This window comes from Calypte anna, chromosome 4A, assembly GCF_003957555.1.
Source record: "Calypte anna isolate BGI_N300 chromosome 4A, bCalAnn1_v1.p, whole genome shotgun sequence".
Taxonomy (NCBI): domain Eukaryota; kingdom Metazoa; phylum Chordata; class Aves; order Apodiformes; family Trochilidae; genus Calypte; species Calypte anna.
The window spans coordinates 26,154,568-26,298,746 of record NC_044248.1 but is presented as its reverse complement, the minus strand read 5'-3'; the positions used below and the strand labels follow the sequence as shown (position 1 = coordinate 26,298,746).

Genomic DNA, 144,179 nt, shown 5'->3' with positions numbered 1-144,179 from the left:
ATGCTGCTTTGTAATTTCTAGGATCACAAGAAAATATAGTATTAAAACATGATTTTGAACAGGTCTCAAGAACATTTTAAGTGTCTCTTGTGGTGATCTTGCTGGCAACATCACAGTTCTTATCTTAGAAATATATGACAGTTCTTGTCTTAGAAATATTTATAGCTAAACAAAGCAAATTATTTTGAAGCACAACCACTTGCTGTTTAAGAGAAATTTTATCAAATTTACACTATTATGGAGATCTGAAATAACTCAATTTTTAACTAACAACACAGATTTTTAATGTCTTCATTCTCCACACTAGATACAAGAAATTGTGCTTGTTAAGAAAAAGAAAGTCTGCATCTTCAAACGTTGCAGCAGGTACACAGAGAGTAGGCAGGTCATTTATAGCTTTGGTTATAGCACTCTGGGATAGGGGTTATGAATAGTTTACTGTCAACTACTTCTCAGAATTATTTAGTTAGTATTTAGCCAGGCATAGGGCTCCTACAGAGGGCTTCACAGAGACTGCTCCAGGTTATAGAAAAAAATGAAATATTAGGCTACAGCTATAACACCAATAATGTTCATTTCTGTATAGTTTGGAACTTTACTCTGACGCACACTCAGCACTGTTTTTATACTACTGTAGCCTCCCTGGTTTCAATATGGTCGGTCGTGACTGACCTGGAACAAGTCAGATAAGACCCAACCATTTCACTGTATTCCCTTGGCAACAAATCAAAATATCAGTATTCACTTTCTTCAGTCTCAATATAGAATTAAAACCTGAGAGCCAGCTGACCTTCAAACCGAAGCAAAATCCACAATGAAAATTCCTCATTTTGCCTAACTTTACATTTCCTATGGAATAGTAGAAGTCTGCCTAATATTAACTGCTAATGAAAGCAACAAAGTCTTTTTAAAAAAAGCAAACAATATTGTCAAATGTCAGAGACTGCAAAGTACCCTCAGGTGAATAAATCAGGAGATGCAAAAATCTTATGTGATGCTAAGCAAACTATTTGGTAATTAGGAATGAGTATTACTACATAGCAAATGTTTTTTATTATATTCAGGGCAGCACCGGGTTCATCAGTCTTCCACTGACTCAGATGTTGAACAGATATTCTACCACGTAAATAATCCATCTGGATAAAATTTTAAAGAAGCCCTGGGAATAAAAAAGATGATAATAAGAGGAAAAGTGAAAAATAAAATGTTATCACACTTCAAAGTTTTGCATTCCTCATGGTTGTACTGGAAAACAATCTGGACCACACACAGAAATAACCTCTCAAGATCAGCAAATCAGGCACTACTCCTTTAAAAATCTACCTAATAAATTAAGCATGAAGATCTTCAAGCTCATTAAAAGAACTCTATCCCCTAAGGATCAACAAAGCTGGTTCACCCCAAACTACTAAACATCTTCCTGGGATGATAAACCTCTATGCTAAATATTGACTTGCATCAGACACATGCTACATGAACTGTGGAGCACAGATTTTATTTGAAATCCACTTATTTGAACTCATCCACTAAGTCAAGGCAGAATTACAACAACATGGCATTTAATCAGAAGTTGTTGATCTTTCTTCTTGAGGCTTTACTAGTTTCCTTCCGCTTCTGTGGACTTCATGTTAATGTTCTAACTTGCATAAGGATTATTCAGCCTTTCATCAGGCCATTATGGGTGGGGAATTAAGAGTTTTACAACTCACAGCACATTTTCATTTTCAGCAAGGATTTGGATAAGGAAATCACAAAAAGACTTTGAATTAAACAAGACCAGAAGCAGCAGAACATTTAGAACATTTCTACGCATTTTTGTATTCTCTTTTGGAACCAGCCATTTGTTTCATCCTAATCCAGCCACATAAAGCAAATATACTCTGAAGACTTTTCCTGAAATGGATAAGGTATTCAAGCTAATGATACATATGCTGGAACTCTAGTCAAACATTGAAGACAAAATGTAATCTGCCATGTTTCTTAGCAAAAGGGGTTTAGAGAGGGTCAGGATTATGATTATGATTTTTAAACAATATTCATATGCAGAAGATATCTCAAATATAAAATTGCTCTCTTGTTCTGGTAGCTATTTTTATCCCTTATTTATGAGAAAGTTAAAGAGATAGATATGCAATCACCTGAGGGGCATTAGGGTACTGTAGCATACTGTCAGAATTTAAGAAATTTAATAGAAACTAATAGCAAACTATTAATGCAGGGTGCGAAGAAGGGGGAAAAAACCAAATTCAGTGATCTGGCTGACACTCTTTGCTAGAATCATCATTAGACACCTAGTTGGAAGCAAGAACAGGTTTGAACATTACTGTTAAAACTCATGAGAGTGTCATTATTGAGAAGCCCCAGCAGACCATGATGCTTTACCTGCTCCCCTTTGGTTAAAGCCACCACCCCTAGTGAGTGCCTGTCAGCACCCAGCAGCTTCTCCATACCACTACTGCACAAAGATTTATGTGATTCAATTCATCTAGTACCTGTTGTACACTGCCCTTATCACCTCCAGTCAGTAACAACAGTGAACGGGGAATAGCCTGAAAGTGGTGCCGTCTAACAAGAGGCTGCCAGGTTTGCATATTCCATCAAATTATGAAATACAGGCATTTGACACTCAGGCCACATGTTCAGTTCAACTCCTGTCCTGATAAAGATTTCCAGTTCTCAGACCATCCAGGTGAAAATGCAAACATATATATGGTAGGGAGATCAAGTAAACAAGAACAGAATTTATAGTTCTACATAACTGCTAAACCCATAAAAAGATCTCCATCAAGGGCAAAACTATGTAACTAGAACACACAAATACTTGAAACTTAGACTACATTTTTATAAAGATATAGAACATACCATCATGTGCTATTGCTCAGTGGGAAAGTTAAAGGAAATTCCAGATGTCCACATATCTGATATTCTGCCCTCATTAAGATACAGAGGAAATCACAATTTAAATGGAATCAGCATATCTAGTTCTTAGTATTTAAAATAATTAAAAAAACAAACAAACAACTTTGAGAAGCACTGCAACATGTCAATTAAAATGTTTATATGAAAGATATGTACTGTTCAAGGGGGAACGAAGAAATATGCTTTTGTTAGTCTCCAGAGTAGTAAAGCCTTAAGAGTAATCACTTACATTTTTATGTTAACTGGAGTCACCACATAAGTGTCTGTGATAAGACCGATGTTGGAATGCTTTTTTCATTCAGATATCCATTGAAGAGGGGATTGAAAATACCAGAATATATAACATTCTGATGCTAACAGTTGTATAGGCAATATAAAGATGTAAGGTAATGCTTTCACAAGTTTAACATTTAAACAAAATTGCCTTGCCAGTGTGGACCAGACATAAATATCAAACACAGCAATCTTGCTATTCACATACGCATACAAAAGGCGAATATGTATTTGCTACTATTAATGTCAACCTGCTTCTCCAAAGAATTTGTCTAACTATATGTTTAAAAAGTAAATCATAACTTTTGGATATTTTCAATCAAATATATCTATTAATCTTTTCATTTAATTCAAATGAAGCTATAACATGCATACATACAGATACCATAGGATGAACCACTGCATGATAAAACAATTTCATCTTCTTTCCGTAAAATAGCATAAATATGTATCAGTATTTTCAAATAGTGACTGAAGTAGTCTTAGTGTAAATCTCTTTGTAGACATTCCTAGAATTCAGTATGCAACGATAGTGGTAATTCCAAAATAGATGTACTCGGAAGGAACACAATTGTTTAATTTTGCCTGGAAGGCAGTAGATAGCACATTAATAAAGCACATAAATAAAGTTTCTATTTAATTTTGGAATAAACTTAGCTGACTGTGACTAGTTAAAATTAGCATGCTTATTCTTTCCAGGCAAGTAGTTTCTGAAATAGATTTTCTACTATAAACACAATTCCAATTCAACACTTACAGAATTTCACTGGAGGAAAAAAAGTCTGCACTCTGGGGCATACAAAGTAAAATCTACAAGTAAACATACTACTTATTTTAAAGCTGCATAGTTTTACATATTCTTATTGCCATTTATATAGTGTGGAAAAGTATGTAACATCTAAAAACATGGTACTAAGTACACCAAAAGAACTCCATTCAGTTTCAAAAGCAACTCCTGCCTTCCCTGTCACTTGGCAGTATGATTATTTCCTGTTTACAGTACTGTTCTAGTGACAGGAATATTAATTTTCAGAAACCTATATTTAAAGAACAAACACTTAGGATTCTAAAAACCTTTTAAATCCTTAAAGAAAAACCAGGAAGCTTCTGTACAAAAAGATTTTTAAATACACCTGAAAGCTGCTTTTACAGACTTTGTTCTAGTTGTTATATATTTATAGTAATGACTACAGCCTATTCTCCCTTCTAAAGTACCTAAGCTCCTTTCCTAAAGCATGGTAAAGCTAGACACTCTATACTGTATCCCTGTTTACCCAGGGGAAAGTCTCTGTAACTCAAGGGAGGCTTTGTACAGTCAGATTGTAAAGATTTTGCCTCTTTTATAACTCAAACTCACAGGTTACCTAATACATAAGCAGTATCTGGATTATGCAGTCAAAAGCACAGACATATCTAGCAAAGGAAATGTGTGTGAAAGAATCACAGAGCCTAAGTTGTCCAATAGGAAAGAGAATAGAGTCTAAATTTCCTGGTACAAGCTAGGATAAGCTTTAACTTTTCCCCTCTCTTAAATACCTTACTGCACTATCTGTCTTAACAGTATTTAGAAAACCAACAAGGTTCACTATGCTCTTAGTTGTTGGTTGTTCAGAAAAATAGCAAGGTATGATTATATCAGATACGTATAATCATATATCAGACTTTTTAGTCACATGGCTGGTGTGTACTCAGCCTGTTAGTCTCTGTGCGCTCTGTCCAGACATTACTCAGAAGCAAGTTCCACATTTGTCAGTACAGGCAAGGGATACAACAGCAATTAACATCTCCAACAATTGGTTAAGGATCAAATAGATCACATGCATCTATGTTCAATAGATGTAACAGATGAGGACTGATTTCAACATTATTATATAATGTCTAACTATACATAAAAAAAAAAAAAAAAAAAAGTCAGCCTAATTAATCAAAGAATCATCATAGTTGGAAAGAACCTTCAAGATCACTGAGCCCAGCTGTCAGTCCTACACCACCTCAACCACTAAATCATCTCCAGAAGCACCACATCTACCTGGTTTTTTATACCTCCAGGGATGATGAATCCACCACCTTCCCCAGGCATCTGTCACAACACTTCACTGCTCTCTTGGTGAATAAAATTTTCCTAATATCCAATCTGAACCTTCCCTGGTGCAACTTAAACCCATTTTCTCTGGGTAGAAGAGGCCAACATCCACCTCACTAAGTTAGTTCATGGAAGTGTGAGTGCTCATTGGCAGTTGCAGCTAAAGAATTCTTATTCAATAATTCTTTGCGACTTGAATAGATTTCCAGAGAACAACTCTAGAATAATAAAACCTATTTACACAGCTGCCATTTCTCCTACTTGGTCATCTACAAGCTACCTTTCATTTTTTTCTGTAGCTGCCTAAAAGTTAAGATCCTATGAAAATATGATCCAGGGACAAAGCTAGATTTTTTAAAGTTTTGAAAAACATCTTGCACATCAATCAGGAATTTGCCTAGGCATAACCAACAGAAAGACTAAGAAAAGCAATATATATAAAAATCTATCCCTTTCCTGGCATACCTTCAATGAATCAGGTATTAAAATGAAGGAAGTGCCAACTTCCGTTCAGTAATTAGGAGATAAAGATTCTATTGTAAAATACAGATGGAGAAGAAAGAAAAAGTGGTTTATATTAAAGTACAATCTAAGAACACTCACCTGTGAAATGGAAGATGCAAAATTACTTGCCTTTCCCTCCTGAGGTAATTCAAATCCAGCTTTAATGACACATCCTCATCATCAAACTGTAGCATTCTCTGGGTAGGACAGTTTTCATTCCTCCCACCTAATGTTAAGAAAATAACAAAGCGCCCCACCCACACTCCAAAACAGTCAAAGCTAATTCTGGTCTCTCTCCTCTGATTTTTTCCCAAGCAGTTCAGTGATTCAGTTGTGATGCTTTTGACACCCTGTACGTGGTGATCCCCTCTTGTGCCCTCCTTGGCCAAGTCAATTACTTGATTATTCTGTTACATATTACCTGCTCATTTTCTATTTCCTTTCTCTTACATCTTTACATTCTCTAGCATTCTCTACTGGATTGTAAAATTACAGTTTCAAACACCAATGCCTTCTTTATACATCAAATATTCAAGAACCAAAAGCAGCAATTAGTTTTCCTCTCACTGATTCTAATATCCTTTCACAACTGCTCCTAAACATATTGTACAGACCATAATGGACCTCCTGAGGTACTATAAACATTCACATGCTGGAAACAATACAACATGAATTCATCATTAGTTAGTGGACACATTTTCTGAAAAATTAGGCATATCCCTTTCTAGCCTAATTTTTTTATAGATTCCTTCAATTTTTAAAATATCTTTTCACCCATGAAGGGGAAAGCTTAGTCAAAATTCTACCAGTGTAATAAAACACAAAGCCACTTGAAGCAGCCTTCATAGATAAGAAAAAAATCTCACTAGCCCAACAATCTTTCAAAAAAATGTTAATAGACACTTCTAGAAGTACAATGATGATTATATCTTTTTATATAATGTAGCCTTATTATTCAAACTAACTCAGCCTATACCACCCTAGGATATTCCTGTGAGCCCCCTTGCCTCCTTTTAAAGAGGGGGGGGGGAAGTGCCATCTGCTTCTTACCAAGCAACAAGTTTGTAGATTAAACACTGTCGTTACTAATTATGCAATTTCACATTGCTTTCAGTAGTCTCAGATGAGGTCTATTTGATTCTGAAAATTGATTACTACATTCCTGAGTAAATACCTCTTCTATTGCAGATCATTTGAGGCTATCATTAGATGGAATCTAGCTGCTATACATTAACAATGCATTGAGTAACAACCACAATGATTTAGTTTTGTGTGTTATGGTTGTACCTTTCCTGAGTTCTAATTTTATACATAAGTGGTCTATCAGTTTTCCTCTGGTGGTATCTCTATGACTTGAAGTTTTGGGAGGTGGGAGGATCATGACCATAGTAAACTGCTGCTCAAACCTCTTTTCATTTGACTTAAATACAGTACCACAATCTTAGCCTGACCTTTTCCTGTTTTCTGTGTTTAGACAAAATTTTCACTTTCAAATATATGGTATTTTTCTCACAACAGAAACTTGCTTAATGATGCTGGAATGTTTTTTCCTCACGCTCTAAAAAGTTTGCTGTTATCTGTGAGCATGTTAATTATTTGCCCCTTCTAATTCTGTCCTAAAAAATAGTTATCTGTACATATCCACTACTGAACCAAACAGCTGTATTATTCTTACGAAGTTTTTAAATTTAACTCTATTACCATAGCCATTTATGAAACTTCTCACAGAACTACTCTTTTCATAACTGCATCTAAAACTAGGTCTTGTGTACTGCTCAAGGCTAAAATCAAGACACACCGCTATTTTCTGTTCCATTACCAGCAACTACGAAAAGCAACATTTATGAAATCTGAATGTCTGCATCATTACCCATTAGAACACTCATCCAGTGAAAATAAGCACTTCACATAATACTAACCATCTGCATTTCATGCTTTTTAAATAGCACAACTTTCTTTGCTTATAGGAACTGTATTTCAAAGCAAATAGATACAACAAAAATCACAGTACTCTAGGTTACACTGAGAACAAAACTTCAAACCCTGAATGTCACATGTATATTTAAGACATCTAGAATGAAGTAAGATTTTTAACCAGTGTTTCACATTAACTGAGCTAAAATATTATGAAAAATCCTGATGTTATCAAAAACTGATCCCACAATTGAGGCAACTGCCTGTTTCCTTCAAGAAGCAAAAGAAATCCCACACACATTTTAAATAAAATAATATGAATAATTGTCTAGGTTTGAGGAACCAAATGGCATTGCTTTACCAAAAAGAGAGAGCAAAGTGTTATTATAATACAGCTCATAGAGTAGATGGAAGCACTGCCACTTTTACAGCCATTTTCAGATAAAAGGTATTTCCAAATCAAATCTACTTTTACATATTTTCAACACTGACTGCAATCTCTACACATACAACTAGCCTAGTCTGTCCTAACACTGAAGTCACCTAAATCCTGCAGAAATACAAACCTCGTTATAATGGACTGGAAAGTATCCTACGTTTTAAAAACTATCTTTGACTTCACTGAAAGTAAGACAGCAGGTATCCTGTGACAGAAGAAATTACCTAAATTATAATAAATATGTTATGTCTTTTCCAGAAACATAAACGTGCCTGCAAGGCTCAAAAATGCCTCCTAGAAAAGAACTATAGAAAAGTATAGATGGACAGGGAGCCTTCATAAGAGTTTTGATATGCTTTTAGTAACCATTTTGTATAACTTCAACAAGAAGCATCTCCTAAATTTTAAGAGCACAACACTTCATAGTTTGCTTTCCATTGCTGTTGTTGATGATAACAGTAACCTAAACCACAGGAATTTGAGCATTAGCACTCAAAATTAAAATAAATAAATAAATAAACACCTCACAAAAATACTTTAAAACTCAAAGAATTTAGAGTTTATTTGAAAATCATACCAACCTAATGGCAGGTCACATACCAAGGAGAGTCACAATCAAATTGATTCCATCTTCTGTTCAAGTAGCATCATGTTTTCAGAGACAGAGTGGAGCAAAGCTGTAACATCTATGTCACTTTACCAGGCCACTCTTTCCTTAAGAATTTTTTCTTTCAGAAGGTGTCTTGAACGGACAGCATAACTGCTAGGTAATAACCCTTACCTGCTCAGCACCTACAATTTCCTGCACATCTAATGAGCACATGGCCACCTAAGTACAGCTTTGGTATTTGGAATCTTTCTTTATGCAGACACAATTCTCATACACCTGTTTCTTCATACATGCAAGGTTTTCTATTTTTAAGAATCTGGATCCCATCATATGTGTACAGAAGTGTTGAGAAGTTTTTAAAAAAACAAGCAAACAAAAAAAAAAAACCCACTCCACAAAGCCAGGCAAGCCAACCCACTGCCTCAGGAGAAAAAAAGCCTAAGCCAGAAAGTTGGCCTTACTAAACAGGACACTATATTGAACTGGCTGTGGAAAAAAATACGTTGCAATATTTCAGAAAAAGGTGATGTTTGTTTGAGTGTTTGCTTGAGTGCTTGTTCTGTGTTTGAGTTGTTAAGGCATGCAGGCTTGGGCTTAGGTGCCTGAACACAAATAATATGAGAAATTGCTGGACATATTAAATAACAGAGTAAGAATATGAAAAAAGTTGCAAATTGCACTGACAGCAATGTATGGATCTCACAAGTGGTTAAGGGAGAGTCAAAGGGAGAGTTAAAGGGAGAGTGGTTAAGGGAGAGTTAAAGGACAGAACTGAACAAACCTCCTAGATAATTACAGGGGAACAACGGAGACCTTCCAGGCAAGGTACTTTTGCAAAGTCAGTGGTAGCTAGGTACAACTGGGACCCATGGGACAAGATGCTACTTTTGGGAAGACAAGGGTGGAGAGAAGATGTTCAACAAGGAACAAGACCAGCAAAATTGTCAGAAGCTGGGGAACAAAACAGACCTGACACATGTAAGCAAACTACTGGTCAGTGTGCTTGTCTGGCTCATGGTCAACTGGAGATGAAACTGGCCAGAACTCTGTGAGAAAATAGTGTTTTTTCAAATACATTAATGGCAAAAGGCAGTGTAGAAACAACATTGCTCCTTCACAGGATAAGGATTGTCAGCTCACTAACAGAGATATAAACAAAGCAGAGGTATTTAATGTACGCCTTGCCTCTGTCTTCAACACTGATGATGGATTCAGGGGACTTCAACACCCGGAACTGGAGGACCAGGATCAGACCTTAGCTGATTCTGAGCTTCTACATGACTTGCTGCTAAAGTTAGATCCCTAAAAGTCCACGAGGCCTGATGGGATTTATCCAAGAGTCAAACAAATTCCACTGATGTAAATTTTTCCACATCAGAAGCAGAACTTCACCCCTAATTAAGACCTATTCTTTTCTGTTAATTCAAAGGAACTTCTAAGATCTACATTAGTCTCAAGTCAGAAACAAGAGTAAAAATTATGCACCTATTAGCCACCTGAACACCACTTTTAAACAATAATTACATTCATAATTTTAGAATTATTTAAATTAGCTATTTGTATGCACCATATTTCCTAATGCATACTAATTCAGTGTTCAGGTGAGTCAATGAAAAAGCAGTTAAGTGTCAAAACATTCATGACATAGCAAACAGAAAACCTGTACTTCACACTTCACTCCAGGCTTGATAATAAATTACTTCTACAGCAACTGTTGTAAAATAGTTTTGTTTACATATATTTTTTTTTATTTAAAAAACTTAAATTTTAACTAACCATGGTTCAAATCTCTACAAATCTCTACCTTTGTCCTAAACATTTGAGGAAAGGCTATTCTGGATTCCTGATGTCATAAATTATTAACAGTCAAAAAGATGGAGAACTTCCATTAAGCATGCTAATTTTCTCAGACAACAATCACAATGCAAAAAGTTATGGTTCCATTTTTTTCTACATTAAATTGCAGAAAAATATTTGGGAAGATAATGTGTTCGTACAGACAGAGCTTCATAGGTGGAAAACAGCTCAGTAAGGGAATAAATATAAATAGTATTTGACATAACAGAAGACTGTACACTAATAAGATGAAATAATAAGATAAATGTCTTGCATTTACAAAGCAAATATCAACAAGTCTTGACATAGTTTTTGACAGCACTGATCCTCAACTGCCTTTATTTTGTAAGGAAAAACATGTATTTGGCTAAGGAGAATTAAAAGAAATCACAGCCTTCACATTGATAAAAACTGAAGAACAAACCTGGATTGTACTGGCTGTTCAGTATGAAAAGCCTCTTCTATAATGCCCACTGAGCATTTAGAAAAGCTATATCATCATCTGAAATCAACACATTAACCTTGGGTACCTTGGTTCATTCTTTAATGTGTCCCTTGATATGGATCTAAGCAGGTATATATTTAAACACAAATTTTCTTTTTAATAAAACTGAACAGATTAAGCATGATATGCTAATGTGCTACTTCAGGATTTATGGTAATAAAATGCAAATAAAAAAAAAAGCTGCAAGATGTTTGTTACTTGAGATACTCAAAGAATTAATTTTATACTGGCATATACTGTAATTAGAAATAGCTCTGTGCATCATGATTAAACTAGTAGCTATGGAAACCAAAGCAGACTAGAACAAGTGTAGAAGGAGAATACTGAATACACCAACCATAAAACTCCTCTAATCTGTTTATTTTCAATCTTTTTCATAATGCAAATTGGAATACTAGAAGTAGATACTATTTTATTTTTCTTAACCTTCATATGTTTGGAAAGAACAGTATTCTTTCCAAACTACTTCTTAGCAAAGGCATCAAATTTTGTTTTCACATCAGAACTTCTCAGCCCACACAATCTCAGGTACTAAAAGCACACAATTTCTAACAACCCATTTTTTAATTAAATATATATATTTCTCCCTTTATAAAATGAGAACTCTATGGTTTCAAGAGTGTAGCATCTCCACTGTGCTCCATTCCCTTAGCCATCCTGATAGCATTGGCTGAACATGTTCCTGTTTAGCGATCTCCTTATGAATGCGGGGAGAAGGAGGCATCTCCACACAGTGCTCACCTGATGCAATCTCAAGTGCTGAATGAGAGGGTAGAATCACTTCCCTCACTATCCATACTGCACTCACCAAGCATGCAGATAGCTTTCATCAAACAGTGCTGACTCATATTTAAATTCTCATTCACCCTTAGGTCCCTTAATAAAGAGCTGCTCAATGGCTTGTCACCAACCAGCTTATTTTCTTGCATGGGTTTATGCCAGCCCAGCAGCAGGACTTGATGTACATTCTTATCAAATTTCACCTATCATCTTTTGGTCCAGTCCTGTTGAGGTCCCCTGGAATTCTTGCGTTTAGCCCCATGTATTGCCTTCCTCCCTCCCCCACCCATTTCACTGTCATTCAAAAACATAAGGGCACCTTCCATCCCATTGTCCAGATAAACCATGAAAATGTTAAGCAACATTTGCACTAGTATCAGCTTCTAAACAGCATCGCTTGTAAGCAGCCACTAATTAGTCTTCAAGCTGTTGACTTCTGCTCTTTGCGACATACGGTGCAGCTGCTTTCCCACCCACATCATGGCCACCAGTCTACACTGCTGTAAAAACCAATTTAAAAGACTTGATTAAGTCAAGGTAAACATCATTGTTTACCTGTTCTCCCCTTGTGCACAGAGCCAGCTCCTCATGACAGGATGTAATCAGGTTAGTCAGATATGAGTTGTCCTTGGTAAGCCATGCTGGCTGTTCCCAACTATCTTATTTATTTTCCTGTGCCTGGCAATGGCTTCCAAGAAATTTAATTCTATAATACTCCCAGGAATTGAGAGAAGACTATCCTGTGCACAGTTCCCTGGATAACCTTCTTTTCCCTGTTGAAAGTGGGCACGCTATTTATCTTTGCCTTGCCAATGAAGACTTCTTGTAATCACAAGCTTTAAAAAAGATGGAGAATAAACACAATAACAGTAACACTGGATGCACACCCAGCAGTTTCAGTTTGCTTGCATGAACTCTTAACTCCACCTTCCTCTAATACAGGTGGCATTTCTTTCCCCTAGACACTCCCAGTAGACACTGGTCTGGGAGGCTAGTGAAATCTTGAAATGGGAAAAACATGAGGTATATTAGCTATATAGCAGGTTCAAAAACAGTACCTGCCTTCACAAAGGAACAATTTATGCCACTCAGTGCTAATATTTGGTCCATTATTGGGCCATTAATTGTAAGACAATGTTCAGAAAGCCCTCTTTTCTTAGAAGGCTGTGACGGGGGACCTGATCCAAATATATGCCATTCTCTGGGCAAATGATGAATGGCCATTTCAGACATGATGTTTAATATCAGTAATGTACCTTCAGATGGACATAAGCAGTTTTCTGGTATGAATTATTTGACATTGGCATTGTTAGAAAAGATTTCATTGCTGATTGGGATTGTGTTTTGAGATTAAAAAAACACACAGAATAAACTAAAATCTTTTTTCCTGACTGCCAAAATAATGAATAAAAAGGCAGGTAATTTTACAGTTCCAAGTCTTTTTTCAAGAAAGCTCTCAGTCCATAAAGCTCAATTCCATCATTCTCGGTGAAGTGCTTACCTGGGCTACTCCCTTCTGCTGCTTCCTATCACCAGTACAAATATTCATAAAAGAATATTACACAGAGTAACACTTAGAGGTACAGAGGTTCATTATTTTTCCTGCTACTTCTGCCTGAGGCTTTTGCTTCAAAAAGTATCCACTACTATTGTATCTCCTCTACTTAATAGGAGCTAGCAGCTCTGTATCTGTGCTAAAGGAAAGAAATTTAGTAGGATGAGCCTTTTTGACAGAACCTCATCAATAGTCATCAGCATCACATGAATAAGAAAAACTGTCATATACATCTTTAAATTCAAAACCAGTGACCTGCACAGTGACTACATTCAACATTCTATTCCATATTTGAAGTCATACCTTCATCAGTAGAAGTAGGTAATAATTTCTCCCAACTTTGGGAAAAAAGGTTACAAGCATAAAAATGGGCTTGCAACTGTATTTTTATTGCTGAAAGAGAATATAATGTAAAAGTTTATATCTACAAAACATTCTGATTAACCATGTTAATTTATCACAACCTATACAACCTTTGCAATAAAAGATGAGGAAAAATATCCAATAATATCTTTGTTATGCTAATGGAATGATTACTGTTTCAGAAGTCAGTTGAAAAATTTTAGCTCTCTGAATAAAGTGATGTTACCAATGAACTGAAGTGGGTTAGGGAAAAAAGGAAACGGCACTTCAGCAAAATTAATTAGTATCCAGGATAAAGAAATCAAGTCTAGATAGGGTACCTGTGAAATTTTACCTATTCTCTTAACAAAAGTCCTAACCATACAGGTCAACAGCAAAATATTACCTATTTTATTCCTACACCAGTATCAGTCCCTTCATTCATTTATCTGTTATCATCTTCTCTTTCCCCATGTTAATAACCTCACAAACTCCAGCTTGCCACACAGCATTTCCAAAATAAACTGAAATCAGCAATACCTTGATTAGAAATGAGGTTGCAGCATTATAACCAATCCTCATTTATTTATCAAAATCTTGTCTCTTTACCCAGGTCGATTACCAGACCACAATCTGCATCACAGCCTCGTGTTGTGTCAGTTAATGTCCTTAGAATAAAAATTCTCTACACTTCCCTACCTTTTTTCATGACAGGCATGATACCATAAAGGTCTCTTAAGCAAGTGTCCTGACCTGAAGACCGAGGGAAAACAAATTCCCTCTTTGAGGATTTCAGAGGGACTGAGACTGAGAATCAGAGATGCTTCAAAAGATTTACTGGGAAACAAGGGAAGCTGAACAGAAGGACATAAGGACTTCTGTAAGGTCTAACAAGGGATAATACTCCATTGATTTTGTTATCCACATGTCTGAATAACAAATCTATACTTCATGTCAGCAGACACCTTAACACAATGTTTCCATTTGCAGACCTGGTAAAATCTTTTGGAAAGGGCAGAAAACTACACTGGGAGTTTCCTGACGTGGCACAGATTTTACCATAAACTCTCCAGACCTTTTTCTCGTCTTGAAAAACAAAAGTTAGTACAGAGCAACTTGTAAAAACAACCAGTGGACAGAACACATCCTTCATGACCATGCACAAATCCTTTGAAGATCCCTATCCACCAGTCTAAACTGTGCTAAGTGGTAGAGCCTTGGAAACTTGTATTGAAGCTGAACTGGAAAAAGGGTGAAAGTGATAAGCAGTTCCAACCCCCCATTCTTGGGGGCTGAAACTAGATGATTTTTAAGGTCCCTTCTCACCCAAATAATTCTAAAATAAAGTGATGATATGCTCTTTATACTCTCCTCTCGCCAACTTTCTACCTTCTCCACCCCCTCCCTGAAAAATCTAATTTGGTTCTCTACCGTTAAGCTGAGACAGAATTGCACATAGTGCCCAGAGGATTGGATTTAGTTTCTCTGATTTTTAAGAAATGCTATCAGCCAATTCTGTTAGTGTTTTAATAAAAAGCCTCTTGATTTTTAACTCAGTCTGTTGCAATTAATAAAGACCTGTCAGGCTGTTTAAAAAACTTTCCAGAGATCCTAAGATTGCTTTTTTTCCAGGATGCAATTCCATGAAAACAAGGTCAGTCAGCACAGTGCTCCTACTTCTCATGTGCCTTCCCGGTCCTTGCTTTACATTGCCTTTACTTACCTAGCCCTGCCTTCATATGCATTGCCTTCAGTGCAAACTGTACTTCTCCGCAAACTAAATAAATTCTAATCAAGCAGATTAGACTTCAAATGACTTCAAAAAATTCCTATCCAAGACTAGGAACTGTGTTGCCCTCTAGCTCCTCCCCCATGTTGTCCCTTTTATTCAGCCCTTAATTTATCCTCCGGTTCTCTACCTGCAGGCAGGCCGATTCACCTACATTCAGCACGTCCGTGATCAACCAACCTGGCTTCACAACCCTCTTCAGAGACAAGGGATTTCTACTCACTTTAAAAACAGATGACGTAGTAATTTATATATTTTTTATAGAACAGAGGTAACTACCACAGGCTACTGCAAAGGGAGAGATGTAGTAAAGAGAAAGAAGGATGCTGAGATAAAATTATAGCAGATCATTGTGGTGGCTGGAGTCCTGGAAGAGACCAGCAGCTCGTTGAGCCTCAGGAGCAAGAATGGCTCCTCCCGCTACATTTGGTGGAGAATGCGGGCAGCATACAGACATCTAAAGAAGCAGCAGTGTGAGAAGCTGGCAACAGGAACATTCTCCCTGATTTGAAAAAGTGCCTGGGCTAACACTCTCCCTGAAAGGTATGACCAGCAAGCTCTTTGGATTGAAAACCCCTGAACAGAGGGAAGCCAAAGATAAGGATTCTCTCTTTGGAAACCCCTGAGCAGAGGGAAGGAAGCCAGGAGGATGGAATCCCATGAGGAAGGGTTAAAACCCATGTATGGAACCCCATGAGGAAGGGTTAAATCCCGTAATCCCATGAGGAACCAGAAACCCATGAGGAACCAGAAATCTCTTTGGAAACCCCTGAGCAAAGGGAAGCCAAGATAAGGATTCTCTCTTTGGAAGCCCCTGAGCAGAGGGAAGCCAAGAGAAGAGCAGATACAGGAGGGAGAAGAACAACTTAAGTCGGAAAGGTAGAGACTTTTTGCCTGGGCTGCAGAAGTGTGTGTTAGTCGAAGAGAAAAAAAAAAAAAAATATATGTAATGTTTGTATGTTGAGAAGCTAGGGTTAAATCTCGTAAGTTATAAGCATATTTTTGTGTAAATCCCGTAAGTTATAAGTGTATTTTTGTGTATAAGTGTAAATGTTTGTAAAAATCATGTTTAAATGTTTGTAAAATGTTTGTATCCTGTAATCAGTGTTAAGAAAAAAAAAAAAAAAAAGGGGGGGAAATGTAGAGAGACATTGTCAACCAGGTGCCTTGAGTTGCCAAAGAGTGGGTGTGAGTCCACCTGTGCCTGATTAGGACAGGCCCCTATTGGGCATGAGCAAGACCAGGGGGCCAATAAAGGTGGGACACACACCCACAGAGGAAGCTCAGCTCACTCTGGTGCGAGGCATGGAGAGGTCAGCAGCTCGTCAAGCCTCTGGAGCAAGAAAGGCTCTTCCTGCTACACTTCTACCCTGGAAGCGCTGTGTGGTGACTGGAGTCCTGGAAGAGACCAGCAGCTCGTCGAGCCTCAGGAGCAAGAATGGCTCCTCCCGCTACAGATCATGTTCTCGCTTTCATTCTGTTCCGCTGTTTTTAAATGCTCTTTAGCTGAAAATTGTGCCCTGGTCTTAATGAATTCTCAGTGAAATGGCAACTAAAAGGAGACAGAAAGTGACGGGACACAGCTTAACCAAGCGTTTACTAAACCTAATCTGCCAGCATCTTTCATCCCCCGAAGGGATGAGATTTACTTCTCCCATCCCCTTCCCTTCCTTCCTTACTTCCTTCCTGCCTGCCTTCCCGCCTGCCTGCCTTCCTTCCTGCCTTCATTCCCTCCCTCCCTCCGCCGGCAGGCACTGCCCCTGCTGTTCCGCTCTCGGCGCTGTGCCGGGGATCAGGGGGTCCGGGGGGGCTCAGTCCTCCCCCGGCGGACTGAACATGGGGAGAAACAGCGCCGGCGCCTTTATTGATGAGCGCTTGCAATAGGACGTCAGGTGCTGCATAGAAAATGCAGGGGGTTTGTATGAGGAACGAGCAGCCCCGAAAAGCCCCTCATGTTTGGGCGGCTCTCCCGGTGAGAGGGGACTGCCCAGTGCTGTCCCTGCCGCTCCGCAGGATGACGTCAGAGCAGGGCTGCCCAGGCAGCGCTCTGAGGTCACTTCGTAAGGAGATGGAGGAGCTTCAAAGCCTGGGCAGGACAGGCAGCAGATAACAGCATTTGCCACATTCCCCTGTAGACAGGGATAGCCTTTGACCTCAGCTTGGCAGAGCAGTGACAACAGAGCAGCAGCTCCTGTATACTTTCATAGAGAACAAATATTTCAACAGGTTTTCACTCTGCTCCCTTTTTTTGTTTGTTTTGAAGGGCTTTGGAGTAGCTGTTCTGATAAATATACTCAATTTTATGCTACAGAACATTACAAGATTACAAAGAAAAAGCCTTAAAGAAACACTCCTCATTGGAGAACCATCAATTCCCATTATTCAGCCATGCCAGATGGGAGATGGCACTAGCGCACACTGCAATTCAAATACAAATTACCTCTATCTTGTATAATAAATAACAAGGAATAGGAAAATATCTTTAATTACTTCAAGAGAAATAGGAAAATAAGAACATTGCCCTGACTTACCTCTTTGGCTTCAGTTAAGCATGAAAAGGGACATTGTAATGATCTCAGAGTTGATAAACCATCTGGTACAGAATAAGTAAATAAGTACTAGATTTGGCTCCTGTTGAAATTAATGGGCTGTGACTAGATTATTAAATGTTCAACATTATGAAAGGTAAATATTTTTTGTTGAAGAGTAGTTTACTCATTTACTCATTGAACACGTCACTAAACAAGTGTAGCAGAACAAAAATGGTTTAACCCTTTTTCAGTGTTTCATTACATTTTAGTAACTATCAGAAACTGATTTTTTTAAAAAAAATATTGTTTCCTTTCAGATTCTTTTCTTGTATTTACACAAATACATTTTCTTGCCTATAAATTCCAGAATTTATGCAGATCACCATGATTTGTTAAAACACTTGAATAATCTGAGCAAGACCCTGCTACAGAATATAAAGCACATCTTTAGAGCTACTAAACTGCCAACTCGAATGGCTAGCAACCTGTTTACAGCATACCAATTCAAATCTATATAGTACAGACTATAGAAAACTGTTGCATTCCTTCATATGAAACACATAGCTTTTTCAATTACACATAAAAGCAGATTTGCATTGTTGCACCAACATGTTTATGTTGGAAGATAATAAGTAGCATTCACCAGCAAATTAAATTATTAACTAAAATCACTAGCCCAAAAACTGATCAGCTGTCCAAAAACCACATGAGAGCAAAACCAACGAGAGCAAACCACCACTGAGAGCAAAATTAAGATTCTTTTACCAAATGGCAGCAATTGGTAGGTGTTATTCTTTAAACATTCCAAGTAAATTATCATGATTTTACAATACTAAGTCCACTAGTGATTGCTTCTATAGAAAAGTGGTTCTAGGGCCTGTCAGAGATGTGCAATTTCATGCATTTAAGCAAAAAACAGATGCTTGTTTTTATTAGTGCAGAACTGATATTTTTTACAAGGGACATCTAGTTGGAAGGCACCTGATGAGAAGTTACTGCTCAAGGTCATTTTTTCTGTTAATCCCTTTGACAGAAGTCAGCATTAAAGCCCAGAACAAATTGAACACTTCTTATCCCCCCCAAAAATTCTTAATGCTACCGAAGTTTTAAACTACAAAAAATATACATTATCAAGTGCTGGCTCTGAAACACCGATATATAGCAGCATCAGATGCTAGTAGAATGTCAAGTGAAGCTATAATTAGAAAACAGAATATCAATAAATTTAATAAATTATGAAATTATGTGCTTTTCAAAGATAATAAATGTGTGTTAACTCTAATGCTCATTGTTAACTGACTAAATGTTATTAAATAATCACATACATTCCGGTGAAGTACGTGAAGATCAGGATGAACATCAACAGGCCTCTAGTTAGGACAGTATCAACTGCAGGAAGTCCCAGGAGTAAGAGGGACAAAAGATTATTTCTCCTTGTCCCACTTAAGAGAAGAAGTTAACTGTAAACCAGTGCAATTCTTTCATTTCCCTTCCACTCCCCGTTTTATATTGAAACTAGCCACATAGTTTGAAACTTTCACATCTTTCTGAGGTTTGGTTTTACAAGTCATGAAGATAAATTCAGTTTATCTTTTCTTTTCTAGTTTGTTAAATTTTCCTGGCAACATAATTTTACTTGAAGCTATGAATATTAGAAATTATTACTAGAAACATAGATATAAGTGAGGTTAGGAGAGGATTCACCTGCCTCTCCAGGAAGGGATCTGTTTCCATTCCCTCCATCTCCTAGGTCCTCTTCCCCTAGTATGCAAGAGTAGGGGATCCCCTGCTGAGCTGAGAGTTCACCTGTTCACAACTAACCCAAATATTGCCTCCATTACAAATGCCAGGCTCATGCACTCTGCAAACAGGGGCCTAGACACTCTTTGCCGGGTTGCGCCCGTAGCTGGCCCCACGGGTGAGTAACCCCACAGTGCCAGGGCAGCCCCAGGAACCTCGCCAGACGCCCTGTGGAGCTCAGCGCTGCTGCACCTCCCACCCGCTCAGCCGCCCCGCTGCTGCTCTGACAAAGCCGCGTTTGAATTCCCCGCGGTTCCCCGGCAGGGCCCCAGACACCTCGGCCTCTCGGATCCCTCCTGAGAGCTGCCGATTCCAGACTCGCTTCGGGTCTCGCTGCTCTCCTTCGGGCTTCCCTGGCTCCGGGAGCCCCCGCTCCCGTCTCAATCTATCACATTTTTTAAAAGGCACAGCACTCACCGCTGCCTCTCCCCTCGTGGTCTGAGTGAGAGCTGCTGTGAGGCAGCCTCTCTTCGTCAATGAAAACTGAAGGATTTGAGTGACACCAAGGGGGGCTGGTGGGTACGGAAGAAGATGGAAAGGAATTTGATTTACATGGAATTGGGTTTTGATCTTCCATCATTGCATGTAGAGGATTAACATCCATAACATCTTACAACAGACAACGTGTGAACTCCAGCTTTTTTTAATTCTTCAACAAAACTGTCAAAGCCCGACATAATTTTACTTAGGAATTACTTAAGTTACTGTTCCTTACTTAAAAGCTGTCAGATCTCAATTTGTAATCAAGAAATAATGATAGAAGAAGGTGAAAGAAAAGCAGATAACTGCCAAGGAGAAACCACAAAAAGGTAGATTTAAACACTTGCAAAAATCTAGAAGCAAATAATTAGCAATGCACCTGGTCTCTGAAAGGCTACTCAGAGATAAAAGGAGCAGATGAGGGACTGAAAGAAGTAAGAAGCAGATAGAACAGGAGGGGAGGACAGGAGTTCATGGAGAACACAGTAGAAGCAATAAAGGTTATTTCATAGATCTACTAGAGAAGAGATCAGACAATCCAATGCACCACTGGTAAACAGAGCTACCTCAAAAAAGTTCCAGCACAAAAGGAAAACCTTGACTTCAGGCAATTTCCAGTTGCATATATAGCTTCTGGCTCAAAACAATTTTTTAATGATATCTTTATCTATTAGTTCAAATTAGTGGCAAAGTATTCAGGAAAAAAAAAAAGCAAAGCCTATTTCACAATATTTAATTTCATGCTAAATGTAAGATGAGAATAATTGATTCAAGTTTAATTAGAAATGCATGAAATAAACCATTGGACAGAAAATATGATATCCACCTGCGAAATAAAAAATATTACTGGGGTTGAATGATGGAAGTGAAAATACAATGTATTTTTAAATTAATAGACTCCATTGAGTATGTCTTCTGCAACATCCATGAGAGTTAGAAATGTTAGTTCTCAGGTTTATAATCTTAGGGTTTTGCATTTTATATTTAATTACACACGGTGCTGTAATGAGCCACTGCAGAAGACATTGTAACGAGGAGATAATTATTTCAAGCAGAATCTCAATAGTTTATTGTAGGCCTTGCTTGTAGAGGCCCATACATGGATGTGATATACTACTGTAAGACCTGAGCACCTATCATGACATTGGTATGCAGTGAATCTAACAAAACCACTTGTATGTACTGTTTGTAAGAGCTCATTTCTGTACAGATGTGTAAAGAATAATGCTCTCAGTGATCCTCTATTCCAGTCTATAATTTTTATCTATTCTGGTCTATAATAAAAGGAATAAAACAACTACATTTGCCAACTCCCTGATTTTTTCACTTTGAAGGAATTATGCCAAGCCAGTGTGAAGGTCCATTTAGTGGAATTTTGAATTTTCCTTGTCTCAAATGGCAATGTGGCAAATGGAATATTAGGGTGTAGACTCACATTGACTGAAAATGTCAGGTGGAGGTGTCAGGTAGAGCTGGCAAATTGATCCCAGTCATGATCCCAGTTAGACAGGTACTCAGATCCTGTAAAGTATCATTTAAAATGATATTTATTAGAGCTAACACTATGAAGAAAGGGAGAATAATACATATAATCTTACCTCCCTTTAGATGCTAGGAGCCAAAAAGTACAGCATTGAAGGGACCTCTGATCAGCATGCAGCATGCTGGGCAGACCCTTCCTGTAGGAAGAGTTAGCCCCCATTGATCACTTCAACTGCTAAAGTTTTTCTTACAAGGCAACTCTATTTATTAGATCTACTGTTGTACAGGAGGGGTGTTCTCCTGAGAACTCTGTGCTGCACTTTTAGGTAAAGGCAAGGACACACAGGTGGCACATTGGTTGGTATCAAGTGGGAGCAGCCTTGCAGCCTCCTGGATTAAAATAAACTGGTTGAGGCCGTCCCGTTGCCAGGAGACATTGTGTCTACCACAGGCCTGAGAGCCAGGCAGGACATGCAGGGCAGGCCTGTGCCTGCTCAGGTTCAGTGTTAGCTGGGCATGTAGCTCTATGGTATACAGCAGGCTAGTGGTCAGGATCACTGCAGGAAGGTGGCACTGCCTAGACAAAAAGTCTGTTGCTGGTAAATATCTCAGATGGGACTGAGATGCTTTAAGTGCCTAAAATTCCTGCCATAGTCAACAATGATCGAATAAATACAGACAACAGATCCCAGAAAAAAACTCATTTTAATCTAAACACCTAGTACCTGCTAAGCCAAGCTGGTCTGTGAAAGATCTTGTGGGATTCCTATGAGAAATTAACCATAACAGCAGTTTATATGCCTGCTGGTCCAGTGCCTCAGTATTGCCCCAGTTTCAAAGTGAATCTCTCCTCAGTGCTATGTTTTGTAATCAGAGCCTGTCTGCCAGCCTGTTGAGAGTATTGAGCATTCTGTGTCACTAAAAAAGCTGCTTTTAGACAACTATGGGTAATCATTGCCAGACATATCACCTTGCACTTCCTGAGGTCCTGCAGAATGTCTGTGTTCAAAATCTTCCCCATAAGAGTGACTTATGGAAAGTGGGACTTTCTAATTGGTCTAATCTCATTTTCAGATTTTGGACTCTGATAGATTTTTCATCTTTTGAAGTGAAATCTGGGCAGTCCTAGTGCTGTATCTACCAACAGCCAATACCAACAGCACTGTGACGGTGGCAGTTCCTCCACTTAAAATAGCTTACTAAAAGCTATTGATTTTAGCTACAGCTGAGACCGTATGCATTTAATAAAATAGCTGCATAAGAATAACAAACTTAACTTCTTTCCAGTTATTTATTCTTTTGACACTTTTCAGTAAAGCAAAAATGGAGAAAAATAATCAGCTTGAGTCCTAGAAGGACTACACTAGAAATAATTCAACAGTTAACATGAGGCAGGAAAGCACATGATCCCTGCCAGGCAGCAGGTTAATAGTATTATAGGATCACTCATGGAAAAAAACCCAACACTCTGAGTGAGAAATTAAAATAAAATATTTGCTGACTCCCACCAGAGGTCAGTCACATCATATGAATAAAATGAAACTTACTGAAATTCTAAGTAGTAATTATTCTTCAAATGATGGAAACTGAAACTCCATTTTTTTACCCAATTTAAAGTCCTATTTCTATTTGTTGTATTATAACATTCACAAATAGGATAAATGTATCCTGCTTTAATAACATGACTGCAAGAGAAAATTTAGAGATCTGATAAGAAAATGAAACAACTAGCTGAATAATCTTCTTTTACCTTTCAGGAATTGAGAAAGAAGAAGAAACAATTCTGCAAAAACCTACAGTGCTGGCAACTATAATTAATGCCCTATGTACGACTGTGTATGATAGACGTGGATGGCAATATGCAAGTACATTTCACCAAGATACATTTCTGGATCTGAAAGTCACAGAGAAGTCAGAAGTAGGATTTGTTCTTACTAGTGTGGTAGTGCTGGACACTTTGCATAAAGGAGTTATTATGCATGCCGAGACTGATCAAGACCCCTTGTAGTTATTAAAAATTTATTGCTGTTCTGGCTAATTAAAATAAAACAGACTATTGTGAAATATAATCTCAGAATCCAGAGAAAACGGCTAATTTATGCATTCAAATGTGAGTAGTTTTATTTAAATAAAAGGTTTCTATCCTTAACATGGGAAAGATTGTGAAAACATTTCTTTATTATACTTATTTAACTTTTTTTTTCTTTATTCAGCACTTCTGAGACCACATCTGTAATACTGCATGAAGTTCGGGGTGCCCAACACAAGAACTTACTAAAGCTGTATGTCTTCCGCCCAATAAATTATATACCAAGTTATATTCTTATCCACCTCTTTTCAGCTCCTTCTGCTAAAGAAGACTCTATTGCCAAGGTCAGGAATTACATTGTAGGACAGATCTCCTCAAATTACAGATTTATTTTTTTGTGTGTCTAGAGAACAGAGTAAGGAAACATGAGTGTGTGTAGATACCTGCTACAGAGGGTGGAGTCAGCTTTCATGAAAGAAACCAAAAATTATCTTTGCAATTCCACAGTTCATGGGATACCTGCCCACTGTTTGCATTGCATTAAGAAAAAACAGTAAAGGCAATGTGGTGAGGCAAACCAGGCAACTGTTCTGTCTGAAAAATAATTGAAGGAAAAATAGTTCTTCAGTAAACAAGTAATTTCCTTGTTGCAAGTCAGCACGCACCTGCACAGGCAAATAGAGGAAGGAAAAAGTTGAAGATAAAATGTAGAAGAGAAAACCAAACAAGTGCTGTCCAATAAATGTCTGTGGACTAAAAGCCCACATGTATACCTGGAGACTCCAGGCTGGTGGAGCTGGATCCTGTGGGATGTGTTTTGTCATTCCTGTTTGATGGGATTCGGCGTGCACTACAGTAGGCTGAAGGCCTTTTCAGTCCTTCAGCATGGAGCAATGGCCTCTACAATCGAGGCGCAGCTATGGGTTAATGTTTCAAAATTTACGCCGTGTTATAATGCTGAGCCTAACAACAGCGTCGTCTGGGGGTGCGAGGCCGGCACTCCGCGGAGTGCGTAAAATCTGCCCTTCCCTCCTGACACTAGTTTCTGCCCCCCTCAGGGTGAGGGGGAAGACAGCTTGCCGGCCATGGAAACCCACCCTGCTCACCACTACCGACCGCCTCGACACCCGCACGACAGAGCGGAGCTGGGCCCGAGGGCCGCACCCTCAGCCCCGGAGCAGTCGCTGGGCTCCCCAGGGCCGAAGCCCCCGCCGGCCCCTGGGCTCTCAGGTGCGGCCAGCGTCGCCCGCCCCGTTGCTAAGCAACGCGGTCCCCGCTTCCGCCCGCCGGCGCCTCCCTCCAATGAGCGCGCGGCGGGGGCGGGCCCTCCAGGTTGCCCCGGCGACGGGGTTGGTTCCCCTGCGCGGCAGTGGCGGCGGCGGTGGGCGCTGCGGGAGGACAGGTGAGGGGCGGCGGTCGCCGCTGAGGAGCGGGCTGTCAGCTCGGCAGCCGGGCTGGAGCTGTGCGGTACGACGGTTCGCACTCCGCCGTGTGGCGGGAGGGCGGCGGCCCGGTTCGGGAGGTTAAACCCGGTATGGGTTCTCTTGTTCCTCGGGCGGTGGTTGTGTGGTGTTTCGTCGGGCCGCGCCGCCCTGCGCCCACCTGCGGCCTGGGGACGGGGCGGCCCTGGGGAGCTTCCGGGGCTCTGGGCGGTTGTCTGGAGTATCCTGGAGTGGGATGGTGGTGGTGTTGGGGTTTGGCGTTGGGTTTGGAATTAGTGTACTGCACTGAGATGCTTCTGTGTAAGCGTGCTCATGTGGAAACATAAACTGAGAGCCGAGTAAATGCGGAGGCGGCATAGAGGAAACGAAGTGCCTGGAAAGTGCTTGCCCTCCGTAGGGAGGGAGAGCTTTGTGCTTGTTTGTATTTCAGATGCTTTTCCCAGATGGGACACGTGGGTAAGGAGGGGGCAAAAACAACCTTAGAAAACTAAAAAAAAAAAAAAAAGAGAAAAAAAAAAGAGAATCCAGGTACAACAGCAAGCTACAGGATAAGCAAATGAAACTCTTGAAAACAAATTTAAGACAGCAGACGCTGTAAATGAAGGAATTAGTTAAGTTTTATGTTAAATAAACTCTTACTAGTTTAAGAGGTGTTACTTTACCTAGAAATGGTCACACATCAATTTGAGAAACTATTTTTCAAGATGAAAATGGCAGGCATGAAATCAAAGTATGAGACCTTTTATTACTCAGAAAGTAGTTAGTATTATAACCTTGAATTTTAAAATCAGTGAAGGCCACAGTGTTGTCTGATAATTGGTGTAATCACTGCATAATCTACAATGTAAATACTTCGAAATTTCCCCAGAAGTACTGGTTTTAAGAATACATTTCTGGTGAGTATGCATTCGGCCTTTCAAAAATATCATAGGCTAGGAAGTCCACTGTGTCTCTTCCTAACTGATTCTGGAGCTAAAGCTTCTTCTGGATTGAGTTTAAAACTTTCAGGTTTCATGCATGACATTTTACAGTTTCCCACTAGTCTTAAGAGCACTTGGAGGGAAGAATAATTCAGATAATATACATAGTAAACAATCAGAAGTTCTTCAAACTTTAGCAAAGTATTATTTTGTTGAAGGTATTCATAGTAGGGCATATTTCTCATTGTTTTAAATTAAGTTTCTAACCTTTGCAGTTCTGCAATGGGGAAATTCACTTGTGCCATTTGCAAATAATTGTTTCCTCATTAAAGGCACCATTTTACAGGCTATTGGTATATATTTAAGTTTCTGTTAGCATTCATGTGCCTTGCATAAATCAGTCAAGCTCACTTTGTTATCGTTATTTATATTTTGCATATCAGAACTGTTCAAAAGCTTCAGTTAAGACTGTAGTAAATGTTGGCTAATTGTTAGCTCATGTGGATACGTAGTGGTCTGAGGAGCTTGTAAAGCAGAAATATATGTGCAGGCGTATTTATGGAGTAATACAGATAATGCAAGCATTTAAAAGTATCTTGGGATTACTGTTTTTCTTACTGATTTTTTTGAAACTTATTAATTATTCTCTAACATCTAATGTCATCTTATGTCTCCCCGTTTCAACAGAAGTGTCATTCTATGTATTCTGTTACACCAAATCTTGGGCTTGCTGAGTTGAGTTGTGTTTATATGAGTTGTATTTAAAGGCTTATTGAGCTTTGAAATACAGGCTATTTAAAGGATGCATAACACAGTGCACTGGAGAAGGATGGAAGCTTTGCTTGGTGTTCTTTCCCCATTTAAGTCCTGTAATAAGTACACCTTAGCTGAATTCTTTGGGACATTCCTTACCCAGTTCTAGTACAGGCTGGAGAATTTAGTTTTGCTCCTATATGTAGTATTCACTAGATTAAAAAGACTTGTTTGGGTTTACTGACTTTTACATGTTGTTAACTATCATATAGTAGCTCTAGAGTTAGTCTTGTCATGAGGGTGGAAACTCATCTCTTCCAGTTCTTTCTGTCATTTGTGGGTGTTTTCATTTGTTGTGACGACCTTGAGTGCACTGTCACCTCTGCTAAGGTTTCCCCATAGATTTTTCACTTGGGCTACTTTGTTAAATTTTATGTGGAAAGCTGGGTGTAAGCAGACAAGTTGATAATTATTAATTTATAAAATATCCAACAGTGATTAATCTTTCTATTCGGTATCCAGTGTCTAATTTCCCATTTAATGATGGGGGATCCCCAACAATCTGAAGCAGTTGCTGGAGTGGAAGAATCTTAATATAATCTTTTTTTTCCTTGGGCTGTATATTATATGGCTTTTATAGTTTAAATTAATACTGCCTTTTCTCTACCTAATGAGTTTCGTTTTCTTAATGCTTTTACTAACTAGAAATTCAGTTCTGATGTGGGAACCTTCATGTGTTTTCCAGCCTTTGTGGACAATTTGAACCCAGCTGCCTAGTTTGTGTGGTATCTTAATTTAAATAATACTTCTATATCTCTGGTAATTACCACCTCCTGTATCCAAATTGTTTAAACCCATCTCTCTTGAATAAGCTAATGAAACATACTGCGTGACTTCCTGGTACAGTGGTCTTAAGCTTCTACCTGTGTTGAGTCTTGGTTTCCTAAAACATTGCTTATCTCTTTCTCATGGCCACGTTCTGTTCATGGCTCATACTTCTCACATGGTTTATTGCATCCAACGTTTGACCAACTTTTGTAAGGGTTTTTTCCTCTCTCTGCTTTTATTGTACTATAGTTGTGTAGTTTTTATTCAATTTCATGGTCCCTTGAAACCAGTCACCTCTATTTGCAGGGTTTTTTCTTGAGATAGATTTTATGCCATCCCTTCAATTTATATTTTTGAGATCTAATCTTTTGTTTCTGTCTTAGTTGTAATTATTTGCATTTCCCTGTACCATAAACCAACCTGCTTTTTCCTATTGCTCAGCAGACTCTTTCTTAATGAGACTTAAATTGCCTACTTTATTGGTTGCCTGAGCCCTAATCTCTTGTCTTGACCTTCTGTATTCTTGTTTTCAACTTGGTTAGAGAATCATTTGGAGTTTGTATGTTACAGCTGATTTTTTTTTTCCCCACATAGACAGGCAAGGTCTAAGAGCACTAATTAATGCCACTGGTTTCATTATCTTAACTTCCTTTTCAGATAGTTACTGATTGTTTGAAAGTACCTGTAGTGAGAGAATGACAGTGATGGAATGAAAGAGAATGTCAGATCCTGTAGCTCAATTTCATGTGTACGTTTAAATGCCATGAAAGAAGAGATGAATAATTTATGAATTATTAGTTAGTAGTGGAACTAATAATTCCACTTTCAGATGTAAGGTTAGTGTTGAGAAGAGCTCTCTAATAATTTGTTACTAACCTGCAGCAGGTTTTTTTGTACTTAACCTGTTGGCTGTGAACATGCACATCATAGTATATTGCTCAGATTTCCAGACAGTGATTCAGATTTTTTTTTTTTTTTTGAGGTAGCTGTGGAGGTTTTTCAGGGTTCTTTTTGCCTTTGCGGTTATTGGAGCTTGAATGGCCCCAGAAATGTCCAAACAGAACTGTTAAATTGACTGCTCTGTAAAAAATCTTAGGGTAGAAAATGTGTTTTAGAACATTATCTTGGAGACAAACTTTGCAAGAGTTGATCTGTTTTGCCAATAAGATTGACTTAATCGTTCCTTTGTCCAGCTTTAGCTAGTTTTCCAAATTTGGAAAATTAGTATTAGCAGATGTATGAGAGGGTACACTTTGTAAAAGATGACATACAGCTGGATGTCATCCACACTTTGGCATTGCAACCTCTCTTAGCTCACCAAATCCATTAACAGTTATATACAGAGGGTGAATAGCCCAAGGAGATCACCACAGTCAAGGAATTTGAAATATAACCTTGAGCCTCACAGCTAAAGGTATTTCTTCTTTGATTTTTTAGTTTTCCCCCAAGTTACATTCTCTGTGGCCTTGTTTGTACCTCAGATGCTGAAGCCTTTTTGCAATATTAACTGTTTGTTTTGGGTTTTTTTTACAGAAACTGGGGCACTTTAATTATATCCAAATTTGATGTGTGATGATTATGTAACTGCATTATGTAACCAGAATTTCAGTGTAGACACAGCTTTATGGAGAAGGTTACAATTTTTCTCTGTATGTAGTGTGCCCTTTCTGTCTTTTTTTGACCAAGAAATTCAAAAAGTAAAGAGATAATTAAGTTTCTCTGTTCTTAAATGATATATGTGGTTTTTGCAGAATTTTAATGCAAGCATCTGCTAAGTCATAATATTGTACTGTATATATAAACATTTTATATTTTTTATATTTATATTTATATTTTTTTCTTAAGAGTGGTTAAAGTTTTTTTCTTGAAAAAAAGAGACTATAAAAGTTTCATTGACTTTATTTTTCAAGATCCAATTATGGAACATTCTTAGGAAGATACATGATCAGGTCTAATCCACTGCTATTTTTGGTAGCTAGATCCTAATCTCCTCTGTAAACTGATAAAGCTCAACCTTAAAAGTAGCTGTGTTTCTGTCCTTGTACTCTTGTAGGAAGGTTGTTCTACAGTCTCATCCCACTGCAATTCTGATGATGATGGTGGTGGTGCATGTCTGTTACTAACAGCTTATTCTGAACCCTGTGAGGTGGCCTGGCTAGACTTTATGTAATCTCATCCTGATAAATCCATACAGCTTTTTGGGAAGGAGCAAATGAGGGAAAAAAAAAAAAAGGAAACCATTTAGAGGCCTGCTATGTTTGTGCCATTAGTAACTTGGCAGAAATAAAATCTAATTCTTAACTGACCTCATATGACCTAGGATTACTGAGACATAGGTTTTCTGTCCCATTATTGCATGTGGCAAATGTATTTTATGATTTTTTTTAGATAATTCAGGATCATTACATGCTTCATATTCTTAGTACAAAGGTTCTTCAAGTACTACTTAAGAAATAAAACCTGAGGCTTTTTAACTAATATCTTTACTATAGATGTTGGTGTACTGAATTTATATAGTGCCATACAAATTATGAAAATAATGAATTTTTATACTACTGTAAATTAAGGAGTTGCCAACTATTTTCATTTTCCACCACAGAATCACAGAACGTTAGGGTTTGGAAGGGACCAGGAAAGATCAGAGTCCAACCCCCCTGACAGGGCAGGGTCATCTGTATTTTTTATTATGAAGACATTAATTCCTATAATGAATTTTTTGGCAAAGTTGTAGCATGCTACTTTTTAGCATTTATTAATTCAATAAATACTTTTTAGTATTATAATGGGACATATGAAATATGAATTGACAAAGAATTTTGTCATAGAATTAGGTGCAGTGAAACTGGAGACAAGTTTACTAAAATACTAATTTCTATGAGATATAGTAAATTAATTGAAGATAATTCTTAATTTTGAATTAAGTGCAAACATGAAACCTGACTTTTTATAGAAATTATGCAGACAAATGTCTAAATATTTCTTTATATAAGATGATGCTCATATACTTCAGAAGATATTTTCTCTGCAATGTAAGTATTTCTGAGACTATACATCTTAAAACTGGTAAAGCTGGAAAAAAAAATAATTAAATGCGTTGCGTAGAGTATAAATTTTTTTCCCCTGGTATCAACACTTTACGTGGAGGATTCCCAAACTTGTTCAGCCACTAAATTCTGCAGTGGCATCTAGTGGCTTGTGACAGCAGATCTTAGAGTCATGCAGGCTATGTGCATTACAACCCTCAAAGGATTGCTTGTGTTTATAAGTGGTCCTGTATGACCCATCAAGCTAAGAAACTGTGTCCTTTATTCATCTTTTTCGTCTGCCTACTTTTTACTCTCCCTCCTGAGTCATCAGGCTTCTTTGAATCCCTGTAACTCCTGGTTTTGGAGCTCACAGCTGTGGGATCCATTGTCTCTGCAATTTTTACAGCCTGCTTCTGGCAGGTCTGGCTCTCTGAGCATGCAGGCAGCTACTGGTGTGCTCCCTCGTCCCAGTCATACTCCACCTCTAGTAGCTTTGACATTATGAACCATCTTTTGTTCCTCGTATGTCTGCCTGCCCTACTTGAACACACCTGGGGCTGTGAAGCTTTACAGGAAAAATCTGAGCAACTGACTTCCAGAAAAACTTGAAACCTATGAAACATACTATGAGAACAGAGAAGCTGGGCCGAAGAGCTATGAGAAACCTTGTCTGGGGCTTCTCTTCATGCACCTTGCTCCTCCTGGCTCTAGAGTGCGTTAGAGCTCAGGTGTTTGCCTGAAGCATGCCATAGCTGGCACTGTGCTCAGCCTTAACTTTGCTGCTTTTGACTCCGCCTTGCAGACTTTCTGTCTGGATCTGATTTGCTTTGGTGCTGTGAGCTTGTCTAGTGATGACAGGACTATCAGCTATACTAGGTTACCATCACTGGATCTGTTCTGCACCCCTCATCAGAGAGGTCACACCCTCCCTCCTCTGGCCTGCTTTGCAGTCATCTTTGGCTCCTGCCTTCCCTATTTTGTAAAGTAGCCTTCTGATGCTGCTCCCTGTGGGTCTTACTTCAAGCAGGTAAGAGCCAGAGCCATACACCAAATGTAAAGTCTCTCTCAGAGTACAGGTTGAGAGGTAAGGAATAAAGACTGCACATTTATGTGGAGGGGAGAGAACAGAGTCCATGGTCTTGGACTGTCCAGCTGCTTCTATGGAGCTGTAGAAGCTGTTCTGGACACACTGGCTTCCTTCATAGCCTAGATGCACAACCTCAGCATGACAGTGGGACTTGTAGAGGGCTGTGGACAGTCTGGACAATCTACTTGAATATGTACTGATATGGCTGTGGATGCAGGAGGTGCTAAGCATTGTGAAATGGTGTGGAACAGCATTAAATCTAGAATGCTATTTTTGTATCCTTTTAGGTATCTCACTTGTCATTTGAAATGTACTTGGCAATGGCAAAAAGCTGAGGTGCTGAGCATGGCAATATAGCTTGAGTTTCTTTAAAGTATGTTCCTATACTTATATTATTATATGTATTTTCATTACAGCATTGATAGCTATTTCAATTTCCACCTTAAATGATGAGAAGTTAACGTGAGTGCAGAATAGGAACAGACCTTTTTGACTTACCTATTGATATTATTATTATATATTTACATATTATTTGTTACCTGTGGATAAAACTGTAGTTTGTAAAATGCTGTTACCTTACCGTAATTGTACTGTCTAGGAGTTAAGTCCTGATCCTGAAAAGTGTAAAATTATTCTCTCATTCCCAAAATAGGAGCACTTGGTTCCCAAGGGAAAATTGTGAAATATGTCTTGCATAGTTTTTATCATAGAATATCCCATTTGGAATGGATGATAGAATCACAGAATGGTTTGGGTTGACTTTAAAGATCATCTAGTTCCAACTAGGAACATGGGCAGGGACACCTTCCCCTAGACCAAAGCCCCATCCTTGAACATTTCCAATGAGGAGCATTGGAACAACAACTTCTCTGAGCAAAAATAACATGCATATGATTTGCTCACAGGAGTGGTACATCAGTAGTTTTCATCATTTAGTCACAGCCTTTCTTTAACCATATGAATAGGGGTGTCTGAATTAATCCTGTATTTCCCATAGCATTTATAAGACCGTGCAATTCTGTGCACATTGCATTGTTTATATTTGAGCCAAGGTCTAAAAGGCAAATTAATCTGAAAAAATAAAGTAGGATGGTGGGAAATTCCTCTGTATATTTTTGTGTATGTATACATTTATCTGGAAGACTGTATAACCACAAAAAAAATCTGATCTGGGGATGTTACTTCCCATAAATGTAGTGGGGATTTTGATTGAAATTTTTACTATTTCCTCTGTGTGGTTTGTTGTGTTTTTGGGCTTTTTTGTTTGTTTTTTTTTTTTTCCTTGAGTGTCACAAATTCTGAGTAAGAGCTTGGAAAGCAAAAGTATTGCTCCTTTTGTTTCTGTGCTGTGTATTTGAGAACATAGCTTGCTTATATTATAGCTGTAATGGAAACTTCATGTGCTAGAGTAGGACTGGCAAGGAAGCTGAATTACTCTCTGGAAATGATCAGTAGTGTTGACCACTAACTCCAGGTTAATTCTGCTACTTCCAGCTGCTCTTGCTTTGTTTGTTTCTTGATTGAACAATTGACATCACAGTCTAGCTTTTGCATTTATTATATTAAAAATTTTTGGGGAACAGTTTGCTAATTCAGTATAAAAAGACACAGATGGTCAGGCTTTTAGAGTTCTTAAACTGGGGTTTTTGAGGTCCTCAGAATCTCTGAGGATTTGGTAGCTGCTGCCACCATGCAGTCAAGATTTGTATGATAATGTATCCTAAACAGCACAGCTGATGAAGTGTGCTGCTGCAGTACTGAGTTGTGCTGTGAGCAATACAGTTCTTATTCCTGTTTTTTACCTCTTGTTTTAGTCAGTAAAATGCACAGTGAAATAATTTGTGAAACTTGGGAGCATACATAAAAAGCATAATTGTCTGCAGAAGGAATAAATGCAGTTGGATAAGTGAGACTTGCCCGAGGGAGAGAAAAGAAGCAGATGCATTCTGATGAATTAGTGAAAATTAGGCTTTTTAAATTTTCCAGCCAGTGCTGATGGTTGTAGCTGTACCCTTCAGGTTCAGCTGGCTGTGCATTATTAAGATGCAGACTTTTTCTTTCTTTCTTTTTTTCCCTTTTTAAAAAAATGTTAAATGTAACATGTTTGTCACTTGCAATAATTGTAGCCCCTCCTATTATGCCAGTTGAAACCACTCCCTGCATAACCAAAACACGTCACTCCTCATGATTCTGAAGGTATTTTACATTTCTGTATAAGCTGTTGTGCACTGAACTGCATATCTTTCAGGCAGTACATTTGAAAAAATAGGAAAATAATTTTTTAGGAGGCAAATAAGAATGAATCAAACAACATCTTTATTTTCAGAGCTCAGAAGTACTGTAAAATCAAGCTTCAAGCACTAACTTGCTTTAATTTAAAATATTGGAAAATATAACCTAATAATTGTTTTACTGTTGATTTCTGGTTTCCAATTAAGAATCCAATACATACAGCATTTAAATTGCTGCTAAAACCATTTAAATTATGTAATTATTAATGTAAAACTTACTGATGTAGAGTTATATCAGAGTTCATATCTAATCTTTGGGTAGCTTGTAGTTTTGAGTGAATTCTAGCACAGAACTCATTGTACTTATGAGTTTAGTTTCTGTATTTTTTTAATTTCAACTGTGCCTTCTGTTATGGCTTGGATAACTTACATTTCCCACTGGTTTGATGAAGATGATTGGTATGAAGGACAACAACAAGTAAGAATTATTTAATATTTTCTCTTTTACTTCCTTTATATTTTTCTTCTATAATATGCTGTGCATTATATTACTAGTACCAAAAGTAATATTCCATTGTGGTTCTAAGAAGGAGTTTTTAGTAGATTTAATGAGACCTGGAATTGTAGGTAAGCACATCAAAAGGATGGATAAAAGATATTGGAGGTTTGGTGGCCAACTACTTGCATTTCTTAGGTTGCATCATAAGTAGTAATACTTTAATATGCAATGAAATAACAGTCAAGTATTTAATTTGATGTATTAAGAAGAATTAAAATACTGTGCATGGAGTAAGCTACTTAAGCAGTAATGAAGTAAAATGTATTTGGGAGATACTAATTCATCTAGGGTAATTTCCAAGTTGTACGTTGGATACTTGTATATTTTTATTAACATTTTTCTAAGGAGAGGAGTTGTTACTATAGCAACATTTGCAGGATATCTTGGATTTTTTTTAACTGCATGCCTTGGGCAAGCTGCTTTCCTAGATTTATGGTGGGAGGTGAATATAAGTCATTTTTTCACTACATGAAGCTCCTTTATGTAACAATATATTTTTGTGGTTTCTATTTTTTGTTTTGGTATTATATTTTCAGCTATTGAATTAGAATGCAGGAGATGCCACTGAAACATGAGGGCCTGCAGCTCCTTTAGTTGTATTACTGTGTATTAGTTGTTAATGCCAGGTATAGGTTTGTAAGCAAAGACAGCAGATTTTAACTTTTCCACTGTTGTCATTTTATATGTCACTCATGATGTGAATGTTTCAGAATGTTCCAAATGTGTAGTTATCTTTTAACAGCTGCTCATCAGGGTGTGAAATGTGCGTCTGGAGTTTCATCTTTGCAATTTGCCAGCAGAAAAGCAATCTTCTCATGATTGTGGTAGCTCTGGGCTGTTATTTCAAATCCAAACTTCTTCCAGTCTTCAGACACAAGTCCACAATGTTTTTAGGACTTCTTCCCTTGTAAAGCCAGGGGTCCTGTGGTTATATTGGTTCTAGTAGTAATTTGGCTATAGGTTTTTTTGTGGAGGTTTAAAACATCTGAATGCTAGTTGAACACTTGTTTTATTTAAAATGTTTTTTTTTTTTAAATAGAGTTATTTTCCTAATCAGCATCTGGGCAAATAAATGCACTAATTTTAAACACTTGCTGGTTATCACTAGTTAGGAAATGTCATCTGCAAGTGTTGTTTCTAAGAATCAAGCTGAGGCTTCTGTTGTTTTTGAAAAATATTGCTTAAATATGAATCTTTGCCCCTGGTTCTAGTTCTCCAGGACCCACAGATAGTCTTTGTATCATTATTGTACAGAAAAGCAGGAAAAACCTTTTTCATTTTTGCAGAGAAGCATGCAAACTCCCTGTGTATGCTGCTTAGTGGTAAACTAGCAACTAACTTGACACTTTAAGAACTACTGTATTACCTAGGTTAATTCCTGCTGGGAAGTAGGAGGGCTTTAGATCTTGTTTAGAGGAGTACATGCATAAACTTTAATTTTTCTACATTATTCTATATTGTAATGTTATAATTAACATTGTCAGTCAACAAAGTTAACAATTCTTTAAACAAAGAATTTTTGTTTAGAGGGGGTAGCTTGTCTTATATTGAGGTATCTAGTTCTTAAGAAATTGTAACTAATATATGACACTGCCATTATATCATATATTCATAAAGTGGTTTGGGTTGGAAGGGACCTTAAAGATCATCAATCTCTAATCTCTCTGTTGTGGGCAGTGACACCTCCCACGAGACCATATTTCTCCAAGCCCTGTGAACACTTTCTCTGAGGGAGCATCCACAACTTCCTTGGGCAAGCTATTCCAGTCTCTGACCACCCTTGCAGTAAAAAATTTCTTCCTAATGTCTAACTGATCTACCTTCTTCCAGTTTAAAGCCACTACCCCTCATCATATCACTACTTGCCCTTGTAAAAAATCATAGGAGAGGTGCTTCAGGCCTCTGGTCATCTTCGTGACGTTCCTCTGGACTCGGTTTCTAACATTTTTTTGCTATGGGTCCATTAAAATCCATAACAGCTGATCTTTGACATTATGCATATTGTGTAAGATTTCTTCTCATCTTCTGATATGATTGCCTTTTACTTTTGAGATTCTGCAGATTCAGAAATCAATTGATACCAATACATGAAATGGATAGGTAGCATAAAATAGAGTTTAGAAAATATATTACATAAATCCTTCCAGAAACAGTTTTTGGAAATGTCATTGCTCTGTTTAGTAGATTTAATTTGTCTATTGGGTTTTAAGTTGCATGTGTACCAGAATATTTCCAATTAGCCTTTATTTCATGGGCCTGGAAATAACTGTCATGTTAAGAAATTATTATTATTATCATATGCTGGCTATTTTCCATCCCCACTGGAAGATGGCACATACTACTTGTGCTATACTCTTACATGATAGTCCATACTGTTGAGGCAGACAGGAAGAGTTTGGTTTCTGCTGTGTCTTAAAGTCACACAGGCTGGTTTTGATAATGTCTATAAAAAATAAATTCATTGTACATTAGCCAGGGCTCAAACTTGTCCCATTGAATAGGGTAATGAATTTGAAACTATGGTTCACAGGTCACATTTTCATCTCCAGTTGGTTTTCATATAATCATAGACTGGTTTAGAATGGTTTTGGTTGGAAGGGTACTTAAAGATTATCCAGTTCCACACCCACTTCGTGGGCAGGGACACTTTCCCTGCCCACAGGATTATTTTCCCACAAAGATGGGTATATATACCCAGTGTCTTTAAAGAGGCATCACTTTTATATCACAAAACACAATCTTTATTATGTTATCATTGAAATATTGACAAAAATACTGGTAGCTGAGGAGAGTAGACTTGATGAGATATAACAGTTTTATATGTCAAATATATAGGACTGACAGCAAGCTTTCCATGTTAGAAAACAGGATGGACATTAGAAAAACCAGATGGACCACTATTGATAATGATATAAGCATATATGATTGATTGTGCTTGATGGTTATAAATATATGAATACCTGCAAGAACACCTCTTGATAATTAAAGGGTGCCAAGTGATACATTTAAAGAGCTATTATTATTCTATAAATATCATTTTAGTGCAAATGGGAGATACAGTGAGCAATGAATACAGTGTGTAGTGGAAGCATAGAAAAAGGAGTTAGGTTAAAATTAAAATGGTGCCTGTTAAAGAGCTGCAGTTGCCAAGCTACTGACACTGCTGTTCTGTGTGTGCAGGGTGGCACAATGCTCAGTCTTTTCTCCTGCATCCTTTAATGACTGCATTATTCTGTGAACATCAAGGTTTTAGTTCCTTCATCGCTCAAGTGAAGTGATTTCATTCTACAATCACAGCAAGATTTTGCATTTATGGGAGCAACAAGGTATAGGAATAAGCATGGAATCTTAAGTGGTTTACAAAAAATTATACCTGTGCTAAGGTAGGGATTATTAGGAATTTATATTTTAAGTTACTGACATATAGCCATGTCTGTGTATTTTGTCCATTCAGTTGTTATTTTTAAATAATATGAACTCTGTGGTATACAGAATTTCAATTCAATGCGGCTTTTTTTTCTATATTTAGCAACAAGGAAGTATTTAGCATCTTGCTGCTCATGCCAGTTGAAAAGAAGGGGGAGGTTGTCTTCCCTCTTCCCTCCATCTCCTTGGAAACTGTGGGCATCGTTTGATAGCTTTCCCAGTGTGGTACAGTTTTTACATGCAGTTTTTTCAGTGTGTACTTCAGACTCCAATATAATTACTTGTACAATCCTTTTGAAATAAAAGGCTTTTTAATAAAGTATGAAAAATACCTATTGTATAAAAATCCAGTATGTGTGAAATATATTTATATATTTACTCAATTATAGTATATTTCTAGGTCTGTCATTTTACTCAGGCTGTTCTAAGTAATGCTGCTTTCTCCCTTTTACTGTATGTTTGAAAGAAGTCTACAATGCCTGACAATAAACTGCTTTAATGCACGATACTTGAGAGGTTAACAGTCAGTAAGCCACAAAATTAGTTTCTTCTAGGTATTACTGTACTGAATTTCAAAGCAAATGCTTCTTTTTAATTGAAATGTTTTTTGTAACAGAGCATATAACTTATTACATGGAACAAGAAATATTGAGGGTATTAAAATGGCAAGTACTAGTAAATAAAGTGCAAATTCCTTTCTATAATGTATCTCAATATTTAGCAAACTTAATTTTCTTACACATGCTTAAATAGGGAAAAGCTATATGAAGAATCAAGGTTCACTAATGCTTCTTAAGCATGAATTAAATCAATGAGATAATCATATATCACAAATCAGACATTTTTATTTGAATATCAGACTTGAATAAAACTAGTGTATTATCAAAAAAGTTGTTTTAAATTAAACTTGCGAGTGATGCATCTATTGGTGATTTCTTCAAAAGACATTAGTTACCTTTTATCTTTAATGTAAATGTGGAAGAAAGAGAAGACATGGTGTTCTGCTTCAAATATAGTATTTAATATGACATCCAGTAATGCTTAGAGACATACATACAGAACTAGACTGAAATAATTTTATAGCCATTTTATTATAATTACTTTTATCACTATGAATCTAGCCTGAACTCCAGTTGGTGACATTTACATTTGGAAATCATTAAAATACCCTGAACTGTTCAGGTGTCCTGATTACACTAAAGTATCTTATTTTTTTTTAAAAAAAGCCTCCTCATTGTTAATCAGCTTCACAGAATACATAGAGATATTAGTGCTAGAAGTGGAACAGCCTCCAAACCCAAAGCATCAGGCTGTTTTGTATGATCATGGTAATTCTAAAACCAATGTAGAGAACCTTTTTCTTTTTGTTCTAGATTTCACCACTTAGGTTTGGAGTCCTCCTTATTCTCAGCTGCTTATAGTAGCATTCATCTATAGGCTAAATTTCATGTAATCAGGAATAACTTCTCTCGTGTCAAGGCAAAAGTAAAGATATACTGGATATATAGAACAGGAATTCCTTTTATGCAGATTACTGCAGAATCCTACAAGACAAATCTCTTGTTACTCTGAATGAAATGTTTGTGGAATTCTGTTTTAGCATCTGTAGGAGATCTTATCTTTATAATTAATTTAGCCTGTAATCAGACTGCAAATTAAACAAGATTTAACATATTTTCTTACGGATTAAACTTTATCAGATCCTGTTAGTTCCCATATGAGAATTTTAAGAAAAAGGATCTGTACAAACCCAGAAAAATCAATCATTACTAGGAAATAAATATTTGCACACTAATGTTTCTGAAGAAACTTTAACTTTTACTCAGTCTTACGTGCAGCAAACCTACAAACTCAAGCTATGACAATTGTACATCTAATTTTCTTCTACATCACCATGACTTTTTAAGTAGTCATTATCTGTTTACTGCCATACCTAGTGTTTTAACCATCATTTTACCTGGAATGAAGAGGGGAAACTAAGAGTTCTGGTTCCATGTGTTGTTCTGCATGTCAGTAGATTGTTAAGTAATCAACTGCATTAGTTTAATTTCTGAAAATGGGGCCATTTGTTTCTTCATTGTGATTGGAAAAAGCCTCTGTTGAATTTCTGAGTGTCCTAAGCCCAAATATTACCGAATATGTGATTGATACTTTAACTTCACAAAAGGGGCCTCTGGAATCTGTCATTTTACTAAACAGTAAATAAAACTAAGTGGCAAGAGCAGAAGTTTTATTTCTGTAGGACTCACGTAACTTATAGCATGAGATGGGTTGTCAGTGAACTGCAAGGTGATGTAATTTATAGAACTGTTCTCTCTAGAATTTCTAATTTATTTGCTGCAGAACTCCAAAAAGTTAATATTGTTGACAGAAACAGAAAGGAAGTCTTATAGCCAAAGCACTTATCTGCAGCAGAGCTGTATCTTGTGATTTGTTTTTCTTTATATTTCTCTTCTGTTTTTTTTACAGTTTTCTTTACCAAAATTTTCAGAGGTAAACATGGGTGTTTCATTTTCTTTTGACATTTAAAACTCAGCCACAACCTTTAAGCATTGTAATTACATTCATTGACTTCTTTTACTCAATCAGTCCTAAACCTTCAGCCTGATCCTAATCTGCTGAAGAAGCATCCAAAATTATTCTCTCCTAGGTTTTTTTGGTTGGTTGTGGTATTTTTTGTTTGTTTTTTTGGTTTTTCTACACTTTCCAAAGTGAAACAAAGAGACATAAAGTCTTAACCCTCATTCTATCACTACTTGCCTTTGTAAAAAGTCCCTCCCAGCTTTTCTTTAAAGCTTGGTATTGCCCCAACCCAGTTGCAGGACTTTGCACTTGGCCTTGTTGAACTTCGTGAACACCTCTCAAGCCTGTCAAGACCCCTCTGGATGGTGTCCCTTCCTTCCATATTGACCCCACACACAGCTTGGTGTCATCAGTGAACTTGCTGAGGGTGCACTCAGTTCCACTGCCCGTGTCTCCGACAAAGATGTTAAACAGTACTGACCCCTGAAACACTCCACTCATCACTGGTCTCCATTTGGACATCAAGTTGTTGACCACTACACTTTGAGTGTGACCGTCCAGCCCGTTCTTTATCCACTGAGTGGTCCAGCCATCAAATCCAGTTTTGATGACCAGGATGTTGTGTGGGACAGTGTTCGATGCTATGCACAGGTCCAAGTAGATGGCATCAGTTTTTCTCCCCTTGTCCACTGATGCTGTGACCCCATCATAAGGATTCTACTGATAGCCCAGCTGAACTCATACGTGTGAAGGGGTTTCCAATCTGAGTTATCTACATTTCCTGTGTATGGGTAGTACTTTCCATGATGCTCACAGAGCCTTGTTTGGATTGATTTTACTTAATGCTGAAGTGGTGAATCCTTTTTGAAGTTATTTGAACCTTGTTCTGCTGTTTGGATTACTTCACAGTTGCAGGCTGTGATCTACTTGGGCTTCTTTCTCAACCTCTGCTGCAGTTCTTTGACTTCTGGAGCCTTCTATAGTGGTGATAAAGCCACAGTTATTTCTGAAGGCTGATGGAACAGGCATTGCATCAGCTGGCCATTGGCTTGAACCATTGGCTATCACATGATGGCTAGATTCTAATTGAAACTGATGGCCTTTCCTACTGTTCTGCTGTAAATAAATGCATCAAGACTCATTTTGAGGATTTTCTTAAATTACAGAATCACAGAATAGTTGAGGTTGTAGGGCACCCCTACAGGTAATTTTTTACAACCCACCCAGGAATTCAGTTTTAACAATGCCTTTGCAAATGTGTGAATTCTTGGTCTTAATAGAGTATGTAAATGGACCACAGAAAAATGGGCTAGCTTATGGGCTCTAACTAACATTTTAACACTGTCATGATTTAGATGTGATCTGGGTGGATAACATGTATATGTTATATTTGGGAAAAAAAATTATTATTCTGTTCTTTAACATTCTGTCATCTTGTCTAATGAATTTCTGTTCTAAAGGCAAAAATGTCACAAGTTAAACAAGTGGGACTTCTAGCTGCTGGATGTCAGCCATGGAACAAGGATGTATGTGCTGCTAGTGGAGACAGATTTGCTTACTGTGCTACCCTGGCTATTTATATTTATCAGGTAAGATTATTTTTAGTTAGCACAGAAATCACATTTTACATTGTCATCTATATCACTTTGAACCCTTTCAATAGGTTTTTCAACAATGCTTTTGGAAATATGATTGCTGCTGAGATGTCTGTGTAAAGCTCAATCTTCCTTTCAAGATAGTCTCTCCAAATTATTTTTTCTTCTTGCTGTAACTAGTGCAAAATATTGATATAAACTTTATATTTGAAGTAGTATGTGTCAAGAATTATTCTTAAGATTTGGGATTTCAATCCAGCAAACACCTTAGATGAATGATTTGCAGTGGTAGAAGAATGGGTTCTGAGTGAGAAAGAAAGCAATTCCCTGGTTTCATGTGAAGGTGTAGTGTAACAGCTATCTTTTGAAGTACTAAAATCCACTGTGCACAGTTGTGCATTAGGTTGTCCACCTTTCTTTGGTTTGGAACAAGTTATAATTTCCTTAACTTCTGAACTGCTCATCACTGCAGTCTTCTGAAGTTAACAGGTACTAGACACCAATATGTAGCAAAAAAATAGAAATGCTGTGGCATGTGAAATTTTCAGACTGAGAAATATGTCAGGAAACAAAGGATAGACTTACTTGAACTTCATCAGTTAAACTACTAATAGGATTAAATAAACAAAATTTACCATATCATGTTTGGGTATTTGATTTTGTTTTTTTATTTTATTTTAGATTGTACTGTGATTTAAGAAATAAGAAGGATTTTAAACTAATTTTCATATTCTGTCTTGCTTAACCCCTTACAGATTACTAAATCATTGTTACAGTAAAGCAAAGCATTTTGTGATTGTGTTTGAGTTATTAATTGGAATATAATACTTGACAAGTAAAAAGAGGATAGGCTATGTTAATACTGGTTGCTGGTTGAATATTTAACAACAGCTTTCCTGTCCAAGTCAAATGTATGAGAATTTGATTCATTGAGATATCAGGTCCTGACAATTGTCCGTCCTCCATTAAATTAATCTTCAACACTTTTATATGATCTGTTCTCCAACCCAACAGTACTTAAAATGAATTTTACAAAATATGTATTTCTGAAATTAATTTCACTTTTTCTTCAGCTGGATCACCGATACAATGAATTCAAGCTCCAGGCAATTATGTCTGAGCATAAGAAGACAATCACAGCCATATCTTGGTGTCCCCACAATCCTGACGTGTTTGCAAGTGCCGGTGCAGATAGTTTAGTGATTATTTGGAATGTGACTGAACAGAAAGTTGTAGCCAAGCTGGACAATACAAAAGGTATTTCAGACATTGAGATGTATTTTATCCATACAGCTTTGTCATCCAGTAGTATCAGAAATAATTGATACAGAGTAAATAGGCAAGCCAGAAGTTTAACAATAGATAACACAATATTTTGTCAGATGTGTTGCAGTTCATTTTAGAAAATAATGACAGTGTGAGTATATGTTTTCTAAGCCATCTAGTAATTGGTAAAGAAAGAGGTTATTCTTTTTTTTCTAAAGTACTTGACCAGTTCAGGAATTTACTTTGTCATTGATTTCTTGTTGAGCAGGAAAAAAACCAAAACCACTTTCCATTACTGTATAAAAGGGTAAACAATTGAATTTTAAACCTTGTGTGCTTTAGTGATAGCTTTATGGAAGTGAAAGCAAATAAGCATTTTTTGAAAAACATTTTTTTGTTTAACTACCCTCGTGCTTGTCTACCTGCAGTTTCTCTCAGAATTTGGAACTGCTGATTAGGAGATTGTGGTAGAAGATGAGAGCATTAAAAGTCTGTTTACCACGTTTCCCTGCTCCATTCAGATTGATTCCCTTCAGACAAAACCAGTAACTGATTTCTCTTCTATCAGTCTTTGTCATATGTCCTTGACTCCTGCATCTGCATGTAGGTGCAACCCAGGAACAGTCAGTATTTTAGGATATTCAAAGTCCAGAGGACTTCCTACTCTTTTCTTTCCAGTGCACTTAGGATACCTCTGAAAATCTTGTATATCTTGCATATCCTGCAAAAGGAATGAGTAGGGAAAAAACACATTGATTTGATCTATTCTAACCAGTATACTGTATCAGATTATGCATTAATGTAAAAGCTGATATTTATTTTTCAGTTAATTCTGTGTTTAAAAAACTACTTCATCAGTGACTATGTGTGAAAGAAATAGTTTTATTTTAAACTTTTTAAAAGCTAATTTATTTTTAGAGTTATATATTTAGACCTCCTGTTACCGCTACTTTTATTGTCTTTGATGCTGCCATATTAAGGAGTCCAATATCTAACTGTTTTGAATTTTCAGCTTGAGCAATTTGTCTTAGTGTCATTTATTCCTTAATGTGCTAATAAATCATGAGAATAATGCGGGTTGGAGATGTTAAGGGCAAAATTCTTTAACTGGAATTCCTACAGTTAGGTTTAGGCAACTGAGTTAGAACTGTCATGTCCTGGAGGAAGCTATCGGGAGTTCCCTTTAACTTGCAGAGTTAGCTTTTCAGTTCCTTCCCAAATACCTTCCTGTTTATCTCTAGCTTAAATTCATGTTTTCCCCCAAAAAAGAAATCTTAAATTTTTCAGTATTTTGCCAGTTTATAACTTACAAATAATGTACAGTAAAGCATAACATTGAATTGAACTGTAAGTGAATGAAAATATCAGGCTTATCCTCTTTCATAGGTCTTCGACACTAATAAAATCAAGTAAAAGTATTTTCAAATACAGCACAACAAAGCAGCTTTAAAATAATTTGGGAAATAATTCTACTCCCTGCCTATTTATGTGTGTAGTTTACTTTTACACCATCAGATGTTCATGCAGTTTTCTAAATTTCAGTCTTAACATTTTTAACTAGAAGAATAATTATTTCTACACCGTTTGAAGACAATTAGTGATACTGGCTCAAGCAGTAATGCACTGGATTTCTTGTAATGGTTCTTATAAAATTTACTTGTATGTTTCAGGAATTCCTGCATCACTTAGCTGGTGCTGGAATGCAGGTGATGCAGTTGCGTTTGTGTCCCACAGAGGTCCGTTGTACATTTGGACTATCTCAGGACCTGACAGTGGGGTAACTGTCCACAGAGAAGCACACAGTTTCTTGTCAGATATCAGTCTATTTAGATGGCATCCGAGGAAAAAAGGAAAAGTAGTATTTGGACATACTGATGGAAGCCTGTCTATTTTTCAGCCAGGTAACAACTGATACAAGTCATTGCGCACTTCGGTTGTTTAGATTTTATAACATATGCAAATATATAAAACTTAGTCTTAGTTCCTGGTATTCCTGCTTCTTTTATCACAAAAATTTGTTTTCTTAAAGAGCACAGAGCATTTTCTTTGTATCTTCTCCCTTTTGCAACCAAGTAACACTCCAATGTCAAAATGTGTACCCTGACTTGTTATTGGACCAGAACTTAGTTTGTCACCAGGTGAAATCCATTTAAAAAGAAAAAGATTATTCCTTATTTTAAAGGTTTCAGTCCTTTTGTAGGATAAGGGAATACTATCCCACAGAATACTATAGAATATAGTGAATATCTACTTGTGAGTAGATATCTTGTGAATATCCACAAGTTCCTGCATACTGCTTGGAAGTTCAGTGTGACTGACTCCTTGAAGGGTCAAGTCTTTCTATTTAGGTGTGTCTCTGCCACATAATAAGTGGATAACAAACTTATTTTCATTATTGTTACCTGTTTTTCTTCTCTTTTGGCTGCATTTTCTTTTCACTAACTCCAGAATGTCCATTAATGTAGCAGAACATTTAGACGGAAGGAAAAACATGCAATGATTTAAGATTGGTACCCTATTTTTAAAGAAATACAGTGGAGTCATGTAGATCCAAGTGTCCTATATTAGTTTACCTTACTTTTGTTCTCAAAATAAGCATAGCTTACTTGAATGCCCTGTGACTCAACTGTATGATTCACAGGGCTGATGTGGGGGTTTTATGCAGTATAAAAGTTGAAGATTTAGGGTTTCCATGAGCTTTGCTTCCAGCCTCTTGTGAAGCACAGGTAAAATTGAATAGTTTCTAGATATCTGTATCCCCCAATCAGTTTGTCGGTTTTTGGGGACTGAAGTGTTTGAACCTGACTGGCTTTGATCACTCGAGGGCTTTCTGCCTTTAGTTCTTGTAAAGCTAACTCAAAAAAAGACAACTGAAAAGCTACAATTCTGCTTTTATTGTCGGTTCTTTGTTTTCATTTGAATATTGATTTTTAGTCAACAAAAAATCTGAACTGAAATGTAAGTGGAAAACTTTTTTAAAGAAGACAGAAATTCTGAGTTTTTTGCAAATTTGAAGCATTTTATCTAATGGTATTTCTAATGTTATACCTGATGGTTCAAAAAACACAACTGTGCCATTGTTGTTATCTTGTATACAAGCAAATGGAATGGAGAGATAAGTTCACGCTCTTCTTTTATTCTTTTATCTTATTTCCCCCATGTCTGGTCATGATTTATTATTTATAGATATAATGTGCACTCATAGCATTTTTCCTAGAAAATCACAATCAGAGTTGGTTTAATATTCAGAATTTTCCCCAGTGAATAAAATCTTTTCAGCATATTTTTTTAGTCTGTATCAGAAAAGGCTTTGTTTTAAATAAAAAATTAAGGAATATAGGTAGCACTTGGCATTTATCATTAGATAACTGTGCTCTTTGTTATCAAAATTGAAAATTAGATTAAAAAATGAATAATGGAAGATATCAGTTCATTATTTCTAGGAGAGCTTAGTTTTTTAATATCACAACTTCAGTAATACAGAACTATGCTAATTATTTATTTGGACATTATACAGTCTTATCAATCTAAGAGCCAGCTCTCCATAAAAAAACCCAAGAAGTGGTAAATAAACCTAATGTTACGAATTGTGGTTCTTGATAATGTGGAACAACAAGTGAAACACGTCTTCTGTTATGCAGGTGTCAGATACTTAGTGACTTGTTCTTATACTCAAATAGCTTGTATTCTAAGCTGTGCTGCAGGCTTTTATACATTGTCCTAACAATTTCCATGAGTATGATTTAACTTAATTTTTCTTTAGTATAAAATTATGTAAATGCACCTGATAGCTGTTTCTATTGTATGCTGAATTAAAAATAAAATTAGATCAGATGGAGCCAGAACTCCATTTAGTCAAATATTGCAAAGCCAGCTTCATTAATTTCACTGGTGCAGGTAGCAAACAGGATACTAAAACTTCATGGAAAGAGAAAAATTGTGTTTGCTGACCTTGTAACTGTTGAAAGGATTTACTGGATTTCATTTTGAAATAATCTGTTTTCTTATGCTATTAAAGGTTCTAAAAATCAGAAGCATGTCTTAAGACCAGAGTCTCTTGAAGGAACAGATGAAGAGGATCCAGTTACAGCACTGGAGTGGGACCCTTTGTCAACTGACTACCTTCTTGTTGCTAATTTACATAATGGTATTCGACTAGTTGACTCTGAATCTTTGTCCTGTATCACAACTTTTAATTTTCCTAGTGCAGCAGCATCTGTTCAGTGTTTGGCTTGGGTTCCTAGTGCACCTGGAATGTTCATAACTGGAGGTAAGCCTTTTATTTCCTGATTTATGCAAAGGTAATAAATATAGGACTGAGTCTTCAAAAGTTATACTTCAAGTTTCATCTTTCCATTTCTTAAAATTTCTACGAATAAAACCATACATGCATTGTAAAAAAAGTAAAGGGGAAAAAAAAGAGGAAAAAAAGAATATAAAACTGCACTCAGCTTTTTTTGTATTTTTGTAATTGTTGGGTATATAGACAAGTGACTTTTAACTGTTTTTTATACTAAATATTTTCTTCATGTGCATGTTAGCAACAAATATGAGAGTTACTGTGGGAAGGGGAATAGTAATGCATTATCCTAGTGGATGTCACTCCTTGCTCACCAGTTCACCTTTATCTTCAAAAGGATTTTTTAAAAGTACTGTATTTCCTACTTCTTTTCTACACCAGAGACATTAGTGCTCAGGTTGAAGAACTAATGAATAAGGAAACTGAGACTGTGAGGTTATTTTATAACGAGAGATGTTCCGTGGAGTTTTTTTACTGAAGCTTAAATAACTAATACTAATAATTATTTTGCTAATAATTATTAGTGATGCTACCATGGAAATGACATTGTTTGCTTATAAAATTCTTCTGAGGATTCATGTAGTTTTTTGATTAAACTAGCCCTTAGATTGTATACCTGTATTAGAATAAAAAGAGAATAATAAAAAATAAATTGTTTTTTGTTTCCTTAACCCTCAGATTCTCAGGTCGGGGTGTTACGGATTTGGAACGTTTCACGTACAACACCTATAGATAACTTTAAATTGAAGAAAACTGGTTTCCATGGTTTGCATGTGTTAAGTTCTCCTCCAAAGAAAAAGCGTAAGTGTAATTTTTCTTAATAGTCATTCACTGAAATGGCTGCAACTTAAGAAATTCTTGCTTGTGAATCTTGTTATATGTGAGTTTTTGTCAGCTTTCTTAATAAAAGAAAGTACCCTCTGTTGACAGTGGACTAGATAAATGTGTAAAGGATCAAGCACTTCATACGGTTCTTCTTCAATAGGTCAGGCTGCATAAAGGATTTTTCCATTTCTTTTTTTTTCTAATCTCATCAGAATACAAAGCATTTACTCTTTCTAATTGCTTAATATTTATAATTGGAAAAAAAAATCCGTATATATCTTTTTGCTTTCTTTTGTTAAGCATGTTTGTCACAGTATCCTACTAAAAATCACCATACATCATCAACAAGTGAGGCTGTTCCTCCTCCAACTTTTACCCAAAACCAAGCATTTTCACTTCCTCCTGGACACGCTGTCTGTTGCTTCATGGATGGTGGAGTGGGACTTTATGACATGGGAGCCAAAAAGTGGGATTTTCTTAGAGATTTGGTACGTTACACGTCTATTTTTTCATTCAGATATTTTTTACCAAAAGGTCAAAAGTTATTTATGTTTTAAAAATATATATTTTTCTTGGTTGGTTTTTTGGTTCTTTTTTGTTTGTTTGTTTTTTTAGCTTAACTTGTTTAATTCTGTTTTTTTAGCAGCTCAGTTCCAATGGAAAATGCTAACAGATCCCTGGTATTGGATTACTGTTGTTTAGGAACATAACTTTTCTGTATTCAGTAATGATCTGTGAGGGGAAGAGTGTTACCATCTGAGCTATTTTATGCTTTTTAATTTTGACTGATGAGATAGATTTTTTGGAACTCATAATTGATCTGACAGGTTATAAAGACAATGTATTTTGGAGTTTGATCTAGAGTTGGACTTCTGAAAAAAATATGAAAGGTAATAAAAATGGATTAAATATTTGTTTCATTTAAGGGACATATTGAGACCATCTTTGATTGCAAATTCAAACCTGATAACCCTGATCTTCTTGCTACAGCTTCATTTGATGGCACAATAAAAGTTTGGGACATAAATACTTTAACAGCGGTTTACACATCTCCTGGTAATGAGGGGGTTATTTATTCCCTTTCTTGGGCTCCAGGTAAGAACATTTTGTGTAAGGTTTAAACGTTCTTTCTATTAGCATTGACTAGCAGCAACTTGTGTTATAAAAGTATTTGTTTTAAATAGAAGGGTCACATACAAGGTTTAGATACAACTGAACTCTTATCTGTTAAACCAGTAGAATTCAATGCTCCAGACCTTGTTAAGGCTTCCCCTTATGACAAGTGATCTCAGTGTTTCACAGTGGTTCAGACTGGAGGGAGGAAAATCTGCAGAGCCTTTCTAGCATGACATTATGCAGCTGCTGAGAAGGCTTTCTTTGCATGGGAAGTGGCTGGTTAAGGAACTGTGATTCTATTTTGTGCTGAAAAAGTGGAAGATAGGTGTCTGGTTCTTCCTCTTCTTTGTGCATGATTCTAATCACGGAAAAGCTCTGCTTTTACTTTGTTAGAACAGAGGGTATCTTTTCTGTAAAGCATCTGCTTTTTCTTATAGAAGTGACTTCAGTCACTGGGAATAGTTCTTAAAACTGTTCTGCCAACCCACTAAAGTGAACCTGGGAGTATATTTGTGATAGTTGTTGATGTCACAATATGATGATCTCTAGACTTTCCACTGTGTTTTAATTCTTTGGGCAGCAGATGCCTTTTTTAATGTAAATAATTTGTCTCACTGCCTTCTCCCCAATACTTTTAAACTCTAAATCCGATAGGTAAAATAATGTAATAGGAAGCTTAATGTAGTTTGCATATGTGACCTGAATTTGTACTTTTTTCATTCCAGAGGGCCTCTTGCACCTTTTTCCTCTTCACAAATGATTTGTTTTACTAAATGGAAATTACAGCAATATGAATTACAGTGTTTTGTGCTGTTTTGAAATTTAAATTCAGTTTGTAGTAGTATCTCACGCTTAGATAACAGGTTTTTTACTAGTGGGGTGCTTTTCAAATCTCAAATTCAGTTTATTATTATTGTTGTTATTATTATTATTATTATTTTAAAAAAGCTAAATATAAGCTAATTGGAAGCATGTGCTTCAACTTCAGTTCTTCACTACCCTGTCCAAGAGTTCCTGTCTATCCCAGACAGAACTTTTTCTACTTCTTTGACATCCCTTACTCCTAGAGAGTTTCTTTCCACCTTTGTACTCTTCTTTCCTAATATATAGCCTAATGCCTGCCACCATTTGTATTTGGTATCAAAAGACCTTTGAACGTAGTGATGACATTTTTAAATTTTTTTTCCCCTATCAATCTCTCACTTGAATCTCTTTCCATTTTTTATATGCACCTTTCTAGAATCCTGCATAGATTGCCTTTTCTGTCTGAGGTGTGGTTTAAATAAGTTAAAATATTTATATAAATGTCCTTATAACTTTTTAGGAAAAGTATAGCTGTATTGGTATAGAAGGTCACTGTGGTATGAGAGTTTGTGGCATTTGGATTAGGTTTGAATTTAGTTTTCTATTTCTTATTCTGGAGTCAATATGCTCCATCTTTCTGCCCAGTAGAGTGGTAACAGATTCAGACAGGTTCTTGATGGGTTTAGGAACTGTTGTGGTTTGAGATCAAGACAACAAAGTATTCTTTCCTGCTCTGTTGCATTATTCCTGGTATATTTTAGCAGACTGGGAACTTTAAAAGAAAATGCCAGTGTTGCTACATTTTGAAACTTGGAGATTGTATCTCTTTTTCCATTTGAGTCTTCTGCATTATGGACATGATTTTCTTTGACACCTTTCAGCATGCATTGAGAATACTTTTGCAACAATACAACTCAGACTTCGCCTTTTTATCAAAATAGGAATGTTGTTAAGCATGTCAGACTTTTGTTGAAACTGGTATTTGTGACAGTATCAGATGCTGGCCTTAAACTATTAACAGCTTTTGTTAATGTGACAATGATGTCTTCTGATTGTATTTTATACTTTAAATTTAAAATAGAAGTATATTAGTGAAACAATATTGTGATCTTATATTTATTGTGAGATCTTACAAATCTCTTTCTGTAAAGGAGATCTGAACTGCATAGCAGGTGCCACATCCAGAAATGGTGGCTTCATCTGGGATGTCAAAAAAGGCAAAATGATAACCAGATTCAGTGAGGTAAGATGAGATTCCATCCTCTTCCATCTACATGAAATAAAAGTTGGTTGTTCCTTTAGTGACAATAAATAAAGATGGGTCTAAGTTCATGTGGTTTTTAAAGGTGCTGTAATATTAAATTATAGAGAAATAATTATGTGGGTGACAGTTTATCTCTGAGGCAGAAATATTTTCACTTCCTCCGAGTTTGTGGCATAAGAATGATGAAGCACCAGATTGTTTCCTTTATCTTAAAATTGGTCCTGTAGTGATACACCACAAAAGTGCAGCATACTAAGCAGGATGCCTTATTTTGAATCTTGCCACATAGTAACTGGAGTCTATGCCAGCTTTTACAAATCCCATTCTATTAATTTAAATACTGTTTAATACTGTGTGGTGGTATTCTGTACTATTTTTTTATATTCTTAGTGTATAGCTGTGATCTTCAGATTACACAGACATAATTAACTATGGCATCTGCATCAGAGGACAAAGGATGCTCTTTAAGAAGACAGCTTAGGAGGGTGGGGTGCAGGTAGAAAACAAACATACATAGATACATTCAGGAGCTCTCATAAGATTTGCACTTGTGCTAATATAGTCCTAGACCTAATATCCATCCCACTTAAGTTTTTACATAGCACAGTTATTCATGTCCACTAACTTCTTTATTCCAACAAGTACTTAACCTTTATTCAAGCCTTTAGGCTCATATAGTTATGAGTTGCTCATTCTTCAGCTTAAACCATTTTTGTCTCTTGGATGCTGGAGACTATGGCAGTTTTACTCTCTCTCTTCTCAGTCCCAGTTTTTGGGATTCTTAAAGCTATACTGAGGACTTGTTATAATGTGGTTTTATACAGTATACATTACTGGGAGAAAAGTGCTGAAGCACACTGGAGAATAAAATAAAAAAGATGAGTCAATAGATGAGAGAAAAAAGGGGTGAATTATTTCTTATTGATAGGTATTTTGCATTTTTTGAAGCATGGAAAGAATGGAATCTTCTGCATTGCCTGGAGTCATAAAGATTCCAAAAGAATAGCAACCTGCAGCAGTGATGGATTTTGGTGAGTGTTATTGGAAGAAAAAAAAGTATTACTAAATGCACTTATCAAGTCAGTGAACTTTGACAGCACTATCAGTGACTCATTTTAAAACTGTTCATACTGGCCAAAATTTGGATTCTATTAATCCTCTGTGCTTGTTAGGATATATTTTTCATGATTTTTAAGAATATAATGAAATGTTTGCAAAAGGAATGGTGTCTAAGACACTGTGGTAGTGAAACTGAGTACCGATTTTTGTTTAACTGAGAATATTCTTCTAGATTTCTTACCTGTAAATACAGAGGACACTTTTCAAAAGCTATCCCACTTTGCTTGTCTTAGTTTTTTAAATATTTTTTTAAGCTTTTTATTTCAACAAGTTATCCCTAGCTGTCGCACCCACTGCGACACCTAGCTACCACTTAGATTTTTCAGTCCATGAGAATCCTTTTAGAGAAGAAGGCACCACAGTGGACATTTTTACAGCCCCTCTGAAGGAACATGAACTCTGAAGTCCGATTAAATGTTTTGTTGGGAAATACAGAGTTAGCCTTTTAGTTGAATGGGTGTAGGAATTAAGATTTCTCTTATTCTTTCTGTATGCATTTTGGTTTTGCTATCTGGCTGATTTCTACAGCATCAAACTTCACCTCTGGATAACCCTATTCCGAATGCTTCTTGCCTCATAATATTGCATTGTAATTGTTTTCAGTATTATTCGAACCATTGATGGCAAGGTTCTGCACAAGTACAAGCATCCAGCTGCTGTGTTTGGCTGTGACTGGAGTCAAAACAACAAGTAAGTAAAAAATGACAGAAATTAACGATCAGTTTAAATTGACTTCCAATAAAATAACACAACGTTATCTAGGATGAGTTTTTTACTTTGATATTAGAACACTGAAAAAGTTTCTGTTCCACAATAGGATGTGTCTTTTGCAGCTCTGTATTTCTAGTAGTATATTTCATTGCCCACCATATTAAAGTGTTGAGTAGGACAAGGACTACTTTACTCTCAAAAGAGGATTTTTTTCATATTGATGGAAGAAAATAAAATTCTCTCACTGAATATATAGCGGGAAAGCATACATTCAGTACCAGGAAATTGAGGTTTAGATTGGCTTCCTTTTAATGGTACATAAGCAGAAGAGGAAGCAGGCATCTAAATACACTGTGGTATATGTCGATTTTGAAAATAATTCCTAATAATAACATGAGAAAATTTTGTCAAAAAACAATTATTCAGTAATTCAGTCTGTTAGTAGTTGTGTTGGGTGTTTGGTCACGTTTCATCCTATTCCTTGTTGCGACTGATGGATCTTTATCAGGTTGGGAGTTTTTCTCATTTAGTATATTTAATTGAATTATCAATAATTATATCATAAACAGACAAAGGATAAGCAAAAAATATCCTACTTTTTAAAAACTGCAAAGTATGCATCCCTTTTAAGTGCCTTTGGTTATCCCAGTGACTAAAGATTTTACTATTTTTTGCAGAGATATGATAGCAACTGGTTGTGAGGATAAAAATGTTCGTGTTTACTACTTGGCAACCAGCTCAGATCAGCCACTGAAAGTTTTTACAGGGCACACTGCAAAGGTGTTTCATGTGCGCTGGTCTCCCCTGAGAGAAGGAATCCTCTGCAGTGGCTCTGATGACAGGTGTGTTTTTCTGAACTATTATAAAATTAAAAACCTCAAGCAAAACTAATAGAGAAACTTCAGAGCTTTAGAAGATGCTGGCACCTTCAAAAACTCTGAGACTAATATACTCTAAATCTGACTTGTTTAGATACAGGCTGTAGCTTTGCTGTTAGCTTAATGCAGTATTTGGGCAGCAGGATAATCATCTAAAATTGTCACAACTGATGTAGCAATGGAAGTTTCTGAATGGGAGAGTCACCAGCTGATAATCTGTTATTCCTAGGAATGGTAGATACAAGGAGGATAGCACGTGCTTGCATTATGTCTAAAGATAGAAGTGCAAGACCTGCTCTTATTTGATGTCTTTCAAACGTATAATTAAGTAGAATCTGTGGAGATTTCTACTCGCTGCTAGGTTCTTGTAATGTTGGTTTTCGTGACTTTCTTTGACATACATCAATCTACAGTAAGCAGGAAGAAGGTTTTTTTCTGTTTTTAAGCTACTTCCCTGCAGAATATATAAAACATTTCTGAGAAAGATCACAAATTAGGAGTACTGGCTTCTAGTGGTTTCCTCAATATTATTCATTAGATGTCTATGCTTGCAGCAAAATGTTAGTTCACAGTGTAATATGAGATTCACTAAAGAAAATGACAACAAACCTTTTATGTGTAAATCCTCTCCCTTTCACATGAGTAAGAAGTAGTGAACCCAAATTTGTGTCACGGTGCCATTGTAAGACATTCTGATTTGATTACCAATCATGGCTCTGTGACAAGTCTTCATTTCAGAGGTATTTTCAGAATATAGTTGCACTTTCACTTTGAAAGAAAGCAATTGATGAATAACTTAGTCCGGGGTAACACAGAAAGTAAGAATTCTTTTGAGTTTCTTTTGCCTGGTAACTCTCCTGTTCTTAGTAAAACTCAGAACTGGATCAGCTGACCTGCTTAGCAATACATGGCAGTGGTATGCAAGGGACATGCATGAGCACATGTTGCTGTAGGAAAATATATATGTAAATACATAAAATTCCCTTCTAACATGCATATTCTACTTTGAGATACAAAGCCCATCAAATTTGCATATCACAAATAAATACTCTGATAAATTTGAAGCTTTACATATTGCTGAAATGGTAGTCATACAATAGGAAGAGATAATCATATTTCAGTAGGTGATTTAATGAACATGGGTCTTTTTTGTCCTGTTTCAGTACTGTTCGAATATGGGATTATACACAGGATGCTTGTATAAATATTCTCAGTGGACATACAGCTCCAGTACGGGGACTGTTGTGGAATCCTGAAATTCCTTACCTTCTAATATCTGGTAGTTGGGACTATACAATTCGAGTCTGGGACACAAGAGATGGAACATGTTTGGCCACAGTTTATGATCATGGTGCAGATGTATATGGTAATATTTTTAAATTCTGTTTTATTTCTGTATTGAAATGCAGTTTTAAATATTTGAAAAATTATAAAATAATTTAATCAAACTGGTTATTACACAAACTTAATTATGCAATTACAATTTTAAATGTCCTCTTTACTAGGATTAACATGTCATCCTAGTCGTCCATTTACCATGGCGTCTTGTTCTCGTGACTCAACTGTGAGACTCTGGTCATTGACACCTCTTATAAACCCTCTACAAATTAATATCTTAGCAGATAGATGTTGGGATGAGATTATTGGTAATACAGGTAAGTAAATGGCATACACTGTTGTTTCATTTTCTCTACGTTAATATTTTTTTTTCCCTTTTTTTTTTTCAATTTTCATGTATAAATCTTTGTGTGTGTTAGATCGTGCTGTGGAATCTGGTGCTCCTCCTTTGCTGTGTGGTAAAGTTTCCAGGGATATTAAACAAGAAGTGGAAAAATTGACCAGAAATATTCGAGGAAAAAAACTAAGGTGGTTTTCAGAGTGTTTTTCAGTAAGTATTCTGCAAACTTAAGGATGTTGTCAGTGTGCATGATTTTCACTTCTGAAATCAATCACCAGAACTGCAATTTCTTTCTTTTCTATCTTTCTTTATATCTCTTTTTTTCCCCCTTTTCTGTATTTCTTAAAGGAAGCTCAAAATATGTGCAGATATCTACTCTCTCTGCTAACAGTTCTGCATGCAAGTGTCCATGGCTGAATTGTCTGTCAGTTACAAGCACCACAGTTTCACACAGTGAAATGGGTGGGATGATTAAATTTTCCATAGGAGAATCTGACAAATATTTTCTGTTGAAGAAAATTAAAATATATCTTTTGTCAAACTGTACTGGAGTTTTAAATTTTAGTCCATCAAAGAGACTCTCTTATTACAGATAAGATTTGTACTCCCAAGAGTCTGTGCCAGAATTGCTGTATTACCTTCCAAGAGCTGTAGAAGTATGCCATGCACTGGTATCCATCTATTGCCTTTGGTTCATTGCATAATATTTCCTATAAAGCACTACAGCCTCTCTGTGCAATTCAGTTAAAAATACAAGCTACTGGTCTCTGTGAGTGCTTTCCTGCATAGGAGCTGAAATTGAGGCAGAACAAGGACAAAAATGACCTAGAACTACAGCTTGTATCAAGCACTGTTGTAATTTGTCAATATATTGATCTACGAAGACCTAGTTCATCCAAAATACTGGTTTTGATTTCTAGCTCAATTGAATTGTATGATTTAGAAATGCTGAAACACTATTCTTCAATTACAAACCTTGAATTTTACCATTTATTAAAAATAAATTTTTGTAGAATTCCTGCTTTTACAGAACTTGCACATTTTGATGTCCCATGTCAATTTGAGAATAAAACTGTTTTAAGAATATTAGAATTACCCAGGAAGAAAAACTTACAAAACTTTCTGAGTCCAGAAAATAAAGTGTTGTGTTAAAACTAGGGGAATCAAGTTAAGAGTTTTAGGGTCTGTAAAAAGTTGGGATTTTTTTCTGCAGAGATCTGCTTTTTACCGTCTCAGAAGTAATTGGACTTCTAAGCTTATAAACTTGTCTTAGAAAAGCTCCTTCGGGTCAAAAGTTCAGTGGTTATTTTTCTGAAGCTTTTAATTACTTTCTTTATTCTGGATCTCACTGCATGTTAAACCATGGTCCTAGTTCTACTGAAGGATTGATTCCTTGATTGATTTATTGAGACCAATAAAAATGCCTAATTTTTTTTTTAAAGCTACCTTTCTGGCCTGCAAGATTTTGTGCATACAGTTACACTATATATGTCTATTTTAAGATTTAATATATTAGGCCAGATTGGGACAATCAATCCTTGAAGTTGTTTTTTACCTGGCCCACCTCTTTGGTTTTCAGAAAATGCTAATCAAGTACTGGGGCAGCAGTTGAATGCTTGCAGTAGTCACCAGATAGCTTGGGAGCAAAAGGTAAAACTGGTGAGGAGCTGTCATTTATGTCTGCTCATAATTCATGGATCTTGATTTATCTTCAAAGCCTTGAAGAAAAGTGAAGGAGTTGTAGTATCTTGAACTAATTCTTGTCATCATAGTAAAGCTAGTATAGAAATGGTGTGAAATTATATTTCTTTAAAATGACTCACGTGTTTTGATGTCTTTATAAGTTCAATATTCTCTCGAATATTACTGTAATACAACTCTTCCCTAACAATTTTAGCCTCCAGGCGGCACCAAAAATTTATGGGATTTAGTTGCTGTAATAAAAGGACAGGATGACAGTTTGCTTCCACAAAACTACTGCAAAGGAATTATGCATATGAAACATCTCGTTAGATATAGAATGGTAAGTGAAGCATAAATGGCATCTGAACATGTTTGGTAATACATATAGTACTTTACTCTTTTAAAATAACATTTAATGCTTTAAAATGATTTATCTAGAAAAACAATTTTGGAGACAATGAAAAGAAATTGCAAAGCGAGCATCACTTCTGCTTGAACTATGAAGTGAGATTGTCTTCCCTGTTACAGAGACCATAATTTTATATTCAGTAAAGTTAAATTATTTGGTTATTTAAACATGAAGTTTGCAATTATGGTTAGATGCAGGGGCAGAGAAATTCATGGCTGAAAATGGAGAAGAGTCAGCAGAAATGTGTTCTGTAGCTGTCTGGAAGCTGAAAACAAGAGCCTGTCATTAATACAGGTATGCAATTAAAGAATGACTCAGATATGAATAGGAAATTCAAGTGCTAGGTCACAAATTTACTAGAAGTTGCATATATGAATATGCAACCAGATATACAATTTGTTTAGAATATGAAGATACCTTAGGGAATCCCATACTTCAAATGACTGGGTTAAAAGTAGAGGAAAAATATCTATTGGTATGGATCAAGAAATGTGTAATGCTGTCACCCCAGGAGCTAAATACATGCCAGGCATCACCTGGCTTGCTGTTGCAGTCTGTCTCTTTTGCAAAATCATGAACTCTTAAAGAGCATCCTACATACCTTGGACTCTTAATTGATGGAAGTTTTCTGTTGGTGGTGTTAAGTGTAGTAGCAGCTACTCTACCAATACTACGAAGCTTGTGGGAGTGTGCAGTCCTGTGTGCAAAAACCAGTTTTCTCAGCCAGTTCTCCCAAGAAGGGGAAATTAATTCTTTACTCATGCAGTGCAAGCAGTCTCTTTATCCCTGTATCATTATTTCATGCATTTATAACTCAGGTGACCTAGAGTAACTACAGTAATTGCTGATCATTCTGTGGATCTCGATGAAGTGTTTATTTTAATTAAAAACTTTTTGTCCCTTATTCGCTGAGTCAGAATCTTGTTTGACAGCTTCAAGAGAAAGTAGGGTTAGGGTGATGCTAGCTGCTTGTTTATGGCTACTAATAACTTTTTTTCCCCTGGGAAACTAGATAATGGAATTGCAGCACCTTCAGGATGAAGTAGGGACCTAGAGGAAGTGTATTTTTCTGTTTCTGCAGTACACACAGAGGATGCATTGGAGACTTTAGTATGAAAATGATAAAAAATAGAGGTGCAAAGTAAAAGAGTAAAAGTTTACTGAAAAAAACCAGATCATTTGCCTTTCTCAGCAGCTGTCATTGGTCTACAGCTGTCATTGGCAGTTTACTTTGGGGAAGCCAAACACCATCTCATATGCACTGATGTTAGGGAGTTAAACAGAACTCTTGGAATGTGAAGTGAAACTCCTTTGGTTTGATTTGGTTTTGGGTTTGGGGTCTTCTTATGTTTGTTTGATTGTAATGTTTGGGGTTTTTTTGTTTGGTTGTTTTTTGTTGGTTTTTTGTTTGGTTGTTTTGGGTTTTTATGTTAAATGTGATTCTGTTGTAGTGTGTTTCTCAAACTCTACAAGATGAAGAAATTTAGGCTGTTTTCACCAACTAATATAAAATTGCAGTGAGTTGGAATATAAATCATTTATTGGTCACATGGTGAATGGGCTAGGACACATGGATGAGTTTATGGTCTGTTTTTATTTGGGCATCCATATGTAATAGTTATAAGTACAACTTTTGACTATCATTTGTGTTCAAAAATATTTTTTTTATTTCAAAAATATCAGGATTTTTAAGATGGACTTGTTGGTGAATTACATATGAGAAAAAAGTTATGAAAAAATTATACAAAAGAGATTGGAGGAAGATGATAGAAGAAATTGTGTGTGCAACAAAGCACTGACACAATTACTATAAAAATACAAATAGTTCCATATAATCTCACTGTAGTCTACTCCAGGGAGCCTTTTCTCAAAAGCATATTTTCTTAAATCATAGCTTTTATTTTCCATTGTAATGTTTGACTGAAGTTTGTTCTTAGAAAAACTTTTTATCACAGAAAACTGTACTCTCTTTTAATTCTTACAATTTTTATTTTTTTTCCCCCCCTCAGTCCCAGGCACAAGAACTGACAACAGTAAAAATGTCCAAGTTTGGAGGTGGTATTGGTGCACCAAGCAAAGAGGAGAGGCTCAAAGAAGCTGCAGAAATACATTTAAGATTAGGACAAATTCAGCGATATTGTGAACTAATGGTAGAACTTGGAGAGGTAAAATATCAGAACATTTTTGAACAACAATAAAATATGAAGGTTTCTGAAAACCAGATACCCTTCCAAAGATGAAGCAGCAGCAAAATGGGTCAAAATTCCTGGAAAGAGTAATCTTGCCCCAATTATATTATTTTTAACATATAGTGTCTAATGCATAGCTCATTTCTTATTTAACTTCGTGACAAATTTCTTTTTAATGGAAGACACATGAAAGTAGTTAAAAATACATCTGTTTATCAAAATAAAATGATCAGGTTAAATATATTATTTCTTTCTTCTAGTGGGACAAAGCTCTCTCTGTTGCACCTGGGGTATCAATGAAATATTGGAGGAAGTTAATGCAAAGGTAAGGTAGTAAAGATATAGTGCCAAATTGTTTGTTCTGTCCATGAAAGGACACATACAAGTAGGAAGGATGGATACTAGTATCAGTTGTACTTGACTTTTGTTAAAGCATTCTATTGATGTTACTTTTTGTTCTGTAAATTTTGTGATGGAACTGTCAGGTTGATTTTGTGTACACAAATGTGTACACAAATGTACACATTTGTGTACACAATGATTTTGTGTACAGGAATCAAGTGAAAGGTTGAGCGTAAATTGTAAATTTAACAGGAAACTTCAATGCAGTTTGCAAGTCTTGGGAAGTGTGGAAAGGCAGATGGACTTCAGTGATCTTTGTATTTCATCTAACACTTATACAAAAAAAATTATTTTAATGATCATCTACATGTGCAGGTCTTTCTTATTTGTTTATTCATTTGTTTAATTAGAAGAGCTGATCAGCTAATTCAGGAAGAAAATGATGATGTCATCCCATACTGCATAGCTATCGGAGATGTGAAGAAGCTGGTTTCTTTCTTTACTTCAAGAGGGCAGCTTAAAGAGGCTCTGCTTGTTGCACAGGTACTATTACATATAACAGTGTGGGAGGTGTATTTAGCTCTTTGTTTCTAACTCTGAAGATGACAAGCTCATTTAAAAGTGTAGCTCTGTTCACTTTTGCAAAATGAATAAATAATCGTACCCTACTCTTACTGTTTTATGCAGGTTTTATGCAGAAGTGATAAAAATTTCTTACCAAAAATAAGTATTTCATGCTTACAGATTTTAATCCTGATTTGTCTGAATTGTAATCAAATGTCTGTAATGAAAAGCAATGGTTGAAGTACAAAATTAACCTGATTTTTAGCAGTCAGTATTGTCCTTAATGTCTCAAACATGTAGGATTTCTCTTTTATTTCTACTAAGGTCTTGGTTGTACTGTATAGTCTTTACCTGAAACTGCTCAACTGCAGTCGTAAGTCAATACAGGAAGTCAAACTTTTAAATTAGTTCAAAAAGCAGTCCAAGAAAATACCAAATGACCATATGTCCTATCTGCTTCCTAGGGTAAACACAAGTTAAAGGGTGCAAAAAACATTCAAGGCTTAAACTTTGTTTCACTTTTTCTCATAATTCCTTTATTTTTGGGGGGCAATTTCTGCATACTTAATATAGTTGGTGAAATAAACTGTCAAGATTTTTCACTGGTACTTTCTCTAATTTCTACTTGCCCATGAATGTTCAGTTGCCTCAGATGAGAACTTTTATAATGGATGTGAATTTGTACTTTAGAAATTGTCCATCTGTATGTTGTTTGTCTTCTAATAGTAGCTAAATAGTGAGCAGAATGGAATATTGAGGTATGTTTAAATTTAACAAGTTACAGTGTTTGAACCTTTAAGCACTTTAAAGCTTTAGAAATATCTTCATTTTTCTTATAAGAAAGACATCACAGGGGTTGCTTTTATTAAAATTCATAGAATACTCTGTCTCAAATGTTTAATCAGACAATATTAAATGAAAGCAGAACCTTTTTTTCACTTTTAACTGGGCCCTGTGTTTTAATGTCATTATCCCAGCTACACCTTAAAGCACATGAAAGAATTTCCTTTTAATCCACGCAGGTCTCTTCTCATTTAATGTCAGAAGTAAGGTTCAGTTTATGCCACTATATAAACATTTCCAGGTTGGCTAGTGTATCTACTGAGAAGTGTATAAGGAGTTTGTCCTTCATTCCTAGGGGAATAAAAATTAAGTTTGTAGCCCACAGTGACCATTTTATAAGCATAGTCTGATGCTGGAAACCCCCTGTACAAATTCATAGGAAGGAAGAGGTCTCTTGCTTCTATAGAATTTCTTGTGTGGCTGGCTAACACTTAACTAAGATTTAGCTATCAGTAAGTTCATTGGTTTAAGCATTTCCTTTGTTTTACTTAGGCTTTTTATAAATCTTAGATTGTTTTGTCGTTGTTGAAAAATCACATTTCATGTTCATTTTGGCTGGTGTAATAATCCTTTGGGGTTTTTTTTCAATTCTAGGCAGCTTGTGAGGGGAATATGCAGATGTTACACCTTTCCACAACGAGTGGATCTTCAAATTCTGGTGAAAACAATACAGATGATTATAATGAGTAAGTTGTTCTAGTGTATATCTAAAGCCTCATATCAATGCAGACTGTAAAGTCATCAAGGGAGATAAACCATGGTTGATTCATTTGGCATCAGCAATCTGACAGAATTTGACAACAAAATATTGCATCTTCTAGCACTTAGTTGGTAGTGTTACTACTAGCTGATGCTACCTACACTGTATAATTCCCCTAATGTGCCTTCTTTTAGCACCAAATGTATTTTTCATATGCATGTATTACAATTATAAATATCCTTTCCAATTACTTGATTTTTATGGTGCATTTCTATGTATTTAAATTTTTAAATATGTAGCATACTAACCTAGAAATCTTTATATGTAGAGTAAAATTTAGCATTAGCACGTATGTGTGAGACTGTTCTATTCATCTTCAGCTCCTACAGCTTCAGTATTTATCAGTGAAGTTTCTGGCAATGTACACACTAAAGGATATGTTTTCATTCTGTGTGCACATAAAAGAAACAAGTCGTGTCTCCTTGCGTTAAAACAGTACTGTAAAACCTAAATCACATTATCAGGTTACTTGTAGTAACAAAATCAGCTTTGAGGCTGTGTAGTTACTTCAGTTAAATGTGTTGATTTTTTAGTGATGAGTCGGAAGCAGTATTTCCATACTGATAGAGATTTTGAGAAAGTGATCCACCCGAATATGCACCAACATAAGTTGTGGGAGAATCTCAAACTGCATTTTGAAAGCTAGTGGTGTCATTATCTGTAAGTCAAATACACAAATTTTAGGGTACAGAAAAAAATGTGGTGGCTTGTACATAAATTAAGAGCCAAAGAATTCTTACCTTTAATTGACTTTGCAGAATTCATGTTTTGTTCTTGCAGGCTCCTGCACGAGGTCAGTAAAGAACTGGCAGAATGGTATTTCCAGAATGGCCATGCTGTGCTTGCAGCATGTTGCCATCTGGCTGTTGAAAATATAGAGGTAATTTTTTTTTTCCTTCTATTTAAGTATGGAAAGTCCGACGTTGACTTTCTTTTACATCTCCACATTAACTGGTTTATAAAAAATATATACGTATATATCGCATTCTAAAATGTATTACTTATACTTGGTATTTGTTTCATATGTATTTATAATAGAGAGTTTGAGCCTTACAATATTGAAGCTAGTAGCAAAACTTCCCTGATGCTCTTACATTCAAGATTTCTCTCATACACAGGAAGTAGTATGATATTATTTAATTGTATCTTCATATATACAGTATGTTGTTTCTGTTTATGGTGACTCAAAAGAGCCATTCAGAACTTGAGCTTTATTGTGCTATAAAATTGCAGTCTGTGCCTTGAAGAATTTGCAGTCTAAATGGTGAAGTGAATAGCAAAAAAACCTTATGCCTCACTACAAAAATAAGGCTGGCATAACATTTTATTGGATTTTAATTTTGCTTTTAGTTTTACAAATGGTATCTTCTCATTATATCTGCATTTTTTGTTGCTGACCCAAAACACTGTTCTTCCTCTGTTCCTCAAAATAAGTAAAATTTCATCTTACTGATCTGTTCAGAGAGAAATTAGTCATCAGTTAATGCCTGTATTTCAAAATTTGTATTTCAAATTGTTGTGTAGTTTCTTACAGTTTAATATTCTCCTCTGCCTATCAGTTGTCCAGATGAGTTAAGAACAGGAGAGTCCTTCTAGTTCTGTTTTATTTGTGTGTGGTTTTTTTTTTCTTGAGTCTCCTTTTATCAAAAGCAGGGGAAAATCTGTACTCTGAAAGCTTGTGTCCTTAGTTAAAGCTAGAAAGAATTGCTGTCTTCTTTTTCTGTATGTGTAATCTCTTATTGGGTTAAATAAAGGAAGATGGTGCTAAAGAAAATATATTCTTTTATTTAAAAACTGATTAAGGCATGATGCACAATTATTAACTCATATAAGAGGCTCAAATTATATATATGGTTGCTTTAATTAATACATATTTTGTCCTCTTAAAAAACAGTGTCATAAATGAATGTCATATGCTCAGGATGGTGAATCCCCCCAAATGCTTGTGTCCCTTAATGATATCATTTTCTCATTGAGGAAGCTTGCGATGGCAAACCTGATCCGTGGAAATGAACTGGAGTTGGCAGTCAGTGTGGGTACAGTCTTAGGAGAAAGTGCAGCAGAAGCAACACATTATGCCCTAGAATTACTAGCAAGAAAATGTATGACAATAACCACATGGTAAGAATTTCTTAATACAAAGATTTTTATTTCCTCCCCCACCCCTGCCAAAACAATAAAGGTGTCTGTCTCAGTCTGAAACTTTTCTAGACACCAGACCGCCTTTTGTAGGTAGAATTGCTGTATGAGACCTTTGAAGCACAGAGTATGCAAATGTTACACTTTGTTCTCAAAACACATTACATATTCATACCAAATGTGAGAAGAGTCATTGTCAAACAGTATGAAACCTGCTGGAAAAAAATCTACATACTTGGGCAATAGGGAGCATAGTAGATTGGAGTCTGCACTGTGTAACTGCTGCTAACAAAGTAAAGATTATCTTTTAAAGTCAAAAGGAACAGAACGTTAAGCAGGATCTGTGAAGTGATTTTTAAAGTATGTGCTCGAATAATGTAAAAAGAGGTTGAGGAATTATTTTATATTGGTTCTGGAAATATAAAACAGCTGACAAGATTTAAGAATGAAATGAGATTACTATTTAAATCTGCAGGAGTAGGTCATTTCTCTGTTGCATACAGGGAAAACTATCTGCTAAATTTTCTTTCCTTCTTGTGGTGGTTTTCGTTTGAAGGATACAGTTTTGGCCTCTTTTGCCTGCAGAAAATAATGTTCAGGTATTTTTGATAGTTGTGCAGGTGTTTAGAGCTTAATAATTCATAGAAAATGTGTGCTCAAACAGATCCTACAATTACAGATCCCTTTTTCTGCTACAGTTGATACTTGCTTAAGTAGCCTGAAAGAAATAGACTGGAACTCATCTCTACAGAACATTTAGCTTGCTTTAAACAATGAAGCACTGTAGAAATAGATAAAATAAGAAGAAAGATGATTTGCTGCTTTGGTTGTGCAATGATTTAGCAAGTCTGCATTGCACCAGTTCTAACAGGGCTGTTTTAGCAACTCCACCTGCAGCTTCTAAAGTCTCTGAAGCTCTTTCTCTATCTTTTTTACTTCATTGTGAAGAGTGATTTTTATGTAGGATTTTATGCTGTCATAGGAACCACTTTTGTGTATGGAATTAAGAAAAACAGTGATTCTTTTTTCCAGTTCCATAACAAAACTTGTTCTGATCTTAGTGTGGTAGCAAGCACTTTTAATAATATGGCATTTATGTGTATGTACATAAAACTTCTGTGAACTTATGGCACGTGAAGACTGAGGTCTACATGGTCATACTTGATAAAATTTTGAATGGGTGAACTGCATATTGCCCAAGTATGCACAAGGACTTGTCAGAGGGTTTCAAACGCTGTACTGAACACCTATTACAGCTACACCCTGCAATCCTGGATTCTGATTTGCAGCCATTACAGAATATTTTTCTATTCTCTCAGAAAAGATCAGAGATTCCTGAATCTCTTCCTGTTTTGTAATAAAGTACTGGCACAGCATTGTAGCCTTTGGTCCATTGCATGTGTAAGTTTATGTATGGGGAAGCTGGAGTTCCTGACCTCTGATTGGTATTTGAAGGGCTCCCTTTTTGTTTTTACTGGTTATGCTTAGGGATATCCACCATTTGGAAACATTTAATTGCAGAGACACACTTAACTTTAGGCAACTTGAGGAATACCAAAGGACCTTGCTGGATTAGTAATGAAATCAGTTATTGGTGAACTGTTGTTTTAGTTTTCACTTGTATGATTTTAGTTGTTTGGGGATTTTTGTTGGCTTTGTTGAGGTTTCTTTATAGTTTGTTTTTTGTTGTTGGTGGTGGTGGTTCTTTTGCTATTGCTTTTTTTTGTTTGTTTGGGGTTTTTTGTTTGCTTTTTGTTTGGTTGGTTGGGTTTGCTTTTTTTAGAAGTGCTCTAAAATATAAAATCCAAACAAAATGGTCAAAATTAAACCTTTGTGCCCTACCCCCCCATCATAAAGCCTTGGGAAAATGTGTGTCTCTAAGAATACCATTTGTTTTTGTGTTTAACACTGAAATACTGTTAAAAACAACCTTCTGCTATTGGAGAAAACTAGTGTTATTTTTCTTGAGATACTGAATTTACCTCATATGCAGACTCAGCCCCCTGATTTTGTTCTTTATACTGACAGCATTTTCAGTTTAATTCTTAAACAAACAATCCAGGTAACCTATTTTGTTGGTTTTTATTTGAGGACTTCTTTAGATTTCTTTAAATAAACATTTGATTTCAGTTTTTTGGATGAGCAATTTCTAATCACTTAACAAAATTTTAAAATGCCTATGAGGATGACTATGTAGGAGAAACTGATCTCGAAAACAGTTTAAGAAGTTGTGAAATACATTCTGAATGAGCTTTTCTGTATCTTGGAGAATCAGCTACTGCATAGTAATAGTATAACAGATTTTCAAAACACCTTTTGGCATTATCTTCTTTAGATTGTTAAAAGGCATTGGAAAGGTGTGGGTTTTTTGCTGTTAAACAAAGTCAGTTAATCTGACCCTTAGATTTGCTGTTGTAGCTTAATTATTTTCTATTAGATTTTTCCTCTGTAAAGTGAGAATACAATGCAAATTTTTATTCACTGCTGTTCCAATGTCTTCTTTTTAGCTTTCCATCTCTTGGATACAGGTATTTTGCTTCCTTATAGAAAGAGAGATTTGAAAACATGACTTTCTTAATGTTAAAAATGTTTAAATTACGTGTTGTAATTTTCAAATTATGATCAATACTTGAAAATTACTACTAGAAAGTGGTTGCAAATATTTGACAGTATCTTACTTGAATGTTTTTAAGCCAAGGACATAATTCTGAAAATCCAGGGGAACTCAGTGAAAGTTTTTGTTTTACACAGGGGAAAGTTGGTCTTGGGGGAATCACAGGAGAAAATATGTCTGTGTGAGCTGAAGAGTCACAGAACAAGAGTGATCAGTTATTAAAAGCTCAATAGAATATTTATTTCAAAGGAATTTATTACATATGTGCTTATTGCTTTGAGGCAGTAAAAAATGGTAAAAAGTTAGGAATATTTTTGAAAAGTTAATTTGCTTAAAAGACTCCTTTCAAAAGGGTGAAAAATGTTTCATGTTCATTTCTTCTGTATTCTCTTCTGTAATGTCACAGAAGCAGTAGCCATTCTGGATGACTGAGTGATGATTTATGCTGATCTCATTTAGCTCTAGAAGTCTGGAAGTTTGAGGATGATTTCATGACAGAGCCATGTCAAAATCTTTCCTTCTTTCAAACTGGATAGGTCCTACTCTCCCTTACCATCCTGGCTCTCACTTCTTCCATGTCACTTTGAGGTGGTTCAGATGCTTGAGGATTGCACAGCTGTTAAATTTAACCAACTAAGGCAATAAAAAATTAACACATAACACACACTCACAAAAATAATAAGACTTGTTTATTGCACTAGAATAGTCTTACAGACTGAGTTTTCTTCTGTTCTTTTCAGAAACAAGTATTTTTTTAATGAAATTCTTCATTATAAGAGGAATGTAAAAGAGGAAAAACTAGTTTAATCTTATTAAAAAACAGCGAGAGTAACTGTATGTCATCTTTTGTTTGTGCAGGGATTTAGCAGCTGATCTTCTTATGATGATTCCTGATAACAAACTGCAGTTAGTAAAGCTATGTGCTTTTTATCCTGGATGCATAGCAGAAATAAATGACCTGCATGAAAAGGTACAATGAAAAAGAATTCCCCTGAATGCTAACAAGAGGTTATCTATTGACTTGTTTACTAATTTCAGAACATTTAAGTTAAGTAAATGTCAGATGAATTTGTCACTGACAGTTTTATATTTTACATGCCATTTTTTGCTCTTTTATTCTTCATTGACTTTATTTATAGTGTTGCCTATAAAGAACTTTAGTTCTTTTTATTCTACTCTAAGTATTGTATTTCTATGACATGAGTTACTTCCTGAAGTAGCTTATGGTCTTCAAAATTACCTATTCGTATGACTTAGAACATCCTCATGCCTGAAGTGCAGGCTAATCATGTCTTGTCATGACAAGCTTTCTGTGCTATGCTCAACTGTTTTACATCTTATGTCTGTAATCTTAAATCCTTCCGTTCCATTTCAGCAGCAGAAGGGTCTCCTCCAGTGACTCTCTTAATGTTCAACTCAGACTGCATATCTATTAAGCTGTAGCAAAAAGTTCATTAAAATATTAGCAATGGAAACTGATACTGCTTAGAGAACATTCTCATCCTGATTTATTTTTTGATCTAGATGGCTTTCTTTATGCACACTGTATTCATTATGTCCTTCAAACAACACCCCTCCTTTCAGAGAGAGTTTAATCTTGTTACATGCAAACTTCAGTATTTATTGGCATCTTAAGAGAATTGTTTGAACATTAGAATAATTTTTTTTTGCAAAATCATTGTTTTTCAGTGTAATCTTCCTGATGTAGAAGAATGTATGCGATTGGCAGAGACAGTTCAGGCCGATGGGGATGTATTTCAAACTATAAAGTACTATCTATTAAGCACAGAACCTGAAAAGGCTCTCCCTATTGGCATTCAGTATGTGAAAGGTAGGTATTTGGAGGACAAAACTTCTAAAGCATGTCATTTGCATGGGTTGGCTTCTGAGACGTTTTGTTTTCCTTTTTCAACAGAAAAACTTTGTGGCTCAGATTGGACTTTAGATTCAGTTTGTCCATATCTCGATCTTCTAAGTTACATACGCACTGAAAGATTAGTGCTGCATAAATGTAGTGAGTGAGTATATTTTCCTTACTTACAGAAGTGGAAGTTCCATTAAAGGAAGCTTTTGGAATTTAAAAAAATATAGTTGCACATTTTTAGTATCACATTTTGTTTACCAGAAGAGAGGTATAAAAAAATTGCAACAAGCAAGGTAGTTCTCAATCTGGAGACTAGAATGTGGAATATTCCTACATTTTCAAGGTTTAGGAATATGAAAAAAGATACTTTACTGCTTCTTTCTCTGGGGTGCTTACAGTTTATGAATCAATGTTGGTCTTATCTGAAGAATCTAACTTTGGTGAACCAGCTCTCTGTTTTCTGTTTCCTGAAGAAAAAGAGCAGTGGTACCACACACATAATATGGGTTATTATGTCAAAATGTCACAGAAATTTGAGCTGTCACTCGCAGAATTAGCTCTAAAATAGTTGGATGGCTGTGGTTCACCTTCATGACAGGTAGTTGCAGCTAGGTCTGAGTGCTTGCAGAGGTGCACGCTAAAAGGAACAAAAAGCTTAACTCATGTGTGGCCTATGGGGAAACCTGGCAAAACTGAAGTCCACACTAATATGTGGGGCAATTTTGTTTACATTTAGATCACAGGAAAAGATCTTAGTGGCATTGTTTTTGTAACATCACAAGACTGTGCTTAATAACTATGTGTTGTACATGCTATTAAAAATTTAAGAATTGAGGTCAATGTAAAGCACACTGAGTCTGTTTTAAAAATTAAATCACACAGAAAGTAAGCATTAGCAGCAAAGAAATATTCTCTACAAAAGATGGATGAATGGATAAAATTAGGTTTTAAAGTTATAATTAGAATATGAATTAGTTTAATGTTTTTGTAAATGCTTGATATTGATAATGATTAATACTTTTCTATTTATAGATTTCGGAACGAGTTGTTGATTTTGTGTGGTTACATTGGTGCATTACTTGCTATCAGAAGACAGTACAATAGCATTGTACCTGCACTTTATGAGTATACAAGGTAATACTCTGTTTTCAGTAACACTGAGAAATCAGTCCTTTTATCATGTATGCAATACATCGTCCCCACTTCCCCACCCCCTCCATTCCTTCCATCTGGGAAAAGAAAAAAAATGAAACAATCTGAATTCCCAGTTCTGTTACAAAGTTATAAGGATATTGCCATGACTGCGTATAGAACCTTCTTTTCTTCATTCATTGCACACATAGAAATTTCTGAGGTAACGTAACAAGTTGTGAATCCAGGATTTCAGTCAAACAGTTCGGTAAGAAGAATATTTAGAGACAGATAAGCATTCAGCACTCCCTCGGTGCATGATTACATGTAACAGTTCTAATTCTGTATCTCTGTGAAGACCATTTGCCAAGACTTGTTCAGTAGAAAGGACAAGGTTTGAATTTAGAGTTCACGACTGGGTGCTAGCTTAATTCCCAACCTGGCTTGACCTTCTGCTACTCAGTGAGGTAATATTCCAGGCATTTATGCACTTGACCTAGCAGACTTGATCTGACCTGCCCTAGTCCTTCCTGACATAACTCCAGCCAATCACCTGACTGACTGCTGAGCCTGACCCAGTTGACTTGACCTCACTTCCACTAGCTGCTCTAATTAATCCCTGTAACTTTGCTAAAAAATTTATCAAGAATGGAAGTTGCTTATGTAAGAAATAAGAACACATCTGGTTTTAAAATATAAAGAAAAAATAGAGCTAATTAAAGACAAACTTAAATAAGGTGTAAATCAAACTTAAAACGTATACTTTTATATCTAGGAATTCAATATTTCTGAGATAAAATACAGTGATTATCGTGAAAGATCAATTTGTTTCCATAGCAAATCAAAATAATTTTATATTACTATTCTCTGTCTTATTTTTCTTTTAAGAAAGTATTCATTGCTAGAATTAATTTTGACTTTGTGTATTCCTTTCTAGTCAGCTTTTAAAAAGACGGGATGTATCTGTACCTTTGAAAATTGAACAACTTTCTGAGGAACTAGATGCATGGAGAGCTTGCAGTCAATTAAACAAGTAGGTGGAAAAATATAAAGTTACCATGAATGAAACAACTAGTCTTTAAATTTTCAGTTGTAAATACAGTATTTCCTTTTTAAAATCAGTGTGAATCTAAAAAAATTGTACTTTGTGGCTCTTAATTTCTAATACAAATTGAGACTGTAGTTGAAAAAGAAGTATCTTTTTTTTTCATAGGCCTACCAATGAATTGCCTTGCACCTCACCATCTGAGCTGCAGAGAACAGTGTATTCAGTCCTGGTATCACGAATACAGGAGGAGCCTCTGAAAGGAATGGTTGGGCCAGACTATGTCACAGGATCAAATCTTCCCAGTCATTCAGACGTTCACATCTCGTGTTTGACAGGGCTAAGGATACAGGTAGAGTTTCAGAGAGCTGAAGTGTTCTTTCTCAGTGATAGGATTGGCTGTGTGTGAGGTTGCTGTAAATTTAAGGTCATTCACATCATTTGGGAGGGAAAAGGTTTTCCCTGTTGTCACAATAGCAGAAGTTAAAGAGGACAAGTGTCACATCTTCTGTATAAGGAAGGCTATATAAGACTTGTCAAATAAAATAAATGCCCAGTTTCCCAATCCAAAACATTTTCATTTCCATTTCTATGGGACAGACAGATTTCCTTTGCCAAATGTTCTGTCTGAAGTGCACATAGCTTATTGCCTACTACTTCACCACATCTTGAATAAAACCCAAAAAAGTATTTATTTTCAAACGCATACTAGTATTATTCTGTTGTTAGTATTTAGCATTATGAAAATGCATACCATAAAACTTGTAATTCATGATCAGTTAAAACCAGATATTGGAAGACTAAATATTCAAATACATGTAATCATCACTCATATAGAGCTGTATAATCAAAACATGTTGCTCCTTATAACATGTATGTGTTGTTATTTCCATAAAGGAAAAATTGGCAGAGCTGGAAACACTACTGTCAGGCTCTTGTCTCCAGACAGTGCCTCTGTGGGAATTTGCCCTCATATCAGGCTGAGACTATTTCCTGTCTAATGCAAGATGCCAGCACAAAAAGTAACACGGTCTTTCAGGGACTAAGAGGGATAGTTTTGTATCAGAAATTTGGAAATTGCAAACTGCTAGCAGGATTTTTGAGGTAAATTAATTCACAAGTGCACACCATCAGGTCTAGAAAAATTTGTTGCCTGTACTTCCACATTACACCAATGGTCTCTGGCTATGGCTGTGCTCTCAGCATTTGCTAATGGCCAGTTTGTTAAATGAAGATGTTAGCAAATAGCTCTCCCATCAGATAAATGAGTATTTTTGTCCTTCATGCTTTTCATAATGAACATTTGAAATTATTCTGTAGCCTGTGTGTAGATTCAATGTTTATGAACAGATCACGAAGGCATTATATTGTATTGTTTTGTACCTGGAGAAACACACAGATCAGCCCTGACAATGACAAACACAATGAAATATATACAGTGTTCTGAAGGAAAAAACCTTGCTACCTCAGACTCTAGTTCAGGCTAAGTTTAAAAACAAACGTACATTAAAGACCACAGTTATTAAAAATAAAAAAAAATGAAGGATTATGAAATACTGGCTGTTCAGGTTTTGGAACATAATGAGTTCATTCAGTTTATAATGTGTAATTAGCTTTAAGGGGCTGGGGTACAATTTTTACACAAAAATAAGTGGTGGCTGCACATCAGGTTTTCATGTCCTTAGAACAAAATGTGCTCCCTGTTGTGATAGACTTTCAACCATACATGTGTACTTTTGTTTTCTTTCCCTCCCCAAACATTTTTGCTGTACAGGGTCCAGTGTTCTTCCTTGAAGATGGAAAATCTGCTATTTCACTGAATGATGCTTTGATGTGGGCCAAAGTTAATCCATTTTCACCACTTGGAACAGGAATACGACTTAACCCTTTTTGATGAGGTATTTTCCTCAGTACTTTGTAGTGCTTAAAATACCACTCTGGGATTAATACTGATTTAACCTTGATTGTCAAAGGACAGAAAGATGGCAGTTGATTCCTCCTGAAGGCCAATTACTTGGACTTTGAAAACCGTAAAATGAGAACAAGACGATTTCTATACAAACGTTTGTTGCTAATCCAAAGAAAATGTTATTTGAGAATCCAAAGAAGAAAAAAAAATAATCCTAAGTTCATAGACAGCCATCTCTTTTTTTAAGTAATAACGGTGTTGTCAGACAATAGACATATTTTAGTCAACCCAGTGTAAACTGAGGAAGTAAGGAACTTAATGTATAAACTTTAGGAAGTAAGTAATTCTCTGCACATTTTGAAAATATGCACAACAAACTGTGAAATCAATGAACATGCTTTCAATTGCATAATAATGAAACAACTTTATTGATCATCTTTGCAACCTGCTTTTAGTATGAGTGGAATCCTGTGACTGTTTCAAGCGGTGTGTCCCCCTTTATTAATCTAGCTAATTTTTCACTCACAGGATTCTGTAGAAAAAGTAAAGTTTAAAAAGTACTTAGATTATTTTTTCATCCATTAGTTATTGTATTTTAATAGCAGAACAAAGATGTTTACTAATGTTTTGTTTAAATAGGTTTGAATATCTAGACTGTAAAATTCTATTTTCTAGTAAGTTAATCTCTGGCAACTGTCCCCCTTATACTTTCACTGAAAGCTAGAATATATTTATAAACCTTTTTTAAAAAAAAATCAACAGCAGGATTTATAAGGAACAAACAGCAAATATATTGAAATTATTTAAATGTTATGTACATTTAAAATACTTGTTTTCTTTTTACATTTTGTATTATTTATACATATTAGTATGCAGATGAGGAGTAAATATTTGTGCATATATTTTATTTAATGAAGTTGTGTTCAAATTGAAAGAAAATTGTGGCAATAGAATACTATTTAAATTTTAAAGCTATGTCTCATATAGAATATAATAAAAGTGCAAATCTTGTAATTATTCTTAATTGCACTTATTAATAGTTCTTATAATCAGAATTACCTGTAGAAAAGATGCCTCGGTTTTAGTATTCTTTAATAGTGTAATGAATGGTACATAAACAGAAATCTACTTTTCTGGTTTTACATTTGTTTTGCTTCTGCTTTAGAATTAATTGAAAAAGTCTGATAGTTACAGGAAAGGTAAAGAAGTTGCAATTAAAAATTGACAGAACTATTTCAAGAGAAACTGTTGTAAACCTGGAAATAACATAAGGTCTGTTTTAGCAGACCCTGTTGAACAAAGTCCTGTGTAGGTAGCAATGCCCTCATTTAGCTAGAAATAACAATGCCACCATGCTGGAAAGATGGGATGGAGATTAAAAATTCCAGTCTTTTTTTCTTCTTCCCCCTCTTTAAAAATTTAACACTTTATTCTGTTAGTGTTCTAGAATATTATTATATATATATTATATTATACACCAGAGTTTCTGGTATAAGAATATACTGGGGGGAAAGGGGAAGTTTAGCTGTTCTCTAATGTGTACAAAAACATTTTTATGACATTCTTGGATGCTGGAAGAGAATGTCTTACTTTTTGCAGGTATTGTTTGGAAAATGTTTTCCTTTGTTTAATCCTGTGGAGTTTGGGGAATGAGAGTTGGATTTCAGAAATAAAAATTCATAATTTTTGAAAAAAATTTCCAGTAGTCAGTACCTGATAGGTTGCTTCTGTCAAATTAAAGACTAGCTATGTTTTAGCACATAAAAATTGTTAATACAGAATAGGAGAGCAAAGGTGAGAACTGACCATGTGGTTCAGTGACTGATGATTGGCTCAGCTGTCATTCTACTATATTTAAAATCTTCTGCTGTGTCCTGAAGAATTTCACCTATATTTCACAGGTTAAATGTCTTACAATATGTCATATAACTTTATTTGTTGTGCATAAATTATGTCTTAACATGGAATCTTAGGGAAATCTACTGCATCCTTAAATTACAGAATGAGGGTTAAGATCCCTTCCGTTGCTGAAACACAGAAATTAAAGCACTTTTTGTATTGGGAATCCATCAGGTAACAGTCATTGTGAATAAAATCAGGTTGCATTGTCTTTTAAGGTGGCTGTGTCCCATGTGGTGAGTGAGGGGAATACACAGAAAGGTTGTGCTTGTGTCTATTGTTACAACTGTGGTTGCAACAGTCAAAGTGCAGATTCATAATTTTCAAAAATAATTTCTGATTGTTTGCTGATGTGTGACTTCATTGTCTGACACAGCTGGTCACATACAGATATCCCCCCTTAATACTTAATCCTTGTATTCAAATGATTGTTCAATTCTTCTGTAAAACTCTGAATAAAGAAATTTGTCAAGCTATATGGCTACTCTTTTCCACTCACTGTTAAATCCCAGTTAAGTTTAATATTGCTTTATTGCCACATAATCAAATTATCTGTTCTACTGAAAGAATCTGGAAAACACTACTGATGTGTTTATGAGCTTTGTGAGGCTTTCCTAGGTGGGTTCCAAAATATGTAAGAAAATATAATGTCTTAAGCTATAAACTCTTCTATTGAAAAAGCTTCCTTTAAAATAAAATATGACACTTCAAATCCATGTTCTCGAATTTCTTCATTGGGTAAAATGACTGAAATTCAGAGTTATGACAATTTAATGCAAGAAGCTCCATTCTTTGCATAGAAAACAAACTTCTGAGTCTAGATAACTTTCAGAATTTCAGAATTTTCAGGGCTTTTTAAAAAACTTGGAATTTTTGCGTTTGTTTAGAAAGGAAATTAAATCCCTGGTTATCTTTGCTCTGTATAAAAGTTATTGAAAGTTATTAAAAACATGGGACAAGGAATAGATTTGAAAAAGCATTTGTGAAGACGAACAGGACCCTGACAGGCTACAGAGCTGACTCTTCATGACCCCTTTTTCTGCACCATATCCTGCACTTCCCTATGTAGTCTGAGGAAGAAAGTGGGGAGATCCTGAGCAGGAACAGAGACCTCAGCCTAGAGACTGATGACATCCCTTTGAATGGGACAGTCCCGCCCATTTTTCATCCACGTCATCAACCACTTCTCTACTCTATGTCTTGCAATATCCACTGCTGTCTCCTTGAACCCAGAGGCATTTATTTCCTCAAAGACTGTAAGTGAGAAGTTATAACATCTCTACTACAGGTATAATGCTTCTGTTGCGAAGAGCTGAGGAACTCGGCAGTTTCTCTCAGTAATAAGGAGTAGCAGCAGGGAGTATTTATCAATAATGTTAATGGTGGAAGTGCTATTTATTGAATTTAAATTTTACTTCTGTAGCACAAGAGGGATACACTGCCCAAGGAATGTTGGATGTAGCCACACAGAAATCACCAAACATCATGAAACACTAGGAAAAATTCAGAAGACAGAAGGCATGACCCAAATGACACTCCCACCTGTAGTGTTCTATACTATGGTTAGGCAAGTCAAAGGTAACTGCTGGAGGCCTGCTGCTCCCTGCCTTCTCTTGTCATTCACTTAGTGCTGTAGCTATGGTAAAACATGACTTCCATGCTCTGGTCCTGTTCTTCTTTTAAAAAATAAAAAGCAATTCTTCCTCCTCCTCTTGTATTCTATTCTCACATTAATGATGACATTAACCTTCTGTCTATATGTGCTAAAACTGGGACCCATCATTATTTCCATTAGCCTGCTCTTACTCTTGATAGCTGTTGAAGATGGCAATCATGGCTGTGTCTCATAATAGTAGTCAGAAAAATCAAGCTTCCTGTCTAACTTTTTTAATACTAAAAATAAAAATGTTCAGGAATTGATTATTTTTTTTTAAATCACTCAGCATTAATTACTTACTTTTTACAGTTTTAAAACAAAATTACTTTCATTTTTGAAACAGGGAAACCAATACACAGTCATCTTAAATAGCGTGTCCAAAACTACTTGGTCAAGCTGAAGGCAAAAAAAGCATTTTTAAAATTTATGGCTGTGTTGTTTCTTGACAAATCAGCATAAGGTATGAAAAATATTGAGTAATGGGTCAGTGCTAGTGATGAACTCTGACAACAACCTGTAGGCCTCACAACTTATGCTTAGTGAGTGGATGTCGCACACCAAAGCTGCTGCTGCTTCCGTACTGCAGGGACTTGTTCCTTGCCAGCCTCTGGGACCATCCCACGTATGTTTCCAAAAAAACTTTATGCAACAGGAAAATAAGACATGGACAGGTATGAGGATAATGCCTATATGTTTTCCTTATGCAAAATAAGATTTCTTGTTGCCCCCAAAAAGCCCTTTAATTCACCTAGAGAGGCTTTTGCCAATAAAACTTAACTTGCACAAATACAAAACCGAGCCAAACATTGCCAAAAGCAACTGCTAAGCCTGCGTGCTCCTTCCTTCTACCCTGCAGTCTGACGTGGGAACTGACCCTGACCCTCACACTGACCCTGACACCGACACCAATTGAGGCGAAGCCCCAACGGGCGGTACGCGCAAAGGGGACCACGGGCGCCATGGCCGACAGCGGAGCTTGGCGGGCCCTGGGCCTTGTTCCAGAGCTCCCCCGCTCCCAGCTGCCCGCTGGAGCAGCCCCTGCCGAGACAGCACACGGGGCGCCGGCACCGCACCCCGCCCCGGGGCGGTGCTCCTGCGGTGGTGCCCGGGGCCGAGCGAGAGTTGGTGTCCTCGCAGGGAGCGGGGCGCGGTGCGGGGAAGTCGCGATGCGTTAGAGTCGCGCTCCCCGCCCCAAGCCTCTCAGCGCCTCCTGGCAGGGGCCGTCATGAGGCGGGGGGCGGCACGAGTGGAACCCCCGGCCCGGGTGCGGCTGGAGGCGGGGCCCAGGCCTCGGGGAATAAATGGTGAGACAGCTGTGCCGTGCCGTGTCGTTTGTGTGTCTGCAGGATTTCACAGTTGGATTTCTTTGCAGAATTGAAATACTGTACTACAATTTATTTTTTTCTGAAAATGTCTTATAGATACTGCTTTACTGGTGTAATACTAATCTCATAATTCAGCCAGTAAAGGAAGCGCTTTCTAAACTTGGCAATATTGCTATAGTCTCCAACAAGTGCTCTGACGTGGCTCAATATTTACTTCAGGTCCCGGTTCCTAATATTTTAATCCACTACTTAACATTTGCTACATACTAAGAATTCAGCCCCATTGTACTGGGGTCCCACATAATGAGAAGAGTAGAAACCCTCTTGGTTTGTTGAACTAGGGATCATTATTTTGAAACAATTTTACCAAACACTAAAGTCGGGTGTTTTCATTACAATGTATTTTTGGTATGTAACGTTAGCACAGTCTGATCCGCCAGAGACCTCTTCCAGTCCTTACAGGTCAAACACATCAATTCCCTACTTTGTTAATTCCTGTCACACAGTAACAGAAGTGATGCCCCATCCAACTTGACTGAGCTTGCCAAAGCAACACCATTTTCATCTCATTATCTGGTAGCAAGAGATTAAAGATCAAGAGCCGCATATTGCCCAAGATTAGAACAATAATATTACAGTAAGATGGTTATGGTTTACCCTTTTGGGTAGTCCACCATTCTACAGAATTAAAAGCAAGTATCTGTAAACTCTTAAGACAGTCCTGCGTGATCTTTTCATGACAGCAAGGATTAGTAGGAACAGACTTTGCAAATGCCACAGGAGCATGAACACACCTGTTTGTGATGAGGTGGCTTGGACTCTGATGTGCCTCTCATCTAAGGTTCTAATATTATCTGACTTCGTTTCCACCAGGTGTTCTGCAGAACAGCCATGCTTGCTGAAAAATAATCTTACTGTATAGAACATGAGAGTTGGGTTTTTTAAATGGCATTTTCCTGAAGTCAAAATAATAAAGTGTTGTGCACACCTGAAGGTGAAGGTCTAAATTACCCAATTCTAAATAAGAAAAGTTCAATAGGGCCATGGTTTGGCACATCCTTGTTTCTTAATAATACACAGTAATAGTATTGTACAGAAAACCACAAACTGCTAGGTTCTGGAAGAAAACCAAAACCACTCAAATTGCTCCACCACAGACTATGTGCATTATGCACTCCTAAGCAATTCTTTTTACTTGTGTCTGATTTTCCTTTGTAGAGACTCCAGAAGAGGCTCTCACTAGACTTTTGCTGGCAACAGAAGCAAATGGGATTACTTCAAAGAAGGGCAAGTGTCGGAGAGCTGCATTACTAATCAGTGGCTATAATTTTGCAATTAAGTAATCATTCTTCTTTTTTAATACTTCCTCTAAAGTTTGTTCCTCACTTAGCATCTTTCCAGTAGGAACCTAAATACTGAAAGGAGTCATGGAAAAGAAACGGAGAAGGGTGAATCATTGGGGCCAAGTGGCAAATTTTTAGGTGTCTCGTGATTTGGTTTGCAGGAATTATCAGTCCCTGAGGAAGTAATCTGATCTCAAAGGAACACTAAACAGAGTGAGAGAAAGAGCACTGTGTTTCAGTAATGTAGTCAGATGACCTTTTTTTGACATGGTTGGAAATCATCATCACACAAGGGCATGAGAGAGGCAGAAATCCTTTGAGGCAGAAATCCTTTGAGTTTTCTAATGTCTCTTAGGGGAGCTGAACAATAAAATTTCAGTCTCATCACAGAAATGACTGCTTAGAGATTTTGTGACACGATTGTTGGAGCTAGATAATTGTTCATAAACTAGACAGCATGAGAAATAACATTGTTTTCAGAGTGACACTTGTTCAGAGAACTGATCTATTTCTGGAGTCTTGCATCCACCTCCTGAGCCTGAGGTTGGGGATTCAGTATCCACATCTCCATGATACGCCTTCAGAAACCTCACAGACACCATACAACTAGAAATGCCTTTCACCTGAAGCAAATAATTATTTAATGTGTCCATGATGCAGCTTTGCTATGAAAACATAAGGAATAATAATAATTCTGTTTTACAAGAGATGATCAAAAGTATCTCAGCATTAATTCCTCTGGCATTTTTAAAGTTACTAATTTTATTAATAAACAGAGCATCTAGAAACTGCGTGGCTGAAAATCTTGATTAAGTTCACTGCAGCATAATTCCATTTCACAGCACAGGCAGTGAGAAAGAATAAAGCAAATTTTTCACTGTCATTAATGAATTGTCTACTTAAAGGAAAAGAAGAAAGATTTACTTACATTTGTTTTATCTTTATTAATTTATATAGTGCACCTATCAGCAAGTATTTTTAGGTACACAAACAATAGAAATTTAAAAACACATAAAGAAATGACTCCTAATGGACAAACTTGACAAATAATAATGAAGAAATTCTTTGTGTTTCAGGTTTGTCTTTAAGAGCATAAACACAATTACAATTAACAGCGCTAGAACTATTTAGTAAATGTTAAGCTAAAGCCATACAATCATTTCCCAGAGTATCAGCACACTCAGTCAATTCAGCTGTATTAGCACCTTGGTACCAGTTGCTGAATAGCTCCCAATTGTTGTTATGTACCCACACCAAGTGTCAAAGATTTAAGTGATATGCAAAAGGCTTTTTTATCCGCCCAGCAGTTCTCTAGATAAAATGTACAATAAACAGAAGGAAGAAAATTTACTTGTTATTCAAGTTTCTAAGGATTAACTACTATGTTATCTATACTGTAAGAAATTCTTCAGTATTGTTGGCAACTGGAGTTGTGGGACAAGATGCAGCCTCGCTCTTCCTATGTAATTTCGGATACATAGTCGGCAGAGCTGACATAGAGAAGATGGTGTGGCTGCAAGCAAAAGAGAAAGGACTTTAATTATACAACTAAAGACAGTGCTTTGCTTTACAACAGACTTGCATAATAATAGGATTCCTAAAAAAAAAAAGTTAACAAATTCAAATTTGTCCTTCTCTTTCCTTCCTTTTCCCTCAAAGCCTTTTCGGCCTTAAAAGACTGGGGCTGCTGAAACCTTATTACTAATCAGAGAAAATACTCAAAAAAAAAAAAGGTTAGGTCAGCAAATACTTTCTGTTTAAAAATTTAAAACTTGCTCCCATAAATTATCTGATGTCAACAACTTTTAAAACTGCAGATTTGTTTTTGGTTTGTTTTTTTTTTTATTCATAGAACAGGTAAAATACAAGCTATGCTACTACCAAAGATTCAGTGCAAGAATAAGCAGACAAAACACTCACAGGTTCTGGACCAGGTTTAGTGGTCTTACCAGCTCACAGCAATGCCTCTAAATGCCCTCCAAACCCCCCCCCAGTCCCATAAAAATATGCATGTAATTCCAATTCATTTATTTATTTATTTATTTACTTTTACATCTTTTCTGTGACTTCTAAAAATCCTCGTAGCCTTGATAATTTTGTGATAACCAAAGGTTTTTTAAACAGCATTCAGACTACAGATGTGTTTTTGAGAGGAAAGCATTAATCTGTGGAACTTGTAATTTCACCTCTAAAGTAACCTCGGTTACTGCAATAGTTTTTCTGCTTATTCCCCATTTTTTTTTTTTTTGTAGTCTATTTTTATACTGCATGTGTATCAGTCTGAACAAATCCAGTTACCTTTTGGGATATCTTCTCTCTCTCTAGAGCAACAGACCTTTAAGACTTTTAAGGGACTCTTATTTGTTGACACCTATTTCTCAGGAATTTAACATTCAGTAATGAAAATTTAAACATGAAACTTACTATACTTTTTTAAGTATATGCTTTATGTATTTTTAACTATTGGGACAGCTGGTCAAAATTAAATATTTTTGATATGCAATTAAATATTATTTCTTTTTAACAAGGTCTGTAACAGACAGTAAAAGTGTAGCTTTAATGTCTAATTCCATAAAAACCCAATAAATATGAGATGATACTTTTCCTGCTTGCATAAATTCTGATGCTTCTTGGTCAAAAGGCTCTGGTCTGGGACTAAATACTACTGGGTATTTTTATAGTTCAAAAAGGATTTACTTGAATGTTAATATATTTATTTCTAAAGCACAATTTTAGTTTCTATAACATGGGTGGTTTGGGCTGTTGGATTATCTGGGGGAAGGGGTGTTGTTTTTCTTTAAGAATACGAGTTACAGTTACAAAACCACACACATAAAACTTACCTTCATGGAGGAGCAGCAATCTCTCCACTGAGCTGCTTGGAGCAGCTAGATCAACAGGCCTCTCAAAATCTGTATTTTTGGCATTTATGTCTGCCCCAAATTCCAGGAGTAAGTTCACAATCTCTGTGCTAGAATGCTGGGCAGCAGCATGGAGTGGAGTTTCCAAATACTTTCCTTTCTGCACATTGGCACCTGGTGGGCAGATGAACATTAAGAGACTTAAGAGGAGGTTAATTAGAATTGTCGAGTAAAGATTATGTTGCTAAACAAACAAACTCCACTGTCCTAGAATGCAACACTGAATTAAGACACTATTAATTTTATTTCATTGCACTATACTGAATCACATCAGTATTGGGTTTTTTTTTTATCCCATATATTTATCCTAGGTTTCATTGCATAAGCACAACAAAATTTTTAAGTAAAATACAAAAAGTGAGAAAAGAAAAATCAAATTAGGTCATGTGAGCATCACTGTTGCCCTAATTATAAAAAACTATATTTTGTACATGTTTAAGAAAATTTGCACTACATAAAAATATGCTTTCTTTATTTAAGTCTTCAAGAAGAATCACTGAACTGAAGTTTAGGATTTATATTTTTGCTAAGTACACAAACTCAAGAAGGAATCTAACTTGGATGCTTTATAATTTTACATGTGTTAAAGCTGGCACAGGCTTTAAAATAGATTTCCATCTCATCCAACTTTTATGGAGAATTTTTCTACATAGGACTTAATTTTAACTAAGGTGGGGCACACAGTGAAGAAAGCTAATAAGGAAAAAATCCAAACCCTCTGATTCTCCCAAGCCATGGACTTCAAATGATTACACTTCTGCATTAATATGTTATTGCTATAATACTAAATTAATTTGAAATAATGCATTCATGTTCAAGAAGAAAATATAATACAAGAGTTAAATAAAACTAGCTAATGTGGAAGAACTTCCCTTATAGGCAAGCTGTTATTCCACCTAAAACTGGGTTTGCCCCAGTATTTTTCTAGACTAGCCCAGAAACCCAAACCAAATCAAAACAAAAAAACCCAGACCTTTTTTAGAGACCTTTACTGATCTTGTGACACCAAAACATGGCTTCTGTACCAACTTTTCTCCCTGATCAACAGTTTTTTTCTTTTTTAATTCCTATTTGAATTAAGTAATTTAATTATACCACAGGCCTAGCAATTAGATTTTGAAGTCTGAATAACTCAGTGTTCTCAATAGTAAAATTTTGAGAGTACATCCTATCATTCTCTTTACTCTTTCACTGTCTATTTGCTTTTCAACTTCTGATGCATTCTCATAAACTAATGAAAAAAATAAGGTCAACACGAGTTGTTACTTATGTTTCTCAATTTACACATCCCTTTCTACTTCAGGTCACTGACAGATGTAGACTATGCCCTTCTGTTACTGTTTTTAATGTACTGTAGTATTTGAATCCTAAAATGTGCTAATTATTCTGCAGTTCTTAACCATAAAACTCATGACATAGGATAGCTCACCATATAAGGAGACTGACTTAATGAGAAACTTCAGTTTCTAAATAATCAGCAATTAACTAGAAAAATAATTCTAGTGCAATGATACCAACTCTGTTATCACTCATACATACATTTCCATGTATTGTGCTTCAGCACACACAAGCTCTGCATACCATTACCTGAGAGACAGCAAATGATCCTTTAACTATGCTGACTGTGTCCCTGGACTTGTGCTTGAGCCTCCAACATCTCTTTCCCATTGATTAAATAAATAATGTGAAAAATAGGATAAAATGCCTGTTGAACACTCAATGTTTACTACAAAAAACTACTTTCTCAAAGCTGATTTTTAACCTTTATCCTACAGAAAATGAATACGTACAAAACTGTAATAGGTGCTAAAAACTTTTGGAACATCCATTCTTATTGGTCTTGGCTCCTTTTTCCCTCATATTCTTGCTATGCCACAAGAAAATGAAAGAAATTGCAAGTTATAACAAAAATACACACATCACAGAATAAACTTAGAAGGAGACCTCTGAAAGCAAGGGTTCTAGTTTAATTGACTGTGCACAGCTCACTTCAAAGGTGAATACAGTGTGCTTATTTTACAAAAGAATAATATTTTTACTTAAATTATTACATACCTGCATAAAGAAGCTTTCGAATACAATGGATCTGCTGTGATACACATGCTACATACAGAGGTGTTCCTAAATGAGGAAGATCTTGGTCAACATCTATACCCCAGGAGATGAGTACCTCCAGACACTCGCTGTGACCTGACAGTACAAAGGATGACAGAGTTTGCTTGACTTCAGAAAGCTGTCTCATGGACAAAGCCAGACACATTTTTTAACACGATTATTGAGACAGCTGTCAACTCTCCATGTTTGTTCAGTGGGTGATTTCTTACCTCTGCTGGCTGCTTCATGAGTTGGTGAAGGAAGACAGGACTCCCACTGAGCTTTGGCACCATACTCTAACAGGAGCTCAGTACATGCTGCACTGCCTCTTGAGCATGCATTAAATAAAGGTGTCACTCCATCAATTGTTGTAGCATTTACCTAGAATATATAAAATCTATTTAAGAACAGAACTGAGAGAAACTTTTTAAAGCAGGATAGAGTTAGAAATTGCACCAAAAAACCTAAAAAATTACTGGTTTGGATAAGCTTAAATGATCAGTCCCTGTGTTATTGTTTTCCTCTCACCACATCCCTCCATTGAAATTAGATTACTATTATTCTTTTTAAACTGTGTTGAATAAACCAAAGTACACCTGGAACACTAAAAAGCACAAATTAGCATCTGGACAGTAAATAATTTTCAAAAGTCATTGCACTGAGCTTGTTCCATTGATAAAGAAAATCTACACTTTGTGTATTAATGAGATAATGGGGACCCTTTCTCTGCAGCTCTGTCAAGAACCCAAACTTTGTATTAAATGTGATTATTTGCCATTTTCTTTCATAGTTTTAATCTCCAGGCTGGAGTGAACATTTCTCAGCATGGAGACAAAGCTCATGGCAGAGGCTCACTGTTTTGATACAAACCTTACCACCTCACTGGATAACTGAGAATTCCAAGTGTGAGAGAATGAGGTAAGAATCTAGGCAAATTTGTGAGAGCAAATAATACCAAAGGAAGTAGCACAGCTATTAGGAAAGGGCTTCTTCCAGGACTTTGGCCTATTCTCTACTGTGCACCCCTGCAAACCCACCGAAACAATTAAAATCACTAAAAAAATCTGATAGGAAAATTAAATTTATTGTTATAGCTTTGCTTTTAGTATCTATTGTTTTTTATCTTTATAATCGTTGCCAACTGATGTGGAAAGAAACTGTTCCAGAAACATTTATGTGGGGTTTTTTTTTTCTTTTTCTGTAATAAAATAGACATTATCTACATGGTTCTCAAAACTGAATTGTAAGGGCAATAATTGATTCCATCATGAGGATTAGGGCTTGGCAACACTGTATTCAAACTCTAATATCAGCAGACTGTAATGAACGTGGTCTGTTGTACTTTTGTTTTGAGGTAACAGGTAACTCCCAGCTGTGTCAAGAGTGCAGAATAGAGACAGTGCTTTAAAAAAGAATCTGAAGAGCACACAAGTGCAGTGTGACAGAGGATGTTCTGGAGATTGAAAGAACAGTCTCCTGAGAGCCACTCAAGAGGAAACCAGTAAAGGAGATGGACACCTTCCATAATTTAGAAAAGAATTAATGTAATGAAATGCAGACAGAAAATAAGGCTGGTGACATACTGCTAGCATATTCTCTCCAATTCATTACTCTGTCTCAGTGGGTGACCAGCTCCTATATATTTTCCCTGTTATTCTGTTTGGTGCCTACTCTTACAAATATAGTTATGTGGTTTCTTTGTTCGTTTGTTTGATTTTTTTCTTTTAACCTAACATCTCTCTAATGATCTTTCTCTGGCCCATCATCTCCCTTTGCTAGCTTTCAGATGGCAGCTTACTGTAATAAGATTCAGACAATCAATGAGGTGAGTGAAGAGTAATAGCAATTTTAAAAAAATAATTAAATAATATATCCTTCTCAGTTAAACCAAAGTTAGCATTGGACTTCATTATGAAAAAGAAAAAAAACCACAAAACCAACCAAAACCAAAACCCAAAACACCCTTACATTTGCTCCTGCTTCAAGAAGGATTCTGGCACATCCTACATGATCTCCCAGGCAGGCTTCATGAAGTGGAGTTACTTGGTCAATTGTTAGTGTGTCTACATTGTACCCCTAAATAAGACATGAATGCCATATAAAGATCATACAAATGCTGTTAGGAGTAATTTCCTCACACTACTGTTCAAATGAATAGTTTACAATAATCTAAATAGGCTTAAAACTCTACTTCCAATATATCAATTTTCAGTGAGCATACAAAGAATCTTTCATCAATCAATATATGTAACAGACTAAAGGTTGTCAGTTCTTCTTATGCTTTAAATCTCAAATAGGAATAGGATATAGAGGGTAAAAAGATACTTGAAACACAGTTGTGATGCAGTGATAGGACAAAAGGCAACAGACATGTCAGAACATGCTGAATTCCAATTAGTTACGTGCAAAAAAAAAAATCACTGTAGGGACAGTGACACTCTGGAACAGGGGTCCAGAGAGATTGGTGAATCTCCACTCTTGCTGATCTTTTAAACTCACCAATCCTGAGTCAAACTGTCCATTGATTCTGTCACTCTCTGACATACGGTCTGAAATATCTAAGCCATGAATTTAAGCAAGGAAAACATTCCTTAGACTGATAAAATCATCAAGCCCTTGAAATTTTCTGCAGCAATGCTGTTTATTTCTTAGGAACTAGGAATTCTACCTATTGACACTCACCAATTTTTTTCTATAGTATAATTTTTCAGTACTGCAGTAGCTAATAAGACAATACTGTAGTATTAAAACTTAGCAGTTTACAGTCTCTCTCTTTGCTATTAACAAAGTGTGAGATTTTTAAAATCAGAACTACGCAAAACCAAAGTATCTTACTGACTATCTCCATTTACCTGAGGGCTTAAAGCAGTGGAACAACATGGACTTATACCAAGCAAGAGGCAAGATTGATATACATTTAGGTATAGCTTTAGTAATAAATTCTGGGGGAGGTAAGTTTTAAAACATACAGTGGAAAAACTTTCAATATTAACTTATCATTAAAAAAACCTAATGTGTATTGTTCTGAAAAATTCCAGTGAGAAAAGCAAAGCATACTAAAACTGCATTAATAATTATGCTGAGAAATTAAGTAACATTCAAAATTAAAGCAGTTTTAAGAACACAGCCTTCACCTGTGACAATAAAGTCTTTAGAGAAAGAAGACGTCCTTGACTGGCTGCCTCATGCAGAGGTGAGCGATCTGCCCAAGAACCTATGTAATAACAACATTTATTGAGTAAACCATATGAATTAGAAGGATTTTGGAATGCATAAAGCAAAACAGAAAATATAATACACAGAATGAAGTCAACTGTCCTATAAAATTAATTTACCCACTTTAGAGCCTGTATTTCAAATTATCAGTTCCTAGACAATAAAAGCAGCTCTACTATTATGTGCTACAGAGAATAAAATATTGATATATTGACTTAAGTAATCTGTTGTAATAAATTAATCAATTGCCCTATTTCCCAATTCTACTTTTGCACAGTTCATTCGTTTTTTGCAGCTTCCATATAGAAATCTATAGACTTCAACAAATTCATATTTGAACTTAAATGAGACAGAACTCTGACCGAAAAAATCCCGAAAAAGCTGCTGTATATGAAAATCAATACAGAAATCCTTACATATGATGAGATTAATCTGCAGCTACTACACAAGTGCAAGGAGAGAAACAGTGATAATCACACTAAAAAATTGCTATAGTAGAAATACAACATTAAGCCTAAATTCTCATTCTAATAGGCTGTTAGTGATTAAAACAGTTAAATATGCTTGATGTGTAATGGTTTGACATTTTATTTATTTATCACACTCAAAAGAGAAAAGGAAAAAAAAAAGAAACACAAGAACAACGTGGCCTTCACACATATTTTCCTTCTTAACCCCCAGCTCATGTCTCAGCACCACCCTGCAGCCCCAGGACCCTGTCCTTTCCTCTCAAAGACTAACACCAAAAGGTCCCTTCTAGCCAGACAGGGTTGCAGGCCAAGCTGATACCAATTTACTGTATGAATGTTGCAAATCAAGGTTTGAGAGACTGTGCAAGGAAGAACCATCTTCAAAATACATTATGAATTATTGGTACTTATTCCTGTAAGATGAAAATCACTGGGACTGTAGAATGCTACTACAATCACTCATGGAAGTTATATCAAGCCCTCAAATTCCCTGAAGAAACATAGAGAGAATTAGCTTTTGGTAACAATGATGAATTGGTAGCAATGGCAGATGAATGCCTAAACATATGAAATATTACACAATATAAAAATTGAGATAAAACCTTCATTTCCCTAGACCTTTTAGTGAATGAATCTAAAACATTTTCTGATGCAAGACTGTGTCTTCTCACAGAATGTGTAACTACACTGTAGAACGTGGCACTACTGGATGAGATGGAGATCAAAAAACTCAGCAAAACAAAAGCACAGCTGAGTATTTAAATTATCATGACTATATAAAGCTGATCACAGACATTTAAAAATATAGGAGACCTAATCTTAAAAAAAGCATGGAATTTCTATTATGTCAGAGTATCCAGTATCTGTGGGGCTCCCTGGACTCTTTCACCTGTGGCAGTAGATGGACCACAGGCAAGATGCAGCTTCCAATACTCCTTCAGAATTATTTGCACTAAGCATCTGTATAGACACGCACACACATCTTTCCCTATACTTTCTACTTAAGGTTTATTAAATGTTGTATCTTTTAATCCTTATTGCTAATCAGAATAACAGCTAAAAAAAAAAAAAAAAAACAAAAAACCAAAGAAAAACCCACCAAAAAACCAACAAAACCAAACCAAACAAAAAACCCAAACCAAAGCAAAAAAACCCAAAACAAAACAAAAACAACCCCCAACCATAAACAAAGTGATCAGGATTTCAAAGGACATTATATTGCAAAAACTGTGCTCAGAATTATTAAGTGATCTGATTTTGACAAAACATCAGTATTTCCTTTGTCATCCAAACAAACTCAGATATATTTATCCTGTCGCAGGTTGGATGTGTGCAGTCACTATAAGAATTTTGACCAATGTTTTCCTTCTTCCAGAACTTGAGTTGTTGAAATTCAAATTATTTATATCTATTTATTTCTCCTGCTGACAGCTGCAAAGAATTCCTCAAAAATATTTGAAAACTGTACTTAAAGGCAGTTTTTGACATTTTTTTGCCCCGTCTCTACAGATGAGAAATTCCCTCTCTTAACAGGTTATCCTACTCCTAAATTAACAGGGGGAAAAAAGACACATTCTATACCTAGAAAAATATCTAATACAATAGTAAGTGTCATGAAATTTTAATGTCCATTAAATCAACTCATACTTTAGATATTTTTGTAACTCTGTACAACAAACAGAAAAAATATGCTGGTAAGATCTAAAAGTGACAGTTTTTCCTCCTTGCTTTCCCTCACCTCCTTTATTACTTCAGTGACATTTGAGAATCAAATGACAGATCCTATTTTGAGCTCTGTTTTACACCTAGACCCACCTTATATCCCTATCTTCATGTAGAGACATCCAGCAGCTAGCTGTTTCTGCTAAATCCATTAAATACAAAAAACTTGATCATCTCTACTAGCAATGAAATCTGTAAGCGAAATGCTGCAGAAATATTTTGTTCAAATCAAGTCTGAATAAAAAAAAACTTTCACATTCCAACCGGTTTATTGATAACCATAACAATTCATCAATAACTACCACAGGGACAAGAATATGCTCAAAAATATTTGTGTTTCATAAACATCAAAGCTGTCTTCAATTCTTTGACTAGATTGCTGCCTTCTGCTCATCTCCAAGCTTGCTATGAGTCTCACTTGGAAAGCATTAACAAGAATACAATCAAGGACAGCTCTTCACTCATTGTTGTCTGTAACAATATTAGCAAACGTGGTCTATTCCAAAGCTGTTAATGCATCAATTCCTTGCTGATATCTTCTCTGACAGATGCTTAATACAGAGTATCTCTAACTATATTTAGAAGCCACACTAGTTTCATGTTCTCTGGTGTACAGTTTACCAGGAAGGGGAGCCTACATTGCTTTGCAAACACTAACAAGAAGCAAGAAAATATATTCACTGTACTAACAGGCAAAGTTAGAAAATAAATTACAAAGTATCATACGATACCTAAATCTCCATCTCCCCATGGCACTTCCAACCAATTGCAATTATAAATTCTACTCATTTCTTTCAATCTGGAAAATAAAAAATAAAAAATAATAAAAAAATAAAATCTGTTCTTGCTAGTTGGGCCAGTTCTTAATAGACTGCAGGTAGGTTTGGAAGAAGGTCAGGCATCTCACTGCAATATGAACTTTCACCCTTCAGCAAATATAGCTTTGAAGATACAGAAGCTGCTAGTTTCTTTTCTTATGCTAAAGGACTTCAGCTGTTTCTGTTCATTTTTCACATTATTTTTTTTTCCCCCCACACAGCAACTTTTCAAAGAGCCAGCACCTGTGCATCTGGTTTCCAAGACATATTAACTTGAATTTCACTCCAAGATAAACTCACAGTAAAACCATGAGAACCTTTAGCTGATTAAGAACAGTAGTACAAACTTTTTTTAACCTCATGCCAGAAGAGACATAGTTTTGTATTCCCAAAAATCAGGATTAGTACATGGATTTGTAAGGGAGACACTGCCAAATGGCCATATGCTATTTTATTATTTATTCTTAATATACTTAGAAAATAAAAAAGCAAAGATATTTTGAACATATTTCAAATACTGTTTAAGCCATATGCTGAACTGTTGTTTTTCTTCTAGTAGTGTACTATTGACTCAAATATCTCCTAAACAATTTTTCATTGATAAATTGAGGTTTGGATGACTTTACTCAGCAGTGAAAAATCTCCAAAATGGGGATCTGGTGTTCTGATTTTGATCCGCTTCTAAGTCATTAATATTATTTTCTTTTCCTTTTCCTACAGACTTCACTCTTTTAAATCTAATATAATTATCCGTCACTCCCACAATTATGATATTAGTAAAATACCAAGTAAAAACATTTTTGTATGTCATTAACTTCATTCTATCTTGTGTAAATGTGTGTAATCTTGAAAACTAAACAAAACAATATATAAGGGACTTATATAAGTAAAACAACAGGGAACGGAAATTAATTAAAGCCTTTTCACTGACTGCACTGGAGGAAGATTCATGCCAGGACCCAGCACTTCAGAAAAATAATTCTGTAAGGGTAAACAGATGGTGTCCCAGTCCTCAGAAGAAGCAGGATCATCAGAGAAGAACTGAAAATAGATGCTAGAGCTCATTACTAAGAAGAAACAGGGACTATTTGGGAAGTGTTGTAGCAACTATGTATTTCTGCAACACTAACAAATGTGTTGAGCTCATCACAGTTACCTTTAATCCCTAAAGATGTATGTGTTCTGTGTTGCAGTCTGTGGCAACTGAAGCAACAGACAGGATCAACAACTACAACAGAAAAACTCTGTAACATTGTCATCCCAAGGATCAAGAGGTTCACTTCAGCTGTTTTTTAACAGCTAATTTTGCCTGGTATTCTAACTGCCTGATATTTTGCATATCTAGTTAAGGTCTAACAGATTTTTACTATGGCACTCTAAACTTACCCACTTGTCTAAAGCCCCTGCAAAAGTAAAAGTGAAGTGTGTCAACTACTTAATTAATCTTTAATGTTAAAAAAACTATTAAAAAAACCTAATCTTAAACCAAAGGTTTAAAAGCTAAGAAATGCATCTGTGGTGCTTAACTACTATTGATATGAGCAGCAAAAGAGAAGCTACTTCATTTTAACAAATGAAATTCCAGCAATCCAGTCCAAAAGAACCAGCATTTAGGCTAGAGGTGATTAAAATATGCCTGAGAGAGAAGATGTATCTCAAGTAGCATTTAAATATGTCAATATTTCAAATAATCTTTGTTTACATTTGACCAAAAGTTATATAACAATATGTAAATACACATATAATACAAAAACATATGCAAAAAAAAAAAAAAAAAAGCAAAAAACCCCCAAGCAAACAAACAAACAAAAAAAACAAACCAAAAAACGAGACCTTGATGAGTTCAAAGCAGCATTCTCTCCAGTGTTTATCATCATATAGACTTTAAAAATCTGGCTATTTCACTCCAAATGCAAATACCAATGATTTCCTTCTCTTGAAAATCAAACCAAACAAAAATTACTTTCCCACTCAATTCTCTTTATGATACTTCCACATTGTATTGGTTTTGTCATTCCAGTGCTGTGTTCAATCAATGAATTAGCATTCAGATGATTTTGTATTTCTATATCCAGTGGAACCTCTCACTCCTTAAGACATGCTAACAAAAGAATACCTCAAAACCCTTGCAGAATCTATCTTAATTGCACCATCCATTCACACAATTTATAAATAAGGAACTAAAAGACAAAAAGTTTCAACATTTAAACTGTAAAACCAATCTAATCTAATAGCTTCTTTTCCCAGAGTACTTCAGCACTGAAGTGTAGACTAAACACACAGTTTAATTATGGTTACAGGGGCTTTGAGCTTCTGAAATTTCAGCCTTAGATAATAATAAACATGATCAGTCAAGACACCTTTAGATTCAGGAATTGGTCTTAAAAATTGGTCTTAAAATTGGTCTGTGACAAGTGTCAGAGCAAAGACAAGAATAGAATTTGTTTTTAGGGTTATTAGAATGTTAAGCCTTTTCCCCTGCCATTCACTACATGCCTTCTAATCTTTTCAGCATCAGAAAAACATAGGGTGTATTTTCTCTGAGTGTAAACCTAATGCATTCTCAGAACATTATCCATCTTGAAAACCACGGGAAGCAAGGACTTTGGGAAAAAGTACAGCATGTGACTGGGTTGTCAAATGTGGGGTTATAATGCATTAGAGGGTCAAATCAGCACGGCACAGGCAACAATCACTTTAATTAGTTCCTAAATTCTGAATTTAAGATATTTTCCACACAGAAAACAAACCACTAAACTGTATTAAGAATCCTAAAGCCCACAACAGCAACATCCAAACATCACTCGCCTGGTTCCCAAGAGGAGCAACATTAAGCTCCATGAAGGCCCCACTGATGGAGGTGGCAGCTGCTGCTGCTGGCTGTGTGCTGGGCCTTGCACACACAGGAAGAAGTGTGTCACCTGAGAGCACAGACACAACTCTCCTCTCCACTGCTCAGGCACACTTTGCTTTTTCCATCTTCTTGAAGGATCGACAATTGGCAGGTTATTTTTCTAGCTGAAAGCAGCTTGCAAACGCTGTGTGCCATAGCTAGAGTGCCAAGGTGTAATCACAGCAACCTCTAAACTCAGTAATCTGTTAGACCCATATCAGATTTGATTTGAGTACATGGACCAGCTGCTAGCACTCTCAGGCTACTAATGTTTTCTTGGACAAGGCAATAAATCAAAGTAGAGATTTTTAGAGGCTTTCCCAACCAGAAAGTGGTAAAAAAGGCATACAGGCTTTCTGAGCTGAGTTCAGACTCTGAAGGACTTGTGCCTGAAACAATTTTGCTCCTTGAATGCAATTTTCCCCAAGCTGTGCTCAGAACTCTCAGTATTTTCCCAGCCTGACAGAGAGTGAATTCAGCATGTGGCCTAACCCCTGGGCAGTACCCAGGTGGGCCTGGTGTGCTGATTTTTTGCCACATCCAGGAGATTTTGGTAAAGTAGCCTGGTACTGGACTCTCAAGCCAGTAAGCTTTTCCTAACCTTTTCCTAGCCTGACTCCATCCTTTCACCCTTCTATCAAATCTTATCATGACATATTCCACCCCGTGCATCACTTTTTGATCATTTCCCAGTCTGCATATTTAATTACATACGGCATCACAGTGTTACTTTCTCTTCCTCTGCTCTGCAAGGGTGCCTGATGAACAAAGTTTAAATGACTGCAGGGATGGCAATAGAGAGGGAAGAGAAAAGCCTCCTTCAGATTTGATTTTGGACATACCTGTTATTCAAGGGAACTGCAATGAACAGAAGCCCCAGCTACAACAGAAGCCTCTCAGTAATTCAAGATGTACATCAATAAACATATACACCAGGTTTGGAAATCACAAAGAGGCTTTAAGTAGCTAGACTGTGTCTAGATGAAGTCTTCAGCAAATTTAACTTTCCGTATTTTACTGTGATTTTGAAAATTTCTAAAACTTGACTAACTCTGGTTATTTTTTTATAAGAATGGTAAAAGACCATAACCCTAAACCATAACAAGCAGTGGCTAGTGCTAACGTTGATAAACCTTAGGAAAATTTCTTTCCAGTTTAGGGAAGAATGTCCTAGGTTTTTGGGAGCTGCTGATCTGACTAGTTGAAATGTTCATAAATAAAAATTAATATAGATCAGTAAATCTTGGTTCAAACATTGAACAATATGAGGGTAAAAGATGCACTGCATATTAAAACTGATTAATAAATATAACCTTACAGTACCATTGCATTGAAACAGTTACTTGGAAGCTACAATAACTGTTCCTGAAATTGTTATATATTGCTTAATTCTAAAACTGGCAATACTGGAATTTAGCAAAAGTATTTTAACGTAAGGCTACATTTTACATAATAAATTAATAATGATTTTTATGCACAATATATGCAGTCTCTCTTTCCTGTCTTCTCCTTTGACTATTTTATCAGTATATAAATTATAAATTATGATATTATATTATCAATAATTTCAAGTTTGCTTTCTTTATTTTCTTTTGTGTTTTACCTAATACTTATGATATGGTCAGTATTAATTGGGATTATGATCACTCTTCTAAAAATTTATTACACTCCTGAAAATACTCAGAGTTCCCTTTTACCCACTTATATAAGGAAAAAATTAGGAAAATAGGGCACAGACAATAGCAGTATTAAACACTTCTTTTATAGTTTTTTCCTTATTGTTGAAAAGATCTGTGCCCAGCAACTTAAAATACCTAGGTACTTCCCAATGCAAACCTATGCAATTATATCTTTGGTTTTAGGGTCTTCCTACAGCACAATAGTTCTGTCCCCTGTAGTTCCTCCATTGCCTCCTATTTCATCTACCTATAGACTTCTCTTTAGATATAAAGTTATATATAAAGTTTGCTCCCCCCCCCCTCCTTTCATTCCCCAGTTCCCTGTTGTAAACAATTAGCCCTGGGTATCCAGTTACCTTGTGACAGGACAGGGAAAGTCAGGGTAAGTCAAGCGTCAAACACTTGCATAAAACAAACAGTGCAGATAAACAAGAAAAGGTATTTTAGATCAACTGATAGGAGCAAAGAAAAAAAAACCGAAATACCTTCAACACCCTTGTGTTAACCCATGCAAGGCAATGAAGTGCCACTAGCAGAAGCATGCATTTATATTACAGCTAGAAAAAAAGCCAAAAAAGCAGTTTAGAGCGAGAACATCATAAATTGGGTCAGCTTAGCATATTTCAGTGCACGGTTTCTGAAATGGCTGCTATACTAACCTTGGCTGGTCAGAATACCCCAGCTAGCTTTCCGTTTCGCAGGGCACTCCCCTATACTTTCTGGGCTTCTTTTGGGGAGATTCTGGCTCCTCTGAACAGCTGTGTTTGTTGTCATTGTTTGTTTCTGGAGGAAAGCCTTTCTGTCATTGCTGCAGATAGTCTGGTCTGTCGAACATCCAGAAATGGATTTCTACTACCTTTTTTTTTTTTTTTTTTTTTTTTTCCCTTTTGCTTTTTCACAAAGGATCTCGCTGTACTTACTGTAGAATGGCTACAACACTGAAATCCATTCAGCAACATTTACTAGCTTGGACTAGTGAGTACATAGTGGGGGAAGGGAAGGACTGCTCCAGCATTTTCTATTTTTAAAACAGAGAAAGAATCAGCTTAGCTACAGCATGAGTCTTAACTATTTACAAGATTTAAATGGAAAAAAGGTGTTAATTTTTTAATCACTTCACCAAAAAAGTAGCAGATTTTTACAGCACAAGTATTCAATGCTTTGTAGAACTGAAAACTAAAACTGTTTTATCAGAATGACAATTCTTTTCAAAATAGACACAATATTACTGCATTAAGCTTTATTCACATGCAACTTGCAGTTAAGAGAGCTTCTGGAATTCAGAAGAATCCGTTAAAATATGAAACACTTCGGTTATTTTGTGGTTTGCTTGGTTTTGTTTTCTTTAAATAGCATTTCTACAGCATGTCAACTGGAAACTACATACTGAATAAATAAAAGCATGGTTTGACAACCAAAAGAAAACCCATTTCACCACTTATTTTTAAAGTGTGATCCCATTATAAATGTCTGTATTCTTTTCAGAAGAAGCACAAGTCAATTTAAAAAAAAATACTAAAAAAGGGCAACCAACTAGTAGTAGATTTTTTGTTACTATGTATCACACTGATACTACACAAAAGAAACTGCAGGGAAAAGTAATAGATGATAGAGCTCCAGCATGGATAAAAAGGGCAGTAATTTCTCTGTAGCAATATCGTGTTACAATACCATCTTTATCTCCCCACCACTTCCTTCTAGTATTTCCTCACTATCCTCTTGTTGTGATACAAAAACTAGCCATTTGTAAGCTTTTTAAAAGGAAATTAACATTATTGTGTTTCATTAATACTGCTCCTCTCAGAGACCTGACAAGGTAAGAAGGGGAAAGAAGAAGGAGAAGCTGCAAATTTCACCTTGAAATTACTGCACATGAGAACTGCCCTACTAAAATGGCAGTGCACTCTTTACAGAACAGGAGCAGGTGGGCTACAGCTAGTTTTGCTTTTCAGTTTTGCAAGAAAGAACAAAACTGCCCTTCATAGACACTATGCTACTTTCAGTAAGTTATTTTTCATCGCATTTCATCTAGTTTAATGAACCACAATGTCTCACAAACTAAAATAAACACTTCTATTCACCCAGCAATCAGACTCTGCAAGTAAGTATTGAACAGAGTGTTTGTAAAAGGGCTGAGTATAAAAGGGCACATTACAAATATATCATTTTGTAATTATATCACAAGTAATTAGAATTACTTGTTAAATTGTAGTGTTTTCTTCCAGTCAATAAATAATGGAAGATGAATAAACAGGAAAGCTTAGTGAGCATATGTATATATGTGTCTTTGTCAGGAAGATACCAACACTGTTCCCCAGGTGAGAAATAACTGATGACAATTTCTGTATTTGCCATAGCTCTGAGGCTCATCCCAGTTTTATAAGTCCTTTCTCCTTTCAAAGGTATCCCAGGACATTCAGGATAAGGTGGTGAGGATCAGGATCAAGCAGAGCATCTGGCACTGCAGGGCAGGGACTCACAGTGGGCCAGGAAGACAAAACACCTACGTGTTTTTGTTGGAGTTTTGCAGGTGAGGTTGTCAGCTGAGAATGAAGCTAAATCCATCTAGAGGAGTGGAATAAACCTGGAAGTAGTACATACAACTTGGTGTCCATAGATATTCCAGGCCCCATTCTCTCTTACTAGTCTCAGAAGTGTGACTTGCAGGAACAAGGAAGCCAGTAGACACACAGACACCTGACATGGCTTCAAAGCTGCCCCCCAGGGGTGTCAGCAGCACCTGCTCACACTCATCCAGAGAACTGCACAGGAAGTAATGAGCTACCAAGAAAGTTAGATTACCCCAAAAATCTGCCAATTTCAAGGCAAGGATACTAGGAAAAGTATCTCTATTCTACAGACACTTGTCACTCATTACTATTAAGTTACTCTGAGTACATTGGAGCACGTCATCTTTTTTCACACTTCAAAGAAGGCAAAGTTTATCTCGCTCAGGACTGCAGAAAAACCTTTTCACTCAGTTCTGCTTGACAAAACCATTCATTCTCCAGGCAAAAGCCATTAAAAAGTTGTATTAGAACAGTACTTAAATACAATTTAAAAAATAATAAAAAAAAAAAGCTAGATTGACATCAGAAATCAAGTGGAAATGTATTACTGTATTCAAACTATACTTGAGATGTTGATATAAAGAGGGGATAAACATACAGTTAAAACTCAGAAGAATGAAGAACTTTCACCTCTTAAATGGAATTGCTATATGATCTTCCTCAAGTCAGCCATTCACGCACTGGGTTACACTAGTTGCAAAATAAAAATCAGTATTTCTTGACTTCATTAGGTAATAAAACTATTAATAATTGAAACTACTACTTAGGCTTGTTCTGCTCTTCAGATTTTTCTCTATAAAAGACACTCAAACATTTCCAAAATCTGCCAGCAAACAGGAATTTAAGTAGATATCAAAGTATGCAGAAAATACAGCAAGCCATTACTTTCCCTGCCTTGGCATACAAGCAATGAGGGACAGTATTTAAATTGCTGTTACTCACAGAAATAATGCAGCTACTTCCATAAAGGCAGCCAGAGGGCAGAGTGGACTTTATAGTAAGAGTAAGGAAACTGGAGGAATTTTACTGATGAGTTTGGAATTCTGTCTTTATTTAGCAGAGCAGGTTTTAAAAACCCACTATTTATTTCACTAACAGTTATTTCTATTGAACTTTCGTAACTCAGGAAAACAACTGTTGATGGAAACTTTCAGATTATTTTATTCACAATCTTTTTAATCTTTATAAAAAGAATCGTCAGTACAATTTCAACCAGTCATCAAACGGCTGAGTTTAATCTACAGTGGCAGCACAGATAGGAATTAAAATAGAAATTTTAGTTCTTCTCTTTCAATAGGGAACACATTCTAATTTAAAGACTGTTCTTAAGGCAGTGAAGATGCAATTGTGGTAATGCAACAAAAATGTTGTTATAAAAACAACAAAAAAATCAGCCAAACCCATACCTTTAAGCACATTGTGCCTCCCAATACAATGCAGTTCAAACTCCAATAGCAACAATTTATGTTCGGAAAGACTGGACAAAATTGCACAATTTTCAAAGGTCACAGATGAGCATTTCCTGTGCAACTCCCCCTGAGCTAGTCAACTGATGAGCTACCTCACTTTCCAAACTGCTCTACTCTCAGATTCACTCTAATTTTATGATCAGTGACCACACAGAACCTAGAATCATAGAATCATAGAATTTTCAGAGTTGAAAGGGACCTTTAAGATCATCCAGTTCCAGCCCCCCTGCCATGGGCAGGGACACCTCCCACCAAATCAGGTTGCTCAGAGCCCTGTCCAGCCTGGCCTTAAAATGAGGCTTCCACCACCTCTCTAGGCAACCTGTTCATGTCTCACCACCCTCATGGTAAAGAACTTCTTCCTAACTTCCAATCTAAATCTCCCCACCTCTAGTTTGAAACCATTCCCCCTCGTCCTATCACTACCTGACAGCCTAAAAAGTTCCCCCCAGCTTTCTTGTACCCTCTTAAGATACTGGGAAGCTACAATAAGGTCTCCTCAGAGACTTCTCCTCTCCAGACTGAATAACCCCAACTTTCTCAGTCTATCTTCATAGGAGAGGTGCTCCACACCTCTGATGATCCTTGTGGACCTTCTCTGGACACACTCCAGCACATCCATGTCCCTCCTGTAGAAGGGGCTCCTGAACTGGATGCATTACTCCAGGTGGGGTTTCACAAGAGCAGAGGGGGAGAATCACCTCTTTGGACCTGCTGGCCACGCTTCTCTTGATGCAGCCAAGGATCTGGTTGGCTTTCTGGGCCCCAAGTGTACACTGATGGCTCATGTTGAACTTCTCATCCACCAGCACCCCCAAGTCCTTTCCTCAGGGCTGCTCTCAAGCCAGTCACTGCCCAGCCTGTATCAGTGCTTGGGATTGCCCCGACACAGATGCAGCACCTTGCACTTGGTCTTGTTGAACTTCATGAGGCTGGCATGGGCCCACCTGCCACACTAAATTCTGCAACAGGTCTAGAAACTGCCTCTTCCTGCTGATGTGATCCACAGCCAAAAATCATGAAGCTGAGATGATCCCTGGATCTTAGTACCAATACCCCATTAGTTGCCTAGCATTTGACAGTGCCAGAAACCAGCAGACCTTGAACATTACTAACCATAGAAGAGGCAAGATGAAGCATGTTTTAGAAATAATTACACAACATGCTTGCTAGCAAAAACATAGTATCCTAAAAGGCCACTGTTAAATCCTGCAGTGCCAGCTCAAGCTTAGGTGTTATCCAGGTGTCACCAAGCAGTCCTCTGTCCTCTGTATCTTGACAAATACCAGCAAATATGCAGATAATGCTTAAATGTTCATTAGTTATTTAAGAATAAAATGACATTTCTCTACACTACTATAAGCACTAACAAGACCTGTTACACACTCCTCCCCTTTATAACAGCATCATCACTGTTTCTTTGCTGGAAATCCAGATTGTTATTAATATTATTTTTATTATTATGGTAGCAACAGCATGGCTGGCTAGTACTTTTCCTATCTCTTTTCCTGAGAATTTTACAAGAAAGGCCTTGTATCCTTAGATGCTGAAAATCAGAATGGAAGATTGAGAAAAGATTTAAAATTCTGATATGGTAAATCTCAGACTCAGCCCTGGCAGAGGTCAGCTATGGAACAATAACACATTTACCACATTTCTTGTCTTGCTGATTTGTAGCCTGCACCCACCAGACCTCTTCATGCAGGCAGGCAGTGGCAGGACAGAGTAAATATTTGCTAACACACGGGCTGAAATAAAATAAATCACACCAGCTGTGCTGGTGAATCTAGCCACAGCAGCTACCAAGCAGGCTCGGGCTTCAGATATTGACAGAGAAGAGAGACACAAAGTGTGTGACTTGTATTCTGCATGGGAATGATGCAGAGCACCACAGAGTGAATCTTCAGCCAACTATTGTGAGAGAAGAATCATAAAGAGAGAGATCGTATCTATTGCCAGGAAGACTCCTGACATACCAAAGAGTACATCCCCTAGTGCAACAGATGCAGCATGCCATAATGGATTTATGACCAACCAGACAGCATTGCTGCAGTAATGAACAGAGGTCAGTACTTAGGCACGTAGTGCATTCCCCCAAAGCCATCATCATCTAAACCTGGCAGAAGTTCACTCAGAAGTTCAGAAGTTGCCTGCATTGCAAATGTTTGAGAACATCCCTTACAAAAGAGAAGCATGAACAGAAGAACCGTGGCTGTCAGGAGTCTATGGCTAAGGGAAGGAACATCACCTTCAGGATCCTATGCTATTTTGGTCTTCCCCTGTTGCCTTAGGCCCCACTGCTACATACCAGTGCAGACAGTATGTTCGAGCTTGACCCAATCCAGCAACCAATCTATTTCCCAACAGAATTTCTGTAACAAGAGTTGTCTTTCAGGCCTTGGAGGCAAATTGCTCCAGGGGTATTTTTGGTCTTATTGCTATGCACCTTTTAAAACCCAGCTACACCATATTGGTTGTATTTCAATGCGTATTATTAATTTCATCTAGAAAATAAAAGAAATTAATTGATGAAGAGGTATTTCCAGGAGAGTTAACTTAAGATTGTGTACATCAAGCCAGCCAACTGGACATGGGTTGGTGACAAGTTAAGTTCCATCTTCAGAAAAGACGCATTTCAAGGAGGCACATGAAAACAATACTGACCATAACATATAGCTGGTGACAGTGCTATTCTCAAAGAGGTCCTGACACCCAAATAGGTAAGAGTGAAAAAAAGGTGAAGAATCTACATGATAGGATACCTCAGTTTCTTTTGTGGAAGCAAGCATGCAAACAGGGTCTAGAAGATACACTCGCTAAAAGTTTCTGTAGCCTTACATATTTTTAAGGGGAGGAAAGAATCGATGCTTGTGAACTGATATGGTTGGTTTTTGTTGCTGTAAATAGCAGCAACATGGCTCTCATCATGCCAGTCTCACTGCATCATACAACTCTCATCCAAATGCCTTGATGTTCTTCAGAAGAAAATGGTACTGGCATCTTGGTTATATATGGTATCATTTGCTTCACTCTAAGCAAGTGTCTTCTTTAGATTTATTCTGCAGTATGACTCTTCTTTGGCAGTTATTTGTCATATTAGGCAAAGTTATTTAACATACATGAGAAGATGATGAGCTCCATCCATAAAAACCTCCCCTTCTAAACTTTCAAAGAAGAATATTCACACTATCTTAAGCATTTTTACACCATTAGCTTGTGCTGCATATGAAAAACAAATGCTAAATGTGGTGCCTTACATCAAGCACTATGGTGAATAGGTATGCCATACAATATTCCTGTCATTGCTAAATGAATCTCTATTGTATCCAGGAAGCCAGTAGAGGTCTTATATGGCTTTATTAATAGAACTGTGATCTCTGTGGAATGCAAGTTGAGAAAATGCCTCATGCCAAGCTACCCTACCTAACAACTGTTGCTGAGTGACATTATCAATTGGAACTTTTAAGAATAAAATAATAAGAAAAGTTTGCTCTGATCAGTCACTACAGTTCACAGTGTAACCACGTTTGCCAAACAGTGGATGTCTAAGAGAGAAACATATCATTATTTTCTATTTATGAGTTGTATCTAATGGACTGGTTTCTTGGGTTCATCCAAGTAGTGCTCAGTGTAAAAAAAAGAGAAAGAAACAGAGAGCTTCTCACTATTTACAAGCTTCATAATCCTGAACGAAGATGTGGACTTCAATCTTCAACTACCAAAATCCCATAGATTGCTTAATTTAGGGTAACTAGGAATAACCAGTGTACTCAGCACTCCTACTATGCCTGGCTAAGGCAGATACAGCAAAGATAGGTAGCTTAGAACTTTGTTCATTCAAGAGTAGATGATTTCTTATTTAAGCTTAGAAGAAATCAGGGCATTTCCACCTCCCCAGTTCTGCAAAACCAGTGTTAATATTTTGAGAAGCTATGCTCAAATAGCTAGCGGGAGGTGTCCCTGCCCATGGAGGGGAGGTTAGAACTAGATAATCTTTAAGGTCCCTTCCAACCCCGACAATTCTATGATTCTATAAATACTACAAATACAAATTACGCTTTCAAATAACTTTCAAATATTACTTTAAATTGGTATAGTTATGTGTAAGTGATGCTCTATGAAAGTTTTTGCAAAGAGACTTGAAATAGTCAAAAAATATGGAATCAAAGAAAAAGATTTTGTGTTGTCAGAACAATTTAGCTGGTGCATCAGACCCCAGATACCTGCATGTAATAGTTGCTCGCTGTTTACGCTATATTAACTTCTGAAAAATTATTCTTTGATAGTAAAGTTCCTCTATTCCACCTTCTCCTTGCAGCTAAAAGCACTTTGACAGCTACTGCGTATGAGGTTTAATTTTGATAAAATAGACCCTCTTTGCTTTATAAAAAGGTTATGAATGTGAACCATCTCTCCCCTTCTATAAAGTTATCTGTATTATCAAAGTATGGGCTCTTCCATATGAACCCAGCTCTCAGCAGGACTGCTCAAAAGATTTCATATCTTACAGAACCGAAACACCTTACAATCAATTAACTCATAAGCTTTGATACACACTTGTACTTTGACATCATTTCACACCACCTCATCTTAACGCAAACGAACAATAAAACTCAGTGGAAGCTCCAACTCAGTGCTTGTATCTACAGAGCACCTCCACACCATGACCAGCTAGCATAGTAGGAAGAATCTAAAGGATGCTTTTGATCTGCAAGTTTTGTACAGCAGCAGCTGTACAAAAGGCTGAATTATTAACTCTTCATAGGTCTGGAAATACAGCAAAAGAAGAAATCTTACTGTTCAGATCACTGCCACTGCAGATAGCCTGTTAAGGAGCTAATTATACTCAAATTACAATTAAGTTCATTTTTGTAGGTCAGTTTGTAGGATACAGAATTTTAAAATAGATTAAAGTTATACACAATATGACCTTGTTCATAAAGAAAGTGAATAAAAAGTTGGCTTTTGCAAATTTTCTAGCAAAATGAATAAACACATGTTCATTTCACCAAAATGAAAAACAAAAAACTAAGAACCATAACCTGTTTACAACTGTTACACAGCTACAGTCTCTAATTGCAATGCACTTATCTCTAAATAACTAATCAGTCCCTCTGAGGTCAATGGGGCAAGTATGTGTACACGACTGTTTACAAAATGAACGCCAAAATTAAAATAATCCAGTAACTGGGACTTTCCTAATAAGTGGATCCCGTTTTGTTTTAATTTTTTTATGTTTTAAATACCATTGACTTCACTGCAAAAAAAAATTGATTTTCAAGAGTTTATAGATACATGGGCCTTTGATCCACTTTAAACAAATGCAGAAGACTGCAGAGTCTTGCATTTGGTGTTATTTAATATTGTGAATGATAGCATATTATATTTATTTTTATAAAATCAGTGGATGACACTCAGCTGCAGGTACTGCAACTGTTTAGATGGAAATAATTCAAAGCAGACAGGTAAAATAGAGAAACTGATATCACCTGAATGCCAGTGCAAAGTGCTACTATTAGGAAAAATCAAATGCAGAGTACTGTGAATCTGTTTTAACATGATGTTTATAGCAGGGTACAGATTGTATCTTTAGTACTTCACTATTAGGGGAAGAAAAAAAAAGTGCATTGTTCTAGGAGGTATTACATAAGGTATAATTTATACAGCACATTGCATAAACTGCTCTACCTTTTTATAACTAATAATTCCAATGGTTGCACTTACAAAGTCTCCACTGGAGCACTTTGTCTAGCACGAGGAATCAGACATCAATAAATATGTTTTGAATTGTATATGAACTGGCACAATTCCAAAGGAGAAAAACTACAGTCATTCCAAAGGAGAAAAACTACAGTCATTCTAGGTCTAGAACACAAGATTTAGGAAGACAGACTCAGTGAAATCCCTTATTCTAGAAAAGGCAAAAACTGTAGTAAGTAGAAAGATGCATTATTGTAGTCTTTATTACTTTTCATACATGGAGAAAAACTTGCAAATAACTTAATCATATTTCATGTATTCTGTTTGCAGAAATAAAGATCTTGGTAGATTTTGGGGAAGAGTTGAAGCATTCTAGTTACGAGAATAGCAAAAGTCACAATTTGTTGCATAAGGACACTGCAGAAATCATTATTACTAATGATTGTAAAATTGGTTAGACAAACATTTGCTATGTATGTTTTATCTTAGAGTGTCCAAATTACCTCTCAATTACCTTTCAGCAGTACACAAGAAAACGTACTCAGACTTCATCTGCATAAATAAATCAATTTCAAATTATTATTTTATACACCTTTTTCGGTCTTAGCTGATGCTGAACACTGATCTGATTCTTGTATTTCAATGCTGCATAGATAGTTTAATGATTTCTAATTAATTATTGGGACAGTGTATCTCTCCTGTTGTTCACATACATATGAGATCCAAAGAACAGATTTGACACAGTTGACTGGTGACTATACACACCGAAGAAAAAATATTCCTGCAATATTAAGGAATAAAATCTGTTCTGTTTCACTACACTATTGAGCAACAAGACCACAGCAGTGGATGACAGAGGTAAAGCTGTCTCCTTGTATTCAACAAAGAACAAGCCACAAAGCAAAGTCAGTCTGCCATGAAATGTGAGATTCCTGGGCCTCAGATCCTGTGCTGACCTATATACATTCAGTATGATAAAAGGAATTCCACCAAGTGCTACTTGTTCAGTACCTGAAATGTCCTCATTACAGGCTTTGTAAATGAAGGTTTATTTTAACTCAAGAACTCAATTCAGTAAACTGGAAATAATACCTGTGTGTGGTAGCAATAGCACATTACTTCCAAAGGCTCTTTTCTTCTTCAAAACCATAGCACTCTGTCCTAGCCAAGCCCTTATCATAGTAGAAAGCATTTTGTAATACTACAAGCAAATTGAAATTACATGCGTTAGCAGAATTTTAAGAGTACATAATGAGATTAAAAATACAAAATGAAAACAAATATTTCTTCTAACTAGAATTACTTCTTGAAACACTGTAAACTTCAGTTAGGCAGTGACAGGTTATTTTTCTGTTTTGGTTTTTTCTTTTTAGCTGAGGCTTCTGTAATGCTTAATAAAAGACAGAACAGGATCCCTAATTTTGAGGATACTATTTAATTATACCATTTAATGTTACAATCTACTGTACATCTTCTAGATAATACTTTGAAAGGGATATTTTGTTACATGGTAGTGTACAAACCCTACTGAGCTCTCACTGTACTGTATTTCACAAACACAAACAAACCAAATCCCACTACATGGTGTGAGTTTAGAGGGTAGTATGGCCCCTTCTACAAACAGAGCACAAAGGTTTAGAATAGGCAAGGTAAAACAGTGATTTGGAGGAGCTTTGTTTGTGTCCCAAAGACTAAGGATTGGTCCTGTTAATTCTGACAAATGGCTGAATTTGAAGACTACACAGTATTAGCTGAACATGTGCCTAGGACTATTCCAAATCCAGATGTGAACACAGTGAGATGGGCAGTGAAAAACCACAAGACACTGGTGTCAAAGTATAAAACAGTACACTTTAGCAGAAAGCAGTTGTGTTAACTATTTTCTTTAAATAAAATAATCAGAAACCAGAAACTCTACCAGATTTTTAAGCCTTTAAATCAATATAAACCTCTGCTACCTGAGCAAAACAGTAATCTGCAAGAGTTATAGATTTCCATTTTTGCACAAGCCAGCTACAAGAACACTGAATAGGCATTTATTTAGATATAATGATTCAGACGTTTGACAAATGACCAAACTAAAGCCTCCTGCATTCAGTAATAGGTAACATGGTAGACTATTTTACTTTACAACCTGATACACTTATTCCTTTCCCTCTAGTTGCTGCCAGTCTTTTTCCTTCCATAGTCAGATTCCATGTCAGCCTTCTCAAAATGAATTGCCTTAGAGCTAGCCAGCAGTTTTTGACAAAAACAAGTTCTTAGTTTCAGGTGAGGGCTACCACATGCACTGCATTTCTTACAATGGGACAGACAGTCACTCCTCGCTGTCCTACTGCAGCGAATACACACACACCCACAAATATTTATCTGTACACACACACACACAGAGGCTTAGTACCTAGAATTATGTGATTAACATACTCAGACATAAAAAACTGGGGTTTTAGAACGTGCAGGGAACACAAAATATAAATTTACCTCAAGTAGATCTGCAAAGCAAGCTATTTCTTGCCTTTGGATGTAAACCTCTCTGGTTTGCAAATTTAAATACATACACACAAAACATCTAACATTTGCCAAAACACTGAAAACTGAAAAGATCTTTACATTTGAAACTGTAGGTTTCCACACAGTTTCCCCCTTTACATCTAACTTGGGTTCTTTCATCTTGTTCATGGTAGGTGAATAGGTGCCTCTGGTAGAGGAAAGACAAGTCTCCCTGTTCCACTGCCTGACTCAGACCTGATGCAATCCCAGAATACAGGGAACAACAATCAAAGAGAAGCAAGGCAGCAGGGATCCCAAGCTGAGCAAAACCATGGCTCAGTCATGCACTAGGACACCACAATTAAACAGAGAGTTTTCTGTGACCCAGAAAATGAACTGAATGAAAATGGTGCTGGCTCACCACAGATAAGCTTGGGTGAACAGTAGTGCTCAGCTTTGCCAAAGTTCTGCTTGAGCCAAACAGAAAAAGGAATTTCCACAAGAGCTTTCAGCGCAGTAAAATATGATGGGGTTTCATACTGATGCCCTAAAGCTCACCCTAAAGCTTCCTGATCCATGCCAAGATACTAATTCAAACTACAGGACAACATCTTCTCAAATAAATTGATGTAAGAAAATTTAACATCAAGAAACAATTCTAAGAAATACATGAAGTAGTTTCACTAAAGTGTTGCAAAATAATCACATGCAAAATACGGAAAATTTATCCACAAATGGGTAAAATGGGGAACCTTGGAAGCAAATGAAAAAATAGTCCTAGACTGGGAAGTATTTTGCAATCTTAAATATAGCCACCTTAAGTAGAGGCCACTCTCCTAACAGACATTTTCGGTAATATTTCAGCTTTACTTTGAACTTAATAACCTAAAAATAAACCTCACCAAAAATACCCAAAACAACCCTTCTGCCCCCCTTAAATAATCTACGACTCCTTCAAATATTTTTTGTTTAAAAAATGCACACATATATCATTTGACAAACTAAATATAAATAAGGCTAAAAGATAAATAATTACCTAGGGAAAAAAAACAGCCAACCAAAAACAAAACAGCCAACCCCAAAACAACAGTAACAACAAAAACAAACAGCAGCCATAAAATAGTGAGTACAAATATACCTTGTCCTTGAGGAACTCCGTAAAATTCAGCAGCTATCCTTGCTGCTTCCTTACGATTTCCTTTCACAATGTAGAAATGACTAAGTATAGCAAGGCTGATCTTCACAAAAAGTTTAAAACAAAAAAGTGAAAGTATAGTAAAGTAGACATTGGATAGCTGCTGGGCAAAAGGGCGACTTTCCTCTATGACAGTCATTGCTGCAGCAAAATCTCTCTCAGTGTTTGGGTAGAGCTCTCAAATGTGTTGATAAGATCATCTGGCTCCAGCCACACACTCTTGGGAACAACTGGTCCTGAGGAAAGAAAATATCAGCTGGTCATGATGCTTGCTGCTCAAAATATGACGATTATTTATACTGTACATAGTATTGAGTTCACTACCGCTCCTGCTAGCCTGGTGATATTCAAGTGGGACAGAACATAACAGACACAAGTTCCAAGACCCTGGATTGCATTTGTTCTACTTCAAAGGTCTGTTTCATTCCAAATTCTGCATTTCTAATTAATTTACTTACCCTATTAATAGATCTTTAAAAATGCACTGACAAAAGTATTATTATTAAGAGCTACAATGTCATGTACTAAAACAGGTAACTCAGGTAATCAGTTTTTGCTAAAATCAATTCTCTTGCAAAATCACTTTTGTGCTACTTCATTATGTGCAATTACTACTTTTTTCTTACAAAAGTAGAATCACATCAGTAAATACTTCAAATACATGTTAAGAAAGATACACAGATTTAATACATACCAGCTTTCACAACTTATTATTTTGTTCAGGCTGAATGAAAATATCTAGTATACATGGCTTATAGCATACAAAAAACAGCATTAAGAGCAGGCTCTAAAAATCAAACTCCTAGATATTTTTATAAATAAGATCTCAAGATATATAAAATTAAATTAAATGTTAACTCAATTAAATAAATGCAGTAGTAATGATAAAACATGGAAAATTTCTAATGCTTATGATAAACACTTCTTTGTCCTGCATCATATTATTTAAAATCTGTGACATGACAGGCTTTATTTCTTGGCCACTTTTAGAGAGTAAATTCCCCAGATCTTTTAAGAATTAGTTTGCTAATATACCGTAAAGCTATTAATCATAGTCATAAGCAGTTACACACAGATTGTTCCATTACTGTGAGTAATTGTTGACTAAATAACGGTGTCACAACATGATACAAACTGAGAAGCTACAGGACAGAACTAGATTCCTAAGCAAGCTACCACTCTAAAATAAAGAATTAAAGCAGCATAAGTAAGGGTCCTATTCTAAGCTTTCATATTTCCTTAAAAACAAAGTGTCTTAATAATGTTTAAAATACTAGACCTCTTATAATCTTAAACTGAAACACCCTCTATTCTACCTTGGATCCTCTAGTTTAATGGTCAGAAAAAAAAAATTTATACTGGTGGCAACTGTCCATCAGAAACAGAGCATGATCCAAACGTCACTGCATCCACAAATCCCCCAAACAGACACCCCCCCCCCCCCCCCCAAACAGCATAGCAGATATTAAGGATATGATACAAAATCATATTTCTGAAAGAGGCAAAATAAAGAATCTCTCATCATCTGGCTCCAGAACTAATTTATTAGAGAAAGAAATCATGATAATGTTTGCTTTAAGCAACTTTCAAATAAACCTACATAAAAGAAGAAAAGACAATGATAAAAGGAAATGTGCTTGGCAAATATCAAGATATTTAAGACAGGAAGTGAACTGTGGTCATCTTGAGAGAAATACTCAGTCTTTTTGAACCCACCAAACGTAATTCACATGAAAGTCAAAACAGCAACTAGAAAATGCAATTTAAAAGCTATTTATTAGTCTGTGAAAAAATATATGCATTTTCTCCTAAATTTCATTTATAGACATCTTCTCATCCAGCCAGAATAGGAACTGCTCTCCTCATACCATAGTTAGAAGCTAGAGTGAGTACTTAAAATGCCAATGAAAATCCTTTTTTATATTTGGCACATTGTTATCTGACACTGAATTGAGGTGTCATGTTTTCCGTAAGGATAAATAGGCATTATGTTCTGAGCCACCACTGCCAATTTCAGTTTCAGTCATTAGCATAAATTATTTTATCCTTAGTAACACATCTGATACTGGATTTTCTTATTTCTTCCATATTTCTACTAGTATTATTAAGCTTAAGTCAAACAGTTCACAGAATTACCCAGCCACCTTACTTGTTTTTCAATTTACCATTCAGGATAAGGAAAAATCATAATTATTCTATGGAAAATATTTTTCATCTTTATGGTGTTTTACCTGACCCCTTTTTTCCTGACTCCTCCAGTAACTGTTCTCTCACTTTGACTTCTCCCACATTTTGTTCATTAACAAAATAGTTGGTTTTGTTGCTATCAGAATAGCAATTACTATAAATAACAGCTGGTTAACAGCAGCACTCAGAGTTAGTCTTCCCCTTACAATACTGTTTCCTACTTCCTATAACTCCATTAGATAAATCACTGAAGATAAATTTCTCAGCTGTCTTCTTCAGGCTGATTTTTTCTGTAAAGGACCAACAAAAATAACAAAACCTTTTAAAAAAATAAGACTGTGGAGGCATGCAATATGTTGTAAGTGATCTTTCAAAACTTCTGCTTTTAAAAACAACATGAAAATTAAGCAGGAGGGTTACTTCTGTATAAAAGCTTGTTTCCTGTCATCTCAAGAATTTCCCTCCTTTGTTATAAACTACATAAAAATGAAAGAAATTGAGTTTTGGGAACTTTATTTCAAGATCATAAGAAGGTGGCAAAATCACTCTCCCAGTAGTACTCCTTTGTTTTTAAAGCTCTGTAATTTGGATGTACCAGCTTAACTGGAAACTTTTCCAACTGCAGAGAACAAGAAGTTCATCCTAATCTGAGGCTGCTAAAGCTCTGCAGAAATTGCAATTACAGCTTGTTGACAAACCCATGCTACCAAGCACCCCTTCACAAAAAGAACAGCTGTTCTCACACAGAATTTTGGAAGCACGAACAATGTGAATGTTAAGACCTGAACACAAAATACCTGACAGCAAGCCCACGTAGATTGGAAGAACCAGGAACAGAAAGATACAGATGTTGTAACAGGAATCAGAAAGCAGAAGACTAAGTAAATAAATAAAGGATCTGACACACAATGTGATGCCATAAAAGATTTTAAAAAATTGGAGTGTAGTGTTCCAAATTTCCCACTGGAAGTCTGGTCTTGCAGCACTGCAGAACACCGAGAGCTTCCAAATAGAAATGTATCAGTATATAAAATGACTAGACAATATTACAAAAATAACAAAGCACTTGAAAAGAGTGGTGGATTAATCTGGACATTCACATTCCCTCTAGTTTTGAGAATTATGTTTCTCTGCTTCATTTTCTTATTTGTAAAATGTTTTTAAAGGACAACTCAAGAGGAACATTCTGCAGATGACTGGCTCCACTGCTGTTAACATGATCAGATATTCTGGTGAAACAATACTGTAACTCATTAGGTATCTAATAATATTTAATCAAAATTTGAATAACAAACCTAAATATAATAAAATATGGAATGTTTATTCACTTTATGGCAACAAAAAGGATAGCTATTACAGCATTTAGGGTTTTATCACAGCATACAGAATAACAGCTTCAAGCTACACTGCAATATTCTAAAAAATTTTAGGTTTTCTGGTTTGTTTTAAGAACACAATAACACTGTGACAGACACAGACTTCCCTAGCTTGACATGCTAGCATATTCTCAGCAAGTAAAATATGAACAATGCAGTAATTTCTCTGGAATGCTTTCCCCATTTCTGGCTATTAATTATTTTAATTTTAAAATAATTTTAAAAACCTTGAATGCTGAAATTTATGGTCTTAAATTCCCTTTTGATGTAGCTTGGTCAGTTATGATTTCTAAAGAATATCCCAGTTAGTTCAAGATATTGCCACTTATAATTACTAGAAAAGTGGTTAATTTAGAACTCCAGTGTTCAAAGTAGCCTGCTCTTTAATGCCACACTGTGTAGTGGCCATGTGTAGAAGAAGAGCAGTCAGCAGCAGCACCTGCTTATGCTAATTTAAACAGTTTGTGAAATCTACCAACAAGCCAAGTGATCACTTTCAGAAAAAATTACGCTTTATCTTCTACAAATAATCACATGGCCACATTAATAAAGGCTTTATTTTATTCTGCTATTTTTTCACTACTTCAGAAGACCGGGCAAAATACAGAAAAAGAACAGAACAAAATATTTAGCCTTTTAAGGCATTTTTCTTACTAAACACTAAAACAACCTTAGAAATATGATTTCTTGATAGAATATACTGTATCTAGTTCTGGAAAGTATACTTCTAATTAAAGCTTTTAAAGTAATATCCTTAGATTAATACAGAATCATGTAATTTTCAGGGTTGAAAGGGGCCTTTAAGATCATCCAGTTCCAGCCCCCTGCCATGGGCAGGGACACCTCCCACAGATCAGGTTGCTCAGAGCCCTGTCCAGCCTGGCCTCAAAAACTTCCAGGGATGGGGCTTCCACCACCTCTTTGGGCAACCTGTTCCAGTGTCTCACCACCCTCATGGTGAAGAACTTCTTCCTAACTTCCAATCTACTCTCCTCCAAGCTGTACAAAAGCAATTATACTAATGGCACAAATTCTGTTACAGTTGTCTTAACAGTCTTCGTCAGTATTTAGAGCATGAAAAAACATTTCTAATTAAGATGATGTTTTTTTGAAAATGAGATACGGAACTCAGTATAAGGAATTATTGACATGACGCTTCATCTGAATGTCCTTCTCTATATAGGAGATGAATGGCTAAAAATACATAAGGTTAAGATATTTTTCCTGATTTTTAAACTTTTGGCTAATAACAAATACAACAAGATAATTTAATGAAATAGGATGTCAGGCAGAGGAATGGAAAGTCTTAGCCGCTTTGAAGAATCTACTATTTTATAAATTACAGACAATCCACCAGGAGAAACTTCTACATCAATGACCTTGAAACAGAAAGAGTTTAAAATAAAACCAGTAAAAAGCCACTCTTTCTAGCACAGAGTTTCTAATGTAAATATACAGTGCTTGATGAAAGACTCAAAAACACTGAGAAACCTGAGCTACTGAAAAGGCAATGTCTAATTCAACATGAGAAATGTCCTGCTTAGTGACCTATTGACTTGTATTTTAATAGGTGTATGGGATGCTAATCCTCAGTACTTAAAATTTTATCTGACTCGTCTAAAGTTATTGAATGTTGTTTATGTCATTTCCAACTTGATGTATGTTCTTTGAGCAATTTTTTCTATTCAAAGCATTTGAACTGAATAAATCTAGACATAGAGCTACTATTTTAAAATGCATTTGCTTATATGTCCTTATATATGTACTGTAAAATACTACCTTAAGTTAACATTGAAGGTAAGGCAAAAACAACACATACCATAAAACAACTTCTAAAAAATATTAAATGTTCTTTCTTAGTAATAATCATCATAAGAACAAACAAATCATATTTACCTGGTAGCTAAAAGAAATTCAGGAACTGGAGTGACTGGAATATATCAAACTGCTGCTGAGTGCTCTTCCAAATAAAAACTCCTGCACAAGGAAGACATTGCTCTTTCCTTGTTAAATATGAAGAGGACAGGTAGCCAAAATACAGACTTTGTGCTACCATTTTGAGGGAATGAGAAGAAGAAAAGTGAGAGAACACAAACTTTGGTCCAGAGTAGACCAAACAGGGTTCATATCTGAGCTGCTTTTTCACTGCACATGCTGCTATCCTTAAAATTTCTACAGACTTATGACCACATGCCAAAGCCACCTTCTCAGCACAAAATTGTTTCAGTCATTGTCTGAGCGCAGAATTGAGCCACCAACTGCAGCAAACTCAAAACTATATATAAAGCAAATCAAAGGCCTACATCTCCCTTTTATAGCTTTTTTTCCTGAAGTACCTTAATGCCTTGTCTATCCAGAATCTACACAAACAATGCAGCGTGAAGCTGTGACTGATATCTAAAGATATGCTTCATTCAGATTTCTGCCATTCTCATAATTCATGCTAGTCTCCTGATCACCTAACTAAACAATTTCATCAAAAATCTCTTTCAAATGTAATGCAATGACACCTTTAACTGTTGTACCAGGGGAAAATCAGAGTAAGTGTTGAAAAACATGGTACTATGCTTCTCTCAGTAGTCATGCTCTGACTTTTGACACTGATTCTACTGAGTGGCTATGTATCTAGCCATGATTCTTCTTCTCTCCTAAGACTACAAAACACACCAGTTCATTTAAAAAGCTTAATGTAAAAAAATTCTTCTCATAAAAATTTCATTATATAAAGAGTTTATCCCTATATTTTAGTGTAGCATATTATTTCCATCAGTCCTCTGGAAAGTCCATGCCTTTGGGTGGATACAGTAATACTTTTTTTTTTTCCTCTCCTGTATTACATTCAGTGCTCTGATAAAGTTTAGGTTCTATACAAATCAAGAGCTCCTGGTACATGAATGATCCAATTTTTAATGTATAACACCATGGAAAGTTTGCTTATTCTACTGCTAAACTGGACTGAAATTAAATTGGTTTTATCCATGTGTTTTGTCTTTCCTTGTTGAATATGTTTCCTATTCCTTGTTGAATATGCTACTCCCATCTTAGAAAACAGGTCTAACATACAGACATGTACCTGGGTTTCTAGGGAATGGAATTAGTGGTCAAGTCTATACCACATGTACTTCAAAACATAAGAAGTAACTCAGATGTCTAAGTGATTATAAAATTCCAATTTTTTTAACTCATCAGTTCCTTGCAAGGATACACAGAAATTTGGAAGCTCTGTAATATATCCACTGGAGAGTTTCTTCTCACAAGGGCGTTACATTCCCCTTCAACTACAAGCCTAATATCAAACAATCCCTGCTAGCTGCAACATTATCATGTGAGCATTCTTGATCTGTTTAACCGATCCATCTAATCACTGACAGTAAATTTCTATACAGAAGGGAAGCAGGTGTAACTGACCTGATGACAAGTACATTCAATCTGAGTTCTGCTATGAAACAGTAAATTTGGTTTGCAGTCCTCTTTGGATACCAAACACTACTCAATTATTAAGAGTGATATATAAGAAGATTCCAAAATAAGTCATGGTTGTACTTGGAGACATTACTTAAAACCAGAAACGTGTCAGACAGCAGGCACACACAACCTGCTGACAGACGAACAGTAACAAATCTTGCCTCCCAGTAGTTTCAAAAGTTACCACCTCCAGCTGCCCATTCCATTCCTCAGCTAAAGGTTCCTGCCCCTCCCTCTCCCTTCCTGGAAATCAACAGGAAAGAATTTGCTTTGGTATTCACCCCCTACAGCTCACAATCTGACAATTCAGTTGATGAGTTTAAACTACTCTGGTTTACATGCAAAAACCACTCACATCCCCTACCACCAGTACCACCACACAGGTAGTAACCTCCTGATAAAAAGTTGCAGCAGACTATGAGGGGAGGGGAGGGCAATGTCAACATGCACACACAAGCTGCCGCTGCAAAGGAATATTCAGACCCAATTTTTGATAGCTCAGTGTACCGATATGGCTATATCAGTGAAACCTTGAAAAGTCTCCTTATCTTGCTTCTCTTTTCCTTTGAGTGGTTCCTTTCTTGGGTCCAAATGTTTTCATCACCAACCATGTCTATAGAACTTCACAGATCTCTTCAGCAACTAACTGTCTAATTTGCCCTTTTCCTTAGGTCTGTGGTACTAAGGCTACCAGGCTTTCAATATTTGAACCAACTTTGACAGTTCTCATTTCTCTAGCAGGCAATGCAAGCACTTTAATAGCCTAAATTCATGTAACTGAACCTGGCATTTTCACAGTTTTTGTCTTTTTGTTAGTGAACTGCAAAATGTTACATATACTTATTAGTTATCTGTAAATAAATAAGCAAATAAATAGATAAATTGCTAATATTCAAATCCCAGAAGAGCTATGATGTGGAGACTTTGTTTTCATCACCATGAAAAATGAACATGGCAAATTTTCAGTTTCAACTGACAGTTTTCAAAAGACCTGATTTGCACCTGTAGCTAGCACCTCTCTGCCACTTCAAAATCTAGGCAGACCTCTTTTGCTGTTTGAATTAATACTATCCAGACTTAGGAAACTATTTTGGATCTGTTCATTTTTTAATGACTTATGTGCAAGATCTTTAAATTTTGTCACAAAGAAGAGACAATGACAGCTATTCTAAAGTGAAGCTTGCTCAAAACACCATCTCCAAGATCTGAACAATTTCTGTCATCAGTCTGAATTCCTTCCAAAGTTTTAATTTCATTCTAAATTGGAGTATTAGGTCATTTTTTCTTCATGATTAACTGTTCCTAAAAACAGTGAACTCATGCTTCCTTTAATTTTATACACAATTCAAATTTTTGCCATGCTTTCTTCTACACTAAGTGAAAGAGATCACATTTGCCTCCTTTCAGTGCAAAGTATATTCTGGTGCCTATGAATGGTATCAATAAAAAGAAATGATAAAGTCAATTTCATAATTTGGTACATATGATAGTTAAAACATTATTTTGCAAGCATATGTCACTATGCACTGATTCCCATGGCTACTGTTCATATCAAAATGTTTTCTTCCACCCACTAAAACTGGTATCAGCTAAGTGGTATCACCAGGGAAGAACTAGCAAAAGATTCCTTCCTCAAGCTTAGGCATGACAGTCTTTGCTCGGTGCTTTTACAAGAGACATAAAAATACTTTGTGATGAAGAACCTAGGGGATGAGGTAAAACTAGAGTGAGGTGGATTAGCAGCACACAGGCTTCTTGCCACAGAATGCAAAGCACAATGAAGTGTGAAAGCTCCAGATGAATCAGTGATGTATGAGAGGACTTTACCTAACATGGCTTTGAAAGCCATGAAATGGGCAATAGCACACCTGCCAGGAGCCAAAAACCATATCATGCTCCAAAACATGCTTAGAGAGTACAGAAAGACTGCTTCTCTTAGCCACAGCCTTTCCACATCAGTTGTAAAAATGTTCCACCCAGAAGTGCTAACTGAAAAGGCACTGTTGCAATAGCAACAAAAATTCCCCAAGTACTTCATGGCCCTGTTCATTTTACCCTTCATCTGCATACCCAGAGCTGCCTAAAAAGCTGTGTCTTGCTACTGTCTCTTTCAGATTTCAGTAATAAAAGACAAATTCAATAAGGGCATTTATGATAAAGTTTAGGAAATATATACATGGACCTAGAGTAAAAAAAAGACACCTATGCAGTCAGTCCGCATCTAACTAGCTAAGTGTCAACAATGCCACAGGCACCTCAACTTTCACCTGTAAATTTAGCTAAAAATTTAAACCCCTAGAAGGCTGAAGGTGCTACCACCTGGGCTGAACACCTCGCCTTCACTTGGAATTCCCAAACCTCTCACCCCAAAACTTTCAGCCACCTTAAAGCTTCCTTCTGTGAGTATCACTTCAGATCCAATCTGACTTCAGCAGAAAAAAAAAGAACTCATAGCAATCCCTGTTAATGGTCAATATCAACACTTAACCATTCTGATTAAGGGAGTCGCTCACTAACTTAAGCATCTGAGTAGAAACACATCAACCAAAAAAAGCAAGCCACTTTCTCTCTGAAGACTACTCTAATCATCAGCTGCTGACTGGGATCAGCCCTATTGAAGTGTGCCAACACTATAAAAAAAGAGAACATGATTAATAGACCAAAGAGTGCATAAGAACACAATTTCAAAGTTTTTCTGCAGAATTTTCTTCCCTGAATCACAAGTCAGACTTTCGGAAGGAAAAGAAACAGAACCATCACTACAGAACATATACATTTCAGAATGGCCTGACCGTTCACATCTTCTCCCTATCCCTCCACCTTTTTAGACCGCTGTATCTGAGTGCCTGTTACTACTCTCCATACTTGCAGCACTGGAATCTTAGGGCTGAGGAAGAGTGAGTCTGCTATAACTGAACCACTGCTGACACCTGTTGTCCGCATTGAGAAACCTGTGTAACCAGTATTAGTCAGGCCTGGTGTACTTAATACGGCCAAATATGGGGAGGAAATCCCAGCACTGTACAGGCTCTCTCTCCCCCCAGTTCTCAGACTCATACTGCTGCAGGTGTAGATAGAAGGAATGGGCATCAAACAGAGGCCTAGGAAAAGGAGTTAGAAATCACCTTATTACATAAGCTAAGCTTTGCTATCACTGATCCAAAGTGAAATTTCAACCAACTTGGAGGAATAAAGTGAAAAGCTTCCTCATCCCACGAACTGCATGAGATCACAGAGTGTGCTAAAGAGAAAACATCCCAGTGCCATGCACAGCTACTAAATGACAAGACAACTCAAATACTGAGTATTGTGTGCAACACAGCAGAAATACACAGGAACAACCTGTACGCCTGTCAAGTGGTAAAACGTCTTCACCTCAAACGCTGTTTATGTTTTATTATATAAATTCAAAAATCCACTGGAACTACAAATACCAACTTTCCTCTTAAAACGTATGCCTTAAAACATAAGCAGGTGGCAAACAAGCCACAAAAAATTATTCCAATAAGTAAAACCCATGTTTCAGAAAGTTATGAAGGAACTTGGAACATGAACATATACTGCTGGCAAAAGTCCCAGAGAGCAGCCCCAAGAAACTCTCCATCGGGGAGTGCTTCCAGGGCTGACAGGCGTGTCTCCACCCCACGACTGAGCACTGGGGACCTTCCCACTGGCACACCGGAGACAGGCGCTCATAAATATTTGACGCTCAGGAAAATAAACCACCGCAGCGAGACAGAACACAGCCAAGGGGGCACGTCTTGGCTTCAGGTAATTTTTTCTTCTGTAAACAGAAACACACGCACAGGCATTTTAAACAAATCCGTCACCTTTCATACACGACAGCCACCGGGCATAAGGCATTTAGTTCTCCGAGATCCCAAGCTGGAGAGTGCCTGAGAGGGTGTGGGCATCGCGCCTCAAAACAACGGCCTGTCCGGCAAGAACAGGCATAGGAGGCGGCAGAGAAGCGGCCAGGACGCAGGCGGGCTGAGATCTCCGGCCCCCCCACCATGTCACCTCCCGAAAGGACCCCCCCTCAGCAGCCCCAGGGCCCGGCGCGCCGAAGCTCTCGGTCCCGCCGCCGGCGCAAGCGCGGAGGGTGTGACCCGCCCGCCGAGCCCTCCCCGCCGGGGCGGGGCCACGCTCCTCCCTCCGCGGCCCCAACCGAGGCGCTGCCGCCCGCTTCCTGCCGCCTCCCAGCGCCGCCGGGTCCGCGGGAGCCGCCCCCATCCCCTCTCCCCCCTCCCGCCCTCCCTCCGAGCAGCGGCTGGAGCCCGGGAGCGTGCGCGGCGAGGCGGCCGGGCCGAGCGGGGAGATGAACACGGTGCTGTCCCGGGCCAACTCGCTCTTCGCGTTCTCTTTGAGCGTGATGGCGGCGCTCACCTTCGGCTGCTTCATCACCACCGCCTTCAAGGAGCGGAGCGTGCCCGTCAGCATCGCCGTCTCCCGCGTCACGCTGTGAGTGCGGGCGGGAGGGGGAAGGGAGCGGTGCAGGAGAGGGCCGGGCCGGGCCGGACGGCGGCTGCCGGCTGGGAAAGCGGAAGGGTTTGCCTGGGACCCGCGGCTGCTCCGCGGCTGCTCCCCGGCTGCCAGCCGAGGCGCCGCTACGGAACGCGCCACGGCGATGCGCGATACGGGGGGGGGACGTCAGAGCTGAGCTGCGTGACGGCCCCGAAGCGAGCGGAGGCCGCCGCTGCCGTGCAGGGGGCTGCACCCGCCGGCGCCGCCGAGCGCTCCGCTTCCTGCCCGCGCTCCGCCCGACCAATGAGGGGGCCCCACGACGGCGCTGCGCCGCGTGCGCCCCGCCAGGGAGATGGGGGGGGGGGCGCTCGCTGCCGGCGCTGGGTGAGGGACGGGGCTGGGGCTGAGCGCGGGGTGGGCGCTTCCTGGGCACCCAGCTGCGGTCACCTCCTCTCTTACGAGCGGTGCTGGCGAGTGGAGCTAAATGGGCATGCAGCTTAGTTCCCCAGCACCTTTTTTCTTTTTCATTTGTCATTCTGTATATTTCCACCGGTGACATATAATGCTCTAGTCACTGGTGCCCAGGGACAGGACCGGGGGCAGTGGGCACAAACTGTAAAACAGGACGTTCCATCTGAACATGAGGAAAACTTCTGTACTGTGGGGGTGACAAAGGCTGCCCAGGGAAGTTGTGGAGTGTCCTTGTCTGCAGACATTCAAAACCCAGCTGCTTGCAATCCTGTGCATCCTGCTTCTGGTGAACCAGCTTTAATGGGAGATGATCTCCCGAGGTCCCTTCCAACCCCTACCACTCCGTGAATCTGTGGTATTTTCAGTTTTTTTGCAAGCTATGTGGCAGTAGACTTGACTCTGAGATGGTTTATCTTCCTGTGAAATTCACCAGCTATAGAATATGTAATACCACATCAAAAGCCTGTTGCTGACAAGACACATTATGCTGATCAGTTGTGCCAGAGAAACCTTTTATACAATTTTTTTTAAAGTTTTTTTGGTGAAAAGGAAATGGTCACAGGAAACTTCCATCACGTGGTATGTGTATGGTGTGGAGGTCTGTAGTGTCATGAGCTGCATGAGCTACAACCACCAAGAAGTGGAGATCTTTGCTGCTTCTAGCCACATAGTCCATTACCAGAGCTGCACTGGTGAATGGGGCTCACAGGAAACTGAGATGTTTCACCTCAACTAACAAGCTTATTTAGTTACGTTTTGGCCAAGTTAGTAAGCTAAAGCAGCTTAGAGAGCTTTGGACCACCCCTAGTGGCAGAAGTGGATGGCTAGTAGCAGTATTTGGAAGGAGAGGTAAGTGCACATGAAGAGTGGGAACTGCTGTTGTCTTTTGGGTCAGTTTAATATCTCAGGAGAAGAAACCCCATATTTTTAGAGTCATCGATTAATCCAATGGTCTGGGTTGGAAGGGACCTTAAAGATCATCTAATTCCTCCTTCATTGCCATGGGCCTCATCCAACCTGTCGTTGACCACTTCCAGCGAGGGGGCATCCACAGGTTCTCTGAGCAACATGTCCCAGCATTGAATATCCCCTCTTTCAGCTTAAGTCCATTACTCTTTGTCCTGTCACTAAACATCTTTGTAAAAAGCCCCTCTCCAGTTTTCATGTAGGTCCTCTTCAGGTACTAGAAGGCTGCTGTAAGATCTTGGAGCCTTTTCCAACTCTCTCAGTTGTTTTTCACTGGAGAGGTTCTCCTGCCTTCTCATCTGGACCTCCTCTGGGCTTGGTCCAGCACTCCATGCCCTCCATATGTTGGGGACCTCAGATCAGGGCACAGTACTCCAGGTGGGGTCTCACAAGAGGGGAGTAGAGGGGAACAATCACCACCCTTGACCTGCTGGCCTCGTTTCTTTTGGTGCATCCCAGGAAACTGTAGGCTTTCTGGACTGCACGGATATGTTGCCAGCTCATGTTGAGCTTCTCATCCAGTAGAACCCCTAAGTTCTTCCCCTCAGGGCTGCTTACCAATCAGTCTCTGCCCAGCCTGTGTTGGAGCTTGAGATTGCCCTGACCCGTGTGCAGGGCCTTGTACCTTTCCCTATTGAACTTCATGTGGTTTGTGTCGCCCCACCTCTCAAGCCTGTCAGTGTCTGTCTGGATGGCATCCCCTCCTTCTGGCATATTAACCACACCACATCATCAGCATTTGTTGCCATCAGCAAACCTGCTGAGGGTGTATTCAGTCCCACTGCCCATGTCACTACCAAAGATGTTAAAACAGCAGCTGTCCCGGTACTGACTGCTGGGACACCGCAGGGACCACCACTGGTCAATGATGACCACTTGGACAACAAACCATTGACCACAGATGTTTGAGTGCAAATATCCAGACAGTTCCAGCTGGATTATTATTTTTTCAGTTTCAAATATTCTAGTTTGAGGATGGCACCCAGCATAAAACCAGAAGAAAAGCCTATTTTTGGTTGTTTCTGTGAGCTTGACATAGATGAGGTAGCATACTAATGCCTAATTTGGATGAAGCTTGCAGTACTGTGCCAGTACGTTCCATGATGCACAGATCTGATATTGATGAGAAGCATTACACCTTAGTTGTTGGTTTTTTTGACCTGAGAATTTCTACACTCCTGAGATTTAAGGCCATTACTCCACCAGATTGACAGGGATTGAAAGGTGAAGTCATGCGCTCGATAAGGGTTACTTACTAAAGAAGTTGTTGCTTTTTGCAAAGACACAGAAACTTGCAGCAAGGCTCATTTTGGGAAGTTCTGGTGGTGTTTTTCTTAATTACTGTCTTCAGAATTTTATGGTGGTAAACTTTTATTTTTTGTCTTTGAGGTTGCTAAACTTAGTTTTAATGAAATTATACTTTTGATAGACTACTGTTCAAACTGGAATAAAGGTAACTAAGTTGATAATTCATAAAACCATTGTTTTGTGAGGAATTAAGATTCACAAGTGATTGCCAACCTGCTTACGGTATTCCTCTTTGTTGAGGGTAAGCTGGGGAAATTGATAAGCTATTGTCAATATGTATGAAAATATCTGCTGCAGCTCTGTTATTTCCAATTTCTTTTTCTAATGTGATTTGGTGGCAGTGTCAGATACTCCTCCAAGCATAGATTTGTGAATAAGTCTTCCAAATGATAGAATTCGTCATAATGTAGAAGAAAATAAACATTTTTTCATATTGCTACTTAAATACATTCCAGGGAGAAATTTTCTAAGTTGTGTGAACTACAAGCATGAACTTAGTTTTATCAGAATGGTTGGAGTGTCTTGTAGGAGACTAAGCATTAGAAGCTTTTTTTATAGGAAGTTGAGAAATTATACTGGAAATGGTTGCTAGCAGATGGATATAGTGCTGGTGTTCCAATCAGCTTTATATATTTGGGGTTGTCTGACATCTAATTTACTAAAAAGAACTGTAGTGCTGTTTAGGTACAGATGCATACAGATTTTTGTTAGCAGGAAAAAGCCTGTAAGCTATTTGTGTAACTTAGGTTGTGGCAGTGGCAAGGCCTCTCATTCAAAACTGAGTGTCTATCATTTCTGTAAGGCAGGTTTGATTTTTGTAATTTTGATTGTAGATTAGCCAAAAGTATTTAAAAGAAAGTACAGAGATGGGTTAATAATAATAGGAAGAACAATAATTTATGTCATGCGTGAAAGAGAAATGATGACAGAGGATAATCTTGTGTTTTGCTTTGTTGTAGAAAAAATGTAGAAGATTTCACTGGACCTAGAGAAAGAAGTGATCTGGGATTTGTAACATTTGACATCACTGCAGATATCCTTTATGGAAAAAATGGTTTGCAAACGTTTTGAAATAAGAACATCTTGACATCTATTTTTGTTGCCTTCTAATCTTCTAATATTCAAAACTTGAGAATAGCAATTTGTTGTAAAATATAAATTTAAAGTGATGAAAAGCAGTATTTTACATAGCTAGGGTGGTAAATTAGAGCTTGTAATAGCCGTTCTTTCTCTAGGAGATAACATGGAACAAGTGTTTTTTTTAATGCTTGTTAAAATATCAGTGCATATAGGAGGTGCACTGTATTTACTAATGGGAAGTGCAGTTTAAATTCTGGACAGTATTTCTGTTATGTGAAGTTTGCATTGGTGGTTTGAGGTGTGAATTAATTATCAGGTTTATATAACATACTATTTTGACTGTCATACTGAATCTAGAAGCTGTGATGCAGCTTTAAAATCCATTTTGTTGTGAGGATTTCAAAGTTCTGGCCACATAACAGTTGCATACATGTAACAGTCTTCCTTCAAAAACAAAAAGACATTTTAATCCTTTAACTGCATAGACATTAAACTGTCAGATCTTTAACTGAATAGTATGAAATTCATTGGGAAGCATATGAAGTGCTACAGTATTTACCACATTGTTTTAGGCCTCTATCTCATTGCTGTTACCTTTCTTTCAACTTTTTAATTTCTCTTCTTCATACAAGTGTGGCTTTTATTGGGAATTTTTTTGTGAAGGTTGTTGGTTTTTTTAAAATTTTTAGTTTGGGATAGGTTTTCTGACAGAAGGGAATAATTTTGAGGGTTTAGGATCTTTCTATAAAGAAATTATGGTGTTTTTCTGTACCAAATAGGAGGCAGCATGCTTTAAGTGATTGCATTAAGCTTTGCTTTGCAGCTGAGTGAGATTCCTGTGATTTCTCCTTATCTGTGTCATGTCTTAGCAGTTTGGGTGAATCAGAGGACAAGAATTATTCTCTATTACTGCTTCTCCCAAAGGGAAGATAAAAGGGGAATAAAGATGAGAGACTTAAAGTTAGAAATTAAAAAAAAAAAAATGGAAACATATTTACTGGGACAGGGAAAAGGCAGTAACATAAGGGATAAAGAACAAAAATGCTACTGTATACAAATATACATCCAGCCCGATCTTGGTGCTGGCCTGAGGGCTGACTCAGGAGAGGGCTCCACAGCTCTTCCCAGCACCCCATGGATATGGTACTGGAGAGCAGGTGGAGAGCTGATGGTGAAGGAGCACAAGGGAACAGCAGTGAAGTGAGGAGTGGGTGAGAGTGGAGCTTCAGGTCTGCCTGATTTTATAGAGCATGGGCAGGAAAGGGGAGGGGTGTTGACCCCTTTGTGTGTGCCCCTCTCAGAGTCTAAAAGCCCTCCTGCTATCAGTTCCTGGGACTCTGACAGTTTGTTATTGATTTAAGCAAGACACTGATTAACTCAGTTTTCCCTGTTTTGGAGAATACTACATTGTGTAAGCAAACCAAACAAAATACAAATGTTGAATGCTTGTGAAGACTTGATAAAAAAGTTAATCAGATTTTACAGGTACGTGTTGCAAAGGAATAAAAGGTTTTTTATCGTCTGGAAGTAGGAGAGGTGAACTCTTGAATCAGTTTTACCTCTGAAATGCTTATACATGTTAAACCAGACACTAGAATTCTAAAAGAGATTGTTTAATTGTATGCACTGCATATACAGGGAGGCAGAGCAAGGCAGAACAGGACTTTTAAAAGAAATGTTTTTATACAAAGGTTAACCTGACATATATAGACATAAAGAGTCCATGTTTAAATGAAGTAATAGTAGCAGTAGTCTTAAAATTTTTTTTATAAAAAAATCCTCTGATTTAATCTTGTGTGTCTTGCATAAATAAACATTAGAGTGTGTAGGGTTGTGAAATCAACTTTCTGGTAGGTTTTCTTGGACAAAATTAGTAAAGAGATAATTTTACATGGGCTTTCTTAATGAAAACAAGTTGTTAGTCCTAAGAAAAAATAAGTTAGAAAATAAAACTTCAGAAAAGAAAGATGGGGAGGCAATTTTCACAAATGTTTTAGCTTAATCAGTTTGGGGCTAATTTTAATGAGTGTGCTAAAATCCTACAAAGGAGATCTTCAGAATCCCGTTTGGTTTGAGTTAGATGATTAAAAACCAAGTAGAATAGCTCTAGCTATTCTTGCATTAACGGCAGGTTGATAATTTAATTATTTCCTTACTTGTCTTTTGAATTAGCACTCTAAAAGCATGATTCACTCCTGGGATGTGTGGAGCAAGTTGGATTTTGAGGCTGGTTGGGGACTCTATCTAATTTATTTTTTGAAATAGTGGCATATAGAATAAAAAAAGAGGGCTTATAAGGTTACAGATAATCTCTTCTGTGAGTTAAAAGGTCTTTTCCTTAACACTCACACACAGTGCAATTTATTGCTAAATAAACAGACAAGGATTTAGAATACCAGCTTTATTGTACTGGCAGTCTCAGGTGGCAGCCATCAGTTCTTTACTGTTGATTGAAAATTTGAGAAGAGTTTTGTTTCCAGCCTAGTAAGGTGATTTTTCTCTGTTGTAAGTAGGTAATTAAATTTGCTAATTCCTGGTGTCCCTTTCAATATGAAATACTTCTATCTGCTACATCTGTAATACTGTGGGTATTACAGGCTCTTTAAACCTTATACACTCCACTATTTTTGTGTTTATTTATTGTTATATGCTATTGTATCTCAATTCATAGATGGATACCAGTGTTATTTGATTGTATTAATTATTACTTTGAAGATATTTACTGAAGAATTCTCTCATGTTTAAGGTTTTATAATAGATTGTCTAGCAGCAGATTATATATATATTAGCTTAGAGTGTCAAATACAGACCTCTTAAATTATTGGAGGAAATAGCTGTTTAGGTTTCATAAAGAGTACCAAACAAACCAAAACCCTGTTGCTTTAATATGATTAAAATATATGTTAAAACTGGTGGTGCTCTGATTTATAAATCAGTATGTTGAAAGGTAACATGTAAAAAAATGTTTATTTTAAAATTTTTATTTTATAAATAAAACAAGGTTATGTAAGTACAAGATAGTATTTTTCTTAACTCGCATACATCTGCAGAGTATATTTGACTGGAATGTTAAACAATTGTTTCTATATTTGTCTGCAGAATATTCAACGAAAAACAATGTAAGTATCAAAAAGAAAGTTGAAGCAATTACCCATTTTGTAATTCAGCTATTTTTAACGTTCTGAAGTTCTGCTGGGAAGAGTTAAGGCACCAGCATTTCCTACTATCTTGAACTGTTTTTACAGTCCCTTCACAGTTGTTATTTTCTGAACAATTACCAGGGTAGGAATTTTACCCTCATGAATCCCAACTTGGTATGTGCCCAGCAGAGTGGGAGAAAAGTAGAATGTGCCGTGTTCACTTACAGTAGTGGACTGTAAGTGGTTTTGCTTAGGTGCTCTATTTTATTATTCCCTAATGTTCTATTGTTAGCTGCTGTTAGCCAACAAGATACAGTGGCCTTTGGTCTGGCCAGCTGTGATGGGTCTGAAGTTCACTGAAGTGTTTGCCAGTATTGCTGCCAGTTACAGTAGACCCCTAATATATTTGCTATCTTGTCAGGCTTCTCAAAATAAATGCCCTTGCTGTATCCTGTAAATTGGTTGCTACTGGGATTTCACTGGAAAAAAGCTGAAGGCTTTTTTCACTGATGTGACAGGCTGTTTGTTCCATATAGTTTCTGTGGAAAATTATTTTAATGAAGCTCTGTGTTGCAGTGGTATCACCGATTTCCAACTTCAGCAATGTGCTGAATGTGAGCACATTGCAAGATATAGTGAAGGCTTGGGTTTTTTATTTAACTTGCTGCTCATATCTATTTCCCTGCTGGTTTTGGTTGGTTTTTTATCAAGTACCTTAGTTATTTTATACATGCTGGTGGATATTGTGTTTGTACTACAGTAGTGGTTAGAGTTCTTTATTAGGGTCTAGGACTCAATTTTCTTTTTTGGTCTTTCAGATGTTTGGGTGATTTTTCACATAAATCACCAGTTCTCATAAAATATTGAGAAATATTTTTTCTAAATTTTTCTGTAAGATACTAAACAAGAATGTCACTTAACTACATAAAAGAACAATAAGTATTAAATATTTTACAAGTTAGGATTTGCCTTTTGATAGGTTTTTTTTTCCTACAATTCTCGTGTTTACTCCTGCCATTTAAGTAGTGATTTTTTCCATTAGAATTGGAAAAAAAGTCATATACCTAGGCAGTGTCAGAATAGCTCATCTTATGTCCTTTATTTGAATTAAAATCTAAATACTGCTTTAAAAGCAACTTACCTTTGCAATTCAAAAGGAAAACTTGTAATACTTTATTCTAAGTCTTTGAAAGCTCATGACTTTTTAAAATAGCTTTCTCATGCTTATTGCACTGTTCTTTGTTGTTTCCATTTATTCTATGCCACACTTCTGCCACACTACTGTGTAGTAGTACCAGTCCCAAACTCGCCACCCCCTATCACCGTGCCCCCCATAAAATATTTTTAAAATTAGTTATGGATTACAAGTTTTTACTTCAACTTTAGGGTTTTCAGATAAATAATGCTGTGAAATTATTCCACAGAATGAATATGATCTTGCAAGGTACCTTGCTGACTTAATTACAATTGTGTTTTTAGGCTCTAAACCAGGTTGTTCTTTGGGACAAGATCATGTTGAGGGGAGATAACCCAAGGCTGTTCTTAAAAGACATGAAGTCAAAGTACTTTTTCTTTGATGATGGAAATGGTCTCAAGTAAGTACATTCTTTTCCTGTTGTTTTTAGTCATGGTGTCTTGATTTACTTTTGTACTTTGCATTTGATATGTGGTTTTATTGCTGTGGTACCTGTGATACTCTGTCAGTCTGCTGAATCTTTGTAGTTTGAATGTTAGAAGAACTTGTGATAAAAGGGATCGTTTTCTTATGTAGATGAGAAGATGTACTGCTAATACGAGTAATTGGCTTCTAGGTTTCTGCTTCCAGTATTCTTGTCTGAGTAGAATTGGTTCTGTCATATACTCAACTCTAAAGGAGTTAGGCAAGAGTAAATAAATATTTATCTGAAAAATAGGTAGTACTTAATGAAGTAACTACATAAAATTAAAAATATCATTGTTTGTGGATCAGGAAAACAATTTGTATGATAATTTGTTTAATGTTATTAATTACAATGGTTAACTTTGAGTGCTGTCTTTGTTGCTTTTGCAGGGGAAACAGGAACGTCACTTTGACCCTCTCATGGAATGTTGTACCAAATGCTGGTATTCTACCTCTTGTAACAGGATCAGGACATGTGTCTGTACCTTTCCCAGATACCTATGAAACAACAAAAAGTTATTAAATTATAATACTGAATCCTAAGCAAGATATTTTTATACTTGTATATTGTGAATAAAATTTACCATGGTTTCTTCTTTCATCCCATACAACCCTTCAGTGAAAGGTACCTAATTTCCTCAGGTCTAACAACATAGGAGAAGGAAATGAAAGTTCAGGGTTTTGGTTTTGTTTGGTTATTTTGTGTTTTGTTTTGTTTGTTTTTTGTTTTGGTTTTGTTTGGTCTTTTTTGTTTTTTGTTTGGTTTTGGTTTTTTTTAGAAAATACTTTAAGGCTGAAACTTAAAGGAAAAATTAAAGGAAGAAGTAAATTTCAGAATAATGGTTTTGGTGGGAAAATTGAGGAAATTTTTTTTTTTCCTTTGGCCATCTGGGTACAGATCTTTTCTTTTAAATAAACATTTTTAAACCAGAGGACAATCTGACTGCTTTTTTGAGGTACTGTGACAGTTAATCTGTATAGAACTCAAATACACCTTTTGGAGTTGCTTCCTATGAGTGCCTGAAAGGAAATGGCTATTCTGTTCTGCAGCATTATGTTAAATGAATGCTTAGCATGTTACAGTAAGGTAACTACAGCTACTTTGAAAACTGATAGTTCATTGTCTGTCAGCCTGCAGATCTTGGTTTGAGTGCCGCTGACGTAGCTCACGTGCAGTTCTGTATTATAAAACATTTTAATAACTGCTTACATTGCAGCTAACTGAAAGAATAAAAAAATCTTTTCAGTGTATTAAGCATGAGTAAGAAAAGTAAAAGCTCTAGGTAAAGAAAAGCTGTCTACAAAGCAACCACTTGATTTTTACTGGGAAGCAGGAGGAATAACCACGCTTGTTCCATATGGGGCTGGGACAACTAATAATAGAGGTGCCCTTCCCTTACAAGGAATGGGACAGATGTTCTTCAGAACAGTTTGGTGGAATGGTTAGGAAATAGAGAATTTCCCATGGGAACAGGAGAAATTTAAACAGAGTTACCAGCTTGCACATGGATAGGAGCCTACCTGCAAGTCTTCCTGATTTGCATCAGTCAGGGAAGTTAGCAAGCAGTGCCTAGCAGTTCCAGCCACCAACTCTGCTGAAAAAGTGGGCTCTCTGTGGCTACACATCTGTCTCTCTGTCTTCAGAGAGGCTTCACTGAGCTACCTCCACAGATGCTTGGGAGAACAGAAAGAAGCATCAGGGTATCTGGATCACCTCTCTGTAATTATGATGGTTTATAATGGTCCAGTAGTTGCTTCTTCCATCATGTATCCGGGAGGAGGAGCACTGGCCAGCATCAACTCCCTGACATAATTCTTAGTATGAACATGGATATTCAAACAAAGTGTGATAGAAGTTAATTTATTGGCAAATGTCTAATGTTCTCAGTTTGCTGTGGACTTGCAAGATAACCAAACACTGAAATTAGAACTACGAGATTTTTAATATTGCAAATCAGAAACTATGAGGGAAAATGATGGGAATTGCAATGTGATAAACCTTTTGAAAGAAGATACATAGAAGGTTGGAGCAGAGTCTCTGTCTTTAGGGTGAGATTACCTAGGAACTGGATTTTGAGGAAGCCAACTTGCTTTTACAAAGATATCTTCTATATTTGTGAATTATGCCTGAGCAACTTCAGTGCATTCTGTGTTGGTGTATCAGTCAAAGAGGTGTTGAAAAAACCTCCAAGAAGTACTTTGTGTTCTTACAAGTAAAATTTTGTTTTCAAGTGTGAATACTACAGATTATCTTTGCTGATAATTTTTCGTTTGCATCCATCATATTTACATGATTCTCAGTTTGCTGAACTTGTGCAGTTTTCCACAGGTTAGCATAATCAGCACCTGAAATACATGCTATTTTCTATGCTCTGATATCAGAGCATATCTGATAATCTAATACTGTTGTACAGAAAGAAAATAGAAAAAAATTTAGAGATATTTGGACAAAGTTGTAGAGTGTTTTTAACTGGCAAGGAAGTGGTTGGTTTATGCATAAATTATATTCCTAAAGTGTTTACTGAAATTTACTTGTGGCTTGGCATTCAAATGCTTCCCTTCACTCCTTTACTGGTACTCCTCCAATGAATAGAAAGGCTGCCCATGAAAAATATGTTTTAACTGCAAAGTTAAGGATCCTCTATCAAAAAAACTCTGGAGATGAATCTACATTCTTTCCTCCAAAATGGTATATTCCTCCCAGCAAAATGTAGCAAAATTTTATGGCACTACAATTGTGGATTCAGACATAATGCTTGTAGGTTCAGATATAATGCTTGAAGCTTTTCTAGCCCTTCCAAGTGAAGAGCAACTATAGTTGAGGTAAGCCCCTTAGGGATGAAGAAGAAATAATCACAGAGTTTGTTCGGGTTCTTGGAGAAGAGAAATCTGCTTTATGCTTTATCTTTGGGGAAAGGCCAGCATAGATAAGCCCTGAAATGAGACTAAAATAGCTTGCTCTTTGCTTCTCAGACACCAACCAGGATGGGATTCTCTGCACTTTTCTCAGTTCAGAGAGGTAGGAGGCAATTTCCTTCAGCAGTATCTTTAAAGCCTTTTAAAAAGTAAAACAACTACTGTATTTTGTTGTAACAGTTCTCAGACTGTTTATTAAAAGAATGGTCTTCTATGGAAACAAATGGCATTTACTTCCTCTTATCTCTTCTGGTAAACTTACAAAAAGTATGGCTGAGAGCTGATTGTTTTTTCAGAAATGTTACTAACTAAATACCTTATCATAGAATCATAGAATCATAGAATTGGCTGGGTTGGAAGGGACCTCAGAGATCATCGAGTCCAACCCTTGAACCACCGTTGCGGTTGCCAGACCATGGCACTGAGTGCCACATCCAGTCTCTTTTTAAATATCTCCAGGGACGGAGAATCCACCACTTCAGTGGGCAGCCCATTCCAATGCCGGATCACTCCGTAAAGAAATTCTTTCTAATATCTAATCTAAACTTCCCCTGACACAACTTAAGACCAAGCCCTCTTGTCTTGTTGAAAGTCATTTGGCAAAAGAGCCCTACCCCCACCTGGCTAATAGAATCATAGAATTATGTAGTGATGTGTACAAAAAAAAACATTCTCTAGCAAATTATTTACCTAATGGGAAAAGGCTTGAAATCTTTTGAAGGAAATTTAAACTGGAGACACTTCTGATGCATTTCAGATAGCTATTTATTGAGACGGGAGTTCTGGTCTGAGGACTGCAGACTCTTAAAAGTGGCTCTAGTTTCCATTTACTGTTGAGAATAGAGCACAACATGGAAAGCCCTTTGCAAGAAAATAAAATAACCTTTAAAAGTCTGTATTTAAATCTCTACTCCCCTGTGTGTACACTCTTATTTATGGATCAGCACTGTAAGTTGAAAATAGGGCAGTAAGAATAAAGCTAGTTTTATTGCTTAACAGCCAGACTCAAGTAGAGTTACTGCATTATTTTTGATTACAAGTGGTGAAAATGTTTCTGAAAAATATTCAAAGAGAGGCTTTGAAAAAAGAGTTCTGTAAAAGGAAACCTCTTTAGATTAAAAAGTTGGGTATGATCTTACTTGAAATTAGTGTCAGAAAATACATAGAAAATGACAACTTGTAGGTCTTTGGTATTTAAGGAATGTTCTGGTGTATTTGGCTTCTTTATTTTGAAAGAAAATATCCACTAGAAACAGTTTAAAACCATTCTTAGAACATCTGAACCATTTCATGCAAAGAAACAAGCAAGCAAAGAGACAAACTTCTTAAAAGGAAGAGTCCTGTTCTAAGCACAAGTGTAAATGCTTATATTTTAGTTAAATCAGGCATATTTTTATTAAGCAGAAACTATCCAAAATTTAGCTTGAACAAGCCAAACTGCTGGTCAATCTTCTTATGGCACCCTCCACCACTTGCCTGCAATTTTCTGAAGCAACGAGGCACAGAGGAAAATAAGCAATATTCCATTGCTTAAGGTGGGGTTTTTTTCCCCCTTAATATTGTGCAATGGTTGTAATTCCTTTTATGCAAGTTGTATACTTAACTTATCCACTAGTAATTGTTCTTAATTAGTAATTGTTTGGGGTTTTTTCTGTTATACATGTAAAGAGTCAGAATTTTCTGTTTCTCCAACTGACTTGCATTTGTGATTTCTTTTTCCAAATAATGATCTAACAAATTCTGTATCATCTCTGCATAAGCTACTGAGAAAACAAACCAAAAAACCCCTTCTGAATCAATATGGATACATTATCCAGACTTACAAGCTATTGATTGAAAATAGTAATAGTGGAACAAAGTAATAAGTAACAATAAAGAAAATATTTCAAAACTCAGATCTGGTCTAAAGGGGGCCTCTGACCTCCTGGCCCCAGTTCAGTGCTAATTAAACACACACAAGTCACCTGTGATTATCTGCTGCTTTCCAGCTGTATCCCCTTTGCTTGTTAGCAGTGTTCCAGGCAATAAATTCCAAAGAAATAACAGGCACTTCTTTAAAATCATAAAACTGGCAGAAAGGGATTAGAGAGACTATACATATTTTCAGCTGTAGAGGACCATGACAGTGAGCAAGCATTTTTCTCATTTGTGGGTATATTTATAGTATGCCTCTAACTTTGTTAATAGCAATTGTCATCTATCTTGCAGTTGCAATCCAAGGACTTCCAAGGACTTTACGAGGAAAAAATCCTTATTTATTTCCAGAAAGAGGCAGGCATTCTCAAGCCATCCTGGAAGTGCTTTTGCTAGCAACTGTCTTGTAAATATTATCTGGCTGTAGCTAGAAATAACTGAGAAGGTTGTGATTAATCTGTTGTGGGCTTCTGCCACCTGGCTGCACAGGTGGGTGGTGGGCAAAAAGCTGATTGGGAGCTCTTCTTTGGGCATTCCCTTCCCAGAACCAGGTTTTGGACTTCAAATGGAGGGTTTTGCTTCTGTGGTGCAATGGGGACTACGGGTACAGTGCTATTAACTCAGTCTGCCTTCTTGCTTGATGTTTCTTCTTGCTTTATTTGAGTTTTTATTTTCAAGTTTCTGCTACGGTCTTAGTGCTTGTGATGAGGTGAACGAGTTGGATTTGGTACATTGGAGAGGTTTCAGAGTGCAGTCACAGGAGGTATGGTGAGAAAAGAAGGCTCTGAATGATCTGTTCAGAAATGAGTGTTTGGTTTAACGTAAAAAATATTTGCCTTTAAGAATGACTTGTATTAGATGTAGTTAAAAGTGGCTGACAAGTGCTAGACAAAAGAGGTTTATTGGGGGTTTTGTGTGTGTGTGTAAAGTAGTAGCTGAAGACTAAAGTAAAATTAATTGAACTATGGGAAGTAACAATGAGGGTTTATGTCTTCTCCTGTCTCCCAGTTCTGAGAGTTTCTTTTTCTTTTCTGCCTTCTAGGCTTGTCTCTCATTAAATGTTACTTGCTCATTTATTTCTTGATCTAGGAATCAGCATAATAAGAAACAGAGAGGGGCAGTGGCACCTGCAGTCTAGCTGCACATGTTGCAGCAGGCAACACTAACATTCTTCTTCTAGAAGACTGGGGTTTTTTGCATTTACAAATGCTAAGATTAAAAAGTGAAGTGAAGCTGTAATATTTTCTTTAAGATCTCATCAGATATATTATCTGAGCTCACTAAGGACTGTCTCATTTCATAAGCCCTGATCCACTTCCCCATGAGTGGTTAACTTTGCCTATTTGTAACAGATGTAACAAAACTCCATTTTGTCAAAGTTGCTTCTAAACAGAGTATCTCATGAGGACTCATCTTTTCAAAGGCATTTAAAAGCTAAGAGGCTTTGAAAAATTAAGCAAAGGAGCATTCCTTAAAACAGTGAAGACTCTATCAAGATAGCTTGATTTGAAAAGAAGGCTTTGGATGCTGCTTTCTGTGCTATTGATGAGCTGTGGGGAGAAGATCCACAAAGGGGAAAATACTTCAAGATATGTGTGAAAGTATTTTGAAGATTATACACAGCTAGTAGCTGTAATATTTTCAGTATCAGACTGGATGACTGAGGCTTCACTTTTTTGAGGTGGAAAAGGTTATTCTTTTCTTAGATGTTTTCCTGGGTCATGCTGTTCATTACTCTCCTTAGTAGACTGGGTGATAGAGTAGGAAGTATACTTAATTAAATTTAGAGATTATTTTTATTATGTTGAGAATAGAAAGTTGCAATTGTTTGGAGATTCAAGTAAAAGTAGTGTGTAAATCATATTAAGTTTTTCTCCCTGTGTATTTGGCTTTAGAAAAGTCTAGAGCTGGGGGCTCAGCTACTCTGTGGTTTTAGACATAGAAGCTCTCACGAAGTGCATCTTGAAGTGCAGGATAAGAAATCAGTGGGGTTTTATACAAAATATGCTTTATAGGAGTATGCATTTAAGGGCACTTGAATTTTAAGTCTTAAAATGTATCTGTTGAGGGTGGGAATAAAATTATTTTTCATAAAGTACTGGTGTTTGATTATTTAGCCTGAATCTTCCCCTTCATCTGGCAGGAAAAATTTTTAACAAGTTTTTTTTGAAATTATGGAACTCATGCTGAAAATAACAGTTTATGCCAGTGTCCACCAGGGATGATTTATTTGTGATAAATCTTGTCACTGGGAAAGGTGATGATATAGATTGGGCTGACCAATTGGAAGGTATACCCAAGTTTTTATTTCTTATGTGAGAAGATCTCTCATGCGAGATTTCATATGTATTTCTTATGCTGCTGAAAACAGCATTCACTACCTGTGCTGCGCTGCTTGACCATTTCCATGGTTATCAGTGGCTACTTTCCACCCTGGAATAGTGAGCATGGCAGTGGGAAGTGGGTTGAAGCAGTGCCCTCCTCATGATGATGGGGCAGCACAGGTTCTGCTCTGTGGGGCTGGAGGTGGGAAAGAGTTTATGGTTGTAGACTGGCCACTTATTAATGGAAGTGAAACTCCCAGCTGACCTAACTGTGTAAGTTGGTCCAATAAGTGGCAAATTCATGATCCAGATAACTCTTGAAAGAGTTAAAATTACAGCCCTTAACAAAGGGTGAGAGATCAGTTCCCAAAACTGAATTAAGGTGTCAGAATATTGATGGCTTAATCGCCAGAATTTAGGGAAATAGATTTGTTAAGTCCTTAGATGTATGTAGTCCATATGACCTTGTGATTTGCTCTAGAGACAGAGTGCTGTTTTCTAAGTACGGTGATAGAAGCATAGCTCTAGATACTGAGAAAAGTTAAATCCCTAACCAGAGCATTTTTTATTTTGGGGGAGGTGGGGGGAGGAATAGATGAAGGGATGGTTCCAAGACACTTTTAATATTCTTGGTTTGATTGCTGTCTAGATTTTTAAAATTGTGTACAGATGTAAAAGCAGAATGTAACATGGGATAACAATAGTTTGATGAAGTTCTTGTAATTGAATACTTCTAATTTCCCTGCAGCCCACCCAATTTATCTTCATTAGAAGTCTAGGTATTGATATCTTCAACAACTGATGAAATAAAGGACTTAAAGATGACTCAGGCTGTTTTTATAAACTCTGTGATTCTTAATGGTAAGGTGTTGATTTAACAATCATTAGGATTGTGTGATATTTATATTCTTTGGAGTTAATGCAAGTTTCCTGAATTTTGTTCAGTCTTGAATCTCTGTAAGTATCACATTGCATAAATCCTTGCAATATAAGAACATGAGTAATTGTATCTGCCTAATCTTAAGTACAGTTCTGAAACTATTTCAGCTGAACAAATTGATGCTTTAATAGTCCTGGACACATATTGCTTTCTAATGATGTTCAGGTGCTTTTTGCCAATAATTATCCTTAAAGAGAACTCTCTGCTCTCAAGCTAAAAGTAGTTGGGGAATTTATTACATGCAATTTAGCACATCAATGAAAACATCGGTTCAGTACAGGCAGAAATTCACATAAATAAGGTAAATAAATATTTTATTATTCTTGCAGTTGTGAATTTTCGCCCTTGGTTTTTGGGACTAAGAAGTGTGTTGCTTATAATTTCTTGAAATCCAAGAAGACAGATGAAATAAAAATTCTGAACAGCTTCAAGTGAAGTAGTGCTGTGTTTTGGAAAAAGCACAGAGCAGTCAATGGTTCTTAGATGCTCTGACATCTACAGTTGCCATCTTTCTGTCATAAAGAGAAGGGATAAAAGAAAAAGAACATCCTCATATCTAGAAAGTAAAATAAACTGCTGCCACTGATAATTTATAATCATTCCTATTCTGTATTCAGAGAACACCTCTATGACAGGATGTAAAGTTAATTTTTCTAGAAAGGTTGAAGAATGTCTCTTACAGGCTCAGTCAAAAAGTGCATTCTGTGCTGTTTTAACAATGTGCTTCAATTTAGTTTTAGAATTTAAAATAACACCTTTGACCCAGATATAAAAAATATCTTTGTGGATTTAGGATTTGGGTTTTTTCATTTCAACAAGGTGATTTTGAACGCACTTTCTTGCTATATAAATAAAAACATAATATTTTTTACTGTTTAAAAAAGTGTTAATAATCATAAACATTGCCAAAGCAGCTCCCTACAACACTATTCCAGAATAACTTTAAGCTATTCTATGTCTGAAGTCACTAAGGTAAGAGGATATGCATATTAAACATACTTTATTTTCTGAAAAAGGAAATTATTTGTTCTTGCAAATTTTAAAATATTCCAGAAGGAGATTAATATAAACAGATAATGGAAAATTTTGTACCTTACAGTTGTATGTGTTTTCTTTGACTTGGTGAATTGTCAGCAGGACTATTTTCTTCTGTCCCCCATTTTTATAAATTATTGATCAGAAATTTGAAAAGCAGCTGTAGACGTCCTGATAAAGAACAGGAGGCCACTTCTCAAAGGCAGATAATTCCATGTAGGAACATGTTAATATTCATCAGAGTTAGTGGGTGTCTTCAGATAAGGGATGTCCCTTTGCTTTTTTTTCCCAGGATACTTGGCATAAAAATAATAAGTTATTTATGTCTCTATTTTTTTCTACACTCTCCCTGTTCCATCAGTAGCAGCAATGGAAAAAACCTTCAGTGGTGACATGAGCATTACTGGGGGGGAGGTTGGAGGACTGTGATATTGCTTTTGTGTATATTTGTATGTATTTAATAATTTTTCATCATTACTGTTTCATTAAACAGTGTAGTTTAGTTTCCAACCCATGTGTCTCTGACTTACTCTCCTTTATCAGGGAGGGAAGGGGGGTTAATAGAGAGCATCTGTCATTTGTTTAATTGCTGGCCCAGTGTTGAACCTTAACATTAATATTAATAGAAATAAATATCTGGGCCTTCTATTTGTATTTTACATAAGAAAGCTGCTATCTTTTCAGGGAGATGCTGATAACTATGTATGGTATGTATCTACACTTCAGTGTAATCTTTCAAGAACGGGTCAGTAGCTGGGAATTTTACAAATTTGTTTTTATTGTTGCACGTGTATCTGGAGGAGCAGTGGCAAACACAGGGACTTGTCTGCCCTGTTCTGCTGGGTGCAACACCAATCTAATGCTTCTACTCCTGAGGAGCTGAAGCAGGTGTAGATTGCAGCAGGTGTAGATGACTGGTTTTTCTGGAGCCCACAAAGATTTTTCTAGCTCTCATGTTAAATTCTTTTTTGTTGATGGTGGAGGTGCTTTTATTTTTTTCTTTTTTATTGTTTTCTTTCTAATAAAACCTATACATATTTTTCATTAAATTCAAAGTAATATTTATGCTCTCTTTTTTTGGCAGTATTGTAGCAAACTATAGCTTTGACATTGCATACCACCAGAACTGTGCATTTTTATAAAGGGATTCACCAGACACGAATTCTCTACATTCTCTACAAGATTTGAGTTCTATTTTCTTGGGGGGGTTTGGTACATGAGAAAATAAAAATGGATGGCAGGAATAGCTTTTTTTTTTTTTTTTTTCATTGGTTTCATGGGGATGCTTCTACAGGGCAAGAGAAAATCTTGTCAAACAAAATTTTATTTTTGTTTTGAATGATGGATTGGTATCTTCAGGCTGAAGGAGTTCTGCTTATTTATTCATATAGGCTTTCTGTAAAGCTCAGGGATTTTGAAGTACAATGGCACTAAAATTGCTTTTGCTAATAAAAAATACTACCCACAGAAAATCATGCTGCGAAAAACTCTTTTTCTGAGGACTTACACCTGCAAGAACCTTTTGGAGGAAATTCTAAGGCATGGATTATCTTGCATCTACCAAGTTAAAGTGATATTAATACATTTTTGTTTTGAAACCTCATTCTATCATTATTATAATAATGTTAATCTTTCTTCTTTTAATAATTTATGTATACAAAATCATCAGACTAAAAACTGAATTGTTTGATTCAACAATGTGCAGTTTGCAAAATTACCAGCAGATGTCAGACATTAACTACTGAAAACAAGAACTTGAAAAGCATCCATTGTCACAGTAGAATATGAGACTTTCGTTTTAAATTTAGGTATTTAATCCTATTTTTTAGCCTTTAGGCTCATAAACATACACATTAAATAGTGGTGGACTTAGTCTTCATATTAAATCTTTTTGAATAGTTGACATATTTATGAATTCCATGTATTATACCATTCAAAATGTGTCAAAATGGTATACATTAGTGACAGCCTTGCATTTGTGTGTTTTAGACACTGAATGTCTGGTGACATTTAAGGTAGTATAGTTTTGATTTACCCCTGGGATTAGATCAGTCATCTGTTGTGAGGATGTAAAGAAAGAATCCTGACAGTCCATGAGAGAGTCAGAACTCTGGGATGTAATTATTGGGTGCTCTACAGATCTCTCATTGACTGAAGAAGAAACTAGGTGACAAAACTATCCTACAGTTTTTAAATATATAGGAGCAAATTTGGTTTTCTCACAAGCACTCTGAAATCTACTTCATTACAAATGTAAGTTAAATTTTTCAACTGAATCGCATGTGTAGGGGCTGCTGTAGAATGACAAGACTGGACAATATAATCTTTCTGGTTCTCTGCTGCTGTTGTGAATGTATTTAAGGAAATGTTCAGTGCATTTGTTAACTGCCTGTTAAATATTTCCTTTAGGTAGCACAATAAAAATATTTTTTCTAAATATTTGGGCAATGGAGCACAAATAGTTGTCCTTTGAAGTGAGGTGGTATTTCTATACAGATAACCACACTGACCCCATTCTTTAAGGTAAATGTCTGTGTTCTGAGCATCCACCCTTGCTAAGTGGGAACAGCTGCTTCCCAAGAAGACAAGATACAAGTCAGTTGCAAGCACTGTGGCAACAGGAGTCTCTAAGCAGTCTTGGGTAAAAACAACAGCAAGGATTGATCATGAAATGGGAACTGCCAATTATCACTGTACTAGAAACAAACCATTATTTTTATCCTCTCCCTACCCAACTTTAATCACTAAAAATTAAAAGGACCAAAATCTGGCATAAGAAAATATTATCTATATATGTGAAAGAAAGAGGGAAAACTATATTCTCCCAGATAAGATATGACTTGACAGAGAGTGACTGTGTAAAGGTACCAGACTTGGAAGAAAATTTGACAGTTTTCTCCAGCTCTTTGACCCTGGCCCAAGAGCTGATGCCCCTGTAGCAACAAGTAAAGGGTAGAAAAGTAAAGAGTTTATGGATAATATGCAGTTTTTCTCTGAATGAATGCAGTCACAGAGAATCAGTTTATATCAGCTTAACACTGTACTTAGTGGTCTGTGGTGCTCAGTATTTATTGCAAGGTTAGTGTGATTAGGATTCCATTTTTTTCCTTTGGACCTCATTCATTCATCTCTGCACTGCAAGAAGTTCAATCAAATGGTCCCCTTCAGTGGCTGGATCCAAAGCCTAAACAACATTCAGATGTAGCATCCAACCCTGCCAGCACATGCACAAATTAACTTCTGACAAGCAGTGGTATTTCAAAGATTGCTTGGAACAAATAATATATTAAGAGATAGATAATGGTAACCTTGTCAGTAAATTAATTTGTCAAAACTGTGGAAGGCACTTTGGAAATGTCCTGTGTTTGTGGCACTGTTCTCTGTAAACCTGGCATGAAAGTGTACAGAGGCAGTGCAGAGCTGGGGCAGGGCTGGGATGCCCATCACAGGGTTGGTCAAGCTGAAGGGACAGAGCATGCAAGGGTTACTGTCCAGCTGGCATTTGGCTGTGACTTCCTAGAGTTTTATTGCTACAGCAAGACTGTGCTGGAGCAGCTTCTGTGGCTCAGTCCTGTGGCAGTGGATTTGCAGTATCTCAGTGAGATGAGACGCTGGGACTGTGGCTCAGTCAACCTGCTGGGACTCACTATCTTGCCTGAGAGAAACTATAAACCAGCAGCAGATGAACGTTGCTGATCCTCAGCACAAACCCATTCACTTTTGCCTTAACTCTCTTTTTTTCCACTTAGGTTGTTGTCTCTTGTTTTTATAGATTTGCAAGTACCTGGTATTAATTATGGTGGTGGCTGGTAAGCCATAGGTTTAAAATGTAAAACAAGGAAAGATGCATATGACCTTTCAGACCGCTAACAGCAAGGTCTGCAACCATGTAGATAGTCCTGTGTAATTTATTTCTGAAGGAAAAAACACTAACTTCCACTTTCTACTAATAGGAAGTTCTTTTCATTAGCAGTATTGAAAGGTACCAAGCAGACTTCTCAAGAGCTAATCATGGAAATGCAAGCGTTCAGTGAGAAGTATTTTAAAGTCAATCACATAATGCAATTTCCTTATTAAACTACATTAATGGTTCAAATAAACTTTTATTAGTACTAAACTAATAAACTGATCTAGATTTCAATAGAAGTAAAAAGTGATTGAGAATAGTTTATCAGCAGAGAACGCCCGTGCAGAATGTCACTAGATGGCAATGCCACATATAATACTGGGGCTTCCTGTCTTAACTGTACAAGAAAGATTTTAACATTAAGAGAAAGCAGCTTTTTTTTTAATGGATAACTACAGCAGAGCAAACAAGAGGGCAGATAATCTTGTTGCAAGACTCTTTCCTAAACACCATGTATTTTATAGCATTAGCAAAGTTTGTGCATGGTTGTGTTTGAATACCATTGGTAGTTACAAGGTATTAGAAAACATCTCTATCTAGTCAGAATTTGTGTCATAGTGCTGCTTTATGAAAAGGCACATTGGAAGATCTTGGTATCTGGTGTCCTTCTTGGTAGCTGAGTAACACCGTGTCTAGGCTGCAACCTGTTAAATTATGCACACTTAGTAAAGTTAGGCCTTTCCTCTTATTTTCATGGATTGTTATAGTTGTTTGGTGAGGGGTATTTGGGTTTTTTTTAATCTCCAGATCCCATACTAAGAGGAACCCAATAATTTGATGGAGCCTGATGCAATGCTACTCCATTTGTGTAGTGCTCAGGAATTCCTCTGGTATAAAAAGAATTCTACAGGCATAATGCACGAAGGGCCCACAACACAAAAATTGCACAAAATTAATTATAGAGGGGAAATGAAGCTTTTTGGTCTCCTTCGCTTATCCCAGTGTGCTCTGCACAACAGATGGGGTTGAGTGACCTCTTAAGGTACGCATGAACTAGCACCCATTAATCTTGAAGGGAGGTAGGATTTCATGGTATGTAAGGATTTTTTTTCCCTTCTTCTTGTGCTGAAATACAGAGATGCTATGGGGAAATGAATCCTTGATGATGCATTGACTTTACACAAATGAGATATTATTTTAAGATTAAAATCATATTCCCTTTCCCTTTTAATGTAATGGATCATAAAACGATGCTGCACGAGACTAGTGCATTTTATTTGCTGTTAAGTCATCACATGACTGCAAAGATGAAGTAAGTTTGTATTGAACAAGATAAAAAATGTCTTGATTTCTACTTACAATCCTGAAAGGTAGCAACTAGAATTAAATGTTAACTTTTTGTTGACAGGGCAATTAAATCTGTCACAAAAGTTTTCTCAGTCTTTCTTGCCAATGGATATGTTTCCATTACTGTTGTTCATTCATGAGAACAAGGGAAGTGGGGCACGATGAGCTGGTGAGAAAATTTAAAGGAAACAATAGTAATGACTCACAACTGAAGTCTGTGCTCTAGAAATTCCCACCTTTCAAAGAAAGCCTGCTAAAGAAAACTCAAAGTAATGTTCCAGCCCAATCAAAATGATATTGAAGAAATACTATGTCATGCAAAGTATTGTTTTCAGAGAGACAATCCAACTGTGTGCACTTTTGTTTTTAACTTTTTTTGGATTAATGCATGCTAAAATTTGCTTGCCCAATCCATTGTCTTTGAAGACTGACAGGAGCTGAATTCTGCAAAGAGCTGACTGCTTTCTCTGGCATTCTCCAGTCTTTGGAGCTGTCTTCCAAAGTGTTTAGCTGAATATGTTTAATACTTCAAAGGCTTAAAATGTTAAATTCAGTATACAAATA

At 36.8% G+C, this 144,179-nt stretch overlaps 3 protein-coding genes across 7 annotated transcripts; 2 read left to right on the top strand and 1 right to left on the bottom strand.

Moving 5' to 3' along the window:
• The first annotated feature begins 34,546 nt into the window (after positions 1 to 34,546).
• Positions 34,547 to 73,699, top strand: WDR17 (WD repeat domain 17). Its single transcript, XM_008502520.2, has 30 exons — positions 34,547 to 34,636; positions 42,127 to 42,255; positions 43,335 to 43,518; positions 45,198 to 45,428; positions 47,546 to 47,797; positions 48,506 to 48,628; positions 48,953 to 49,140; positions 49,579 to 49,747; positions 51,724 to 51,815; positions 52,785 to 52,867; positions 53,559 to 53,645; positions 54,344 to 54,508; positions 55,708 to 55,910; positions 56,050 to 56,199; positions 56,302 to 56,432; positions 58,120 to 58,245; positions 60,324 to 60,479; positions 60,764 to 60,828; positions 61,256 to 61,388; positions 62,847 to 62,938; positions 63,793 to 63,892; positions 64,994 to 65,133; positions 67,659 to 67,679; positions 68,624 to 68,735; positions 69,455 to 69,596; positions 69,681 to 69,783; positions 70,662 to 70,763; positions 71,698 to 71,793; positions 71,974 to 72,157; positions 73,580 to 73,699. The coding sequence occupies exons 1-30, from the start codon at positions 34,571 to 34,573 to the stop codon at positions 73,697 to 73,699; spliced, it is 3,945 nt and encodes a 1,314-aa protein (XP_008500742.2). The 5' UTR covers positions 34,547 to 34,570.
• A 7,158-nt stretch (positions 73,700 to 80,857) lies between these two features.
• On the bottom strand, positions 80,858 to 120,943 carry ASB5 (ankyrin repeat and SOCS box containing 5). 5 transcript variants are annotated; one of them, XM_030449549.1, is made up of 8 exons: positions 120,590 to 120,943; positions 109,119 to 109,411; positions 88,088 to 88,167; positions 86,922 to 87,029; positions 85,184 to 85,334; positions 84,915 to 85,049; positions 82,782 to 82,973; positions 80,858 to 81,451 (listed from the first exon to the last, which is right to left on the bottom strand). In XM_030449549.1, exons 2-8 carry the CDS (start codon positions 109,312 to 109,314, stop codon positions 81,324 to 81,326), a joined length of 990 nt encoding a protein of 329 aa, XP_030305409.1. In that variant the 5' UTR covers positions 109,315 to 109,411; positions 120,590 to 120,943; the 3' UTR covers positions 80,858 to 81,323. The 5 variants fall into 5 exon arrangements, with proteins under 5 accessions (XP_030305409.1, XP_030305410.1, XP_030305412.1 ...); XM_030449550.1 differs by lacking the exon at positions 120,590 to 120,943 and adding an exon at positions 120,034 to 120,302; XM_030449552.1 differs by lacking the exon at positions 120,590 to 120,943 and adding an exon at positions 91,093 to 91,160 and having other exon boundaries at positions 109,119 to 109,203.
• SPCS3 (signal peptidase complex subunit 3) lies at positions 120,325 to 130,224 on the top strand. The gene is made up of 5 exons (XM_030449554.1): positions 120,325 to 120,664; positions 124,372 to 124,445; positions 127,535 to 127,611; positions 129,112 to 129,227; positions 129,683 to 130,224. Exons 1-5 carry the CDS (start codon positions 120,522 to 120,524, stop codon positions 129,813 to 129,815), a joined length of 543 nt encoding a protein of 180 aa, XP_030305414.1. The 5' UTR covers positions 120,325 to 120,521; the 3' UTR covers positions 129,816 to 130,224.
• The last annotated feature ends 13,955 nt before the right edge of the window (positions 130,225 to 144,179 follow it).

Excerpts from the sequence above, each read along its gene's own strand:
- ASB5 (XM_030449549.1), bottom strand. The coding sequence starts at position 109,314 with ATGACTGTCATAGAGGAAAGTCGCCCTTTTGCCCAGCAGCTATCCAAT. Across the intron at positions 85,050-85,183 it reads TCATGAAGCAGCCAGCAGAG|GTCACAGCGAGTGTCTGGAG; the intron begins GTAAGAAATCAC and ends TTGTACTGTCAG. Across the intron at positions 81,452-82,781 it reads ATTGCTGCTCCTCCATGAAG|CCACACCATCTTCTCTATGT; the intron begins GTAAGTTTTATG and ends TTTTGCTTGCAG.
- WDR17 (XM_008502520.2), top strand. The coding sequence starts at position 34,571 with ATGGCTTGGATAACTTACATTTCCCACTGGTTTGATGAAGATGATTGG. Across the intron at positions 56,200-56,301 it reads TGAGATTATTGGTAATACAG|ATCGTGCTGTGGAATCTGGT; the intron begins GTAAGTAAATGG and ends TGTGTGTGTTAG. Across the intron at positions 61,389-62,846 it reads AGGCTCTGCTTGTTGCACAG|GCAGCTTGTGAGGGGAATAT; the intron begins GTACTATTACAT and ends TTTCAATTCTAG.
- SPCS3 (XM_030449554.1), top strand. The coding sequence starts at position 120,522 with ATGAACACGGTGCTGTCCCGGGCCAACTCGCTCTTCGCGTTCTCTTTG. Across the intron at positions 124,446-127,534 it reads AACATTTGACATCACTGCAG|ATCTGCAGAGTATATTTGAC; the intron begins ATATCCTTTATG and ends TAACTCGCATAC. Across the intron at positions 127,612-129,111 it reads AATATTCAACGAAAAACAAT|GCTCTAAACCAGGTTGTTCT; the intron begins GTAAGTATCAAA and ends TTGTGTTTTTAG.